Source organism: Macrosteles quadrilineatus, unplaced genomic scaffold (genome assembly GCF_028750875.1).
Source record: "Macrosteles quadrilineatus isolate MER2022 unplaced genomic scaffold, UCM_ALF_1.0 Scaffold_6__1_contigs__length_79288215, whole genome shotgun sequence".
NCBI lineage: Eukaryota > Metazoa > Arthropoda > Insecta > Hemiptera > Cicadellidae > Macrosteles > Macrosteles quadrilineatus.
This window is the reverse complement of record NW_026542599.1, coordinates 5,984,998-6,127,312: the sequence shown is the minus strand read 5'-3', so window position 1 is coordinate 6,127,312 and position 142,315 is coordinate 5,984,998. Positions and strand designations below refer to the sequence as shown.

Here is a 142,315-nt window from a genome sequence, read left to right as displayed (position 1 = left end):
ATGGCCAAAATCTGTTAATGATGGTGATCTAAAGACTTATTTCAATATGAGAAATGATGTAACTCATCAAGATGGATTACTCTATTTGAATGACAAACTTATAATACCAAGTAAACTGAGGAAATTTATGCTGTCACACCTGCATGAGACTCATCTGGGAACAACTAAAATATTGAAAACTGCCAATTTATTTTTTTACTGGCCAGGAATGTCATCAGACATAAGAAATACAGTATCTCAATGTTCTATATGTATGAAACACCAACGTTCAAAATTGAATGGACCTTTAAAAGTTCACAGTGTTCCTCAAATACCCTTCATCAAGATTGGAGCTGATATTGCTGAATATGCAGGTAAATACTATCTTGTAACTGTTGACTTTTATTCACGTTGGATTGATGTATTTAAGTTGAACAGTAAAAACAGTAATACAATAATTGGTAAATTCAAAGAGCTATTTAGTCGAAATGGGATCCCTATGTATTTGGTGGCTGATAATCAACCATTTAATAGCTATGAAATGAAACAGTTTTCTATAAATTGGAATTTTACAATAATCACATCAAGTCCTCACTATCCAAAAAGTAATGGACTAGCAGAAAAGGCTGTAGGAATTGTAAAGAAAATGTTACAGAAGAGTGCTGAAAGTAAACAGGATTTTGAACTCTTCTTATTAAATTATAGAAACTCACCTGTTGCAAACCTGGACTATTCACCTTCTCAGCTTTTAAACAGCAGACACATAAGATCAAAACTACCTATACCAAACAGTTATTTACAGCCTAAAACAGTTTCTTTTGAGGTACATGAAAGCATAAATGAAAGCAAAAGGTATCAAGAACAAATGTATAACAGATCAGCCTTGAAAAAAGAAGATGAATTCCAAGTTGGAGAAGAGGTTTTAGTACAGGATATTAAAACCAAATTTTGGAATCCTGGTGTGATTTTTAAAAAATTACCGGAACCTCGTTCTTATTTGGTAAAATTAGAAAGTAATGTTGTTTTAAGAAGAAACACACACCATATAAGAAAAATTAAATCTATGTTAAAAAAGAAGGACAGTCAAGACGGCTAAAAAAGGGAGATGTTTGTATATTACTTACTTAAAAGTCTTTGTTTAAAATAATTTGTTTAACATATGTTGTCAATAATAATTAAGCAATGATATTGATTGTAAACAGTTATAGAATAAAGAGAAACAACTTGAATGTTAAAAAATACTTTTTACTTTTTATCAAATTAAACACGGGGAAGATGTTGAGATGTGTTTTTCCAATTGAAATATAGATAGCTTAGTATGAAATAAACCAAATTGCCAAATTTGATTAAAATATATCCATAAACAAGCAAACTAGAACAGTTTATTTATTCTCCATAAGAATAACATGGGAATTTTAAATTTACAATTTTTTAAATTTTCTCCGTAGTCAATGAACATTCAAAAACACTTCAATATACTAAATTATTTGTTTTTTTACGCTCTTCAAAATGGTCCAGAGAGAAATTTTAAATTTTTAGGGTCAAAAATGAGAAAAACCCATTTTTACCCCATAAAACCCCCCATAAACCCCTGATCCCATGGTCCGATTATGCTGGTTCGCGAACTCGTTCGAATAAATGTAGGTTTACACGTTTGTACCAAATTTAATCAAAATCGGATCAATTTTTGCTCGAGTTATCGCGCTAACGGACACATATATAAATATATTATATATATATATATATATATATATATATATATATATGAATTTGAACGGATGGTGTTTTTGGCCTCTGGGGACCTCAAAACCAAAAAGTAAATCGGTCCCGGGTCTCGGTCTTACCATGAGACCTACGGTAATAGCTTATTCCCTATATGGGAAATTCGCTAAAATGCAAAGAAACGAAATAGCTGTAAAGAAATGCTTAAAATCTAACGTGATAATTAACAACTATCCATCAAAGTTTTAGGTCGTTGCACTGTGACAAGCCACCTTAAGAATTTTCCTTATCAAAGGTAATTTTCTACACTTCCAGTAAACATATCCGAACCCCTTACTTTATAATATCCAACTAATAACCAATAGTGGTCACAAACTTGTTTATTGTCGTTATTGGAATATTTCTTTTGTACAAAGTCAAATTGTTTTTTATCCTAAGAAAATTTTACGAGATCAAACTATACTATGCACTGAGTATTTAGAGAGGAATGCAATGTAATAAAATGTATGGCTGCATCATTTCGTAAATATAGCAATGATTATATTGCTGCACATATTTGTTTAAGTTTTACTAAGTTTAAGTTATTTGTTGCCTTCACTACACGAGAGATGAAGCTTAGTTTCTTTGTTCGCTTTTCATCTAAAGCACGATATAAGTGACATTAGACCTAAGCTCAACTTTATAGCTTAATATGACACGATTTACGATTACTCTTTATGAGCGGCTTCCTTTGACAAGATCGTGTATCCTTCCAAGCTGCTGCCTTTTTTATACTTTGTGAACCCCTTTACCATAGGCTGTACATAGCATTATCATGTAAAAGATAATGTGCTTGTGCAAATGAAAACACAGTTTACATCTTTTAGTTGTTATGGAGACCAATCCATATTGACTTTAAAGAAACCCACCTTAACATGGAGCGTGGCCTGAAGAGATATTTAAGCACACAATTCAGTTTTCATCCCAGATGGGTTTGTGTTTTTGGTCTGTAAAATAAATTGCAGATCAGTCGGTTCAATAGCTTTTCCATTCATCTAGAACAGCCAAAAATAAACAAAATACAATTTCTAATAGGTATGTAAAAGTTTTTTTTTATAATTGCATGATCGACAAGTGTATTAAATATTAGGAAAAATTATCTCAACTGGCATTTTGCATGAGTGAATATTTTTTGTCCGCAAATATGTGTACAAGTATCTAATGGAATTATTTTGAATATTTGTTTAATCACTTCTTATCTGTATTTTAAGATAACTCTATCTAAGCTGTAGCTAGCGAGTAAGTTAAATTCTTTATTATTTTAAGACTTCTGGGAATAAATACGAACATCAGCCAAAGGTGCGCTAATGGATTCTATTTTCAACAGGAAAATTGCCTGTCAACAACAGAGGATCGGCAAATCACGATTGGTCCGATTCAACAAGTGTTTGTAAAACAACACTGGAACAAAATATTTAATAAATAAAGATTAACTTAGTGTACCTGTTGCTCGAAATCGAGCAATTTTGTCAAGTATCGGAGTTAACTTATGTTAAAACTAATAATCGTTCATTTTCGATGAGTTTAAAAGACTCACCTAATATCTGATGAAACTAATGGAAATACTCACGCTGATAGTAACAGTTTGATGCATAATAAACACTTATTGTAAATATTTTTTATCATTTTTCAGAAGCTGGCCTTGTTTTCAGGGTTTTCTACAAATGTTACCCGACTGTTAATTTGATCTGACATTAGGCAAGTTTACTTTACTACTGTGACAACACGATGTGTATATTATTTGTGTATTTTTAACACTTCCTAGTAAGTTGCTTAGCAAAAGTGGCAAATATTATTCATCTGGGTAAGTGAGGAGTGTATCTGGATTCCTTACCGTTAGACCAAGCCTCTCTTCTCCTTCTCTTCTCAATCGCACAAGATCTCTTATTAAAAATTGTCAACTCCTCATGTTTTCAATATTTCTTCTTTGAACTCGAGACATTTTTTCAGTTTTTCCAACAAAACTGATTAACTGTTTACATTGCTCCATAACCTCCTGAATATTACGAACATCAATATTTACTCCCAAACAACTGCTGAGTTCTTCATTTTATAAACAGCTGCTTTTAGCGAATTTCCCTATATAGCCCAGTAACTTAAGTTAAAAATCAAGGCCAACAAAGACATGAAAGATGTAAAGCTGATTTTTTGCATGGTGATAGTGTATGATAGGAAGGGTGTTTTCTGAAAGTTCCCCGAATTTCCCCCCCTTGCTTCCCCATAAAACCCCCCCTCCCCCAAAACACCAGGTTGAAAGTGTAGTGTTTTACTAAATCACCTATATCTTTTGATGTAAACGAGCTATCAGCATAATTATTTTTTCTTTGAACTCCCCGTAAAATTTACTTTAATAAAATAACCTTACATGTAGCATTATCTCTATTGGGTGGGTTTATATCTGTGATATAACAAAAAATATTATTTTTTTACATAAAATTGTAGATTAGGTCAAACCCTGGTTTTTGCAGTAGGTCGTACGTCAATGTGTTTGAAACAAAACTTTTTACCTATTTTATGAGCTTTCCAAAAATGTATAACAATATATATTTTAATTTAAGTTGTTACCGAATGAAGCTATTTAAATCCATGCTTCACTTAGCACATCATTCCAAATTGTTCAGTAAATATTACTAAATGATTACTTTTTATTTATTTATTGTTTACACACCCTGTGTGAATGTTTAACAAGCAAAATAAGAACACTGAATTACAAAAATAGTAAGAAAATAAGTACTCACAAGGATTAAAAATTAAGTAATCGGTAGTTATAAGAAAAGGCAAATATATGCTCAACAGGTTTAATTAGCCTACAGTTAAAAAACCCTTAAGTAAGGCATAAACAATACAGTACATATCAACTTTCTTTTCCCTCATCATCGTCAGTTCCTTCGTCAATGAAGGGTGGGAGTGAATTTATACAATCAATGCTATATACAATCATTTATACAATCAATTTAGTTGTACAAAGTTAAAAAAAAAAAAAATGTAGTATTTTCTCACCACTTAAAATTCGTAGATCACTTAGCTTATTACCAATAACTTTTAAATGGAGGGAAAATCTACCAAAGTGGATGTGATATTCTGAAAGATAATTCAATTTACTACAAATAACTACCATGCATTTTTTGAAAATTCTTAATAAAGGCAGGCAAAAGCTGGCTACAAATAGAAACTTGAAAACAGAAACTTGAAAAAAGAAACTTTCACCACAAATATTTGATAAAATCACACTTTCATAATTATTTGCAAATCTACATGAATTAGGCTTTCCAATGACCCATTAATTAACAAAATCGGTCTAGTAGAAGTCTAGATTTAGTTGTACAAAGTTTAACGAAAATATCCCTTACTCAGTATTTTATCATTACTATAAATTCAGAGGTTGCTTAGCCTTTTAGCAAATAACTTTTAAATGGTGAGGAAATCCACCAGAGTGGAAGGTGATATTCTGAAAGAGAATAACATTTCCTACAAATTGGTACCATGAACTTTTTGGAAATACTCAAAATAAGTAGCCAAAAGTCGCACCCAAATAAAACGTGTGAAAAACACAGTTTTCAATGTATTTCTTATGGAAAACATTTTTTTTTCACCATAAATCATAACAAAAACAGACTTTCATAATTATTTGCAAATTTACATGAATTAAGCTTTCCAACGACACAATAATTATAAAATCGGTCCAATAGAACTCTAGATTTAGTTGTACAAATATTTTTAAAACTGAATTATACAGGGTTAGTAAAAAGTGTGGAGACCCCCTGTTATTTTTTTAACGGCCCATACTAGAAAAAATAAACTGGGCACACCTTTATGGCATGTTATGAAGTACTTTTTGGGCATAACCACCACTTGGTGTACATCCCCAAAATGGGGGATTTTGGGGGAAACTCAAACAACCCTTTAAAAACCACATTTTAAATGTTAAGCCCCATTGAGTGGCCCCTCATTTTGAAGGTCCTGGTCAAAGAAAACTACAACGCAAACTAGAGGTTTCTATCTCAATCCAGTAAAAAATGGAAGCTGATTGAAATCTATAGAAATCAGAAATAACTTGCAATTTAATATTAAATTGGCTGCCATATTTTACTGTGTTAAGATAGAGACCTCTAGTTTGCTAGTTTTCTTTTATTATGATCTTCAAAATGAGGGGTCACTCGATCGGGCTTATCATTTAAAGTTTTTGAGTTTCCCCCAAAAATCCCCCATTTTGGGTTTGGTAACCAAGTGGCTATTAGGCTTCAAAAGTACTTCATAACATGCCAAAAAGGTGTGTAGAGTTTAGTTTTCCTAGTGTGAGCCGTTACAAAATTTACAGGGGGTCTCCAGACTTGAAAAGCTGTAAGTTAAATTTAACTTCTGAGAATTTCAATTGGCTGCCATTTTTTACTGGATTGAGGTAGATACCTCTAATTTGCGTTGTTGGCTTTTTTTTACCAGGACCTTCAAAATGAGGGGTCACTCAATGGGGCTTAAAATTTGAAATTTTAGAGTTTCCCCTAAAATCCCCCATTTTGGGGATGATCATCAAGTGGCGGTTATTCCCAAAAAGTACTTCATAACATGCCATAAAGGTGTGCCGAGTTTAGTTTTTTTAGTATGGGCCGTTAAAGAAATGTACAGGGGGTCTCCACACTTTTTACTAACCCTGTATATAGAATAGATATTTACTGGACAAGTTGGAATGGTACGCTAAATGCGCTTTGTGGCTGTTTGAAGCATGGATTTAAATGGCTTCATTCGGTAACAATTTAAATTAAAATATATATTGTTATACATTTTTGGAAAGCTCATCAAACAGGTAAAAAGTGTTGTTACATTGACGTACTACCTACTGCAAAACCGACGTTTGGCCTAATCTACAACTTCACGTTTTAAATAAAATAATATTTATTTTGTATCACATATAAAATTCCACCCAATAGAGATAATGCTACGTGTAAGGTTATTTTATTAAAGTAAATTTAACGGGGAGTTCAAAGAAAAAAACAATTATGCTGATAGCTCGTTTACATCAAAAGATATAGGTGATTTAGTTAAACACTACACTTTCAACCTGGTGTTTCGGGGGAGGGGGGGGTTTTAAGGGGAAGAAAGGGGGGGAAATTCAGGGAACTTTCAGAAAACACCTTTCCTATTATATACTATCACCATGCAAAAAATAAGCTTTACATCTTTCATGTCTAGGTTCTTACCTAAAGTGACTGGGCTAATAGGGAAGTAGCTATTACCTTCTACCGGCGCCGTACGTGTCCGTTGTTTATTACGCATTTTTCGATTTTTTGTTTCGGCCAATTTATGTTTAACGTTTCGTGTACGTGTATGTGTCAATTTTTTTGAACTTTAAACCTTATGACGACCATTCCATGGATTAAATGTACGTTTGACCTGAAGATGTGTTTTTACAACACGAAACGGCTGTAGTCAATTAAACTACAAACCAGGATCACTTGACGGATACAGGTAATTTAAACCTGTTATTGTAATAATCAGTGACATATTGAATGATTTTGTGATTAAGGAATAAACAAGCAAAAGCAAAAATAAGTAAAGAGCTGTATTTGGAATTTCCAATTATTCTTTAAGTTAAATTTAACATTACAAATACAATAGACATGAAGCTTATAAACCCTGCCTAGCATACTAGAACACACAACCAGACCTCAAATCATCAAACCTTTTGTCAACTAAAATCAACGAATAACCAAAATAAACACCCTTTAACGAAATTCCCCAACGTATTTTCGCACCCTTAATAACACTCGGCTATTTTTATCCTTTTAAGACAGCTGGATAAGCATCTAAGCAGGACAAGAGGTAGGTGCGAACCAGAACACGGCAGGGTTCAACGGTTTGAGCCACGTGTCGTCATTGATCTGGCCGTGACGTCATCGTGTCGTCATTCTTCACAACAAACTCCTCCCTCCCGCCAATGGAGCACCTGAGATGAATGGGGGTGTAGTCGGCTGCAGCAGGAGTTCGATGAAACTCCATAATTTTATATATTTAGGTTAAATTTTGTTTGGTAAAAATATTCAAAATACCGTAGTTGATTTGATTTGTTACTTAAAATTGAGTTAGTTAATTGATCATTATTTGGTTGAAGTAGTACCATAGACTAACGTACATAAGTATACTTCTCATCCCATTGTTAATTTGGAAGCACGTTTTTCGTGTCTAGTTTGTGTACGGTGACACTGGGAGTATGTTTTATCTATGGTAGTTCCGAACGATTACTGTAAATTTTACAAATGGGTGAAACCAACATAAAGGACCAAAGAACGTCCAAAGTTCAAGAAGTAAATATTATATATACTCATGCAAAATAATAAGTTTTTACAAGGCTATGGTTTATATACATAATTGGAAACGTTTTATGTAACATTTGTGTTATTGACATCTCCAAATAATTAATTAATGAACTAACAAATAAAACAAAATATACTTGCCATAACAAGTTATTATTTTCAACCCCACTAGTCACAGATCTCAAAACATCCATCTTTAACCATCCTATTCCGTGATACACTTACGTTATGTTTGCCACTCATATAATTTCGTCAGTTACAAAGATAAGACCTTGATAACAAGTTACTTTGCAGTTCTTACTAACGAGGTGTTTGTACTAGTCAGACACCGCCCTGAGTTGAACGAACCTTACACGTGTCTGTGACGTCATAACTAGGTCACCCTTTCACGGCCAAGACAGTCGCGAGGGTTGACAACTTCCCGCCCTTAAAACACACCCCAATTCCGGCATAAAGTGAATTCCTGCCAAACCACCCGGGGATGATAAAATGTCTGGAAATTCCAACATCAGTTACGGTTTTACATTTAAGTAAATTTTCTTAGTAGTTACGTTGCTTATCGAATTTAGGATGTTTATTGGTATTTTTGTTTATGTTTTAAGGGGATTGGCGTGGTCTTTTTTAAAAGTGCACTTTAAATTTGCCCGTTTTTTCTATTTTCAATTAGTAGGGCACGTTATTTTGGAATGCAGAATGTGTATCAATAGTCAAAGGTTTAAACGCTGGGTGTTAATTTACTTCTCGTTATTTTTAAAGTTTGTCGGTCTCTCTTAACCTTTTACCTTGCATCTACCTTCAAAATAGGCGTTGGACATGAAGAATAGATAAGAGCTTTTACCTTCTTTATAAACAAAAAAATCTTAAAATATCCATTGTGCAAAAGCACATATCAAAACTGTGTATCAACGTAAAATGTTTGAAAATAATTCTCTTATACGTATCAATGGTGAAGAACAGAAAAGATCGCTGACTTCCCCTTGACTTAATTAAGGACCCTGTCTGCTCTTCGTTGCCGGCTAATAAAGCTCAAGAAGAGTACTTCCTTAGTAGAGGTTTAGAGTAAAAGTCTCCTTCTTCAACAATATGTTGAGCTAATCATTGTTTCATACTTGTTGATGATAAATTTACGCTGACATTCTAAAACTTTAAAAGTATGAAATTCGGCACACCGATTCTTTGGGAATTAAATAGGAAAACTAAGTACTTTTTATTCTGTTCGGGCTTTCGGGCTCCGCCCCAGTGGCTCTGGAGTTTCCCATGTCAACCTTATGTTTTTTCATATTTAAAAGGAATTAATGGATCTTAACAGCTGTTTCAATTAATCAAGTTGGTTCTGTTCTATGCATCGATCTCTAATTATTACTACAGCTGTAATAATAATAGAGATCGATGGTTCTATGATGTTCAATAGCATTAAAGTTACAAGGATTACCAACAGGGTGCAGCCCTATTATTTTTTAAATTTATGACAACAGCTAACTTGCAACCAAAAGGTGAGTGAGCGTAGCGAACGAACTTCAACCTGAAGGCAAGTGAGCGCAGCGAACGAGCTCCAACCTAAAGGTGAGTGAGCGTAGCGAACGAACTTCAACAAGGACGTGATTTAGCCATGCGAATACTTATAAAGTTAAACGGGGCAAAGCCCGTAGGTACAGCTAGTATATAAAGTACATATATTATACATTATAATATATATTATACATACATTATATAGTACATATATTATTATTTTTAGTACATATATTATATATAATACGCTGAGCCGATTTTTGTGAACAGAACTCCTCCCTCATTTTTGAACCAATTTTGATGATTACACAGGTAACTAAAACAATAATCGATCTGTGTGGTTTAGCCTACTAAGAACATTTTGTGACTAGAATTTCCCATAAGTTTAAATAGTACAGAGTGATTTATAATTAAGATAATCTATTTAAATTGAAACAATATTTTTGGGTCATGGATTTCAGATTGCAGTAATTACGGAATTGAAGCTTAGAATCAGAAGCTTAACCCATTAGTAAAAGTGTGCATTGTTTATAGAGAGATTATCTATACATTTATTTTGCTGTTAATTAAAAAAATTCAATGATTTTTGTATTGCTTCATATTATAAGCACCCCATATTGTCTGTTACACTCTATTATTGTTTGACAATAGCAATTTTTCAACTACGACTAGCCAATGGTTATTCCCCTTATCCACAACACAGATATAAATAAGGATGTCAACAATTCCCGAAAAAATGTGAATATTCAAGTAATAAAATGCACATTGAGTTCAAATGAATACGTAGAAACTTATACATTAACAACTCTCCGTTCAGAAAAGTACTTTATGAAAAGTACTTTGATACGTTGTAAATACTTTATGAAGGAAGTCATACTTATAATGATACAGCAATCTGCGTCGTAGTTGGAGATTACAGGTCAAACGTCTTCTCCGCTCTTCGTTCTTTTCACAAACGCAGGGTTGTTCTTTAAGCTTCAAATTGCTTCCTTTACAGGATTGTATAAAATTAAAATACAATTTTGAAGAGTACCATTTCTTTGCTGTAATGAAGAGTATTAGTCCTTTTGTTTTTTATGTTTTCATTTAGTGATCCGCATTTTGATTTCTATGTCAACTTTAATTAAGTTACGTTGACATTAGGGAAAAGCTATTTAAAATATCTTTAATATATTTTCTAAAATTACTCCAATATTTCTCAATCCCTTGTTTAAATTAAATGTTTGGTTGGAGATTTATGTTATTTGGGAGATAATTGCAGACATCAGCCTTGGTAACAAACAAAGTTTTCATGACGTTTCGAAGTCTGGAATCTGATCCCGCCAATAGGCGAGGAATACGTAAAGCATAACGAGATTAGCACACAAAGTTGGAAAATCACAATTTCCTAATTTTGAGCTACACAAAAACAAATCTCTTAAAAAGGCTTTATCTTAACACAAGGGCTTTGTTTTTGTTTTGGCAACTATAAAGTTCCCTGTGTAGTTTTTAATCTTGTTATGTGGTGGATACTTTCCCACCTGAGTAAGGAAATAAGGTTCAGATCCCAAAACGTAGTGATAACTTTGTTGTTTTTTTAGCGAATTTCCCATATAGGGAATAAGCTATTACAGTAGGTCTCATGGTAAGACCTGTTTAGGTACTCATGAAACCTATTGTTATTGAAATTGATTTAATTGAAAATCAAATCAGGGAAATGGAAACTCACTTTTGCTGTGGTGGGGGTATTTTGCCTATTCCATGAAATGCAGAGACGGTATCGCAGCCTTTGATTGCAAGTAAAACGAAAAGGTTGCTACAGATCTCTGGAGGGAGTTGAGAACACAAAACACTGAAACATTTTTATTATTTTAGTTATTAACGGCCACATTTTGAAACCACTTTATCAAACTAGACCATCGAAAACCTGTGCCGAGATAATGTATTCAATTACTTGTTTGCCAGATGTTATTAAAACCGGTTAAGGCATTTGAGTGTTATAACCAATGATTCATGGCGACCCAGCATCCTTTTACAGCCACCATCTTGATGACATCATTACGTATGACCGAGGTCCTTAAAAATTGGGGTATGGGTGGTTTTAGGTTCAGGAACTTGTATACTATAACCATAGATAAAACATACTCCCTTAGTAGATTTTCTCATCCTTATGGAACAGCTAAAGACAATTTTATTGTTAGTTCTGTACGGTTTATGTAGAGGTCGTGTTTTGTTTACAATTTGTTTCCTGTTATTACAGCCATTTAAAACCTCGTTTAACCAAATAATACGATCTAATCATAAACAATAACTAGTCCCCTAGTTATATAACCAAACAGTAAAGCACAAATCAAGAAATTAACCCCAAAATAATAGAAACAAAGTTTGTCGACACTAGCGCCTATGTGTCACGTACATAAACTAGACACGAAAAACGTGCTTCAAAATTTACAATGGGATGAGAAGTCTACTTGTGTTGGTTAGTCTATACTATAACCACCTCAAGTTGCAGCCTCGCCACCAGAACTGAAATATTCTGCCACTATATGGAACTATACAACCCCACTAAATAGTTTTTCTCAAAAACTTTCCATTATAATATCATTCTGTAAGTAATTTAGGCTTAAAATGTTTATTTACGTTATTCGATCAGCTGAAACATGTGAATTAAATTAATCAAAACAAACAAATATTTTTTTTACTTCATCCAAGACGACCAAAATTTAGTCTGTGTTTCTTCGATAAATAACCACTTTAAAGAAGTAAAAAAAGAACGACTCAAGAGTAAGTACCGCATGGATTTTTAGCTTTTATATTCATTTATTTACGACATAGCCTTCATTTTGACATACCTACCAACCATTCTATGTGTATTTAAGAATTCCATTTTCAAACATCAACACTTATCTGTTCTTCATTACAGTTTTCAATGAATGGTTGGGTACACTTCCATATCTGTTGGCACAAACAACCGAATGAGTACCTAATATTGATTATTTGATTGTTGAATGGTTATGTTTTGTCGTATTTGTTACCGGAAGGAAAGGGTTTATATAAATTTTAATTCGGTTCATTACCAGGGGCCGTAGAATGCCATGTTGTATCCATTAAAGTTTTTTAACTCATTAAGCCCTTTAGGTTCGTCACCTCATAAACCAATGTTAAAAAGAACTCTAATCACGTTGATGAGAAAAATAAGCAGGGTCCAGGATTGGTTGTTACATATAGATTATGTAGTGGTAGCAAAATAACAGAAAATATCCTCAGTAAAAGATTAAAATAATTATTTATTTAATGACAATATTAACCTTTTCCTGAAAAAAAGTTTACTTGTATCGACAAGTTTTCCAGAATTTCATCCTCTATATTTTATTTTAAACTGACTCAACGGCACGAGTAAAAACTTCCAATTAATTATCAACCTGCTTATCATTGTTTCAACTACGAATTAATGAAATACAAAATATTTTACACTTCCAATTAAAAATAAAAACTAATATTTTTTACTATAAAATTATCCTGTGCCAGACAGGACGAAGTGCCACATGACGTTACCGACACGTGGATCGGAGGACATCGACCTGTGACGTCATGATGACGTAGCCGTGACGTCAGTTTTGGCCCCTCGGCTCAAAATCTTCCCTTGTTACACATACCCTTGTGAGGCAAACTTATTTTATTTGTAATTTAAAAAATATAAGCTTTCGTCCTGTTTGTTAACCCCATGCCTGAATTTGATAGTTATAATATTATTAAATATTTATAGTAGGTAATTAGAGTTTTCCTGCTCTGATAAAGCTAATTTTCCGTGAGATTTAAATAAGTATATTTTTATTAGGGGTTTCTACGTGATTGGAATTCTTATAATATTTTAGGAGGGAACGGTTCAAGTCATCTTGTTATTGTTAGATATCATCTATATTACATGCATACATATAAAGTATGTAGTTTGTTTGTCTTATGCGTTACATAGTGTGCCATCCGATTAAAATGGAACTTTAGGAAGTTGCTTTACACACCCCCGGTAAGGTTTCTGTCCCAGTCCTATTTTTGAACTCCCTTGGGGCTCCACCCAAGTGGCCCTGGAATTCCCCATGTTCCCCATTCTATAAAAAAATCAAATAATACTGACAACTGTTTCAAATAAACCAACTTCTGTGATGTTCGTTAGCATTAAAAATACAAGGTTTACCAACAGATAGTGCAGCACTATTATTATTTTTTCGGTCTTCCCGTAGCAAAGCACGGATGCAGCGGTACAGCAGCTAGTTATGTAATAAATAGTTCCATACCTATCTGAGTAAAAAATTGCGTTTTGGGTACCGATTGGCAGATTTTAGATATGAAGTTAAGTACTATAATAACTCAGCTGGATAGCTGATTATTCATGCTCAAAAAAACTTAACTATTGCTTAAGATGGGTCACTGTTTTATCACTTAGCTGTAGGCCATTGGTGTTTGTTAGGACTTGGACCCCCAGCTAGGTCAGTAACCCCACACTATCAAATAATAAATAAGCCGCATCATGTGAAAATAGCTCTGCAGTGTACAGAAAATGCATAAGCTTTTCTCATAGCTTCCTGCCCGTCCTCTTCAGAGACCTCCCTTCTTGAGACGGCACTCATTAATTAATTCAAGGAAAGTCAGCGGCTTTTGCCCTTAAAAGAGCCTTTTCAACGTCGTGTTGCAAACGATGTTATTGACTTTGTAGTTTCTTTCTATTAGTACAATTCAATCAATAAACAAATTGAACTATGTTCATTTTAATTCTAAAACTGATAGCAACTTTAAAAAGAGAATAGAATGGAAAGTTCTATCCTCGTAAATTGTTCTAGTAAACACAAATGTTAAAGGTATAATTTCCACATCAATACTAGGTGGTTTCTATTTCATTCGTCTTTAACTGTTCTCGGGTTTTTAGTAAGATAATCATTATCTTTTTCCATCAGTGTATATTTGAAAAAGGTTTTAAATTCTACCCCGCAACTAATCTCAAATTAATCAAACATGCAAAGTTTTATAAACCTTTGGGATACAATTAATTTAGTTTACCTACTATAGTCAATTGTGGATGTGTTATTGTTTTATAGTATATTTAGAGAACCATATTTTTCTTCTCTCCATCCTCATCCTGTAAATTTAAATTAAATACAGTAGTCTCAAACAAGAATCATGATATGCTACATTTAAATCAAACTTTCATTATTACCAACCCATTTGATTCGTTAGCTTTAAATAGCTATTTAACCTTTAAAGCGCTCTGTAACAATGAACAGTTAGTTTAGTGAAGGGCAAACAGAGTCAGTTATTGAAACAACACTTCAAACTCCAATGGATGTTAGGAACAAGAACTCGAAACGGAATTAGGGCAACACAACTCCACATTCACGTTCTCGTTGTTTTTGTTGATGAAAATAGATTGATCTGTTTTTATGAATAGCAATGGTTTTATTGTCCATTGTAAAAGCTGTGCTTCCGGTTTTATTTTGTAAGTTTATTTTCATTACAATCCGTTCAGGGCAGTTTTAGAACAGATTTTCAAATCTACTTCAACATTCGGGTTAATCTGAATGATTATAATTGGTGAATTAATATTATTCTAGTGTTATCAAAATTTCGTAAATTTAAGTGTAAATATTGACTTTTCCAGCATTACTAACAAATCCGCCAAATCTTTGAGACATACAAATATAAATACATGAACAAGCTCATTAAAATAATTTCATCGTGTTATTGAATTTCGTACTTTCCAAAGTTTAAAAGTATTTCGCTTCCTAAAACTAACACTTTCACTCTCATTTTTAGGCTTCATTCATTAACTATGCTCCATTTTATTTCTGTTGACATTGTAGAGGCTATTGTAAGTCGATGGTGGTTTACATGGGTAAGCTATCACCAACATTAATTTTAAACTGTTATGTATACATTTATTATCACCATTTTATACCATTTATTATACCATTTTCGGCCCTAGGTACGAAATATACCTACTATTACAGTATCCAGTTCAATACTTGAACTGGATACTGTAAATACTTTTCCACATTGCAAGACACTTGTTCTCGTTTCCATCACTTGTATTTAGATCAAACAAAACAATTGTGTCAAGACCAAGATGATCTCGTGGTTGTGTTTGTAGCCTTATTGTTACAATACAATCTGTCTTGGTGTTATTATATCCATTGAAGCCCAATGTATTAGTTTATGTATCGTTGAGTAAATATCACAAGGTTTACATAAATAATACATTGTTACCATAATGGAATTAGTCAGAAGAGATCGATAATGCATTCTGTTACTTCAGCAAAACGGCTGGTCAATACATTGTTGGGCTATAATAATACCATGTTATGCTTAGGAGGGGAGTTAGGTTATTTATTTCCATGGAAACCGAACTGAACTTTTCCTCTTTGCTTACATTTAATTAACAACGACATACAGGGAAGAGATTGACACGGATATAATATTTAGTAAAACAATAATATTGATTCTGTAAATATGAAAAAAAAATAGTCTACGATAATTTATAATGATGCGGTGTAGTATACAAAATAAAGAAGTTATTTGAGACCCGTAGTCCGTTGCAAAGCACAGGGAAACATTTCTAATACAATATAAGGGTGCGTAATGCTACCAAAGTTAAACCATATTGTTGACTAAAAAAGTTCAGCTTCTGAGCCAACGATGACAGTTTGTAATGAGTTAAAACTAACAAAAATGCTTTACTATTTCAAACTAATGCTATCTTAGAAACAATTATTTGAATTCACGCACGATTTAGAACTCCAATACTGATACTTTGTTTTAATACTCATACACTTTTCTGTAGCCAGTATTACTTAGAATCTAATTAGTAATACGCCATATATGGTATTCCACCACTGAGCCAAATGTACCAAACTTAATTAATCAGAACTGCTCTCTCATCTCGTGTTAATGAGCTTTGACGCTATAAATTCAATACTATACCTATATCTTCTAATATATAAAATTCTCGTGTCACAGTGTTTGTCTGCAAACTCCTCCGGAACGACTTCACCGATCGTTATGAAATTTGGTGTGTAAATTCTGTAGGTATGCGAATAGAAAGTAAACTATTTCCCGTTTCGAAATTCTTAAAAGGGCTCCGCCCCAGTGGCTCTGGAGTTTCCCATGTTAACCTTATGAGAAATGGAATTAATGAATCTTAACAGCTGTTTCAAGTTGGTTCTGTTCTATGATGTTCAATAGCATTAAAGTTACAAGGATTACCAACAGGGTGCAGCACTATTATTTATTTTACATTTATGACAACAGCTAATTTGCAACCAAAAGGTGAGTGAGCGTAGCGAACGAACTTCAACCTGGAGGCGAGTTAGCGTAGCGAACGAGCTAACCTGAAGGAAAGTGAGCGCAGCGAACGAGCTCCAACCTAAAGGTGAGTGAGCGTAGCGAACGAGCTCCAACCCAAAGGTGAGTGAGCGTAGCGAACGAGCTCCAACCCAAAGGTGAGTGAGCGTAGCGAACGAACTTCAACCAGGACGTGATTGAGCGATGCGAACGAGATCATCTTGAAAATTAAACGTACAGGGTGCAGCACTATTATTTCTTTTACATTTATGACAACACCTAATTTGCAACCAAAAGGTGAGTGAGCGTAGCGAACGAACTTCAACCTGGAGGCGAGTTAGCGTAGCGAACGAGCTAACCTGAAGGCAAGTGAGCGCAGCGAACGAGCTCCAACCTAAAGGTGAGTGAGCGTAGCGAACGAGCTCCAACCCAAAGGTGAGTGAGCGTAGCGAACGAACTTCAACCAGGACGTGATTGAGCGATGCGAACGAGATCATCTTGAAAATTAAACGTAACGGTACTTTCTTTCCATGTACTTGCTTTCTGTCTTAGGGGAAACCTATAACTTAGGCGATACGAAGTTCGCCGGGTCAGCTAGTGTTTATATACAATTATGACTGTTTTATCAATGTGTAATTTTAATGGGAAAAAATATATTGAAACATGTTGTAGAAATTTATGTTATCATTGTTTGATATGAAAGGTAGGCTGAATAAAAGAAATGTAATGGTAAATGTTTTGTGTGTGTCATCCACGCAAGCTTTATGTTTTAATCGTAACACAGCTATAGCATTTTGAAAGTCATCTTTGTAAAAAAACTGTCATTAAATTCAACTTTTATTCAAACAAATCTATTAATTTAAAACCCCTTAATTTATATTGTAGACCCCTATTAATTTTTAATTTTTTTTAACATATTGCTAACTATAGACACATTTAGTTGAGAATTATAAAAAAATATAGTGATCATTATAGAAGTATTATTATTAAAGACACTTTTAAGTTAAAATAACAGCAAATTAGCCTTTTATAAAATCCCAGAGAAAGTATAACTGGATTGTTCTAGTAATCTTATAACCTTATATTGTGCACTACAAACAATTAATTTGTAATAAAAAATGGCACAAATACAGCTGGTGTCCAAACAGATAATAAGTAGTTTATTATTTTTATACATTACGTTTCAAAATCAACAGATCAATTAATAACACGTGAGTAATATAAAATTAATAGTATTAAATGCACAAAAAAGTACGAGTATGCAATCTGAAAACTTACCTACGTGAAAGTTAAATCTATTTAACAATATATTTATAGTTTTTTTACGCCAAGAAAAAGTTTGGGGCTAATTACAAGACTACCCTTTCAAGGGGAGTGACAGGGGATTAAATGAAATAAAAAGCAATTTATTCTCAGAGGCGAAGCACATCTCCTCGTTTCAGGATGGATTACTTGCTTTGTTAATCCTTTATATATTGTGTGACGACCACCTCGGCGGAAAAAAACTTTTGGGACATGCGCAGCTCGAGTTAAGCTTAAAAATATATATTTGGTTTTTTTTAAGGGCTTTTTATGGGTTTTTTGCGGTTTAGTGGCCTATTTCAAGCTTAAATTTCCCCGCTTACATGGGAATCGGACTTGTGCATGGAATGTATAGCAGTTATTATAATCAAGTTATTTTAAAGGGTGAGCCGGTTCAGTGCAACAGCAAACCTGCAGACTAAACAAATTTTGATTTTAATATTAGATTAGATGACAGGCTGTATCAACAAAACGAAATTTCTAAAATAAATCACACTAGACGAAAATACGGTGCTAAAAACATCATTTAAAATAAACGTTACACTGATTATATTAAGTTATACTATTTTTAAACGATATAAAGTTTTTATGTTAACATGCACAAAACTTAATTGTAAAAATAGCCCGTTTATTCAATAGATTCTTACCGACCCATCAATGGTTTCTAACTAATCGTTCACTGGTTTCATTGATGGACATCAAATTATATTTTACAAGTGATTCATTGGCTTCCAACTGATCATTCAGTGGGTTATCCGGGCCATACAATGGTTTCCAACCGATCATCAATTTCACAGATATTCATTGGTGACATAACTTAACTACCTGAAACAATAGTTTGTATACTATTGTTTTTGGATGGATGCTTCGTAGTATATGCATGAATGAATGAATGAAACTCTCTTTACGTAACATTACAGAATATTCACAATATACTAAGTAAATTACATGTTTCAAATTAAATTGTGAATTCTGTTTGTAAATTTAAAAAAAAAACACTCTTTCACACTACTTTGGAGCAATTAAGTCTGCATCCCGAGGTCAAAACCTGTGTAGGGTAAATACCACTGAATTGCACAAAATACATTCAAGCTATTATATTTAAGTCCAACGCATGTATTAAGGTAGGATTCATAAGAGTACATCAAAAATTATACTGCATTCTTTCATGTGTTTAGTTTTTGTGGAAAAACGTTTTTACTATTTTCTTTTATATTTAGGTTGAGTTTAGAGTTTATTTTTGTTGGTTATTTTTACCAAACTTGAATTGAATGTGTGGTTAGGACAAAAATATTTTTCAAATTCTGTTGAGGAATTCGTTATAATTGATTTCTGGTCTCAAAATCACTATTTGAATGTGTTGCTAGTTAGCGTCTCAGACTTCAGTGAAAGAGAGGTCGGTTCGATTCCCGGCATGACAAAAAATACGTGTTTAGACCACTTTCCCCTTAAAACGATTTCATTGGTCATTGGCCATGGGTTTAGGAAGTAGAAATAAATAAAAAAAATCATTCCCGGAGAATGCAATGTAGAATATTACAGATAGAAGTAGCCAATGAAGGATATTTAATAAAGAGAATGCACAGTTTTTACGAACAATTGTCTATAACAATACTGTTTTTTTTTCAATTTCATTAATAATTTAATAAATTTAGTCTATGCTGTCAATGAAATTGACATGTTTTATGTCCACAATGTTCACAAGCCGATTTCTCTAAGTATGACTACTTTACTACCACTTATGATGAAAACCTTGAACTAATATCTTAAATCTGATGATCATAAGAACTATGTTCATAAATACACGAACAAATTGATGAATAAATCGATGTGATAAAAACACCGCATTACTGTTAATCTTGAAAACAAATGACGACAAAAGGAAATATGGTCTTCTCTAAAGCTTTGAACAGAGCACAGTATGCTATGTTTATTAAATGTATGTTCACTAGACACTTTTACTTCCTGTCGAGGTAAAAGTAAACAACTTTCAAAGGTTGTCAACGCAGTCAAGGCGACCCTGGAGACATGTTGTCTAAAGAAACCGAAGTTGAGGGAGAGATGGTAGTATTTTTAGATCCGTCGATCCACAAAACATATTTTAAACGATGACAAAAGTATTTTTTACGGTGGATAAGATCACTATGACCAATATTTAAGTCGGTAACGGATTCACAATTTTATTAAATTTATTAATTGATAATACAAAAATAAGTCACAAATTATCAAATTGATTTAACGAAGGAGTTGAGTTATCGATGTAAACGCATACAATTTAGAGTGACAATCTTTTAAGAAACAACTTTTTTTAATTTTGCAAAATATTTAATTCAGCTTTACTACAGTATTAACAACTGAAATTTCCTGTTAAGAATATTATTAGTAATGTTAAAAAAAATCTGTGTTTTGAAAATCAATGGTAACTTTAAATTTTACATAATTAGTTGTATTGTATTTTTAAAAACTAAACAAAACGTCAAACTCTTCTACATTTTATTTTCTTCAGCTTTTTGTAGCACCTAGTTCTATGGCGTATTCATCAACAATCTTGAATTCCTTAGCAATGGAGAACCCTCCTTAGGAAAGCCTGTATGTAGGATTGTTGCTGTATTGGAGATTCATACAAATAATATTCGCACCATTTAAAGTGCACTTAAGATTATATACTAAAATTTATAAAATAACAACAAACCTTAAGAAGACTTAGGTTCACAATTTCGCTAAGATAATACTCACCCTGTGAGTGTGTGTAGGAGCTTATGGCATCTAAAACAATAATAATAAGTAGTAACTTGGGTCCTACGATGGAGATAGTAATGTATAACTCCCTATGAGGGAATTCGCTAAAATAAAGGGAATCTGATAAAGTTATTTGTGATAATATGATATGCGACAGGACCATAGCCAACCTCTGGAAAACAAAATGTGACAGGTCTCTGAGGGGAGAAGGTAGTCTTTGGAATATGTATCTCTCCAAAATTTACAAATCTTGTAATACGAATTGTTGATCTTCTCGTGGTAAATCCTTAACATTGAGCATGTGTGTGTAGTTGATGTAAAAAATATTTTTCTAGGATTCGTGATAATGACTGGTTTTGGTACAATGCGCACAGAACAGATTTTATAGTTAATAAAATAATAATAAAAATAATAATAATAATAATTATGTAAGTATAAAAATAAAAACGTCGGAGGACGTACCAGTAGCCTAGATATATATTTAAAAAAATCATCCTTTCTAACCATTCCAGCACTTTCTAAAATAAAAAATATTGCAGAATTTTGAACATTAAGAGCCAATTGTTTATAAATAAAATATCAATATACTTATAGATCTCATCAACATTAAGTAATTTCAGGCTTTTGTAGTTTATATTATATTATAGTTAATATTATTTTTTTGTGACCATGGAGCACTTAAAACGCTTTGAAATTATAGCCGCTATGCCATGTGAGTAACTGTATTTTGAAAACAATTTTGTACAGTTTGGATTGAGAAAAGCTTATACTGTGAATAAGAGCACTGTTAACTAATAAGATGGAGTAAATACAAACAATTCCCCGCCGCAGAAAACCTGCAGACTAAGTGAAATTCAATTTTTACCGATTGAATTTTCAAATACTTAACTATGTCAGATGTATTCCCTATTTAAATGAGGTTTATTGAGTGGATAAAGGTTCCTTATACTAAACACATTTGCTGGGTTGTCAATAATTCCAGCAACATCTTTCCACTCTTTTCGCAGATTGGCTACATAATTATCATAAAACCCTATCCCAACAAATTACATTAATTTGGATCTTATTTTAATTGCGGCTCTTTGGAAATAAAACTCAAAAAACATTTAAAGAATTAAATGAATGCGGCTTATCCTCAATATAAAATATTGGGAACGAATTAAATTTGCAAACGAACCACATTAAGGCCAACCCTGGATTATTCTGTTTCTAACTGTAAATAACAATCTTATCTAGTTTCTGGGGCACGCCTTAAGTTAAAACACCCCATAGAGTATTTATAAAACACACCAATTGAAGTATTTATAATAAGGGAAAATTCTAAAAATATTTTTTATCATCCAAAATATTGATTACAGTATAAATAGTTTGGTTTATGGTAGAGGACTGCATTTTCGTTAACACAATTTGACCATATTTTATACAAAATTCATCCATTAAATTTTGCAAAATATTAAATAAAGAAGATCATTATCATAAATATTTTTTTTGTTATTAAAGTTTGGGATCCATAAACATATATAATCTTGACAATTTGTACTTTGAACTTCTATAATATTTAAATCAAAAATAAAATTGTATTGTATTGTGTATTGTATTGACGTAAACAAAGAAATTGTAACCATAAGTCATTGCGAACATCAAAGAAATGCTTAACTATGAAATCAACTCCAACATGTAGTATTAAAGAACAATTTCTATAATAGTTTCTACTTTTCAATGCATAAATGGGAATAACGTAGCATTATCTAATTGTCATTCATATTTTTATAGCGACAGTGCGAAGTGTTTCTAGGAATCACCTTGTGAAATTTTAACAACAGTAACAGATGTGAAGGTCAAATTAGTAATGTCATAAAAGGACTTTCAGCAAAGATTGTTTGACATTTGAATATTTCACAACCTTTTCTTATATAGCCTATATGAAACCAGAAAATTGGGTTTCATAGTGGTTTTCTGCCGGAACATGCACCACCCTTACTTTTTCAAATTACTGACAAATCCATTTGTAATTTTTGCAGGTTAGAGGGTGGTAGAGTAAAATATTAATACTAATCTACTGGTAGATATCCTACTTTTGTTTACTTATTTGAAAACGGGGTGATGGTGGTAAAATTTCCAGTTTGAAGTAACTCACACACCACTGATAAAAAATCTCCACTGTACACCTTGGCACTACAATAAATTAATTTAGTACAGTGTTCATTGAAGTGTAAACAAAGTTTATGCCAATTGCTAATCCAAGCAATGTGGAGGTTTTCTTGCCATGGAGATCAATCAATATTTACTTCCTAACCTCTAAATTTGGGACGTCCACTAGGAATAATCCAAGGGGTTTTTAATTACATTCAAAAGCCTTTATGTTATCCAGATTCATTATCTTCCTTTTTGTATCATTTCAGTCCTGTCAGTTCTGTGGTTTTTGCGTTTATAGACTACCTATACAGTATATTTGTTTTGCATGACCCCAAAAGTCAACAAAGAACTGTTTTTTAACATTCTTGTTTATTTTTGGGGCCTTTTGTATTTATTATGTTGCCATTTGAGATTAAAAGAAGTAATACTGTCAATAGTTTTTGTAATAGGTTGAAAAAATTGTTACAAGTGATAATTCGTAACAGTTTTTACGAATAAAAGTGATACTTTGTTACTTAAGAATATTTAAAATAAAATCTTATGTTTTCAACTTGTTAAGTTGTATTATGTTTTTAAGTAGTTTGTTTTTATTACTTACATCTCAGGCAATCAGATATTTAGGTTTTGTTTAAAAAATATACCTATATTATTTGATTTAACTCTACGGGTAGGAGCAGGAGTGACAATTTCACTAACGGACTGATTAGACAGAAATAAATTCATTATTCATTCATATCCCAAATTCAATGTAGTAAACAACATGTAACGTTGTTCTAAATGTAAAATTGACTAGTGCATCTTAATATTTTCCATAGTGTATTAATGGATCCGCCTCGCTCCAGTGAAAGACTTGAAAGGCGGGAAAGGCTACTTTGATGGTCACGTAACGTCCTCTTGTCATTATCAGACTTACCTGTATGATCGATATTTGTGGCGACATTCATAGAGAGAGCCTTTGACTGTGCATCATGATTGTAACTCACCGTCGTAAATATCTATAACATCTATACTTGGCTTCTTCACCTCTACAAAGTCACTAATGAAAAAGGAAAAGTATTGAGTAAACCCACAGTAAAATGTACCTGCGTTAATTTGTCTTATAGTTTTAAAACCAGATTACGTAATCCCCGATGCTAGGGCACATTCTTTAAAAAATCGGATTTAGAAAACTGGTATTTGAATAACAATAAAATTCATAACAGCATAGTTAATATCACGAATTCTAGAAAAGACCTGGTATGGATCATAAACATAAACAAATGACGTTTTTGGTACGAGAATAAACAAAACCATATGTTAATTAATGTTATTAGTATATGGGTTTTGTTTACTTTCGGACCAAAAGCGTAATTTGTTTATGTTTATGACCCATACCAGTATTTTTCTAGTATTTGTGGTTAATATTATCCGTGTTGTATCTATATACTTATTTAATACGCAAGCAGGTTTTTTGTGGCAATTACTCCTCCGCAACTACTGAACCGATTGACACGTTTTTGGTGTCATTGGAAAGAGCGTAACGTGAAGTTATGCAGGAAACTTTCTTTTTAGGAAAATAAATAGAGAACGAGGCCCTGGAGCCCTTTAAAGTTTCGTATTTCTCCATAAGATTAACATGGAAAACAAAAATTGTTATGAAACTCCAGATGTTTTCAGAAATCAAAAGTGTGAAGAAGAGCATATTTTATCAGTGAATAAGTTTGCTAATTTAACAGTTTGCTAAAAATATTTGCTGACTTGGTTGAAATTTGTTTTAAAATAACACCTGTAATACTTATCAATTGCTCGAATTCGAGCAACAGGGAAACTAGTAATATAGAAAATCGTTGCTTTCAAGTAATCCTATAAAATTATGAATTAGGATGAACGATGAAAATTCAAAAATAAAGTAATGAATAAATTACGAGTAAAAGATTGTGAAGTTTTACAATCATATTTCTTTTAAAACAATTGTTACAAAGAGTTTACGAAACATTATTGTTAATATCACTTTAAAAAGTTATAATGGGTCGAGAAACACAACACAAAGCAACGTTACATTAGTTTATTCAACAATAATATTGATACAAATCCCTTAATAAATAACACCAAATATTATACATCGGAATATGTTTCACACTAACATTTCTGTGCCAAAAATAGAAAGTCCCAAGTCACACATGTACAAAACTGTAAATACAACACGTGACAAATATACAAAACGTTACTATACAATGTACAAGAACATATACAAATAACATTGGATTGTATATCAGTCGTTAATTATCAAGTATACATAGTATGACATTACAAATTAAACGGTAATAGGTGAAGTATCAACTATACTTGTAGGAGTTTATACATATTTGTAGTGAATAATACTTTAAAATGACCGTAAAAATGGCGAAACAGATATTATGATTCAAAGATGACTAGGGTGAGATTACTAGTGTTTAATGGCAAAGCCAAACATATAATTCCATTATGCGTTGGTGTTTGTAAGCATTTTATTGTCAAAGGATTCATCCTCATGTTTTTCTAGTTCTGTTCAAAGGTTGCTTTATGGTTAGTTAATTTTAGGTAAACTTGGTAAATGTTCGCTATATTTTGAACAACAATATAATATGGACGTTATGTACTGTATTAGAAAGTTTAACACGTTTTAACTACAACTGTGGACAGTATATTATGTAGCTATTTAATTATAAAAACAAAATAATAAATAAAATATGTTATTGGTAGTTTTATAAGCCTCATAAAGGTTTTAAAGTATATTTTACGCTCTTAAATGATTTGTTAATATTTATGACAATTTAAAATTGTAAATAAAACTGCTTATGCCTAAATGGACAACCAAGTTTTTCGATAAAGACTTGCTACTTTAAGGATTTTTGTTTACAATTGATTGTGTCAATCTTCTGATCTTGGGTGATTGTGATTCCGCGATTCTGAATCTGTTGGTTTTGTTTTACTGGAAAGGCACTTAAACAAACTCGATGTTTTCATCAGATAAGAGTGTATACACTACAAGCAAGAGAGTATATAGTTTGGTCGTATAAGTATTTTTTATTTATTTTCTAATAAACCAAGATCTCCAAGTACTTGGTGGATATCCATTGTTATAAACTTGTAAAGTTATGTTTGTAAATATTGTGTTTATGTACAGGAAGTCTATACTAACAGAGCTCATAGATATTTAAAGTACAGACGAGAATATTCTTTGTTTAATGCCTCTTTCTCAATGGAAACAACATTTTAAAACAAAATTATAACCATGTCTGAAAAAATAAAGTTAATTGGTGTTTATTGAGTATGTTTTAATCGAAAACATTTTTATTAAGAGTGTCATAACCTTTTAAGCTCCATCTAGAGTTAATAAGTAAGTACTAAAAAATTTAAAAACCCAATGATACATATTTTTATACTCGAAATACTACATTGACACACATTAAAAATAATGAACACAACGAAAGATTAAAATTTGAAATGCTTTGGAATTTTATTTGTACACCGTATAAAGGTCGTATACAAATTATGGAAACTGTACACCAATAAATTTATACTGTGTAACACCTTTGTATATAATCTAAATTGTAAGTGTATAATGTAAGTGGATAGATATTTTTTTAAATAGTTAGAAGACTGAGGTCTTATTTAGTTCAATTAACACGGTTTATTAAGTTTATATCTTTTGGTTAAAACAATCGGTATATACTGTTAATGCAATTTTAATATCGGTTTGTCTGTATGTCTTAGTAGCCTTACAACTACATTTATCAACATTCAATGATCATCCCTAGAAAATAATTTTGTTACTCAATATTAATCTTCGGCCAGTTACACTCTTGACCAAATATTAATTTAACCATTACTCCATAATGATTTCAAAAAAAATTTTGCTTTAAAATGAATCTTCGCAGAAAATCAATCAAAGTAATTGTTTGTTGCTTTTTATTTTATTTATTTTTGTTCTCAACCACATGCAAACAATTTAACTGTAACTGTGTCAATTTTATATTAATTTATTTATTTCAGTGGTTTTCATTTTGTTTGAAAACATTTATTGTAACAATTAAGAATGTTCAAAGATTAGCTAAATTCTATTTAACATTTCCTCTTTAAAGACAAACATTTAGTAAACATAGCGCGTCTAGGAATGAATAAACAATTTGACTCTAGTCATAGACAAAAAGAATTGCTCTAATAAACAAATTGAAACTACGTTTAGCGATGTTCAGAAAAATCATACCCATAGTATGACTTTTGGCTTATAACTAAAACATTCGGAATCACTTGATTCTATAAAACAATTTGAGACAGCAATTATACTTCAATTTAAGAAACACTGTGCATGGTTTCCAAAGCGAACATGAAAGAAAAGAAGTTAAACTGACATTGTAACTTAGTTGTTTGGAAAATCATTCATTGTTCTCAGAATACACATTCATTTTGGTATATGACACACACACACACGAGGTAGGGTTGGAATTTGATACACCTTTGATCAAAGGATCTGCCTTATGAAGGATACACAATTTTGTATTATGCCCATAACAGTGTGTGGGGACTCTTTAATCTTCTGCTACATGGATAATTCAAGATTTCAGATAATTAATGAACAGTTATAAACTTCCGACCGTATTCACCCTCAATTAATTCAATTAATCGTTGTAAACCATAAAACCATTAAAACACACAACGATTTTGAATATTAATGTTTTAGAGAATATCTTAGTTCTAGCGCTTAACCTGCATAAGCGTAGATTTTTGTGGTCAGAATGGAATCTAATAACGTTGTTCACAATATAACCTTTAAATCTTAATTCAATTCATATATATTGAGTTTAGTTTCTTGAATTTCTAATAAAAAGAATACTTAAAATGAGTTTGTCTTAGGTAACGAGACTAAATTACTATGGGTACATTATTATACGTTTCTTAACAATATGTTTCTCTTTGTAAGGACTCAAACTTAATGCTCAACCCTCAGCAAGAGAGCATCAAATTTTAGGATGCCTACAGTTTATACATTCCTAAAGAGGCATTCTTTATAATTCACGCTAAGGAACCTTATCTAAAAGTCCTTCCCAGGATTCTGAAAACAAGAAAAGTCCTTCCAGTATAAATCCTTGAGCATCCAAACCTATTCATAAAACCCGATTTCAGATGCAGTTCTAAGTTTTTCACAGAACCAGAAGATTCTCACACGATCTTGCCTTCCTCTTGATGCCTAACAGATGTTTGATGATTCTTCTTCCGCTTCCGTAGCGTTTTTGCCTCTTCTTCCTCTTTTGGACATCTCTTTCCCTCTTCGGATTTAGTTTGACTTGTGCCAAGATCCCGACCAGGAGTTCGTCCACATTGTGATCCAATCCGCTGGAAGTCTCGATGAATTTGCATCCGCAGCTGTTCGCAAGCTTTCGTCCAACTGGGAACAGGGAGGATTTTGTTAAGATAAAAGATGACGAATTATTGAAATTCATAACAATACCTAGCTAATTTAAGCTGGTTATTTGTCCTAAGTCCCTGATAAAGGTTGAGTGATATATTTTAAAATATATAAACAAATAAACTAAGTATTTTTTAAAAATTTCTTGAAAATTTAACCCATGATAAAAGCATAGTTTCAGTTTTGTATGATAATCCTATGTACATTGCGTAGTAGTTTAACGCATAATACAACATTTAGCTCTATTTGGGCTACTGATTTATAGGAACAAAGATTGTTAAGATTGTTTCCAACCACACATCAGTACGCTCCTCGTGACAAGACAAAAATATAAACAGAATAGTTTTATCGACAGGTTTTAGAATAAAATGGTATATCTGCCTGGTTACAATAATTAGTCGTAACAGTTGTTTACCCAAGAGAGGAGTTGATAGCCAAGAAGAAAGACCTTTCAATTGGGTTAGCTTGAGGTCACCAATTTGTTAGAAGACCGCCTGCTGCCGAGGCAATAATCACAATCTTCAACAGACTGGCGCCGATGCTGACAAATAGCTTTAGTGTTTGAAGGACAATTTAATATGAGTCAAACTAATAATTTCTTATGGAAAAAATCAGAGAAAAATAAAAAAAAACCTACAGAATAAGCAAATTTCCATTTGCCTGATAAGAATTACACCATAATATCTCCTTAACAATTGGATTACTTAGAAACTTCATGTTAAGTTCTTTACCTGCCGTCGGTATCTCCCGCTTCCTCTCCAGGTCCGCCTTGTTCCCCACCAGGATGACGCCGCGGGTGGTCATGTAGTCGTTCTTCCAGAGAAACAGCAGGATGTCCTCGGCCACCTTGAAGCTCTTGCGTTCCACCACGGAGTACACAACCACAAACACGTCCGGGTTGTAGGTCAGACAGAACGTCTCCACCTGGAAAACACCAATTGTGTCTTGAATGAATAGGACAAGGTGTAAAAGTTTGGAATGGTAAAAGAAATAGCCCGTGATGTAAGAAAAAAAAAAAAAAATACACCAATCAGCTATTCTTTTTAGATAGTTCTTAACAATGGATAAACCAAACAATTATTTAAGACATCATGCTCTTGGAATGAGATAATCTGTGTAGAATCGGGAAAAAAATATCCAGCTGTTAAAGGCTCAATCTGGTGTCATAATGAATAATTCACAATCCAATCAGGTGCCTAATATCATTGACTATTGGATGTATTAATAGTCAAAGCTAATATCCAAACTGATAGAAATTAACTGTGTACCCAAGTAGATATGAAGCTCGCCTTTAAATCGGAGAGTTTGATTGTTTAATCCTGAGTGAGAATGATTTAGGACCCAGCTGGCAATTGTCATTGGGTAAATAATCAACGGTACTTTCTGACAAAATGTCGATGTCGATGATATAGTAGAAAAACTAGAATTCAGACTATTACCTTAAAAATGAATAAAAGGGTTTCTGCCTTAAAATGCACGAAAAATTCAATACCGTGGCTGGATAAGTTTTATGCTTTTGTATACTCGAAAGTCTACAAACAATTTGTTCAAAACATAAGTTCTACATGAAACAGCTAAAAAATGCACGTGTACAAATTTTCATAATGTAGAGAACCTACGTTTTTTTAACACAATTTTAAAATGGGTTTCAAATATCTTTGAATTTAATTGGAAAGTGGTTTAGAATGTATCCACTAAATTTAGATAACGGCTTGGCTTAGAAACTTTGTAGAGGTGTTCAATGAAAGGGGTTAAAAAAGTCCTCAAATATTTGGGATTTCCTTGACTTCGAGCAACAGGTAACCTAGTTTAGATAAATTCTAATTTAAGTTTAGTCGTATGGTTTGGACGTAAAATCAAAATCTTGGATGATCGTTTCAATCCAACCTGTTAATAGGTTAGAACAATATCCCTAAATTATATTTTGGATGCCGTAATATTTAGTCTCAAACTCCCAGAATTAACAACTATTATCATTTTACAGCTTAATACAGTTCAACTCAGTATGTGGGACAATGTAAAATTTGTACAGAAAAATCATTTGGTACAATGTAAAACAGTAACATTCAGATCCAATTAGGAAAGTGTGCACTTTTCACACAGGCTGAATATCAGAGTTTCAATATTCCAGGAATATGTGAGGTTTTACATTGTTCGACTTTGACCATCATTACTTATAATGAAATACGGTTTACATTTAGTTAGGTTTACTATTTCTTGCAAGTTAATAAGTTGGTCCTACGTAGGATTGAATCTGGACAAAATTCGATTTGTCTTACAATGTAAGGTGATCTTACATATTTATGTCATTAAAAGATTGAGTGAATTTTATTGATATTTTAAATCTCAACAAGCTTTAATTTAATTTATGTAATTATCAATTGAAGGGATGTTCATAAGAAATCTTACCTTATGTACACTATGAAAACAGAGAGTAGTATATGCAAACAAATTTTAAAACAAAACATGACATACTGTATTTATATCCAAATCAATCAAAAACGTAATTTCCAGTTAAAATTGAGTACAAGCAATTTAAACGAATACTTACTAATTGTAATCTAATTTTAAAGATAAATACCCTTCAATTTTGGTCTTATTCACCACAATAGCCTGACGGTAAATTATTCATTCGCGCAAACGCGGCTCCTTTGCATGAATGAAGTCGATCGAGACTCTGTCTTTGACCACAATACGTTAATAATGCTTTATTTATAGACGATCCTCTTAGGGGAATACTGCTTTTGCTGCTCTTCAACGGAATTTCAGCTCTTTCGGTGAATTTCGCTTTCAGAGCGAACAGAACGTTTGAAAGCACTTAAAATAGCCAGTAACTACCCCATAAATGAAGCGTGCTGTACTGTAGTTTGTAATATAATTTTATATTTTCATTACGTAAAACATGAATTTGTTGGTGAATTCATTAGAAATCCTTTTTCACTCAGTGATAACACGTCGATACTCTACAAGAAGTATGAAGTGGCTAGTTTAATGCAGTTTTTATTGTAAAGGGAAGTTGAATATTTTCATTTCATGAGTTTGACTAAATCTACAAGCAAAACATTATCCTAACTTATTGGAGGATTCTAAGGCTTATAATACATGAATATTAGAACAGGAACATCATGGATCATAAATGTAATTAATTAAGTCACTGGCCCTAAATTGAGCATGTTTGCATCATTAAGAAGTGTAAAAAAACATCTAAACCGTATGTCAATGTTTTTAGTATAATATATGGACCAGTGACGTGATTTGTATGTATTATAGATTCATACAGTTTATGTCGTAATATCCACGCTATGTTGAATGCATGGAGATATTAAATGGAAATGTAATTAATTTTGGGGCGAAATATGCTAGGCTACACCAATAATTTATTTTTGTAAAAAAATACAACCGACTTCAAACGCTCTAAAAAGAATGAAATAATTTCAATAAAGTTAACTTTTGTATTAGGCAAGCTCACGTATTTAAAGTCGGCGCGGCTCTATGATGATTTTTGATACAAAATTTAAAGAGGGTGTCCATATTGCAGGTGACTATCTATAACTAAAGGTGTTAATCTGCATGTCTTTTTCATAGTTATGCGTTAAGTGTTATTTTATTACCGTAATCAGAGATCGGCATTATAGTGGTATTAACGAGTATCTTTAAAAATATTATAACCCATTTAAATGTTTCTAAGTTGGAAAAGTAACGTTTTAATACTAAACTAGCTTCTTTTCCCTATCATAATATCAAACTAAATTATTTTCCTATTCATATAGAACATTTGTGTGTGTTATTTTCATAATGCATTTATTCTGAAGTAAACATAAAATACAAGAAAATATTTCCTTTAATATATAAACAAACAGTTCAGTATGTTTTTTATATATTTATGTTATCCAGCTACAATTTATAGATTTTCAAAATACACACACAATATTTAATTTCAATCATATTTGCAGTTTGAGCCGCGCCGACTTGAAAATACGTGAGCTTGCGTAATACAAAAGTTTACTTTATTGAAATTATTTCATTCTTTTTAGAGCGTTTGAAGTCGGTTGTATTTTTTTACAAAAATAAATTATTTCATGATTTTTAGTGACTGTATAATTTTTTATGTATTAATTACTTGAGGTTTTTTGATAAGCAAAACTGTTTGAAACAATCAAAAGTTCCACAGAACAATCATTATTTTAAAACTGCTTGAGTCACCTGTTCAGGTTACATAATCAATGGGTATGAAAATAAACATTTTTAGATATTCCTTAAGAAAGAAAGAGTTGTCCATTACATTAGGCCTAATGAAAAACTAATTGTCTTTTCTAGATACATTGAAATGTCAGACATCATCGTTTCCTGCAATCGGTGCACTTCTACATTATAAAAAGTAATACAGTAACGTCTCAAGCCTTTTGGAACAATATGAAAGTTATTCCTCAGCTACCAGCACTAAAAATCTCTCAAAAGTAGAAAATTTGTCGTTAACACGTATTGTACCTTTGGAAAATATTATATGAAAGATTGGTTCAGCTAAAAGTGGTGTAAGTCATGTAGGGGGTTTTGTTTGCTCAAGATATAGCCTAGTCGAAATTACAAATCATCTTCCTCTAGGAATTTCCGAAGCAGGCATGATAGTATTGATATGTTATAGTAACTGGGTAGAGAATATTAATAAACATTCCACATCTGCAAATGAAATATGTATATGAAAGATTGGTTCAGCTAAAAGTGGTGCAAGCCATGTAGGTGGTTTTGTTTGATCAAGATATAGGCTAGTCGAAATTGCAAATCATCTTCCTCTAGGACTTTCCGAAGCAGGCATAATAGTATTGATATGATATAGTAACTGGGTAGAGAATATCAATAAACATTCCACATCTGCAAATGCATGTTTAGTAATTAAAATATTTAACACTTTTAAGAAAATTGACGATTATGCACTGTCACACTTCTTAGGTCGTGTAATATAATAATTGCATTTAATTTATATTTAGACCTGTTTTACGAATGCTTTGGTTTTCACAATACACCTTTATTTGTCAATATCATACAGCTATTCACTGAAACATATATGTTTTTGTAAGTCAGAATATTCAATACTAAAAACAGAATTACTGTATACACAAATCAGGTCAAACGTTAAAATACATTTTTTATAGTAACCAAAACAAAATGCATTTTTCTCAATGTAATTCATTTAGGCTCCATGGCAAGAAATAGTTTATTGATCAATATGAAGCAACTGTTTCATGAAGAATTGTCTGTAGCTTCATTTAAATGGTTTCAACTAACAGCTGTAGGAATGTTATTATTATTTATTGCCTTCTCTGCACAAATGTAAACAATCTGCACAAATGTAAACAAAATAAATGTTGAATATTTAAGGTTTTCAGAATTTTTCACCGAAACAAATATTATACTTAAAGATAATATATAAGGTACCAAATAGAAACTCTCCTGGTTATTTTGGTGGTGGAACCACACTGATCGGTAAAAGAATCACAGAGAAATTGGTGAACATACATAGAAAAAAAAAAACATCGCCACAAACAAATTGAGAACCTCCTCCTTTTGTTGGTAGCGGGGAAGTCGGTTAAAAAGAAAATATATGTTTCGCCTAGTAATCAGAATGTCACCATATGAATCTTGAGAAAAGTCAGTAAATTTTGATAGCTCATATTTGACCCAGCTGTTTTTGATCGTTTTGGACTAAAATGGTAAGAAAGACTAACGGGCAAAGAAAAAGCTCATAAAGCATTCCTATCTCAGTTCAAAATGTGTTATATCATTCAATAAACACTGATTCTCCACTCGTATTCACTTTAAAACTCTTACCACAGTCTGGTGTTGTAATAATGGAATGAAAAAGAAAATCAAACATATTCCTAGCTGTCCTCACTTGATGTCTCAATGTACTTTTCAAGTATTTGTAAATTTAGTATGACGGCAGCACTTGAAAGCTATACAAGATATAAAAATCTTCAAAAATAACATAAAATAAGAAACATTTCTTAGCCTTGTATATTATTATTGCTATCAATATTGGTGGTAAAGTTTCTACACATAATGTCAACATTGCGAGGCTTGAGTCCCTACTAAGTAGACGTTTTGTGATCTCCTGAGTCGCATGAATTAACTAAACCCATTGTAACCCTGTTTGATAATGGAGGAGTGCTCGAGGCAACGCGCTAGAACAGAATAGTTTACCAGCTATTAGGAACTCCTCATAACAATGTTTTCATTCTTATAGTTACTACGAAAATTTGTGTTTTCAATATTGTACCTATATAACATTTTAAAAAAATAAAAAATTTTTAATGATATTTAAATTAAAATTTCAGAAGGGGACTATTGTTGCCCATCTTTGACCAAACGTAGATCATAATGGTTACGTATTTAACGTCATATAAGAGACTAAAGTAAATCTACTCTCAAAACTTTATGTTTGATATACATACATCTGTTGTAGTATACATGTTTTACACAGACAATCTTCTATGTAAAAAGCTAACAAGAAGCTGTACTTTTGAGAAAACCACAAGCTGCACACCTGTCAACCACATATTTGAATGAAAGGTCTTGGCGTTAAACTTTCCCTAAATATATCGATATTTCGATTAACCCTCTCCTAAGGGTGGGAACCTCGATTTGATTGTTGTATTTAATCACATTGAAATTATTGAAGATTCATCAGCTGTTGATTTCATTTGGTTTTAGCATTTTTAGTTTGTTTGTTTACTTTTTCTTGAAGAATCATCAAGTTAACCTAATGATTCTACCATAGATTTCTATATTGCATTAAGAGAAGTGACAGTCAGTTTTTCTTATAATGTGGTATAGTGTTCAAACCTTTGAATAATGTTTTAATTGTTTATTAGTTCAGTATTATATATTTTAAAACACAGCATTTGATGTTGCAGACGTTGTGTATACAATTAAGTGACACAAGAACCATAGAGTTTGGACGGAGCCTATGTGTTCCAACTGGGGAAAAAGGCATCTGTGGAGCATTTTTCCTTGTAACATGGACATTGATAAAATTGATTTTCATCAAGAACAAGCGCTTTTTCATCAAGATTGATTAAAATCAGCAGTTTGCATTGGCCAAGGCGGTAAAGAATCGCCATCTCTGCGTTCTCTTCCCGTGGCTGCACGGGCAGAACATTTAGTAAAAATAAAAATTGGTTCAAAGCTTCAATTAAATAGACTGTATCTGGAGAAAAAGTGCTCTCAGTAAGGAGTGGTACCGAGATTACAATTGAGAGTTGATTTTTAGGTAAACCTTTAATTGCTACTATGCGACTTATCTACGTGATTTTTTAGTTACTCACCGACATTTCCGATGACGGGTGATCGATGATTTCTAGCTCAGCTTCTTGTCCGTCCAGTAGAACACTGACTGTCTTCTGGCCAAACTCTTCATCTGAAAAATCAACACATTTCGAGTTGAAAAATGATCAATAGCACTGGATATAATCTCTCATGTCAAATCCGTCCATCTGAATGGAAGATGGATAGAAATCATACCTCACAGGTTTATTGTAAACAGGTGCCTGCGGCGCATATTAAGAGTGTTCTGGCCAAACACTATCTCAAATGAGCGGTTATGGGAACACTGACCGTCTTCTGGCCAAACTCTTCATCTGCAAAATCAACACATTTCGAGTTGAAAAATTATCAATAGCCCTGGATATAATCTCTTCTCAAATCTGTCCTTCTGAATGAAAGATGGGTAGAAATAATACCTCGCAGGTTTATTGTAAACAGGTGCCTGCGGCACATATTCAAACTGTTCTGGCCAAACACTATCTCAAATGAGCGGTTATGGGAATGCACAGTGCAACAAAAGATAGACTTAGAGAGTCGAAGGAGGAAGTGGAGGTGGCTAGGGCACACCCTTTGAAATCCCGAGCCTGCCATTGAGAAGAAGGCGTTAGAGTGGAACCCGTAAGGGACACGAAAGAGAGGAAGACCTTGCGGCATCTGGGAAAGACCGGTGGAGAAGGAGGCTGTGATTATAGGAAGAACTTGGGGTCAACTGAGGGATCTGGCACAAGATAGGGTTGGATGGCGAGATCTTCTGGACGCCCTAGATGCTCCTAGCAAGGAGCTACAGGAGAAAAGTCAAGTAAGTCACTGGATAACCAACCACAGTGGAAATTACAAAACGTTACACAGTATGTTTTCAAAATGTTATACAAGTAATATGGAATATTAATGCACTGTGTTTGAAGGTATTTCGATTTTTGATTCTAGACCCAGTAATCAATAGTTATGCTACCGGGACAGTTTTATTAAATGCCTTCTAGTACATACAATGAAAAAGATTTGTTACTAAAAGTATCACAAACAATATCTTCGCCCGGTGACAAAATAGAAAGGGTCGAGAATTTCGCCATTCCCATTTTATGGTATATAAAAGCTGTTGATTAAGTCTTGGATAGTGCGGAATAAACTGTACTACTTTATAAAGTATTTTTCCGTAATCAACTATAGTAATTCATATTTACCTAACGCTTCTCTAAGAGAGAAAATGAAATATCGATGTTAGATTAAATTTGTTTTGCGAAATTTACCTGAAATTAAGTTTAAATTCAAAACAAGAGGTTTTAATTTAGTTTTTATCTCACAAACATACTATTAATCTAATTACCTGATTAAATAAAATCCAATTTCACTATACAAAAAAAATTGTCATTACATGTACAATATTGCGAAGTTATAAGAGTAAGTTTTACTATGCTATGTTATATGAACATTAAAAACCTGTTTGATATAAAGCGTTAAGCATTACAAAAGTCCTAGAACCCTAGTTTTCGATTTGTCAAGAAAAGAATAAGGAATTCTTGGAACAGTGATGTGAAGAACAAGAGACTTGGAGGTAATAGAGGAGAAAAGGGATATGGGGAGATAAAAGGGGGACAATGGGGGGCAAAGGGGACTTACTCCTGTATTCATTTCTATGTCTTCTCATCGTGTACTTTACAACCTGCCTTTTAATCTGAGACACTCGATCCGTCGTATTGTTCTCTCAAAAAGAGGAGTTTATGCAGTTTTCTTTATACGACACGAAATACTTCCAATGCTACCACAGTATAATGTGATTCTAGCGCAGCGTTGAAAAATATTGGAGGTAAAACTTGGATATCCAAATCAATATTTTTTACGATAAATGTGGAAGCAAAACCATCGCTATTTTGCTGTTGTGTCAATATTTGACATATCTAATTTTGGTATTTTTACAGCTTTATTTTACACAAAATACACATAGAGTATTAACAAGATAATTTTAAACGTGATGAATTCATTATGTATAACAATAGCCGACGGCAATTCTCCTGAATGACCATATTATTGCTGGTAAATTAGCTTGTATGCAACAAAACATTATACACGTATAATGAGCCAATTATGATATCTATACTGTTTCAGTCACTACACATTGATATTCCAATGGGTTTGCATTGTTTTCACAAAGTATTGGACATTGGTTATCAAACATCGATACTTTGATGTCGAACTGAACAATACTTGACGTTGATCTCGTGTTTAGTTAAATGCGATGCATAACCTATTAATATACATTCAAATAGTCTATTATAGGAAATATGGTAATTAAGGACACACGCGAAAGGAATGATACACTTTAACTAAACATAGCTTATTGAAACATGAGTATTTTTTTTATATAATGTGTCGGAGCTTCTAAAGAATAATACTAAATCAATAGAATAGTTCAATAGACTAAACGGCTATCAATTTAAAAGTTTTGCAAATATGTCCATTAATAGAAATATAAACAAACAAGATTTTTATTCTAACTGTTGTTTAAGCTGGGTCATGTTACCTATTTAAATTTTATAATTCCTCATCCAATATGAACTAATTGCTGATTCGTTTTTGTGTGTACTTCATTAATGATGGTTCGTGGTGAAAGTTAACATTAGTAATTTGAACAGTTAATGTTTGTATATTAGTTTTTTATGCACTATTAAGTAAGGTTAATTCAGCTTAATATTGTTACTTAATTTAACTGCGTGATATGGATGTTACTTATATTTCGCTAACTGTTTTAATCAACGAAAAAAAGTAAATGTGTTTTTTTTACTACGAAATGATTTAAAACACTACCAGAGTAAATAACTTTTAAAACAGGGTTAAATCTACATCTACAACAATTAAATCAACTAGAGTTTGTTCACTTACCCAATGAGGTATCGTAGGCACATATGTATTCAGAAGTGGTGAACTGGTATGTAAGGGCTGTTTTACCAACCGCGGTCCCGCCCAGCATCGCCACCTTAAACGTGGAAGTGACTGGTTCATCCTCCGTTAGTGAGGTGCTGTTCTGGGACGCGTTACTGGAACATAAATTAATAAATTGTTTATATTTATATTATAAATCATATAATTCTAATCATAGTGTGTGTAAATAAAACTCATCACTTTTGGGCAATATACACTTACAACTAGCTGTACCCGCGGGCTTTGCCCCGTTTAACTTCACAAGTGAGCTCGTTCGCATGGCTCAATCACGTCCTGGTTGAAGTTCGTTCGCTACGCTCACTCACCTTTTGGTTGCAAATTGGCTGTTCTGTACGTAGAAGAAGACAGGATATACATATCCACATATGTATATCCTGCATATCCACATCCATTGTTATGTAAAGTACTAAATATAACTTATAAGTTAGATATTAAATATGTATTCACTAAATTATAATTTCCCTTGAAGTTTATGATTAATAAAATATTCACAGAAGCACTCACGCATCCCCTTGTCTAACTTATCGGGTTGTAAAAGGTCATAAGGTGAAGTTCCCGAACTGTTTCAACATGTTACTGAGGGAAAGTTAAGAGAGGTTGTAACTTCTTGCACACATTATGTTTTTTCCCAATATTAATAAAAAAAAATTACATTTTACATTTTATTTTTCTTACATTGAATTAATTTTTGTTTGTTTTAAGGAGTTCTCCTGTATTATAATCTGTATAGTCTACTTTTATACTTCAAAAAGATTGATTATTTTAATTCTATGCATGTAAATCAAGTTAATTTTAAATTAAATGCCATGCCCCGTATTGTGACATCCTATAAAGTGGGTATGATAAGAATCTTGTTTTTACTAATAATACACACATTAATGACACTGTTCATTGACCAAAACTCAAGGTTCACTTTAGGGAATTCGTGTCTTGAAAAAAATGTTCTTATTATTTTGTTAAATGGTAACAGTTTCGTTTTACAGTTTCAAACCACCAACTTTCAATCTGAAGGCGAACACTTTCCTCTGAAACCTAGCCTATTTATGAACCGTTAGCTGCAGTCTACATCAAGGCCTAACCGTATCTCCGATATGCTATTTTCCTAGCCAAAGTCTCACTTGGTATGCTAAACCTGCTAATTTATATTCAATCGCTTAATCCCCTAGCCTAAACAGTTGTGGTTTAAAGTGATTATAGACAACTTTATAACTTGATGCTTGGTTAAGGTGTGGTCAGTGCACTGTGTCTGTGTGGCAGCTGACGTTGCTAGGCAACCATCCCCCTCCTATAACCCCCCACCCACCACCCCACTCCATAACATCATCGTGGTAATCGTGTCTGTATTGTTTGGCTCTGATATTCTGATCTCTGCTCTGGAATTTTTCTCTTTACCATCTTAGAGAGGCGTGATGGAATGAAATGCAAGAGGTGAACATTTTTTGGATGTAAACATTTATCGATTTTCGATCAAGCCTGTAACGGTTAGTTTATGTTGTTTAGCAAGAAAAAATTCCAAAATTGTTTTGGGAAAGTTTTTAAAAGCATTTAGTGATCTACCTACGCGTCTTGGTCAAGGTTACTTGTTGGTTCCATGGGTTGAATACATTTGTAACGCAAAAAAAACTGTTCATGGAGAATCGTAGAGAATGGAACATTCCTCACATTAGTTCAGCAATCATCAAATGTGTTCTATAGTTGTCCAATGGAAAATACAAATAATGATCCGATTTCGTACGACTAAGTCACCTTGTGTGTTTAACTCATCGAGGCCAATAAGTTAGCTCAAGGTATGCTACTTCAACTTCTTGAGATATCCAATCCACTATTGTAGCTTACAATTCTGTGGTGATCACCACGGATTAAATTTTTGTACCGTTTGAGAAATCGTTGCATGAGTATTTTGCTGGAATACAAATTAATAATTTAAATCCACACGATTAAAAAAAAAAAAATATTTGGGGACATAATAATTCTGCAAAGAAATATAATTGTTGTGGTTGCAAATTACTTAATCTCATGATATATTACGAAAAGATAATATAGTAAGAAGACTATCATAATTTCAGGGATAAAATAATACCTCAATGACTCTAAGACTTCATTGCGATCACTATAACCACTCGGATATCCAGACAATTTACCCATTGAAGAGACCTCTATTACGATGAATATAAAATCCTATTAAATATGCTACGTAGACAGAGTGGACTCTGTTAAACTAAAAAAAAAAAAAAAAAAAAAAATACCGTGATGTTTTTCTATTATATTGTAATTTTTATTACAAATTTTGTCGATAAAATATTTGATTAGATTTCAAGTAAACAAAAAACCCTTATAAAAAAGTTCATGTAATTTTAAGGTCTTTAAACTGATTTCCTTAAGTCTGTCGTGTTAATTAGAGGAAAACCGTTAACTGATCACTATAGCCAGAGATTCGTGTATTGTTTGGTCATTTAAAAATTGAAACCATTTAGCAGTTGGTAATTTGTCATTGGGTTTTATCAGATTTCAAGCGGTGACAGGAGTAACGAATGGAACGCCACTCTATCATTTTTCACTTCTTGTTTCTATGGAGCATAGTGAGCCTTTACAGCAAGTTTCCTTTTATCGCTGAAAAAGGTGTATTGACGACAATTAATGAATAATTATGGTGCAGACATTATAATTGTGTTTTTAGTCAGTTGTTGCTTAAATGATTGACGTATAAATCTCTGTTACTATATAAGAATGTTAGACTATATTTGAAACGATTACATATACCTTGCCAAAATGTTTAGTGATGGTAAAAGTGAAGATAAGTGAAGATAAAAAGGGCGCTTGTCTAAAAGTTCATGTGAAGTGACTCTTAATGACATAATGGTAGAAATAAAGCTGATAAAAGTAAACAATGTAGTCTGGATCAAAGATCGAAATACAACTCGTTACTTAGGGTTGAATAACAAATCACAACGTAAAGCTCAACCCTTTATATACTCACTCATAAAACATTAAAACATGAACTCTAGGACGTTGAATTATCCTGTATATTCATTTAAATATCCAGTAACTCGTGCAGGATACAATGCAGGAGAAGTAATGAAACAGTAATTAAACTTGTCACCCCCAGATGGTCTTGTAATGTCAGTTTTCCCCCCTATTCTCTTTGCCACCTCTCCTCCTCTCCTTCTCTCTACAAAAAACAACATAGCTGGATACCGACCTTTGGTTTACAACCGTATTTTATTTGCAAGACTAAACTTACTTTTCGTAAATTAAATTAGTTTTAGTCGTTAACTTGTATTTTATTTTGATTCTTATTGTTCTCTATTTAAAGAACCAACTGAACTGGTTACAGCATTCTTTTTATTTTAAGGTTATATGACCGTATAGCAGTTAGTGTGTTAAATTATAAAACTTTTATTTGCTTCGTTTACTGTTTTTGCCATTTCTACAAACTTCAATATGTTCTTCAGGTTTATTCTCTTATTTCATTTTCGCTTTCTATCCTCGGCTGATATAATATATGAAAAGCTTTGTTAAAGAAGACAGTATCGTGTGTAAATCCACGTTTTTTATAGAATTGATATATTGAGCTAGTAAATTACTTACGTATCTTCATTTTCTCCCGCCGACCAAATTTGCAATAGTTAGTTTAATTAGTTCTTTAAAAGGATAGTGGAGACAATAATATATTTTATAACAGTATTTTGTAACAGTATATTTTGTCGTCTCGAACTTAAAAACTATCTCGAGCCGGCAAAACCTCATTTTCGGCCCTAGGTACGAACGCTATTTTTCACCACACTATACCCTATTACCACTATTCACCATTATAATAATGCACACTGATAGTCAACACAACTACAACTTTAAGGTTATGTAAAGAAATAATTTGAGGAATCAGCAAAAATAAAAATAAATAGTTGCTAGGCAACGGCGACAATAACACAATTCTATTGCAATGCTATGGATTTTGATTGTGTATTTAAAATGCATTCATGTTTTAAGTAAGTAAGCGGACAGCTGATTTTGCGGCCCCGGCCTGTAAAAACCTGCTCGGTCCCCAAATTTCGATGACAGCTGGCATGGCCAGCAAAACGTAACTTTCAGCCACCAATTAACGTATGTAATTCAGCCAAAAACATCATAGTGTGGTGAAAAATGTTATATCTCGGTAACGAACAGGTAATAATAATATTAGAATAAACATTTGTCTTGTAAGTTAGTTTTTAAGCCAGTTTGAATGCTTAAACGGTTTGTATAGTGTTAAAAAGTACTTATATCTTTTAACTCTGGGTAAAAAATCGTATATTTGGTGTACGATTCTTCAACCCCAGGCCAAGTTAGCATCGGAATGGTTCACGAATTCATTCTTACAAACAGATATTAGTTTGCACTTTTGGCCAAAATCTCTTTTAAATCGGGATTACTGAATGTAAAAGTACATTGGTCTGTACCTAAACATTACCTTGCAGAAGACGATAACACCTTTTTCCCTAAAGGGCTTCAGTGAAAATAAAGTTTTACAAACCCTATAATCATCTATTGCTTTTTGTATTACGTTTGACTTTCTAGAGTTGTAGTAATAATATAATATTATTGAAGTAAAATAGTGAAGTATTGACCATCAAGGTGTTTTTTATGAGCTTTTTACTGTTCTTGGTTATTGTAAAAAAAGGATCTTCAAGCACTTTTATTTTAGAAAATTAATATTGTTAAAAACAATGACATTTTTCTCTAAAGATAAACAAATAAGCAAATCAGTATAAGGCTATTAATTTCCCACCCCATAGCAAGTTCAGAATATGAACCCATTAAAAGTTTCAGGTTCCGATACTCTTTTCGTAAGTGGTTAAACAAACCATAAGCAGTCCAAAGTTGCAGAGAAAAGTTTACGGCGCTCAATCTTCCTACTTTAAAAGAACACTCAGTCTTTTCTTGGCAGATTCTTTATTATTTTATTCGCTAAAAATAGCATGTAAACGTTTGAACGCATAACTTTGTAAACTTTCCTCCGATTCCATGAATAATTTATAACATTATTGTTAAACGTAATGTCTTCAAGATAAATATTTGTCAAGGAAAACGAAGATAGCTGAATGGTTATACAATAAAAGGTTTAAATTACCTGTATCCGTCAAGTGGTCCTGGTTTGTAGTTGGACTACAGCTGTTTCATGTTAATATTAACACATCTTCAGGTCAAATTGTTGCATTGATTTATTCCAAAGAATGGTCGTCATAATGTTTAAAGTTCACAAAAAAATAACACATACTAGTCGAGGCGCTGAGGGGGTTTGAGCATGCATAAAAGTGTAACGAAATTTGACTTTTGATTGTTGCTATGGGTACCTAGTAGATAAAAAAAATCGATGTTGTCGCATTTCTAGGTGGTTAATAACATGGGGGGGAGGGGGTGAAGTTGGGGGGCCGCCCGGGGGGCCGCCGCGCACAAAATAGCTTATATCTCGAGAACCAAAAGTCATATGAATACGTTAGACATGTCAAACTGTGCAGAAAAATGCATTCTACAAATAGATTATGTAGTATTTTCACGGAAATTGACAAGAAGTTACTAAAAATTATATTTTTTAAATTTGCGATAAGTATAATTAGGAGTATAATGGTTTTTGTTGTTGTTTAGAACCACTAATTTTTTAATTGACAACTTTTGAGAGTAGTACACTATAGGTAAATAGTACTTCTGTATAATGAAACTATTGCGGTACATAACTAACAGCTATACAATCCTCAGATCCAATAAACATAACACAAACAAAGGCGCAAAACGCGTCGCGGTCATTGTTCCTGCTGCCGTAACTATTAATGGCGAGTACAGTTCAAGCTGAGACTTATATTATACTTTTAGAAAGATAGAGATTCTGAGGATTCATTTTCATATATATATATAAAATAGTATTGAGGGACTATTATGTAGCGAGAAATATAGTTTGTAAAAGAAGAGAGTTTAAAAAAATTTTGGTAGTTGAACGTTTCCATCACCTGGACCTGACCAGGCTGCACAATTGGTGCAACAGCTGTTTCGGCGATCGCGTAAAGGTAGTGTAAACGATACGAGTAGAAAATGTTAAATACAAGCCTTGGCGAGTGCCTTAAAAACTTCTACGAGTGTCGTTAACACTATTTACGCGAGTTGTGTGCATTAATTAACCTGCGACAGTATTTTAATTACCAAAAACCACTACTCAAAACTTAAAAAGAGAGGTAATTTTTTCTTTACCCCTCATTGTCTCTGACAGTAATGCAACGAATCATCGCACCAATCGTTAACAATTAAATTGACCTGAACAGCTGAAGTTATAGTTGAAGTTCGAAGCATTATAATTTTACTTCTTATCTCTCAATCCTGTCCCTATCTGGGTACCAGTGGTGGTTATATTTTGGCCCTTTTGTAGTGGTACCATATATTTCACCAGAGAACAGTTACATGCCCATATAAGTAGATATCTATTATATATTATGTTTCAGTGATAAATGTAGAATATAATAATATAAAAATATATATTTTTCAGCAATGCGTTTAGGCGTAGTAGCAAGAGGTTTGCAAATTTTTGGATTATTCAAATTAGAAATGTCTAAATCAACCCGCAAAAATCATAAAAATAATGTTTTCATCCATATTATCCAAATGTTAAGGTTGTGTAAAATATGATTCCTTACGTAGAAATATCAATGTTTTTTTTAAAAACGCATAAAAATAAAATTATAAAAAAACTACCAAACTATTTTAATTACCGAATTGTATTTAATTGTTGTATGAGAAATAAATTTATTGCATCAACAGTAAATAGATATTATACTGCTGTAACAATTTAGTATTTTCACAAAAATGTTCAATAGAATAATTTAATTTTTACCATATGTTTTTATCAATATGTTATATGTTGTATCAATATGTCAATCCATCTCTCTTTATCAAACCTTGTATAATATATGGCCAAACAGACCAATAGGTAATTGATTCAATACATTATAATATATAACATTTTCAAATAACCTTATTTCATGTAAATATATAATAACCTATAACTTTTTGTAACAAAGTTGCTTCAAATTCAATATAGTTTTACTTAAATAACTTGTCAAAATTCAAATTTAGCTTTATGGCAAATGAAAATTGTTATAGGTAATATATGTGTGAACAGTGGCCTACAATTTTCGGTGATAAAGTCAGCATTGACATATGTGAATGCAACAATGCATCAAACCTTCCTCACTTCTAAGAGTGCTGAGCTAGTATGAAGATATAAATTGTAAACTGCATATTTTAATATAAAAATGTATAAAAAAGTGCATATATTTGGAATAAATTAGTGAAATTTGATTAAAGAAGATCCGCCCTTGTTACAAACATTAATAACTACACAACATCAAGAAATTTAAATGTGAAGAAGACATCAATTTTGGTGAGATCACTCCAGTAGACATTTTCTTTCCTTGGATCGAAACCATTACAAAATTTTTAACCCTAACTTTTGAACTTTTGTACCAGAATTTAAAAGTCAAGAAACTAATAGAAGCTTATTCAGAACATAAATTAATTCAACCTTTCAGAAAACAATTCGAACATAATTTATATTTCAAAACAAAATTTAATTAGGCTATATATAATCACAAGATTAAATTCAAACACCGCTCGATCACCCCACCATAGATAAAGATCCATGCAATATAACCCCTCAACCTAAATTAGAACTATTGTAATAGGCCTAGCCTAAAGCTTAAATTAGTAAATTCATTTGCCACCCTTTGTAAACTTTTATTGTGAACCCTTAGCTTCTTTCTTTTTACCATCAATTTTGTATTGTAATGAAATAAATTTAAGTTTAGATACTGTAAATGGAGTTTCCATTGTATTCCTAGCTTGTATTTGTAGCCTTGTTACACTGCATAATTTAAGAGTAAAAGCTCTTTCTAAAAATGTATAGTTAAATGTAGTTGAAATCGAAATTTCCTGAGTAATTTACGTCAGAATGTGAAACGTTAAAATTTTTTACGAAAACAAAATTTTTATGACCTTTTCAAAACTACATAAAATTGTTATAACCAACCTCAGATTTGGATATATATAAATTGTAGGGAATTTATTGCAGTTTCAGATGGTGATGGAAACGATCCACCACCAAAATATATTTTGAACTCTCTTCTTTTACAAACTATATTTCCCGCTACATAATAGTCGCTCAATACTATTTTATATCCTATAAATGAATCCTCAGAATATCTATCTTTCTAAAAGTATAATAGAGGTCTCAGCTTGAACTGTACTTGCCATTAATAGTTACGGCAGCAGGAACAATGACCGTGACGCGTTTTGCGCCTTTGTTTGTGTTATGTTTATTGGATCTGAGGATTGTATAGCTGTTAAGTTATGTACCGCAATAGTTTCATTATACAGAAGTACTATTTACCTATAGTGTACTACTCTCAAAAGTTGTCAATTAAAAAATTAGTGGTTCTAAACAACAACAAAAACCATTATACTCCTAATTATACTTATGGTAAATTTAAAAAATATAATTTTTAGTAACTTCTTGTCAATTTCCGTGAAAATACTACATAATCTATTTGTAGAATGCATTTTTCTGCACAGTTTGACATGTCTAACGTATTCATATGACTTTTGGTTCTCGAGATATAAGCTATTTTGTGCGCGGCGGCCCCCCGGGCGGCCCCCAACTTCACCCCCTCCCCCCCATGTTATTAACCACCTAGAAATGCGACAACATCGATTTTCTTTATCTACTAGGTACCCATAGCAACAATCAAAAGTCAAATTTCGTTACACTTTTATGCATGCTCAAACCCCCTTAGCGCCTGGACTATACACGTACACGAAACATTTATTTATTACGCGCTTTTTCGTTTTATGTTTTGGCCATAGGTCGATAATACCTTATTCCCTATATGGGAAATTCGCTAAAAAGAGGAAAGTGCTTAAATCTTTAGAGGTGCATTGTTTACACTCGAAGTTGTAGATTTTTTATTTTAAAATACCATGTATACCGACGATGAAATGTGCTCCAAATAATTTCTTAGTGTTTTCAAAAGAATTATTAGTCTTAAAACAGATGTCTATAGCAAAATCGCTACGTCTCATTGTCCAGAGCACCATTTTAAGTAGATGTTATAGTTGTATTGACATCACGAGCAAAAGTGTTCATTCATTGGTGCATTAATTATCATGTGACAGTGATAGAAAATTAGAGGCTCATTGCCCCACTCTGTACCTTTCAGTACAGATTATTGGCAAGCCAGTGGCTACATATGTTATGATAAAATACAATCAGCTGGTATCGGGCAATAATGTCATCCATGGACACTTACACTGAACCATGTGTATTGGTTCAAAAATATATAACTTAAAATTTATGTTAGGACAAATAGGCTAATTTTATTAGTTAGGATAGTACAATTACCAATCATAAATGGACCATGAATTGAATCGAGTATAGCGATTTGCAGTCTGCGAAATAGTTGTCCTTAATATGGGAAAAACATTTTGAAAAAAAAACTACTTTGGTCTTGTTTATGTAATCGTTTCAAAAAAGATTAATCAAAAAATCACATGGAATTTCAAACTGAGTTTGTAAAATACAGACCCTCAAAATGAATATTCATTTCTCAGACGCTCGTAGTTTCCTAGTAAGAGCTGCGGAAAGTTTTTCATTTGAAACTTCACCAAGGCTTGTTGACTTACCTATTAAAACTTCACTCATTTACCGTTTGAAATCACTTTAAGGATCCTAATATAATTTCCTGGATGTTTCTCGATATTGTCAGTTGGGAGGTAAAATAATCATCAGTGCTCACCGTTTTTGTAATTAGGTTTAATTACAAATAATTGTGTAGTATTAAACATACGATTGTTAAATATTAATCTCATTGCCACCAGGCATATTCACGCTGAACATCTTCTAAATCATATGTATTTTGAAATACATATCTTTACATAGATAGCCTACATAAATACATATTTTCCAAATCATATGTAGTTTGAAATCTTTGCCAAGGGATCCTGCCGATCCTGTAGTTCATATTTGTACCAACGACCCTAGCTTTGCGACCAAGGGTATTAGCAACTTATTACCACTCCCATCTACTTCGCTTTCCAAACCCCTGGCCCTTGGAACTTATCTGACATTTATTAAATTCCATGTTGATGGCCCCTGGATTACTTTATATGACTATAATAATGGTACTATACCTCGTCAAGTAATCCAAATGTTGTTTGAGGTTAACAACCTACATGTTTCGCCGTAAATACGGCATCGTCAGGGTTACAAAAACGAAGACATCGATGTCACACGCACACAATAAATACACGAATACGAACATTTAACTACGGAAAATAAACATTTAATTGACATTGATAGGCCTATCACACGCACACGACACGGACGGTCCCGGCGCAGGTAGTAGACTGCAGTGTCAGACTCCTTCCTCGTTGTTGTCCATGTTATCAGTAGGACAAAGGTCAGGTGGCCGGTTATTTTGGTGAATTAGCACATTGAAAATAGAGTGTGACTGGAACTGCAGTTTTTCGTTGAGGATATGTCCACTGGCAGTGTTGTCGTGGTACAATTTGTAAATTTCAAACTCCTCTAACGTGTTTAGTTTACTACCTTTACTGCATTTATGTAGCACCTCAAGACCGTCAGCAATCTCACTCATGTTATGGTTTAGGTCGATTAAATGCTGGGCAAACGCTTAATTTTGTTTTATTAAACATGGTTTGGGCCTGTGTTCGTTGTAGCGAGTAGCGAACCCACGACCTGTTTGCCCAACATATTGGCTCGGACAATCTTGGCATTTAATTTTGTAAACACCTGTCATTTCCATTTTATCTCTTGATCGGTCAATTTGTGACAGGGTGTTACGAGTACGGTTTGTATTTTTGAATGTTAATTCGATTCCCTGCCTACGAAGCTCTTTGGATAGACAATTTTGTAGTGTGTGGGAATATTCAATACATACGTACTTCTTACGTTCGTCCTTATTATTGACCTCTCTTTGTCCTACTGATAACATGGACAATAACGAGGAAGGAGTCTGAGACTGCAGTCTACCACCTGCGCCGGGACCGTCCGTGTCGTGTGCGTGTGATAGGCCTATCAATGTCAATTAAATGTTTACTTTGTCTTTCCGTAATTAAATGTTCGTATTCGTGTATTTATTGTGTGCGTGTGACATCGATGTCTTCGTTTTTGTAACCCTGACGATGCCGTATTTACGGCGAAACATGTAGGTTGTTAACCTCAAACAACATTTGGATTACTTGACGAGGTATAGTACCATTATTATAGTTATCTGACATTGTCATGGCCTCCTGTTGTCAGTTACCTGGGTATCCTGTCACGGTTGGAAGGAGGGGAGCCGCTGTTGTCAGTTACCTGGGTATCCTGTCGTGGTTGGAAGGAGTGACACCGCTGTTGTCAGTTACCTGGGTATCCTGTCGTGGTTGGAAGGAGTGGCACCGCTGTTGTCAGTTACCTGGGTATCCTGTCGTGGTTGGAAGGAGTGGCACCGCTGTTGTCAGTTACCTGGGTATCCTGTCGTGGTTGGAAGGAGTGGCACCGCTGTTGTCAGTTACCTGGGTATCCTGTCGTGGTTGGAAGGAGGGGAGCCGCTGTTGTCAGTTACCTGGGTATCCTGTCGTGGTTGGAAGGAGGGGAGCCGCTGTTGTCAGTTACCTGGGTATCCTGTCGTGGTTGGAAGGAGTGGCACCGCTGTTGTCAGTTACCTGGGTATCCTGTCGTGGTTGGAAGGAGTGGCACCGCTGTTGTCAGTTACCTGGGTATCCTGTCGTGGTTGGAAGGAGGGGAGCCGCTGTTGTCAGTTACCTGGGTATCCTGTCGTGGTTGGAAGGAGGGGAGCCGCTGTTGTCAGTTACCTGGGTATCCTGTCGTGGTTGGAAGGAGGGGAGCCGCTGTTGTCAGTTACCTGGGTATCCTGTCGTGGTTGGAAGGAGTGACACCGCTGTTGTCAGTTACCTGGGTATCCTGTCGTGGTTGGAAGGAGTGGCACCGCTGTTGTCAGTTACCTGGGTATCCTGTCGTGGTTGGAAGGAGTGGCACCGCTGTTGTCAGTTACCTGGGTATCCTGTCGTGGTTGGAAGGAGGGGAGCCGCTGTTGTCAGTTACCTGGGTATCCTGTCGTGGTTGGAAGGAGGGGAGCCGCTGTTGTCAGTTACCTGGGTATCCTGTCGTGGTTGGAAGGAGGGGAGCCGCTGTTGTCAGTTACCTGGGTATCCTGTCGCGGTTGGAAGGAGTGACACCGCTGTTGTCAGTTACCTGGGTATCCTGTCGTGGTTGGAAGGAGTGGCACCGCTGTTGTCAGTTACCTGGGTATCCTGTCGTGGTTGGAAGGAGTGGCACCGCTGTTGTCAGTTACCTGGGTATCCTGTCGTGGTTGGAAGGAGTGGCACCGCTGTTGTCAGTTACCTGGGTATCCTGTCGTGGTTGGAAGGAGGGGAGCCGCTGTTGTCAGTTACCTGGGTATCCTGTCGTGGTTGGAAGGAGTGACACCGCTGTTGTCAGTTACCTGGGTATCCTGTCGTGGTTGGAAGGAGGGGAGCCGCTGTTGTCAGTTACCTGGGTATCCTGTCGTGGTTGGAAGGAGTGACACCGCTGTTGTCAGTTACCTGGGTATCCTGTCGTGGTTGGAAGGAGTGGCACCGCTGTTGTCAGTTACCTGGGTATCCTGTCGTGGTTGGAAGGAGTGACACCGCTGTTGTCAGTTACCTGGGTATCCTGTCGCGGTTGGAAGGAGTGGCGCCGCTGTTGCTGGAACAGGTACTGCTGACACTGCTGATACTTTTGCTGCGTCGAGACTTGAAGGAGTCTCCGAGGTTGCATATACCGCTGGGTGTTATGCTGAAACTCCTCAGTCTGTAGAACTCGCCGCTGTTCTCTTCGTTCCCTGACCGCTTTATCTGTCCCAGCATCGGCTGCAAGAAAAATAGCTATTACAGTACACGAATGTTGTAGATAATTTGTTAGTTTAAACGTTTGACTGTAGATATTTTAACCAATGAACCTTGGAAAACAGCAAATTAGTACTATACAAATAATCAAGGTGATATTATCCTAGTTCACTAACACCAGGTTTTTTCTCATTTACTAGAACTGCACCAATACTTCTCACTTCATTATAAATAACATACAACAGCGAGACAACGTTACGAATGAACACCTGAAATATCGTTTACACGTCCTTTTTTAACAATACATATTGATTTTATCTGGAACATGAAGAGGTTTGATGCCTAATGCAGTGCAGTGAACAGAACAGGATAAATATTGAGAAGATTGGAGGGGAGGAAGGATATCCACTAATCGAGTAATGGAAGCAACAGGTGGTCTAGGGGGCGAGCAGTCTGTTTGGTACAATACCCCCACAACCCCCCCCCCCACCCACTCCTCCTGTCGGACCATAGAGATATTCTATCAACTGGCCACATTTTGTGTACGTCGTTGAAACCTATCTATGTCAAACAATGGCTTGTTTTTGCAGCCGTTCCTCCCCTATCCTTTATACGTTTACTTTTGCCAGTTTGTTGCAGAGTTTAGTGCAACTGTTTACGCTTTCATTTGGCTTATTGGTTTTAAAAGGTTGGTTTTGTTGTTTATTTGGATAAACATTTTGTATTGATGATACAGATTTATTACATAGGAAATATACTCTCTACTGTTACAGAACCGACGCACTTCTGTTTGTTGTATAATTTAAATTCATACGACGATAAGAATAAGTTAAATAACGTTAAGGGAACTGAGGGAAAGTTGTCATGTAATGTTAAATCTGCTAACGTTATTCAGAAAAAGGTTGGCTCAGACGTTCTTGATCATTGGACTTTTAAATTAATCTTCCTGGATGAAGAGGTCAACAACAGCTCGTCCTACTCATTAATAAAGCTGCATTCTACACTCGACCTTCATCCATATTCATGGTAAAATACTCCTTATCACGTCCTAATCTCAATTTATAATATAGTAATGGTAAAGGTTGGTTACCGTAGGTGAGGTTAAGTAATAATTTAGGTAATTTAGATAAGCTCAGAAGGTTTGGATATGTAAGGCTGGGTATTTCATCATATTGGTATCATTGTTTTATGTTCATGCTTCAACTCCAGACTATTCTCACGATCTAGTTTAGCCTATACTACTCAACAGAAAGGTTTTTAGTTATTAAATAAACTTAGAGGTAAAACCAACACACAGTTGACGATCTATAACGTTTAACGCGGCTGTGAACACCCACTCTTACCCTTCTCAGAATTGAGTTAGCAGCCTACGTATTTGACGTTAACACTATACATATACTCTGTTACTATAATTTAGGAGGTTTCACATTTTAACGATTTTTTCGGTTCAATTTTGGATTAGATTTGGATCTAACTTCAACTTGGAATGTTTTCTAGGTAAATGTCAATTCAATGAAAATGGAACTGTTAACTAGATTTCATTTCATAAAGGGTTTAAGATTGCTTGACGATGATAAAGCTAGGCCTACGAAGCGTATACTATTACGCAAATGGTAATATTTGTCACAAATTAAATATAAACTAGCAACCTGCGTCACTTCGTGGCGTCTCATCATAGAAACGAAGGATTGTCTCATCATATCCCTATTATTTGCATAGCGAGTCATATTAGTTTCATTGCGTGCGCGATCTCTTCGAGGCATCGTGGAAAAATCACAAATTGAAACATGCTATGAAAACACGAAATCTTCCAGTCATTTTCTTGCTTCTTTACATTTTACACAACACAGCTAACTTACAATATTTTACTTGAATTCCCTAAAACATCAACATAGTATGAAGACACAAAATCCTATCACAACACAATGTACGTTTAACGTAAGTCATTTTCTTTTACATTTCATACAAATAACATTACAGCATTTCACTTGAATTCACTGAAACATCACCAACTACAGATAACCCCATTTTCGTATGGATGTAAACAAAATTGTATCATGGCCATCTGTTGTGATGTAAACAAACGTAAACTTGAAAAAGTTCAGATGATTGACAACAGAATTTAGCATAAACTATGATATTTTAAAAGCCTACAGGGTAAAGAGTTTTTACGGGATATCATCCATCCCGTAAAATAGGCACATGTAGAGGATAAGAGCTTTAAATTGATACCAAATATGCCTATACAAATAAATATTTATTTAGATTTCGATTTGCTGCACACAAAATCCAACAAATTCTTTTAATATAGATATTTTTTTTGCCAATAAACATATTTGTATTACAGTTAAAAACTTCCCATATCTTGTTAATTCATATGGAACATGGCCACGATGTATGATAGTGTAATAAACATTTACAAATTGTAGAATATAAGTTGTATTTACTATTTTTGATTTTAAAAACAGTTAGTCAGCGAGGAAAGGAAGTTAATAGTTGATTTAATATAAGTTTGAGGCAACCCATTTATAAAACCCAGAGTTAAAAACAATACCATGACAAGTTTGTCAACAGAGCTAAATTAATTGTATCATAAGTGTTATACAAATACTTAACGCTCTGCACTACGGTGGGCGCGGCGTTGGTAGGCAAAATGGCAGCAGTATCCATATTGCCAGTAGGTTTTTGCAGGCGTTTTCAAATATCATATTTTACTATTTAGTATAAAATTTCTTAAAAAAATGTTTTCTCTGAAGTAAAAAGTACATTATAGAAATTGCTTCAAAGGTAGATGCTAGATATTTTTATATATCCATAAAATATTTAATAATTGTAGCCCTTATAAATTGTCTTTTGGATCATTGCTACATAATCTTTTGTTGCAGTACCTATTTTTTTTTGCAGTACCTATAGTCTCATCGTGTATTATAACCACGCACCAGGACAACATCCCACGCTTTAATTAAGCTTTGATCAAAGGCTATGATAAAAAAAATTTAGAGCTGGGATAAGAACAAAGGTTTATTAAAATCTGTAAACGATACAGTAGCGTGGGTAGTGGTATAGTAATTTGTTAAGGTAAAACAGTTCATACACAACGTAACAGAAACTTTTTCATTTAAGAATAAATTCCTTCTTAGGGTATAATTCATTGGTCAAATTTTTTAGTATGTAGGAATTGTATTACTTGTACAATATTAAGGACGTTCGTGATAACTAGAGTGAGGGTATATGCAAGTTGTGTAAATAGCCAAGTGGTTGTAATGTTTGGCATCAAATCTGAAAGTTAATGGTTTGGTCCAAAGTTGGATCAGTCTGGATCCAGATACCATTTAAATTGCCACCATCAATTACTGCTTTCTAACAAAAAGACGACGTTGGATAAAAAATTTTGGAGCAGCTGTTTTACTTAGAAGTACAAATGCTAATTTAGTAAACAAATAAAATAACAAGGAAATTAATTAATAATACCGTCTGTGACTGAAATAAATAAAGTTATAAAATCACCACTGATCATATAGAAGTAACAGAGGTAGTCGAGTTGAGAAGATGTTAAGGTTGTCAGTTGGGTGCTTCGACATTGTCAATGGTATGTGACAAGGTGGAGTGGCTTAGGACTTATTTCTTCCTCCCTCTCCTCCTAATTCTCCCCCACCCCTCACCAAAACGCAATTTCTATAATACAATCCTTGTCTTGTAGTATCATTTATTCTTTCTATAATCAGCTGTTGTTAATAGTTAGTAAAACAATTTAGTTCAATGTTTTCGTTTTCATATTTACAGTTTCAATTTTTTCCAAGAGTTTGTTCAAATGCTTGCAATTAATTATTAACTGTAGTTCAAGAGGCACTATAATTGGTGATGAGGAAAGGTTTTTCAAAATTTCTCCTTAATATTTCGATCTAGAACCTTTTCTAAATTTGTATTTGGTACATTATTAATGCAGATAAATTCATAGTACTATTGAAAGCATGTACTGAGATCAAAATCACACTTGCAACGAAGATTATTGAACAACGTCAACTTCAACCTCCAATACAACCGAGTAATACGCTGGTAAGTAACATTCAACCATTTTTCAACTACATAATTTTAAGAGAACAAATTTTTAAGAGAGACTTTTTAAGTCTTTGACTTTTTAAGTCAAAGATGACTGCATTCGAGAACAGTTACTAAAATCAGACACTACTTAATTCAAAGACATTCTAACCAAAGAAACTGCTTTGGAAAATTGCATTCCTAAGTTAATTATGGAGACAGTTTCAGAATAAAACAACTTAGTGAAATCGAGCCACTGACATTGTGCGCTGCCGTATAATACCATTCCTTCTGATTAATCAACTTTTAAATTACGATAAACTGTGAGGGCAACTTGAAACACTATCATGGAAAGGTAGGCAAAATGAATATATAAAAATCACTAACATTTGCACTATTTTTACTCTGCAACTCCTAATTGTTAGGAAAGGTAAGGAGTTGTTTAAGATTGTCGTGGAAGAAGTTGGGTTTGAAGAAAGCATTGCAGGCACTATAAGGTTACTTGAGGGTAACTTAATGTGACTGAATTGAAGTGCAGGGGTTTTTTAGGGAGAGATGCATCCACATCTCCCTAAGAAAAAAACTCTGCAACTCAATTCAGTGGCATAAAGCTACTCGATACAATTAACCTTATAGTTTCATGATGGGTTAGCCTCTGGATCGAAAATTGCAATATAAAATGGTTTATGTTACCTTTTGTGTCGAACGATCCTTGTGTAGTAAGTGATAACTACAGCTGTTTCATGCCGCTGGGGCACATCTTCAGGTTGTAGAGCGTCAAGATAAAATAGCTGTCATCCGTGGATGATTTTGTCGAAATAAATATTACATAGAAAACCGGCGCCTGTCTCGCGTGTTTGTCAGTTTGTCACTTGGCCAAGTTTGTTAAATTCGTGTATTTAAATGTTTTCGTATTTATGTTTTCTGTGTAATATTTATTTCGACAAAATCATCCACGGATGACAGCTATTTTATCTTGACGCTCTACAGCAACCTGAAGATGTGCCCCAGCGGCATGAAACAGCTGTAGTTATCACTTAATACACAAGGATCGTTCGACGCAAAAGGTAACATAAACCATTTTATATTAACCTTATAGTGCCTAGTGCTTTCTTCAAATCCAACTTCTTCCAAGACACGCTTAAACAACTTTCCTAACATTTAAAGGTAAACATAATTTGAAACACACGTGACTTCCCGGCATATGTTTGAACACATAATTTCTCATCCTCACCAGGTTTAAAACGACGCAATCTGTGTAAGTCTAAGTAAACAAGAAGATACATGAAGTGGCCTGTAACAGGTTGCTGTGAAGGTGTTGCCACAATATTGATGCTGTTTGATGAAGGCTTCCCTTGTAATGGATTATTGACAACCACTTCACGTCCTAGTAGCCTGGTTTGCTTCACTAGGCAGACTTGATTTGTTTACTAACAATGATCCCAGCAAGTCTGCACACCCCATGTTGACTATCAATATGATTGTTTCATTAAAGTTTTTTAAATTTATTTTTATTTTGAGCCTTCGTGCTATTGGCATTTTAGACGTATGAAAGGGTAAGTTACAAACTATTTTCTTATTAACATTTTGATGGCATCATTCTTTTACAGCCAAACCCAAAAATGGCATCTGAGTTCAGATTGTATCCACTTTGGGTTTAAATCCACCATCATTCAGACTTGAAGGCGAGGCTTCCGACCACTCTGAACCACTTGAAGGTAACGTATGAAATGTGTTTTTTAATTTTTATTACTACTCACCTTTAATTGCTAAATTGTTAAGACTGTGAGGATGCAAATTGAAGCTATGTTTTTTTATGAGGTGTACTTTATCAGTGCTCAAAGTTTAAATTTATCTACTTATAGAATACATTTTTAGGTAATATTGGCTCTAAAGCACAGAACGAATCTTCCGTTCATCTAAGCGAACGTTTTCGAGCCAACTATAGGTCTTCATTTAGTGTTAATTTACCTACCTAGAAATCAGTGCATATTATTATTAGGTTGCAAGTTTAATTTGACTACCTTAAACTGATGATTTCATATTTTGGAAATAGTTCCATCTTCTTTGGTCCATTTGTTTGCATTTTAAACCTTTTAAGTTTATGCATATGGGACTGGGTGAGCTTTGCAAGCAATAGTTTTAACTAGTATATATTTTACTTAAATTACGATACTGTAAAAAGAAATTCACCCATATACACTTTAATCGAATCTTAATGAATTATTTTTCTAACTGTTGATATTGGGAAGAAAACGGTTCCCAAGATAGCCACCTAACAATAGCGCCAAATCATTAGAAGCTTCGGCCCTTAGGGAGTTCTGAGTAGAATTGCAACACAATTATACCCACCATTAGAACTAGGAAATATAACGGAATAAATAATCATTTAGAGGGTATATGGTACTATGTAATACTAGATATTACAATACTTTATTTTCTCTTCAATAGCTTTCTTTGTTTTCCTAGACAATGCTAAACATGTTTACCTTGTTTCATTCAATCAACTATTATATATTTTTAGTAATCGAATTGAGTATGCTCATTGTCTTTAACAATTGTTTAATCTAGAAAACACTCAATTGGTTAATGTTTCAAATAGTATGACCATTGTTATTTTAAATATTGCAGTCTAAATAATAAATAATAAAAATATAGTTCTCAATCGTAGTTAAGGACTACTTATCATTTAGTACATTGAATACAATTACATAAGTTAAGTTCAAACATTATCTAACATACAGATGGTAAAGCTTCCTCCGAAGTACCGCAATCTAACTTTAATCAGAACTTGGATCTTTTAAGCGGCTGTTACATACTCTATTTCCTCAATTCCTCTTGTAGCTGCTTAACATTTAATCTATAGTGTGTCCCCAAACTCTCAAACGACTTTTTAAAGTACCTATATTATTCCTGGACCAACAATGCAATCAAAGCAAACAGAAATATCATAACAAGAATTTCTACAACTCAAAAGTTACCCAGACACAAGACTAATATTTATTTTCTAACGGTTTTCTGTAGTAGATTGGTATTCAGTACATCATTTAATTACATCAAGTATTTAGGTAATCGATTGTGGATAGAATTGCTAAAAAGACGATATCAAATCTCCACAGCCTGCTTGATTACATTGGCGTGTCAAAGGCAAGGAGCGTTGAAGCGATATCAGCTGTTGAAGCGATCAGCTGTTGAACAATTAATTGTTGGCAGAACACCAACCACGTTACATTACTTTGTGGACAGAGTTTGCCTTTGTAAAACAACCTGACAGTTCCTAGATTTTCAGAATCTACGAGGAACAGTTTTAATTAATACATCTTAAATTAAATATATTCTTACTACGATATTACATACTGGTTATTATTAGACATTTTAGACGTGTTTAGGGGTTAAAACGTGGGACTTCTGTCCAGGAACTCCAAATTCAAATGACCGATGTCATAACTTTTTAAAACATGTTATATGTTTTGCAAATGTTATATCTCAGAGTAATATATAGCCTGCTTAACACACTTAAGCTATTACTATATAGACTTAAGCTATGGATGAGTAGCTGAGTGGTCATAACGTTTGCCCGGTAAACAGGAGACCAAGGGTTTAATCATGAGAAAAGTGAGTATCTTTTAAAGGCTTAAAATTGGGACCCACTTTACCTTCATCATCACACTTTCAATGGAATAGCCCTGCTACTGAAATTCATTTATTATTACTGTAGTCTCTTTAGTTTGCATTGGCTGTGTTGGCTATTAATTGACAGTGCTGCCTAAGGAACATGTAGGCCTTATTCAGTAACACGACTACAAGATAGCACGTGTGCATAACTAAAGTGACTTTCCTTTTTGAAAGAACGTTTTGTTTGTACACTGTAACTGTAGTATCAACGATTTCAAAAGGTATAAGGCAACAATAATAGTATAAAATGCAGTAATAAAAGCTATTGTACGATATATAACAGTTAGTAGTGAATTATAAGAGAGTTGCAATGCAATAAAATATTGTTAAATTGAACAGCTTTACTTTTAAAACTGCACTCAAATATAGCCCAGATAAGAATATATTTTGTCCGGTTTAAATTGCACAACTGAAATAGTCGAATGAAGATATGATAAATTGTAATAAACACAGGAATGGACCTTTAATACAACCAGATTGTTTGAGTGTATAAATTAGGCAACCCTCCATTCATGCCATTTCTTTGTGTTTCTCCTTGAGGATTAGAAAATATTTCAATAAAAGTCGTTGGGGTTCGATGTATTTATAGAAAATATTGCCTCGTGTAAATTCGCAAAGCACAAAAACGTGTGCTGAAACTGCCTATTCAGTGAAAAGGTTTTAAATTTCGAACGAATTGATTGATTCTATTTAGGCTGCGTAGTTGAGATAGAGGTGTTATTGTTATCACGTGCTTTTGATGTTTCTACTTTCACATTGGCGTCGAGAATTCCACAAACCAGATATAAATACAATTTTCATTGGAAGGGGATGAATGTATACGTCACGTGTAGTTAATTTTTCATTTTTCGTCGTGATATTGTTATTGTAGGCGTTGTTATTCTTATGATTTAATGTAGAATTTGAACGTCTAAACCTTAGAATCCACGTGACTAACAAATTTGAAAAAAAAACGAATTATTCTTCTTGAAAATGGCGTTGTGATACCATTCATGGCAACACTTATAAACTTCACCAACCATTCAACGCAACCATTCATTGGAACTACACTAATAAACTAGTTTTGGCATCGGTGCCGTACTCAAATATCCACGCAAAAAAATGATTGTAATAATTAAAGAACCATGAATCTGAGTATGAAAAAGCTATGAAAATGGTGCGTAACCAATAGATTGCCATTGCGTGCACATTTTCCAATTTAATTTGTCCTTTAAAATGTAATTTTCTAATGAATTTATTTTCAAAAATATTTATTTTGCATCATTAGTGTTACACATTTTTGGTTTCCCCTATCGTTAAACAATTAGTCGACGAACGTGGAGTTATTCTAGAATTATCTTTGCAATTGTGTACAAATTTAATTTCGTCACGTTTAGCTCAGTAATTGTTTCGACGGGTTCAATCCACACATATTTAAGGTGTTCGGACCACTTTGCTCAAAACCCGATTGACTTTCTTTCATTCAAGGTTCAGTGATATAGACAGTAACAGGGGATAACTGTTTTCCACTAATATCGTATTGTGCTGTTATACAAACTAGGCTACTACGTGGTTTTTAACATATTTCGGTTAATGGTCCTTCTCCGATAATTCACTACCACTACTTTTTTTATTGCAATCCCGTTTGTTCACTACCAGACTTTTCTCATAATCAGCATGTTTGGTTGGTTAGGTTAGTTTATAAAAGTTTCATTTTATAATTGATATATTTATAGACTAGGCTAACTGTTACAACGGAATTGCAACAACGACAAAATAGTGGTAGTGAATTAACGGAAAAGAAAATGGTTTATTTCAAGAGAAAATATCTTTGGTGTGTGTACTTTCCTAGGTTGGAATTTTACTCTAATCTCAGTATTGTCCAATATATGCAAATGACAATCTCATTTCCTAATTACTAATTGAGGAGTACTACGGTTATACTAACTACTAGTAAGGCTATGATCTGACTACTATGACTGATAAGACTTATATGATAAAACAATCAATTAGTAAAGTTATATTACACCTGAGCTCATAAGCCTCTCAGCAATCAAAGTTAGATTTGGCATTTAATATGCGCGAGAGTACATTGTTTGAATTGTCTGTTCAGGATGAGGTATTAGGTACAATAAAATTGTTAGTATATTTAAATTATTATAGTATAAACAATTGTATATAATAATACTTATTAAAAAGACAATTATTTTCCAAGTGACCAAGTGGTTATTGCCATAACCTTAAAATCCAAAGACTTAACCACAAAAATCAAGTAAAAAACAAAATATAGAAACATAAACATTTTAATCGTGATTTAAATCAATATTTCGGGCATTTTACATCAATGATTCAATGAACCTACTATCACTATATGAACTTAGAGCAATTAATTCACTATAGCGTATAAACTTAAGACTATGTAGCTTTATAGTTTGTACAAATACAAATTTTATATTTATCACTAAATAAAGTAAAACGTATGTTTGGGAAAACCCGGCCGAAATATGAACTAAAAAATTTGTAATCATTATTTGTAAATGAGATTTACTAGTAAGGAGATGCAAAGGTAACCCTAAATATGTATTCAGATCCTACACTGTTTTGAAGAATCAGTCATTTATAAAAACTTATTAGTGTACCGGTAACCATTTTAATCAGCTATTAAATCAATCTGCAGATAATCAAGACGGACTTTTCTATCAGTTTTATGAACTTTGCTGATTAAATTCGCATCAGTGGCTCAACAGGAAGTTGGTAAAGTTTTAATCTTAAGTTTCTAGACTTAATTCTAATCAATACCAAACAAAACCACTGAAGGTAGCTCATTGTGCCGATTACTTGGATTTTTCATTATTTATGTTGGTATTGTACTTGAAGTGGTTTGAATAATTGTTATCGTCTTTTTAACCAAAGATTGTTTATAGCCGCGTTAAAAGGGTATTTAAGTATGTTATTTTTACTTTGTAATTTTTATTTGATGTATATAAACTAACATCTGTAGATTGTTTAGTTACTGATGCAATTTGAGAAAATATTTTCAATAAATTGAGTGGGGTACGAAACTGAAGAAGAGGATAATATTTAATTTAAATATTATGGAATCGTACACTTCATTAATTTTTCATTAACAATCCTTCCTTTCTTTATACAAAAATCGTATTTGAAGTAGGACAGCGGCAGATCTGGTTAGATTACAGAAAACATGTCCCTGAGAGGAGGGTATTCACCGACAATTACTTTGAAATGTGTTATTTTGACGATTTAATTATGGCATTTTTATACTCTACGTTCACCTATTCAAATAAAACCTTAAATTACTTGGGTGAGAGGATTTTGTAGCATATTAAAGGATTTCCATTAATAAATCTATAGGTTAGACAAAGTAATGATAAAGGTTGGTTACCGTAGGTGAGGTTAAGTATTAGTTTAGGTAATTTAGGTAAGCTCGGAAGGTTTGGATTAGGTAAGGCTGGGTATTTTATCATACTTGTATCGTTGTTTTATGTTCATGCTTCAACTCCAGACTATTCTCACGGTCTAGTTTAGCCTATACTACTAAACAGAAAGTTTTTTAGACATTAAATAAATTTAGAGGTAAAACCAACACAAAGTTGACGATCTATAACGTTTAACGCGGCTGTGAACACCCACTCTTACCCTTCTCAGAGTTGAGTTAGCAGCCTTCGTATTTGGCGTTAACACTATACATTTACGCTGTTACTATAATTTAGGAGGTTTCACATTTTAACGATTTTTTCGGTGCGATTTCGGATTATATTGGGATCTAACTTCAACTTGGAATGTTTTCCAGGGAAATGCCAATTCAATGAAAATGGAACTGTTAACTAGATTTCATTTCATAGGGTTTGAGATTGCTTGACGACGATAAAGCTAGGCCTACGAAGCGTCTACTAATACATAAACAGTAATATTTGTTACAAATTAAATGTAAATGGAGCAACCTGCAACACTTCGTGGCGTCTCATCATAGTACCGGTACCGAAGGATTGTCTCATCATATCCCTATTATTTGCATAGCGAGTCATATTAGTTTCATCACGTGCGCGATCTCTTCGAGGCATCGTGGAAAAATCACAAATACTAATGAAACATTCTATGAAAACACAAAATCCAACAGTCATTTTCTTGCTTCTTTACATTTTACACAGCTAACATTACAATATTTTACTTGAATTCCCTAAAACATCAATAACACATAGTATGAAGACACAGAATCCCCCCACAACACAGCGTACGTCTAACATAAGTCATTTTCTTTTACATTTTATACAAATAACATTACAGCATTTCACTTGAATTCACTGAAACATTACTAACTACAGATAACCACATTTTTGTATGGATGTAAACAAAATTGTATCATGATCATATGTTTTGATGTAAACAAACGTAAACTTGAAAATGTTCAGATGATTGACAACAGAATTTAGCACAAACTATTATTTTTTTAAAGCCGATAGGATGGAGTTTTTACGGGATATCATTCAATACCGCAAAATAGGCACATGTAGAGACTAAGAGCTTTTAATTGATATCAAATATGCCTAAACAAATAAATATTTATTTAGATTTCGATTTGCTGCACACAAAATCCAACAAATTCTTTTTACAATATTGATATGTTTTTGCCAATAAACATATTTGTATTACATTAGTTAAAATACTTTCCACATCTTGTTAATTCATATGGAACATGGCCACGATATCCGATAGTGTAATAAACGTTTACAAAACTGTAGAATATAAGTTATATTTGATATTTCCGATAAAAAACAGTTAGTCAGCTAGGAAAGGAAGTTAATAGTTGATTTGATAGCTTGAGACAACCCATTTATAAAACCCAGAGTTAAAACCCTACCGTGACAACTCTGTCAGCAGAGCTAAATTAATTGTATCATAAGTGTTATACAAATACACGCTCTGCACTACGGCGCGGCGTTGGTAGGCAAACCGGTAGCAGTATCCATATTGCCAGTAGGTGTTTGCAGGCGTTTTCAAATATTATATTTTACTATTTAGTATAAAATTTCGTAAAAAAAAATGTTTTCTCTGAAGTGAAAAAGTACAGTACATTATAAAAATGACTTCTAAGGTAGATGTTAGTTTTAATTTAGGTGTTCACGTAATAGGGCTGCTGATAAATTAAATTATTGTAGTAAATAAGTACAACTGAGCACCCTGAATATTATAGATAGTTTTAACATATCCATAAAATATTTAATAATTGTAGCCCATATAAATTGTCTTTTGGATCATTGCTACGTAATGTTTTGTTACAGTCTATAGTATCATCGTGTATTATAACCACGCACCAGGACAACATCCCACGCTTTAATTAAGCTTTGATCAAAGGCTATGATAAAAAATTTAGAGCTGGGATAAGAACAAAGGTTTATTAAAATCTGTAAACGATACAGTAGCGTGGGTAGTGGTATAGTGAAACAGTTCAGAAATTATCTACCTCTTCCGAAACAGATACTTTTAAATTTAAGAATAAAAGCCTTTCTAGTGTATAATTCATTGGTCAAATTTTGTTAGTATGAAGGAATTTTATTACGTGTACAATATTAAGGACGTTCATGGTAACTAGAGTGAGGGTATATGCAAGTTGTGTAAATAGCCAAGTGGTTGTAATGTTTGCCATCAAATCTGAGGGTTTCTGGTTGGGTCCAAAGTCGGGTCAGTTCTGGATCCAGATCACCATCAATTACTGCTCTCTGACAAAAAGATTACGTTGGATAACAAATGTTGGGGCAGTTGTTTTACTTTGAAGTACAAATGCTAATTTAGTAAACGAATAAAATAACAAATTAATATCAGGAAATTTATAAAAAATACCGTATATGGCTCAAATAAATACAGTTATAAAAAAATCACCATTGATCATATAGAAGTAACAGAAGTAGTCGAGTTGAGAAGATGTTAAGGTTGTCAGTTGGGTGCTTCGACATTGTCAATGGTATGTGACAAGGTGGAGTGGCTTAGGACTTATTTCTTCCTCCCCCTAATTCTCCCCCACCCCTCACCAAAATGCAATTTCTATAATACTGTCTGGTAGTATCCTTTATTCTTTCTATAATCAGCTGTTGTTATTAGTTAGTAAAACAATTTTGTTCATTTTTTTGTTTTGATATTTACAGTTTTACAATTTTTTCCCAAGAGTTTTTTCAAATGCTTGCAATTTTTAACTCTAGTTCAAAGACGCTGTGATTGGCGACGAAGAGAAGCTTTTAAAAATGTCTACTCAATATTTGGATCTAGAACCTTTTCTATATTTTTATTTGACACATTATTGATGCAGATCAACTCACAGTACTATTGAAAGCATGCTTCAAAATCACACTTGCAGCTACACTTGCAACGAAATTTATTGAACAACGTCAACTTCAACCTCCAATACAACCGAGTAATACGCTGGTAAGTAATATTCAACCATTTTTCAACTACATAATTTTAAGAGAACAGCTTTTTAAGAGAGACTTTTTAAGTCAAAGATGACTGGATTCGAGAACAGTTACTAAAATCAGACACTACTTAATTCAAAGACATTCTAACCAAAGATACTGCTTTGGAAAATTGCATTCCTAAGTTAATTATGGAGAAAGTTTCAGAATAAAACAACTTAGTGAAATCGAGCCACTGGCATTGTGCTGCCGTATAATACCATTCCTCCTGATTAATCCAATTTTAAATTACGATAAACTGTGAGGGCAACTTGAAACACTATTATGGAAAGGTGGGCAAAATGAATATATAAAAATCACTAACATTTGTACTATTTTTACTCTGCAACTCCTAATTGTTAGGAATGGTAAGGAGTTGTTTAGGAACGTCTTGGAAGAAGTTGGATTTGAAGAAAGCACTGCAGGCACTATGGTTAATTGAGAGTAATTTAATGTGACTGAATTGAGGTGCAGAGTTTTTTTTAGGGAGAGATGCATTTTCCACATCACCCTAAGAAAAAAAAACTATGCAACTCAATTCAGTGTCATAAAGTTACTCTATAAAATTAACCTTATAGTGCCTGCAGTACTTACTTCAAATCCAACTTCTTCCAAGACGTTCTTAAACAACTCCTTACCTTTCCTAACACTTAAAGGTAGCCTAATCTTAGTTCGAAACACAAGTGACTTCCCGGCATATGTTTGAACACATAATTTCTCATCCTCGCCAAGTTTAAAACGACGTAATCTCTGTAAGTCGATCTAAGTAAACAAGAAGATACATGAAGTGGCCTGTAACAGGTTGCTGTGAAGGTGTTGCCACAATATTGATGCTGTTTGATGAAGGCTTCCCTTGTAATGGATTATTGACAACCACTTCACGTCCTAGTAGCCTGGTTTGCTTCACTAGGCAGACTTGATTTGTTTACCAACAATGATCCCAGTAAGTCTGCACACCCCATGTTGACTATCAATATGATTGTTCCATTAAAGTTTTTTTATTTTTTTTTATTTGAGAATACATGCTATTGGCTTTTTAGACGTATGAAAGGGTAAGTTACAAACTATTTTCTTATCAACATTTTGATGGCATCATTATTTTACAGCCAAACCCACAAATGGCATCCGAGTTCAGATTATATCCACTTTGGGTTTAAATCCACCATCATTCAGACTTGAAGGCGAGGCCTCCGACCACTCAGGTACCCATACAAGAAAGTAGTTGAATGGTAATAAGGAATACACATTATTTACTTGAAGGTAACGTATGAAATGTGTTTTTTTTATTACTACTCACATTTTATTGCTAAATTGTTAAGACTGTGAGGATGAAAATTGAAACTATGTTTGTTTTATGAGTTGTACTTTATGAGTACATAAAGTTTAAATTTATCTACTTACAGCATAAAGTTGAGTTACTATTGGCTTTACTAATATCTAAAGCACAGAACGAATCTTCCGTTCATCTGAGTGAACGTTTTCAAGGCAACTTGTCAACATGTGGTCTTCCTGTGGTGTTAATTTACCTACCTAGAAATCAGTGCATATTAATGTTAGAATTAGGCTACAACAATTTAATTTTATTACCTTAGCTGATGATTTAATGTTTTGGAAATAGTCCTATCATCTTTGGTCCATTTGTATGCATTTAAACCTTTTAAGTTTATGCATATGGGACTGGGTGAGCTTTGCAAGCAATAGTTTTAACTAGTATATATTTTACTTAAATTACGATACTGTAAAAAACAATTCATCCATATACAGTTTAATCGTATCCTAATGAATTATTTTTCTAACTTATGATCTTGAGAAGAAAACGGTTCCCAAGGTAGCCACCTAACAATAGCGCCAAATCATTAGAAGCTTCGGCCCTTAGGGAGTTCTCGGGTAGAATTGCTAGATACAATTATACCCGTCATTAGAACTAGGAAATATAACAGTATAAATTATTACTAAATAACCCGTTGCTCAAAATCGAGCAAAACTGAAACTCGTTCTTTGTTTTCCTAGACAATGTTTACCTTGTAATCGAATCGAGTACGCTCATTGCCTCTAACATTTATTAACTTTAGAACATAGGTACTCAAGTTGACAAGTTTCAAATAGTAGGACCATTGTTATTTTAAATATTACAGTCTAAATAATAAATAATAAAAATATACTTCCCAATCGTAGTTAAGGACTACTTAATATTTAGTACATTGAATACAATTACATAAGTTAAAACATTATCCAACATACAGATGGTAAAGCTTCCTCCGAACTATCGCAATCTAACTTTAATCAGAACTTGATCTTTTAAGCGGCTATTACATACTCTATTTCCTCAATCCCTCTTGTAGTTGCTTAGCATTTAATATATAGTGTGTCCCCAAACTCTCAAACGACTTTTTAAAGTATATTTCTTGGATCAACAATGCAATCAAAGCAAACAGAAATATCATAACAAGATATCTAAAACTCAAAAGTTACCCAGACACAAGACTAATATTTATTTTGTAATGGTTCTCTCTAGATTGGTATTCAGTACAAAGTAATGCAAAAATCTTGAGAAAATATATGAATTATTTTTCATCATCTTTAGTTACAAAACGGCTATTAAAAATTTTAAAACTTAAACAACATAAAAAACTACAATGGTAAACAAATCAATAGTAATAATTTTTAACATAAAAAATAACACTTCTACGATTCCAACTAAACCAAATTTAAGAAAATCTGTTAAAAAAGGAAGACACCCCAGTTTAAGTGACCTTATGTCAAACAGTATCTGCGTTATTTGGATAAAATAACTTCCGAGTAGTAATTTCTATTAGTAAAACTGGCAGCAATATTTAATTGTTATAATTGGCACTTCTAATTAATTAACAAGTAAATTTTGACTTGTTGCTGTAATCAACTAAAATGTATTATTTAATTGGCCTTCATTTAATTACATCAAGTATTTAGGTAATCGATTGTGGGTAGAGTTGCTAAAAAGGTGATATCAAATCACCACAGCCTGCTTGATTACATTGGCGTGTCAAAGGCAAGGAGCGTTGAAGCGATATCAGCTGTTGAACAATTAATTGTTGGCAGAACACCAACCACGTTACATTACTTTGTAGACAGAGCTTGCCTTTGTAAAACAAACTGACGGTTCCTAGGTTTTCAGAATACTAGGAACAGTTTTAATTAATACATCTTAAAATAAATATATTCTTACTACGATATTACATACTGGTTATTATTAGATATTTTAGACGTGTTTAGGGGTTAAAACGTGGGACTTCTGTCCAGGAACTCCGTATTCAAATGATTGATGTCATCATCATCCTATATATTAAAACGTGACAGGGTTTTTTTATTTCACGATTCTGAATCAACCACTTGACGGATTTGTATGATTTTTGTGTTGAAAGAAAGATAATTTTGAGAACTAGTGAATGTCGAAGCCATAATTTTAGTTTAGGTTTTCAGTTTTTTAGAAATTTAGTTTTAATTTTCAAAAAGTCTAGCAGCCGACGGACGAGTTTAAGTCGTTTTAGTGGTGGATTAACTAACAGCTGGTTTCTCACTGTCATTGAAATGTTTATGTTACAAGTTGTTTGTATACAAAAATATTGATCTTCAGAGTTTGCCTATACACTATTTCACTTTAAAATAAAGTTTATTTCCTACCTATTCCAGGTTTAAATTGCATAACTGAAATAGTCGAATGAAGATATGATAAATTGTAATAAACATAGGAACTACCCTTAATGAAACCAGATTGTTTGAGTGTATAAATTAGGCAACCCTCCATTCATGCCATTTCTTTGTGTTTCTCATTGAGGATTAGAAAATATTTCAATTAATGTCGTGGGGTTCGATATATTTATAGAAAACTAGTGTACATGTTGCTCGAAATCGAGCAATTGCAAAGAAGTACAGGAGTTACATATAAACAAATGACTTGTTAAAAAACTAATAACAGTCATAATTTCCGATGATTTTAAAAGAGTCAACTAAAAGATTATTAACTAATGGAAATACTCACAATTTACATAACAGTCCTATTCCAGTTTAAAGGGTTATTTTTTTACTATCAAACTGCCCATGGACCGGAAATGGTAAGCTTACAATTTAAGTCAACATAAAAAGTCTGTCAGCTTTTATAATGTACTGTACCTAAGTTATTTAGCCAATTTGTAGACAATAAGGTGTAGGCTACTTTAAACTCTACAGAACTCTCATGCTTCCATGGGGAGCAATTAATTATTAATCTTTAATTCCTGACAACAGCTGGAGTTTCAAAACAATATTTGTTTCCCATGTTAATCTTATGGAGAAATACGAAACTTTAAAGGGTCCCAGGGCCTCACTCTCTAATTATTTACCTAAAAAGAAAATTTCCTGCACAACTTCACGTTACGCTCTTTCCAATGACACCAAAAATATGTCAATCGGTTCAGTAGTTTCGGAGGAGTAATTGTCACAAAAATCCTGCTTGCGTATTAAATAAGTACTAGTGAACCTGTGCGGCTCAATGCCCCGCAAAAACATATGAATTTAGAAAACAAATTCATCGTGTTATATATTGACTCGTCGAAAATTAAATACAGTATTAATAAAATCTTAGAAGGGAAGCAATCCAGCCATTTTCTAGCTGTATGTGTATTATATTTAGTAAATTAATAAGTGTTTAAGTTCAAGTATGTTACAGGGTAGTTATTTTTTTTAAGATTTTTAAAAACACGTTTTCAAAACATTTTATCATATCAAAACAATAGGCAGTGAACGTAGCATATTTTTAGGGTCATAAAATGCTGCTTGAAGAAAACACTTTTATACTGTTAGTTTATAAAGAAAATTAGATAAAAGGTACTTGGCTTGGTGCTTTCATAACTAACTGCAAACTCAAAATACACCCACAAGTAAAAAAGAATCAAGTTATTGGTAAAAAAAACTATGTGTAAAAACAATATTTACATGAAGTAGGTGATTAGTTTGTTTTCTCGACCAGCTGTTTCATTTCTAATAAATTAATAATGTCAAAGATTTGTGATTTTAAATACATCAATTATTATAGTAAAGTTTTCTAAATATGGTAACTTATTCTCAACTAAATTTTACTATTCCCAGCATGAAAATAAAGTAGTGAGATCCATTATGAGTAAAGTTTAAGGCACACAATCCTTGATTGAAATGTAGTATACATTAACAGTCATAATACACATAAATTATTATGTAGTAGACTTTGACTATTTTCAAGTAACAAACATATGTTTCTGTAAATAAAAATGATCTCCCTTGTTATCCTTATGGAGGAATACGAAACTTTAAAGGGCCCCAGGGCCTCACTCTCTAATTATTTCCTCAAAAAGAAGGTTTCCTGCACAACTTCACGTCACGCTCTTTCCAATGACACCAAAAACATGTCAATCGGTTCAGTAGTTTCGGAGGAGTAATTGTCACAAAAATCGTGCTTGCGTATTAAATAAGTATAGATATTGCCACGTGTAAATTTGCAAAGCACAAAAAAAACGTGTGCTAAAACTGCCTATTCAGTGGAAAGGTTTAAAATTTCGAACGAATTAATTGATTATTTTTAGGCTGTGTAGTATCGATAGTGGTTTTATTGTTAACACGTGCTTTCGATCTTTCTACTTTCATATTGGCGTCGAGAATTCCACAAACAAGATATAAATAAAATTTTCATTGGAAGGGATATATATATACTTCACGTGTAGTTAATTTTTCATTTTTCGTCGTGATACTGATACTGTAGGCGTTGTTATTCTTATGATTTAATGTAGAATTTGAACGTCTAAACCTTAGAATCCAAGTGACTAACAAATTTGAAAAATGAATTATTCATCTTGAAAATGGCGTTGTGATAACTGTCATGGCAACACTTCGAATTACACTAATAAACTAGTTTTGTCATCGGTGCCGTACTCAAATATCCACGAAAAAAAATGCTTGTAATAATGAAAGAACCCTGAAATTTAAATTTTACATTAATTTTTTTGCTAGTCGTATATAAGTACTCTGTAAACTCTGAGTATGAAAAAGCTATGAAAATGGTGCGTAATCAATAGATTGCGTGCACATTTTCCAATTTTACTTGTCCTTTAAAATTTAATTTTCTAATGAATTTATTTTCAAAAATATTTATTTTGCATCATATTTAGTGTTACACATTTTTAGCTTCCCCTATCATTAAACAATTAGACGACGAGCGTGGAGTTATTCTAGAGTTATCGTTGCGATTGTGTACAAATTTAATTTCGTCACGTTTAGCTCAGTAATTAATTGTATCGACGGGCTCAATCCACACATAATAACGGTGTTCGGACCACTTTCCTCAAAAACCGTTTGAGTTTCTTTCATTCAAGGTTCGGTGATATAGACAGTAATAGGGGATTACTATTTTCCAAGATCGGTTTGTATTCTTATATAAACTAGGCTTTCCGTCAATTCGCTACCACTACCTTTTTATTGCAATTCCGTTGATTCACTACCAGATTTTTCTCATATTCAGCATGTTTGTTTGGTTAGGTTAGTTTATAACAGTTTAATTTTACAATTGATATATTCATAGACTAGGCTAACTGTTAAAAATATCGGAATTGCAACAACAAAATAGTGGTAGTGAATTAACGGAAAAGAAAACGGTTTATTTCAACAGAAAAAATCTTTGATGTGTTTCCTAGAAAAAACTTTCCGAGGTTGGAATTTTACTCTAATCTCAGTATTGTCCAATATATGCAAATGACAATCTCATTTCCTAATTACTAATTAAGGAGTACTACGGTTATACTAACTACTACTAGTAAGGCTATGATCTGACTACTATGACTGATATGACTTCTATGATATAACAATCGATTAGTAAAGTTATATTACACCTGAGCTCATAAGCCTGAGCAATCAAAATTAGCTTTGACATTTAATATGCGCGAGAGTACATTGTTTGAATTGCCTGTTCAGGACGAGGTATTAGGTACAATTGTTAGTATATTTAAGTATTAAAGTATAAACAATTGTAAAATAATAATAGCTACTAAAAAGACAATTATTGTAAAAGTGCCCAAGTGGTTACTGCCATAACCTTAAAATCCAAAGACTTAACCATAACAATCAGGTAAAAAATAAAATGTAGAAACATAAACATTTTAATTGTGATTTAAATACATATTTCGGGCATTTTACATCAATGATTCAATCAACCTACTATCACAATATGAACTTAAAGCAATTAATTCAGTATAGCGTATATAAACTTAAGACTATGTAGCTGTATAGTTTGTACAAATATAAATTTAATATTTATCACTAAATAAAGTAAAACGTATGTTTGGAAAACCCGGCCGAAATATGAATTAAAAAATTTGTAATCAGTATTTATAAATGAGATTTACTAGTAAGGAGATGCAAAGGTAACCCTAAATATGTATTCAGATCCTACACTGTTTTGAAGAATCAGTCATTTATGAAAACGCAATAGTGTAACCATTTTAATCAGCTATTCAATCAATCCGCATATAATCAAGACGGACTTTTCTATCAGTTTTATGAACTTTGCTGATTAAATTCGCATCAGTGGCTCGACAGGAAGTTGGTAAAGTTTTAATCTTAAGTTTCTAGACTTAATTCTAATCAATACCAAACAAAACCACTGAAGGTAGCTCATTGTGCCGATTACTTGGATTTTTCATTATTTATGTTGGTATTGTACTTGAAGTGGTTTGAATAATTGTTATCGTCTTTTTAACCAAAGATTGTTTATAGCCGCGTTAAAAGGGTATTTAAGTATGTTATTTTTACTTTGTAATTTTTATTTGATGTATATAAACTAACATCTGTAGATTGTTTAGTTACTGATGCAATTTGAGAAAATATTTTCAATAAATTGAGTGGGGTACGAAACTGAAGAAGAGGATAATATTTAATTTAAATATTATGGAATCGTACACTTCATTAATTTTTCATTAACAATCCTTCCTTTCTTTATACAAAAATCGTATTTGAAGTAGGACAGCGGCAGATCTGGTTAGATTACAGAAAACATGTCCTGGACAGGAGGGTATTCACCGTCAATTACTTAGAATTATGTCATTTTAAAGATTTAATTATGACATAACCCGGTGGCCTGGACCTATTTTTTATACTCTACGTTCACCTATTCAAATAAAACCTTAAATTACTTGGGTGAGAGGATATTGTTGTATAGTAAAGGATCTCCATTAAAAAATCTATAGTTAAGACAAAGTATTTTAAATTTATAGGTCCTTTGTAATATTGTTACTTGTAGCATTCAATTTATTGCAAGCCAAATTCAGAACTTCTTATTCGTATATAGTTTTGTAAATCATAATTGTTTGACGAAAATGTTTTATTCTTTAATCGTCGTTCACGAACAAATATATTGATTTAAATATTTAAAATTATAGACTTCATTTCAACAAAGTTTAAACGTTGAATGAAGTATTGCAAATAAAGGAGAATTATCATTATGGTTAATATTAAATAAGGTAAAATCTGGGCTGTTCAAGATATACATGTCTGTTCACCTTAATCTATAAGTTGAACATAAGCTTTTTTATAATCATATTATTAACGCATGGCCTATAAACCTAGGAGGTTTAATGTATATAATTGGAGCGAATATAACTTTAACTAACAAAATTAAACTCAAGCGTTTCCCAACTCCACACGTGGCCATTGTCCAATTTCCAATGCGTCATTACTTAGATATTCGCGTGGACACACAATACATCATTAGGACTTTGGTGATTATCAGCCAGAAATTCTTTTCTTTTGAAAAATATTTTGTATAAATTGTAAGAGAAGAAGGGCAGTAGAGACAACTAACAGCATGTGGTGGTGATAATTCAAGACATTGGTATATAACTTGTTGATTTCAAAAAAATAATTAAATAATATCGACATAATATCTATTTTGATCTTGATATGAGATCATATATTTTCACAATAGCTCAATCGCTAACCTTTTACTTGGTCAACATTCTAAAAGAAAATAAATAAATGAAAACTTTTTTACTTAGACAGGAAAAGTTATGGCTACGTGGCCCTTTCTTACATACACTTATACACACCTGTACTAATTACACCTGTACTAAGCGTGAATAAAAAAAGTAATTACTAAATTGGATTTCAGCTGGCCATAGTACTAAAATACTTTTAAAAATTCATACAAATAGAGCAGTGTACTGGTTAGTATTTTTGATAAAAAACGTGTACAACATTTTACTTTTTGTTTTTAGTTTCGTTATGTCCACCTTCACATCTCAGAGTGTTAAGTTCTATCCCGAGATAGTTTCTTACTTCAGGCAAGTCCTAGAGGGTAGTTGAAATGCATAAAAACATTTTGTTTGGCAAGATTTGAACCCAGAACCCTGGGAACTAATGTTCCACTCTCTACCACTAGACTAACTATTAACTATATCCTCTTTTTTGCCTACTAATTTGTAAATGCATTTATATAGCTAGTCAGGTGCTATAAAAGACATAGTTCACGTAGCAATTAAATTGACAAAGTTATGAGACTGTTGTTGTAGCGAAACCAGTTGAAAAGTTTCCGTTTCCTGTCCAAAGTGCAATCGGTTTGAGTGATAACAAACAGTGATGTCTGCACAGGAAGCAATTCCGGACATTAATGTCACAATTGAACCCGCAATGAAAAGGTCTGTACACTATCAAGGGTTATTTAGTCACAGATTCGTGTGATAGTGCTATTTTTGCATTTAGTGTTTAACACAACATAACACCAATGTAGTTCAAAGATTTATTGCGGACATTTTCCATCACGATGGTAAAAAAAATACACAAAGTTTCAATCTGGTCTGGTCCTCAAGGGAAAAAATTAGTTAACACATGGTGGTTTGGGATAACACCGATGTAGAGAAAAAGGCAAAGACGATTAAATTACTGATTAAATAGTGGATTATGGCAAACGAAGCATATTTCATATCTTTGTACAGTTAGTTACTTTATGCTCACATTTTGAAAAGAAAAACAATAAAATCTCAGAAAACAAAGTTTGGAATAATAACACACCCAACCATTGTTGTTAATCTTGGAACACAAAAGCAAAAAGCGTTTATTCACTCTTTTTAAAAGCTAACTTCACAAGAGCGGTTGAAAATACAATTAACAAGGGATTTTGTTTTGCTTCATGTGGCCTATTTATACAAAGGACTTTAACAATGAAGAGGCGTTTTTTCATGAAACATATTATGAAACGGCTTTAAACATGCTTATATATGATTTATATTCCACTTAATTCCTTCCAGGAAACATATTATTTGGATTTAAAACGTAAAAGATTTAAAACTATTCGTATTCACTGTTCCTGGGTTCAAGGTTTGTAGAAAATATTTTTTAGAACATTGTTTTTCTTGTTAACATAAAATTTTAGAGAAACATTTAACAGTCTAATCGGTTAGTGGTGATTAAAAAAGTTTGACACAGTTTTCCTTGTCAATATCCAACGGATTTTTATATTCCAGAATCTCTTGGAAACGAGGCTAGGAAGTAATTACATTTCAATTTAACTTATAACTCTATAATTTACAGTAATTTTTAATTTTATCCTTATTAAAGCGATAATTTTAAAATTATCTTAGAAACAACCTGAACCAAAAAATGTAGTGATGTGTGCATTTGAAAAACATAATTTAGTTATTATTAGTTTCAATTGACTGAGGTAAAAATTTTTATTCTTTCCCTTTGGTGGCATTATGCTTTTTTAATACTTTTTCTTTGAAATGTCAACCATACAAAGGTAGGTATTTGAAGCCAAGTATGAATGGAGATGAGTGTAGGACGAGGGGCGCGATCATGTAGTCTTGTTAGTGACTAAGGCCGACATGTTCCTTAGACACAGCTGTTAGTTAATAGCCCAAGAGATCTACAGCACATACAATATAAAACTGTAATAGGTTTCCGTAGTCTGTGCCTACAGTTTATAGTGGAATCCGAACCACATTTTTATCGGGATAGCACTGCGCATAGTCGTAGTACTCACTAGTGCGGACGTTAATCCACACCAGGGAGTATCGCATCCGCAGTGCATGTCTATAACAATCCACATTTCGTGACCTCCTAGTAGCTGGATTACAGCATGTCTACGAGTCTCCAATAATTTATTTAAAATGAACTATCTAACATTAAATTTTGTATTAAAGTCTCTCAATATTAAATTCTATAAAACATGGGAATCTGTAAATATCAACGATTAGTTTTGTAATAAAGTTTGTTGAAATAAAGGTTTAATATGGCAAAACAGATAGTATTAATACCACACGGGTAAAAGTGACTTTCAACCCTTGCTCATTTTCCGACCTCGGCTTTGCCTCGATCGTAAAACTTGACCTCGGGTTAAATAGAGTCACTTTAGACCTTAGTGATGAAATATACTATTATTTTAGAAGTGGGGGGAATTTATAAACAGAATACATTAGTCTCCGTCCGTATTATTATATAAGACTTGGAATGCATAGTTAGTATTGGTGAATAAATTGAGAAATTAGTATTTGGTAAAAAATTCATTTAGTAAAAAAAATATATTTAACTTCCGATTAAAAGGTTTCTACTATAAAAATGTGTAATTAAATTAATGGTATGGTGTTTTAAACGAACATTAGGTTACTGATGCACCTATACGGTGAGCACATTATTTGTTCACAGCCCAATTAACAAAGGCATGGGATCTAAAATATAACCGTCGGGAAAGTTGGAAGGGTTTTTATTTATTTATACTGTCGAACTTCCTACTGGAAGACAATCCGCCTCAACTACTTACTTTGATAAACGATTGTACATTAAGATACTTAAAAAAAAATTAAACTGACGAGAGTAACAAGTAAATCGGGGAGTTAGAAGTAAATGCAACTAACAATAAATCAGTAGACATTTTTGTAATAGAATCAGAAAGGACTGCTTCTTAATCAACGTCTAGATTTCAATTTGAATCAGTTAACACTAATAGTTGTTTAACACAAATTGTGTTGCAATATAAAAATTCCGTAAGATATTCAAAGGCGTCAATTCATTTCATGAACGCTTTTAACACTTTCTAAAACGTTTTAAATGTTTGGTCTAAAATAGAACTAATATCTCAAATTAGCTACTAAAACAAAAATAAATATACAAATTACACGTAATGTTGTGCACTACTACGTTGTATAAGAAATGAAAGAAAACACTGCAGTACTGCAAAACAGATCTTTACTAAACATCCACGTGTCTTTTGTTATATCTAATCCAATGGAATCCACAAAGAAGAGATTCTTGTCTATTGTTGTGTGATTTAAAAGTATACATATACTTCTATCTTGAACAAAACCTATTTACAAAGGGGTTCCTAGAAACACTGTGCACATTGCTCTGTGGAATAGTGCACTGTTTTAGAATATTAGGGCTTAACCCACTTTTAATGTTTGTGGAATTTAATTCCGTATACTCTGAAAAGATAAAACCTAGGCTTTAGACTAAAAGTATGATATCAGGTTGGTTGAAATGCTTTAAATTGGAAAATATGTGACCTGACTTGCAGGTAGAGTTAGCAAAATTCTTTTAAATTACAAGAAAATACTGTCTCAAGTTAAAAAAAAATTAAATAACTAGATACTGAATACTTCGTATTGCATAAATTACTTTTATTTTTGGGGCAACAAAATGGTGAATTTTAACGGTAAAAATTGAATCAGAAAATATATTTTTAGCAATAGAAACATTACGATGCACGATTACTGTATCAAAACAGAAAATTTATTATTTTATTGTGCTTTATTTAATGCGTTATTGACAAACCATACAATTATTAACAGTACAATTATTATTATAATCGTTGAAAACACGGTTGCAACACGAATAAACATATCGCCAACTACGAAAGGAACGATTGTAGCCTGTAGTTGTGAACTAGCATCAGCTGACTAATAGTTTTCTTTATGTTTACGTTTTTGGATATTTTGGTTGTCATGGTGACTAATATTTGGTAGAGTTGAATTAATATTTTAAAGGGGAGAATGAAGGTTCGTTTTTGTTGTTGTGATTTTCGATGTGTAAAATATACGAAGGTTGTAGAAAGCTCTGAAGAGTTTTATTTTCCAATTTTTGTTCCCACAAGCATGTCGGCCATTCCGAGAAGTCTCCTTCACCATCATGCAACTTTATCAAATCCAAAAATCTTGTACCGTTCCAGTCGTGCCAAAACAGCTTGTGGGAAAATAAATAGGAAAATAAAACTCTTCAGAGCTTTCTACAACTTACTTATGTTTGACACATCGAAATTCACAACAACAACAAAAACAAACCTTCATCCTCCCCTTTAAAGCATTAATTCAACTCAACTAATTACTAGTCACCATGACAACCAAAATATCAAATAAACGGTATCAGCATTCTGACACATACTTTCTCCCATAAGTTTGTCAACAACCTTTATCATGTGTAAGCGGTGAGAGTAAATATACGGAAATGGGATTTATACAATTTTGTTCACAATTTAAAGGACTACATACTAAATTTTTATCAAAATCTTTTTATCTTTTTATGAAAATCGGATTTTTCCGTTATTTTATGGGGTTTTATGGGAAAATAACATAATTTACAATAACTTTTGAACCATAATTTTTACAGAAATGGAATTTGTACCATTTTGTTCAGAATATAAGGGACTATAACATACCAAATTTTTATCAAAATCGTTCGGGCCGTTTTTGGGAAAATCCTATTTTTCCGTTATTTCATGGGGTTTTATGGGAAAATTCCCATTAAAAATAAAAAAAATTTTAAAATGAAAAAACTATCAAAATTTTAAGGATCATAACATACTATGTTAAAATAAAACCGGATTTTTTCTAAAATCCTATTTTTCGTTATTTTATGGGGTTTTTATGGGAAAATAACATAATTTACCATAACTTTTGAACCGTAATTTTTACAGAAATGGGATTTGTACCATTTTGTTCAGAATTTAAAGGGCTACAACATACTACATTTTTATCAAAATCGTTCGGGCCATTTTTGAGAAAATCCGATTTTTCCGGTTTTTTATGGGTTTTTATGAGAAAATCCCCATTAAAAATCAAAATTTCAAAAAAATGAAAAAAACGCCTGGAGATACCATGGATTAGAACCTACATACCAAATTTCATCGAAATCGGACCACAGGTGTAGTCCCTAGCTCTGTACACATCCAGACATACAGACACACAGACACACGCACACACACACACACACAGACATCACTTTGAAAACCACTTTTTTGGGTCCAGGGGGACCCAAAACGGATATATCCACTCAAAACTCAAACTCGAAAATTTTGACGAAAACAATACTTTCTCCATATACTATGGTATAGGGGGAGAAAGTAAAAACGTAAAAATAAAGCAAAATATTAGTCAGCTGATGCCAGTTCACAACTTCTTATTGTTGTTGTGATTTTCGATGTGTAAACATAAGTAAGTTGTAAAAATCTCTGAAGAGTTTTATTTTTCAATTTATTTTCCCACAGTAGCTGCTGTAACTATTATAGTGACTTGAATAGAACTATATATTGATACCTACGTACACGAATACTAGAAAAATACTGGTATGGATCAAAAACATAAACAAATGACGTTGTTGGCCCGAATCCTATACTAATAGCATTGAACATTTTATGTTTTGGCAGTTCCATTTAAGCAATGTTAAATAATGTTTATTTTCGGGCCAAAAACGTCATTTGTTTATGTTTATGAACCATACCGGTATTTTTCTAGTATTCGTGCTTACAAACATCAACTAACGTACATAATCTTTCCCCATGCTGTACAAGTTTTACAAAAACCTGCCTAAATTTAATGTTTAGATTTTAAATAACTATTTATAGTGAAAACCAAACGTTTAATCATCAATAGACCCTATCTAATCAAGAGTTCGAGTAATGAATATGTAGATGTGTTGTGTCTAAGCGCGCGTTCCTCAGTGCAAGCAGAAGCTCCGGTTTATTAGGCTTTGAATAGTGCTAATTATAGAATTGAAATTGCGTTTACAGTTTGGTTTTTTGCTGTATTGGTAAAAGCGTAACTGTGTTACATAGCTACTAGTTTGGATAGAGATGAAATGGTGAACTCTGGTTTCCACAACTCTTTAAGTTTTTGTAAACACTTCAAAATGAGGTATTACGTGAAGAACGTTTACATTTAAAACATTTGAGTTGCCCACAAAATCCCCCATTTCATGGGGACACTCAACATTTTCAAAATCATAAAATGAATTTTCGTGCTAAGATTACATGACTACCAAAAGTACCTCTGTATATTTACTTATTGAAATATTAAATGGGGAGCGTCTTGAATTTTTATTCACCCTAAAGTAAAGAGAGTTATTTATTGATAATCTTACTAATATTATAAATGTGAAAGTTTGTGTGTTTGTTTGTTTGTTTGTTTATTTGTTTGAAGTTCAATCACGCATAAACCACTGGACGGATTGGGCTGAAATTTGGCATGACGATAGCTTACATTCCCGATTAACATATAGGCATATTCTTATCTCAAAAATCCTTTCGGGCTCCGCCCCAGTGGCTCTGTAGTTCCCCATGTTAACCTTATGAGTATTCATATTTAAAGGGAATTAAAGAATTTAGTCAGCTGTTTCAACTAAAAAAGTTGGTTCTATGATATGGAAAAGCATTAAAAAGTTATAATATTTACCAACAGGGTGCAGCACTATATTTTTTTGCATTTATGAAAACAGCTAATTTGAACTAAGCAGCAACAAAAAACTGTGATTCGCAATGAGAACTGTCAAAGTAGGATTGTTTACAGTTATGTTTATGTTTTTAATTTCATGAATAATTTGTGATATTTTGCAAACTGTTGATAATTTATTTTTCTATATTGTAGTCAGCTGTTTCAACTAAAAAAGTTGGTTCTATGATATGGAAAAGCATCAAAAAGTTATAATATTTACCAACAGGGTGCAGCACTATATTTTTTTGCATTTATGAAAACAGCTAATTTGAACTAAGCAGCAACAAAAAACTGTGATTCACAATGAGAACTGTCAAAGTAGGATTGTTTACAGTTATGTTTATGTTTTTAATTTCATGAATAATTTGTGATATTTTGCAAACTGTTGATAATTTATTTTTCTATATTGTTTAGGTGAAGTGGTAAAACATTATGGCTATGGTAGATGTGTTATACTATAGAAGACTGTAAATTTAAAAAAGCAAATTTTATCAAACTGTGTCCTCCCTTATTGCAAACGCAAAGCTTGAGTATAACTGCAATAAGCATTTTATACTTATATTCCAACCCCGTACGAAGGACGGGTACTCTGCTAGTATACATATATAGCTAAGATAATTAATGCAATTTTTAATAATAGTTATTTAAAAGAGTCACTAAAATTACTATAATTCGTTTACTAAAAACTACTAAAATATATACTTAAAATTATTAAAAAATGTCATTAAAGTTAATTTTGAAATTTAATAAATATTAAGAACAACGTTATTTTAAGGGATAAACAGGATTTTCATAAATAAAACCAGTGTTTCACAATACGGTTGAAACCCGGTAAATATTCGTGTCCAATCCGTTTGAAGGGAGATAATCCTTCCCCGCTGTCAATCCCACAGGACTCCACTGCATGACGCCTTATCTCATGATTGGATTTGGTAAAGCTGCTTGGAATAAAGTCCTTTGTGTGATTACTGTGCGCAGGCTGAGAGTTAGACTGGGAACACACTACATGGTTTTATCAGGACGAATTTAACGTGTGTAAATCGCTTGAAACTAGAGAACATTTAAATATATGGGACCATTCATATTAATAGGACAATCTGGGAGTGAGCTGGGCTAGGTCCCAGAGGTAACTGGTTCAAATCCCTCCAAACACAACTGATGATGCCGCACTCCTGTAGACCTAGGCTGAAAAATTAAACTGCAGGCTTAAGCTTATTGTCCTAGCTAGGGTGTTGATTTGATCACCCTGTATATTTCCTGAATTTTAACGGCTTGTGTTTGTGCTTCCGGGAAAATAAAAACAAAAAGTAAGTCCCGAATCCAGGCCTTGTCACAAAACCTACGGTAATAGCTTATTATATTGGAAATTCGCTAAAACATTTCAACCTTGGTAATTGTTCAACGGAGTTTTCAAAACTGCAAAGTGTAAATAGTTAAATCAAACTGTGTCAAGTTCGGTTTGTAAAACTAAGAGAATTTAATAAAGCTGGAACCTTAATTGTCAAAATGTAATCAATTCCTTTGTAGTTGGTCGCTGTTTCAGTTAATGGGACCGTTATTCTCGAAGATTAGCTTTAATCATTATCTTTGTTGTTAATAACGTAATACTGCTCAGGATTGTACATTGAAGATAGCCTTTAGCTCCTAAATACTTCAACATACATGTCAGGTATGTATTGCCAGGAATTCACTGCTGTTGTACATTCTATAGCGTGTTAACAAAGCAACCGTTAGACTAACGGCATTATTTCTAAATACTGTAGTATACGACAAATTGGAGGGCTCTTTAAATTCCGTTTCTCTTAACATGTTTTGAATACTCTATGTCCCAACAAAATGTGTATGTGAATATACAACACAATATAGATTACTTAAACGTACATGTAAAACAAACAATCTTAACGAAAATAGAAACAGTTTATCAATTTTTTTTATTGCCAATATTTTGATGTAAAATTTGATAAGTTCGGGTGTATTTCTGGGTATTTAATATTATTAAATCAATATTCTTTTTTATATTTTCTTACCCTTATCAATACAAGTAATGTAACCTTTGAATTTATTTTAGATAAGCCCCCAAAATTATTTTCGCCTAATACTGAATACCAGTACTACAGAACATTTAAATGTTCCATATTTTTATACACACAAAAATTCTTTTTAACTTTTTCCGAATTTCGCAGGGTTCTAGGATACCTTAAAAATTTTGTTCTAGTTTTGCCTACGTTTTTTCTTCCAAGCTTTATGTATAATGTCACTAGCATTGTATCTAAAATTGTATATTTAAAACGGAAGTTCATAATCATATTTAATGAATATGTTTATACAATTGACTTTAAATTCAAAACCAACAACTTTATCAAAAAAATATCATAACTTTAATTATGGGTCTATGAGAAAATCCACACGTATTCAAGAATTTAACGAAGAACCTCGAATTTCTCATGGATTTATAAGGTAAATAGTGCTTGCACAGGTTATCTCCATGGATTGGATCGGCAATGCATCATAATAGAGACTGACAATCAAATCACTACCATGAGAATACTAGAAGATAATTGATTTACCTCCCTATTCAATAGGCAAAATACACACTAAACTCTGGGTAACTGTATCTAGCATAGTCAGAATTGAACACTCGTATGAAAGCTATAACGTATGAATATGTGATAGCATCTTGTATAACAATAATGGTATTGTAAGAAGGAATCTTATGAAAATGTTAATCCATTGTCTGTGAATTTTCCTATGGAGCTATGACTAGGAAAACTTGGCCCATTATTGGTCAATTTCTTTTCGATTGGTATTTAATTATCAATTCTGGGGGCCGGGGGTTAACGTAATAAATGAACGAAGTCTAAATTTGAGAAAGAATGTATTTATAAAATCGAATGTAAGCGATGCATTTAAGGGTATTTAATGTAAAACCCCGGCAGGGAGCAAATCAATCTGTTTTGATCCCCAATTAATGTGCAAATTGGACAGTTTGCAATCGCTCTTTCATACTGTTAGAAATCCACTTTCGAATGCTCTATTTATATTGCTATCCATGTTAAAATAGATTTAAATAAAACAAAACTATTTCTCAATATTAAGAATTATTAATCCGTGCGCATTACGAATTGTTGTAATATTGTAACCATAGAATAATCGTACTTATTTACCATAATTTTACAGTTGAACACAATGATTGTAACTCGCAGCCAAGCCCAATTAAGTATGTTGACTACTCATATTTATATAGCATATTATTTAAATAATTTTAACATTAAAAAGATCACGTAACAGTTACACAGGATTAGATAACAATATCATGGTATGCACTGGGGGACTTGGCTGTCCTCTTCTAAACACTTGTACAAACAAATTTCACCGGCGTTAAACACACATAAAACAAATATGATTAAGACCATTAAAAAAACGACGGCTTATTAAAATAATTATTTATGTTAAAGTGACAAAAGAATAATAATAAACTAATTTCAGATCAAACATAACAATAACTTTAATGTTCTTTAACTTAGTTTTGTTTATCATATTGTCAATAATAAAAGTAAAAAGTTGTATATTAAGCTATTCATTGAAAGAAATATTACAGGGTGTTTTTGAACTCAACCCAAATACTACAAGTACTGTAAGACACTGTATAGCGACAAACAAGCTTATGTGTTGGCATCCCTGTTTTCTATACTTAATTGTCGATCAGCTGGTATGCAGTGTTGCATAGTTATTTATGATTATTGGCGATTTTATGAATTTATTGAAAATAATATTCACCATGATGTTTTCACAAGCTCAAATATAGTATATTGTAGGTATACGTATTTTTAGTTTCAGCTTATCTTAAATTTGTACATGTAAAGAATGATTGGTTTATTGGGTACTGAAATAAAACATGAAGAAATTAAACTACCTCTTTAAAAAGATAATCTAAGAATTTTATGGTATAATGTGAGATAGCTCCACTCTATTTTCTGGACCGAAGCATGCTGTAACTCATTGAAATGGATATGGAACAACTAAAAATGCTGTAAACGATTAATAATTTAACTCAATTTAAAGCCATGTAAATACAATAAATAGAGAATCAAAACCGACACGGTATAAGTATAAACAGTCTTAAACATTGTTTTTCTTAATTTAGTGAACTTATTTACTTGACTTGGTGAAAAGGTAAATATAAGTTGAAGTCAAGGGAATGAGAAATGGGGCTCGAATGACAAAACAAATTGCGTTCAACTTTGTCCTGACACAATGCACTTTTTCTTTGGCTATTATTGTACCCAGGTAAACAACTTTTAGGCATTTGTCCATTGAATTTTGTAATAAACCATTTCTTACCACTGTTTAAAACACATTTTCGTACCTTTGTAGGAACTTTGTAGACGAATTTGTAGGAAACTCCTTATATACACAAGCCATGTGGCACATAAATGGAACATGAAAATTACTGTGCTATTATTTCCTTACTAGTTCGTGGTAATTAAAGACTAAAGTGAAAATTTAATAATAATTAGATGCTGTATAAGCTATAATTTCCAAGGTTACACAAATTTTAATAAAACAAGTTGAATACCATTTTTACGTTAGTGTGATGTGCATTTATTGTAATACAATGTAATGTTTATAGCTTTATCATAATTTAAAATAGAGAAAAAAATAATATAACGAAAAACTTTTCTCATAATTCTTTTAAACATCGCATTGAAATTTCGATTGATGTTTTCATGGTAGAAATGCAATTGATTATTTTTAGTTTGCTGTCAACTTATAGTAACATTTAATTTGAAATAAATAAATCACACAGGCCAATAATTTACTAGGGTTAAATAGTTTAATATCTACTTTTAAAAATAATACTACACTTCAACATAAGAATTTGGAAATTTCCTATTTACAATAATAGAAAATGTTTTTAAATATGATATTGAAATCCAGTAAAAATTAGCTGATGCCCCCCCCTCATGCTCAAAACTAATATTTTGGTAAATATGATTTTCATTGACATCATGTTTAATCGTAATCGAACGATGTAGAATAATTAGTTGTATTGAATACAGAGAAATTCAAATTACATTTTTATAATGTTATTAATTGTTTATCCTTTAAATTATTATATTTACTAAGGCAGAGTTGAACAAATTAAATGTTACTTTCCTTAGTGAAAATATTAATACTTACATAGCCATTTAAAAGGTCAACACCAGGAAAGAAGTTACCTGAAATAAAAACCAATGTTAAAACAAGTTTAAAATAACCTTAAAACGATAAGGTCACATAAGTAGCAAGTTTAACTGTACAGTAGAATTGTTAATCAGTTAAATGAAACACTTTTTTCTAATACGAGTGTTGCATGAAGGAGTATTGCTCAAAAATGTATTACCATTCATGCATAAATGTAAATCAAACTAAAAAACGTCACTACACAAAACAGCTGAGATCATTGTTGCGAAACATGCATTTCGATTTCTATCCGTATATAGGTTTACAACATATCTAAATATAGTTTATAATTACTTTACAAACTTAACTGCGACGTAGTGGTAATGTTGCTAGTTACGTTTTGAAATTGCATTTAAAAATAACTTTACGGCCTAGCTTAGTAGTTACCTCTAATTGCATCGCCATTTCCTCATTATTACCCAGTGTTGGAGCCAAGAGAAATGTATTTATAAAGGCATACGATGTAATATTTACTCATATGTTGCTGAGTTAAAAATGGTTGATTTCAATAGTTCTTAAAACGAAATATGATGTAAAATATGGTGTTTTACAATGTTATTTTAGGAGAAATACATTTCCTCACATATAACCTTTACTACTATAAAGTAACACGTAACAAAACTTAAAAGTTTTTGTATTTAGAAAAATAGTTGATCTAAAATTGATTTTAAAATTCTTACCTACTGTAACAAAATGTTATACATGAATACCAAATTGCATATAATTTGATGCACAGACGTTTCCGAACTTAAACAATAATTCAATGTAAAATTTTAAAGAATTAAAAAAATGTTATCTAAAATAAAAACATTGGTAAAAAAATCAACATATTTTATAAACAGTTTACCTAAACATTACTCTGTTATGATATTTACGAATTATATGTGTCTTTAATTAGTATGTTTAATTTATTTTAATATAATTTCAATTGCCTGAACTTATCTTAATGACTTATAGAGTTTGTTATCCACCAAAGACCAACTTTAAGATTCGGTCCCAACGTAAGTTTTGACAGATCCCAAGAATCGGAAAACTTAAATCGACAGGCTAGTGACTTAAAGCATAGATGAAGTAATATAATTATATTACTTCATCTATGCTTAAAGTATGAAGAAAATGTCAAGATAAATACATCTTGGTTTTATACTGATATTTACTTCTTCAATAATGTTATGCTATTCTATGAAGTAAATTAATGTAATTGGTATGCTCGTTACATATTTAGATAATTAATCACTTATTCTTAGTTTGTTTCGAGGTCACGTGGAGGGTTTTACACAAGTAGCCTAAGTATACAACTCTAAGGACGTAAATTTTTAATATTTCTTATATTTTCTTTAAGGAAATAATTTTGCTAAAACAAAACAAGTCAATTTTTGTAATTTATTTTCATTTAACTATTTCCTAATAGAAAACAAGTTTGCTATGAAAAATCCCTTTTTAAACGATGCAGAATACAAAACTTAAGTTGAGAAGTTCATTGTGTTAAATCTTCTATGCAAATATTATATACTACTCGTATGAAATGGGATATTTGGAAATGAAAGAGCTCGACATAAGAGAATATTCAATATTTTTTAAACAATGTTCTAAGGCTTCAAAGACTGCACTCTGTCATTCTATTTGCATGTTCTATTTTAAGATCTCTGAACTATTCAGGAGAAAAGTTTTACCTGTATTGATTCCACCTTTGTGCCTTATGTTCTTCCATGTTTAAAAGGTTTAAGAATATTTAAATTGTTGTACTTTCTAAATGTAAATACTGTAAAGGCGTATCCGCATATTGACACAATCTGTGTATTAAAATTATTAGGCTTTTCTTTTCCAAATCGGTTTAGCTCTTCTACCCGAGCGATTTTCATAATTTTGGTCTTAAATTGACGGTATGGTTATCTGAAGTGTATTTCTAGCTATGCACATAAGCAATATCTTCCCTATACATTTCTTATGGGAGTCAAATTTGGTTTTTCTTTTACGAGTTCGTATAGCTCTTCTACACCATTGATTTCATAATTTTGGTCTTAAAAGAAAGCTATGCAAGCACAAATTTTCCATCAAGTATTATCATAGATAAAACAACATGACCAAAAAACATGGGTTTGATTTTTTAAAATCTTTACTTTAATTAAATATGCGTTTCAGCATTTCTAATTACATTTATCCTGTATGTTTTGGTATAAGGATCTTTTAGTGGAATACCAGCTTTAATTTGAGCTATTTATTATTAAAATCGGACGTACCTGAGGCACGCTGCTGAATCACAAATCAATAATAATTATAGTATTTTTTTTTTACTTATCTGCAATCGATAATACAAAACTCTATTTTTATTTTAACTATTTTATATGTCTTTATCTTACAATACTCCTAGAAATAAACGCTTTCATTTCAGATAATGAAGGTTTGAATCAATGAAGTTCAAAATGCTGTATTACTTATTCATAAAAAATAAATTTGATTATTTCTCGGAGATGTAATTTAATTTGAGATATATTTACTCAATTAGAAGTACGTCATCCTATATGTTATGATCTAAGAACCTTCGGTGAAATACCAGCTTTCATTTAAATAATTGATTATTAAGATCGGACATACCTAAAGCACGTTGCTGATCCACGAACAACCCAGATTGTTAAAAAAATGGAGCTATTTATCATCGATTAATAGTTAAATGTTTTTGCTTGAAACCTTAACAGTAAACGTCGATTTCGACGGGTCACACCTAGTATTTTTATAACAACTTTTATAGATTAGGTTAACACAATGTTGTAATTTTAATTTCTGTAGACACGCGGGTTCTCAGAAAATTGAAAGACATTATTATGCGAATACTCCAGAGTAAGTAACACTTAGAGATAAGGCTGATTTCCCTGGGTACTGAGAAGGTTGTTGGCTTAAACATTTTTACGGATTTTACTGAACGGTTAACTTGTTTAGCGTTCAATTATTGTATTACTATTTACTCTAAAATAGACCAGACATTACACGTTTGATAACGATTGTGGGTAAATAGAAAATGAGTTTGAATTTTATTCATAATGGTATTACAATACAACTATAAACGGTGATTTACAGGTCTTGACGAAATTAAACAATTGAAATAAATGAATAAAGAATTGGGCACCTAATGACAAAATGGCAGCTAAAATGTTTAAGACGCAGGTTATTAAAAGTCATTTTTAGCTGCCATTTTACACCCCCAAAGAATGTAGATTATATTCAGTTCGTTCGTGTTTCATACTATGATAGTCAATGAGAATGGGAAACATGATTTTTTTACTCGACATGATTTTAGCAAGTTTCAAAAGTTGGCGTAAAACGAAATCGGCATTTGACAGCATCCCAATTAGTCTGTGTTCCAATTGAACTGAGTTCATTTTTTATACACACTGGAGACTGCTACATGGGAATGTAGTGTGTAGACCTACTATATGGTACTGTATCTGTTCCCATATATTAAGTACGAACGATACATTAATACAAAATCCTAAATAAAAGAGACGGATGTGAAAAGTGTATTATGACATATAAGCAATATTTTGTTAAGAAGCAAAACATTGAATATTTTATGTTCTGATTATTTACGGTTCCAAGAAGCTTTCATACTCAACGTGAAAACTCAGTCACAATATAATAATAATAAGAAAGTCATTGTTCACTTTCTTGTTACATTTTCTTCCATTGTATCTATGTGTTACTTCGAGGGAGATGGAGATAAGTAGCTTTTAATTAACAAACTTGCTTTAAGATTTAACTTGCAATAACTTTACACATTTACTAACAGTTATTGCTCTTGTTATAGTTGTTTTTGAAATTCCGAATCATCTTGTATTTAAGGGCACAATCGTACCAAACTTGATTATTTTCGAGCCAAATAATGTTAATAATATATTACTTAACAATTTAAAACAACATTTGAGGAGAAATAAGTATTGAGAATAAATTTGTAAGTGAAGAGTTTTTTTGTCATCATAAGTAAATTAATTAAGCACAATAATTGTCATCTGAGGTGTTATTTCACAGAATCTCATAGTACCCCAATATAGTTTCACAATGTTTTGGTTTCATAGCACCGAATCATTATTTTGTGTGGATTTTAAAATCTAATAGCTCTGAAAGGGACTTTTTCATTCGAAATAAATTATTTTGAAGTTCCAAAGGACGAAAAATAGCCGAAGTTACTCACAGTACCGGATTAACAAATAATCCTCGCAGCTCTGACGGAAAAACAAATCCTATATCACTCAAAACAATATCGTAGAATTATTTCGGTAGTGTAGGACGTATTAAAAATACATTCGGTGCTGCGAGACATTTTTACAAATACAATCGCATAGTCTCGAATCAATATTATTTCCAGAACTGCTCTGGATATAATTATAGAGGTTATTATAGATGTATAACTCGCCTTTGGCTCGCTGGGGGCTCCGCCCCCAGGCCCCCTTTTTTGGTAGGGGGTAAACAGAAATGGGCCATGGCGCAAGACCTGCAATTGAGCCAAATTTCAGATCTTTAGCTTTTTTAGAAGTGGGTAAAATTAATTTAGACCGATGGACCTGTAGGAATAACATTGGGGGGGGATTCTATATTTCGTGGGGGAGGGAGTTATATTTGTAAAATGTCACTTTTCAGAAAGGGCGCAAGATCTACAATCATTCAAAATTTCAGATATCCAGTTAATCTAGAAATGTGTAAACGTTATTTAGACTTATGCACCTGTAAGAATAACATTGGGGGGATTTAATATTTGGGGGGGGGGGGGTGTAAATACGATAGGGAGATAAAACCTTAAGTAAACCAGAGTAAATCTATAGCATAAACGGACCATGGGAACGGGGACTTATGGTGGTTTTTATGGGGTAAATGTTTTCTCCATAAGAATAACATGGGGCTCGTAAAAACTTTCAAATGTTGACATTAAACCTAAGTTTTGGGGGTTAAGGAGTAAAGTTACGAAAAAACACGTATCGTGTAAAATTTAAACTAAAGTAAGGAGAATACAAAGCAATAATAATATTTGCAAAAAGGAATGATTTAAGTATGAAAAAATAGCGAAAACCTGTAAAAAGTTGAAAGAAATTTACCAAATTTTGAAAGTAGGGAGTTTTTTGAACCCGAAAGAGTGCGATTTTCGGAAAACACATTCGAGGGTTTTGTAGAAAATTTAATTCCTGTTCCTGGATATACTTTAAAATCTTTTCTAGCTCTTACTGTTTTCGAGCTAAATCCGTTTGAAAAAAAACGTGTTTTATCGTTTTCAGAGGTCCGCCATTTTGGATTTTTGGGGGGGTTAAAATTTGAAAAAAGGACTTTTGAAAATTTCACCATTAGCTTATGATCCCTTACTACAATACTACCAAATTACAAGTCTCTAGCACATTTCTAAACGATTCATATGACCATACCAAAGTCATTATATTTCAATCTTATTCTCCATAAGAATAACACGGGGCTCGTAAAAGTGGCAAAAAACCTTCAAATTTTGAGATTAAAATTAAGTTTTGGGGGTCAAGGAGTAAAGTTACGAAAAAACATGTAAAGAGTAAAATTTAAAGTAAAACAAGGAGAATACAAAGCAATAATAGTTTTTGAAAAAAAAATATTTCAGTATGAAAACATGGCGAAAACCGGTAAAAATGTAATAAAAATTTACCAAATTTTGAAAGTAGGGCGTTTTTTGAAGCTGAAGGAGTGCGATTTTCGGAAAACGCCTAGGAGGGTTTTGTAGAAAATGTAATTCCTGTTCCTGGATATACTTTCAAATCTTTTCTAGCTCTTACCGTTTTCGAGCTACATCCGGTTGAAAAAAAGTGTTTTTTTTCGTTTTCAGAGGTCCACCATTTTGGATTTTTTAGGGGGTTAAAATTTGAAAATGGGACTTTTGCAAACTCCACCGGTAATATAAGATCTCATACTACAATACTACGCAAATTTGAAGTCTCTAGCACGTTTCTAAGCGGTTCATATGAGAGTACCAAATTCGGTATTTTTCAATGTTATTTCCCATAAGAATAACATGGGGGGGGAAATTCGAAATTTCGGGGGGGTTAAAATTTGAAAATGCGACTTTTCGGATTTTTCCCGGGGGTTTGGGCACTAGACCTACGACCACCGAAAATTTCAAGTCTCTAGCTCATCTAGAAGTGGTCTAGAATTTGTATCCCTCAGTTACACATCCGGCTGTATAGTATTTAGAGTATATTTAATTAAAACGAAAGATATAATTATAGAGGTAACAAATGATTGCATCTCTGGAGGCCTGTTCAGAGCTTAACTGGAGATAGATTACACCTTAAATCCTCACGGGTGAGTGCATCTCTTGTACGTCTTTCATCAATTACTCAATTCTTACAATCACGAAATCCCTTCCAAAACGGTAATGGTTGTCAATTATTGCAAAACAGTTATTGAAAGATTGAGAGAAAAATATGAGTATGATGGCAAATAAATTAGCTGAATGTTATTGTTAAGAACCTTTGTCGGTGTTTTAGATTTTAAAACACGATCGTTGACACACGTAGTTTTTTCCGGTGTTGAAACATTAGACAAACAATGTATTTGTGCATATTTTTTTGCGGGGTAGGTGTGAGATCAAAATAATGTTCAATCGGTTCCTAGAAAGATGCACGTAAGGTACTGCTACTCTTAAAGTTATCGGATAGTGATATTACATATGTTTTAATAAAAACAAATGCGCTTGGAGGAAAACTCTGTGGTGTCACCGACAAGGGTTTTGAAATGGTGAAAATACGGGGAAATGAGATACAGTACTAATATGCTTGTTCATAAAAACGTTGTCTTTAAACTAAACGTAAACACAATTAAATCATAGTAAATTGAATTTACTAGTAGTAATGGGCGCTATTTAGTACATGGAATTTCGTGAAAAACTGTAAAATGTTTGTTCAAATAGCCGGTATGCAGGGCAAGAATATAAATAAAGTGTCGTATTCATTAAACATGAAGCCCATTGAATAACAAGATTGCGTATGAAATATGTTTGATTATTAGCTTAACAATAAACTACCGATTGACGATAATACTATTAATTTATTTAGCTATAAGTGGTTATATAACTTGTTTAGCAATGACATGGTCGCTGGTTCGATCCTAAGAAAAGCTTTGTGATAGTTATAAACTGAAACCAGGTGTTCTTAATTAATGAACCTTTAGTAAATGGCCCTGGCTAAAGAAACACCTGGTCTTAGTAAGTAACCCAGATAATCTCACAAAATCTTACACAGTTTGCGTTCACATTCGGTTTGAAATACGGACAGTTAGTTTTTCCATCTAAGAGAATTGTGTAATTGATTATTTTTTACGTTTTAGAGAAATATATATTGTCGAATTTGCCAGTTACTGAAATCAGCTGTCCTTAGTCATTGGGCTTTGTAATAAACAATTTTGCCAAAGAAACAAACAGTTTTTGTGTCACTGTTATTAACAACTAGTTTGGTTATTTCAACAAATCGCTAAAAAGCCTAACATGTTTTAGTTATTATCATGTTTTGGTAACGTTAGTGGCGGGGGGAGTGATACGCTAAAGAGATAATTCTAACAAGAATATTGATTATGTGATATGTTTGCGCTCGTATCAGCAAACATCCTTATCATCCCAGGTTAACCATCAACCGTCTGCAGCCAGCATGTAATAACTATAATGTCAAGGTTGTAATGTGTTTCTAAAGTTTCTTGCCACTGAAATCAGGGAGAACTCTATATTTCATAGCTATTCTATGTTTAAACCCCCATATAATGATGTGCTACTTAATTTTATTTTTAAAATGTAACAGCTTCCCCCTAAAATACTCCGTTTTTGTAAAACTGTTATTTTGTTAAAAAGTGAAGTATTATTATTGTTGAACAAGTGGTAAAAGGTGTGTAGCTCTTACCATTGATATTGAGGTCCCATCTATGGACCAGCTGTTGCAATTTTTTATAAGAAAAAAGAACACAGTTGTCCGTGTTTATTCCTCTAGTTATTTTTATTCTTTTCAAGTAGTTTCAACCAGTAAATTATTAATCTTAACAAACTCAAATTTTCTGATAATGTTACATAGTGTTAATTTAAGCAGGTTTTCATTTGATAACTAACTTTCAGATTTCTAATACCAACTAAATTGTATTATTTATTTAATTATAACAAAACAGTAAAATTTACCCACAGTCTAATGTTGGCAATTTAATCTTTACAGAAACTTTTTTCGCTTGTGAAACATACAAGTTTGAAAGTAACAACGAGAATACAAGTGATGCTACAAGGACACAAGGGACATAACGACCCATCCTTCAACCACTTACAACAGTGTACTGAGCTAACAGGTTGTTTACCTCATTACATAGAGTACAGCATACAAATACCAGCCAAACTACTTACTCTATGGAATTGTATTTTATTATGTGTAAACATGTACAGTAGTACACTTGTTTATGTTAGCAAGTAAAATGCGTTTAAATAGCTTCCTTAACTTACGAAAAAATATAATGGTGATTGATTAAAGCTGGTAAAAAACCTTTAGCTGATTGATTTAGATAATGTATGAGGATTAGGACCATAATAGAAATATGTTGCAAGATTACACCGATTACACTGATTCTTTTGACTTGTATAAAATACTTGTAATTTATTAAGACGAGTCGGACGAAGTGGGAACTTATTAGCTACGTTATTATAATCTAAAATAATGTTTTGTTTGAGAACTCTCTCTTTTATTTGTTTATTATATTTATTTCATGCTGCAATTTGCAATTTACTTAATGGATTTTGAGATGAAGAATATAATTTAACTCAATATAGGTAAAATAATAATAATTTAAATAGGTATCATTTTCGTATTGGGTAAACTATGTTATTTTGACGAATTAAGAACTAAGCTATGGTTGTTAGTTTTTAAAAACACATTTCACTTAAGGTAATTCTCCAATACTATGGGGATTTTCCTTGGATTATCTTATAGACGGACAAATAACAATTCTTAACCTAAAAATAAAGTTTGGATCTAAAATCCCGAGTTACGTCGATTCAGCACTGCTAAAAACCAACGCATTTAGGATAGAAGTTCTGCGTTCCATGAAGAGGTGGCCCTTGTTTTATGTTAGTTTGTGAGATTATAAAACTGATCTAATGTTAAAGTCCGGGGTTTAGTCCCCAAAGGCCGACATACCGCCAATGGCTCTAAGAGTTGATTCTATAAACAAATATGATTCCACCCTCTAGGCCTGACCTGAAGTAACCTGGGGTAGAGCCTGATGTCTTAGGATGTAAGTTGGACATTCACTTTGCCTTTATCTATACATTTAACTCAAAGATATTCTATGAATAAATGTATTCAATTAATTAGAAACCTTCTTATCAGTACATTACAAAATAAATTAAAGTAAACCTAACAAATGAAGTAATTAAACTTGAAACCAAAAAGGAAACGATATTTCCAATTGAGTGGTTAAGTTAACGAAGTTAACATTTTCAGCCGAGATGTATGCAGTTGAAGTAAAATTGTGAAAGCTCTCTTTAATGTCAAAGAGAGCGTAGCATGTCTCGCGGTAAAACGTTCTTGAATACTTTCTAAATACTCTTGCTTCAATTCCCTTGTGTTCCACTATAATATCCAACGTTTGAGTTCCAGCTAGAAAACAAGCTTCTGGTTTCTGTTGAAAAAATACATGATGTCTCAATGCAATTTTGTACATCTTTTTAAAACTTTATTAATTGAAAACTAATGCATTAGTATGTTTTGATTTTCTTTTTTAAATTTTAGCTCAAAAACGATAATTCTTATTTTAGCGAATTTCCCATATAGGGAATATAGGGCTATTACCGTAGTACTCATGGTAAGACCTGGACCCGAGACCGATCTAATTTTTCATTTTGAGGTCTCTAGAGGCCAAAAACACCATCCGTTCAAATTCATATATATATATATATATACCGTATCTATATAATTAATACGCTACATGAAACTTTGTCGGTTGAACTCCTCCGCCATTTCTTAACCGATTTTATCCATTGACGTCTCATTGGAAAGAGCGTGTCGCGTAGATTTGCAAACTGACCTTACATTTTTGAAAAAGTCCCTTGGGCTCCGCCCCAGTGGCTTTAAAAGTTCCCATGTTATCCTTATGGAGAATGTAATTGTTTACATTTGGATCAGCTGTATAATTTAATTGCTGTTATTTATTCTTCAATCAATGAAACGCATTGGGTACATTTACTGATTTTGTTGAAATTAAATATTTACTATTTTGATTTACGTTCGTACATATTACAATGTAAAAAATCGAGAATGGGCAATTGACATTGTAATGTATTACTTGAGCAATCATTGAAAGAACCGATTTGTTTACCACGAAAACTACTGTACTATTTTGTAGGAAACATGGACTTAACATTATGATAATTGGCAAAGGAAACCCCTCTAAGGCTGATTTAAACTGGTAAGGCAAGGACATTAAATACAAGTTTTCATGAAGGTCAAGTGATTTAAAAAAAAATATGATTACATCCAAGAAACCTTAGTAAAACTTTAATTGAAGGATTCGCATTATTCACATTTAAGGGAAACAACAAACCACCTGAACAACATTAGGCCTTTCAATTTTGCATTTTTCCAGGTAAATATGTTTACGTTATAACAATAACTAGCCAAATTAATTCCAATTGAAGAAAATACAATTATGTCAGAGAGGTTATGCAGAGAATCAGGTAGTTCGTAAGTAATGTAAACATAATGTTATCGCTATAAAAAAAGACTGAAATTTGTAAACGTACTGGCGACAATGGGTGGTACCATGCAGACTACATTATCATTGCCTAAGATCAACATTGACAAGCTAATGCGGCTATAAGTGGGAAACATTTCTAGATTACACTAAAAAACCAGATCAGCTTTTGAAAAATAATAAAATATTTACAAGAAATGTTGATTATGTAGATTTGTCAAGCACATAATCTATTCGCTGAGTCGTTTAAATTCATTGGAAATTATGATTTTTATTCGTTTTTATTTAAGTTATTTGTTTTTCAATAACTGCTTTACTTATTTGCAATTGCTCGATTTCGAGCAACATGTACACTAGTAAATATATGTGTCCGTTAGCGCGATAACTCGAGCAAAAATGATCCGATTTTGATGAAATTTGGTACAAACGTGTAAACCTACGTTTATTCGAACGAGTTCGCGATCCAGCTTAATCGGACCATGGGAACGGGGGATTATGGTGGGTTTTATGGGGTAAAAATGGGTTTTTCCTATTTTTGAACCTAAAAACAAAAAAAATGCGATTTTTTTCTAAAACATTTTGTAGAGCTTAAAAAAAGAAATAATTTAGTATATTGAAGCGCTGTTGTATGCCTAACGGTCACGGAGAAAATTCAAAAATAGTGTAATTAAAAATTCCCATGTTATTCTTATGGATAAAATTAAAATTGGTGTAGTTTACTTGTTTATGGGTATATATTGATAAAATTTGGCAAATTTATTTATTTCATCCTATACTATTGATGTATGGTCAAAAACACTTTTTACCTTCCCCGTAGCAGCAAACCTAAGCACTTGTTAAACCTAATGTTATTTAAATAGGGAATAATATGTCTTATTTATGGAAATATTTTAGTAAAAATGTAATCAGACAAGTTGAAATTCGCTAAGTCTGCAGGTTTGCTGCGGCGGGGGTATTTTATATTTTTGGTTTATTTCTAATTTTAAATAAAAATGAAAAAAAAAACAAATCCACATATATTTCGATGGTATTATATTGTTTATTTTTGTTTTCCGATACTTACATTTTTGCAACAGTTTTTCCAAGTAAATAGATTATGGCTATTTCTATTTGTAAAGTAGTTTTTAAATACATTTTACTATATCAATATAGTTTATGTCCATTTAATTCTTACCTAGCATCGCAAATCTAGAAATGCCTGGCCTAACATTTCTTTCGTCGTCAATAGACATGTTATAGGTTTCTGGAACATAGTGTGTAAAATTCAAAAAGTTATGACTCTGAATCCAGCAGCTTTTATTAATAGGGCCCAATCTTAACCACCCATTGATAGATGGATTTCGCAATTTGAAAATTGATGGTACAGTATAGTATATTATTTATCTTGCCACATACCGAAATTGTTATATCATGAATCTAATGTTATATAACTGTGAACTTTGATCCTTGACACAAGTTATTTACCTCAGTTTTTCTGAAGAAATATTAAGTTATTTCATTTCAAATAATGTGAAAATATTAATAAAAAAGAAAACTTAAATCCTATTGTCAATAGTTATGTTGCTTTGCCAGCTTGCATTTGAGTATGCTGATACTAACTATAAAAAATAGATGTTTATTTGTATAGTACTGGGGGACCGAGCCTTGCTTGGTTGTGGTTTATTGGGTTCATTTTAAATTCTATTTTATATAAAATAAATATAACATTTTGGAGTATTCTTTTCACCGCTAAACTAATGTTTGCTAACAACATATTGCCTCAGTACTTAGGGGATTCAGTTTTTGTGGGAGAGGGCTAAGTAAAATAATCATTATTTGAAACTATTTCCCCTGTATCGAGTAATCATCACTAATCATTGCTCAGTAGTTACAACTGATGTTTTCCCTTTGTACTGTATTTTGTAATATGCTAGTACTGTAATGGCTTGTTATGAACACATGTTACTACAAGTCTTTTGTTTACTTTTTCCTTGTTATTTTGTTCTACCAACATAGTTACTTCCATAAGGCCAATGTTAAAACTTTTTATTTTTCATTTTAATTGTGCAGCGAAATACGAATTTTCCTGAGGTAGTAGCTGTCACCGATCACGTTTTAAGGCTATAAGTCCATAATTCCACAATTTAGTCAAAATCCTTTCACTCCTTACAGACAGACAAACAGACATAGCTCGTATTAGGGGATAGGATTTTACAAATTTGTACTTTATACTTTTAAACGTTCGATTAACAATAGATCAACATGACAACGCATTCATCATACTCCGAAAGAATAGAAACTTTAAATTGTCTTTAGCTACTCCAAAAGGGTGATAAATGTATAAAGAGTGTGTTTATTTGTGATTTCAGTTCTTCCTTCGAGATTTAGAGAACTTTGGGTTTAGGGGCCATGAGAGATTTTGCTTCAAAGTAAACACCGTCACAAGTTTTTATCGGCAAAAGTCCATGTTTGCTCCATATACGGGGTAAACACTTTCCTACTTCAGAGGGTAAGTGATATATTTCTGTACGATCTTTCAAGGGTATTGGAGGCTACATTTAGTAATCTATTGTGTATATTCTGTCAGTTATGCTTTCGTGTTTATGTTTTCATGTTGCATGTTCATGTTTTCATGTTTTATGAGCATTCTTGTTTCATGTTCATAAGTTTTTTTGAAAGCCTTAAATTGCATGATTTACTTAACTTCTTTCACCTTGCCTTGTATTTAATCAAATAAGAAACAAACAATATAGTTATTCTACTTACGATCTCCATCTATAAATAAATATAACCTTAAAAAATATTATAAAATCATCACTTATTGGGCCTAAGCTATAATATCAATATACAATATAGTTTCTTACGAAAACCACGAAAAGACATATAATATTAATTTCCATAAAACATATCCTACATCCATCGAAAGTAATTATCACTTAAACAAATTTCATCCTTACATTATTTATAAAAAAATCCCTCCACAAATATCACTCATTGAAATGTAAATAAAAACATCACCTCCTTTAGTACCCATTGACAAATGTAACCACTTATATGCATAGAAAATATCACCTCTTACAGTATCCTTCCAAAACATAATCGTTTTGAAATATCCATATAAAACAATGCCTATTTAAACATCCAATGAACGATATTACCATATTCCAATCATTCACTCTGAATTAAAAAGGATAATGAGCAGTCATTATTAAGTAAACAAACAATGAACATACGTAGCAACCTTGAACTGAGACGTTGAAATAGAGCGAAACATTGCGTTGTTTAACAAACAACAGTGATGCTGTAAACAGCTGTAGGTTTGATTTGGAATGATCTCTGTGAATGAATCACGCTGCATTCAACTGCATTGTAAATATTATCATGCGGAGTTTGCTAAACGTAAACAATTAGTGGTGAATTTCCAACCACCCAGGAAACTTACTGTTCAAAATCTTATTGATCTATTAATGAGGCATCGTAGGAGTTTAGTTGCTGAAGTGGAATTATTAAAAGAGAAAGATATGTCATTTAAAGTCGTCAGAATAATATTTTTTCGAGTACATTTAATAAACCATCGCCATCTAAAGCTGCAGCACAAAAATAACTTTTATAAAATCTCTTGACACTTTTCAATTACCTCGACCCTCCTAGATTGTCATCCAGGTAACGAATTATCACGCTTTTAAGCTATCATAAGTTATATTACACAACTGGATCTTTCTTGCTATAATTTACTAGTAAATAACAAAATAAACATAAATTAAACTGAAAAACAATTTCGGTCGGTTAAGCTATAATATCATTTTTTTCATATTTAAATAACTAATCAATGTAGATTCGTAATTTAATATTCTGCGTCTATTGTTATTCGTTTCAAGGGAAAACTAAAGCTTTTATTCTGAACAGTTCAGTTTCCATTTTTTTTAAACGTTTTATAATGTTAATAAGGTTATTGGTAAAAAATTCCTACCCTGAAAGTGCATACATTTACTGATCAATAACAGTTCGTGAGACTTAAGTATTGTACAACTGAATATACTAAACGACATAACATATGATTAATCACGAGGTAGCTGTAACTATAAGTAGAATATGAAAAAGTACTAAACAGTTTTTTTTTCAGTTAATGTATTTTGAATACTTAATGATTAGGCCTACCTAATTCTAATTACATGTTTATTCACTACAACAACTAATACCTAACCGATTCTACCATCACATGATCTAATGATACAGCCTAAGTATGATGACATTGGGATGTTTGTGATGATGTGAGAATGATGACATAAGCTATCCTGTTGAGGATAAACCGAGTCACTCTCCAAATTGCAAGTTGAATCCACACATGCCATTGCCCACAGGATCAATAACACTAATTGAATCTATATTATGGAGACACAACGGTTTGATATTGTATTCGGTTTTACTAAGTAGTATCCTCGTGTCACAGCTGTATTTATTTAGCACGTTAGACAGCTGTTTCCTAACTAAGGGTAGCGTTTGGGCAAGGCGTATGAAAGGTGTGTGCATAGTGACGTCAGTGCGAGTAAAACGTGTTTTGTTTTACCAAATCATATGTTTTCTTGTAATTTTCCAAAGACTTTCGAATGACAATCATTACGAATTAGCATTGAATATATAACACCACGAATACTAGACAAATGCGCTTTTCTAGTATTCGTGTATAACACTATTTAGTTATATATAATACGAAATAATTGCGACGATATTAAGTATACATTTTGTTTTAAAATAATAAACCGTTTTCGTGTCGTGGTATGCTTATCTATCATCGCAATTATTTCGTGTTTGGGGTTTGGGCTCAATGTTCTTGTTATTTGATGCAGGTTACAAAAATGACGTTATTTAATACACATTATGGTGAAATACAAACATTTGACCAACTATGCATTGAGCCCAGTGGGTGACTCATTGTCAAACCCCAGAGCAGCCAAGCGAGGGCTAATTTAGGGGCTGGGACACCACCCGACCGTCCTAATCCTTCAGCCGCCACGAATCTTTTATTGGCTGAAAAGGACTAAGTCCTAAAACAGCCTCAGTCCAGTAGGGTTTCAGCTCTCTGGATTGGGACGTCACGAAGAACGAACGAATCTTTGCGGAAGGTATAACTACTCACTCACCCCTACCCCAGCAATGCAAATAACCGGTATCCGTAAGTTTTAGTTGGGCTAGCGACCTGTCCGCGCGCACAGAAGTTTTGGCCGAACTGTATGTTTAGTGTATGTCATTAAAGTGTTATAAAATCTCTACAACTTAAGCTATATGCCATTTTGTGCTGTTTTTGTTAAATATATGTAAATACAATCTTGCTGATTTATTTGTAACTATTTATTTTCCACTAAGGCTACTTAAATGAGAGATTTTCAATTATATAAAACATAAGTAGGAGCTGAAAAAAGGTATTATACTTAAAACTATTTGTATATTGTCACCTAAAAATAGGTTGCCTGTTAAGGCAGCCACAGTTACAATATTTACTGTTTTACTGTTTTTCGATTAAAAGGTACTCAGTATCAAAATGCTATATACTAATACTACCACCATTGAATATGCTGTATAACACTATGACTAATGACTATATTCAATATTGAATACAACACTATATTGGATATAAAACGCTAAATAGTGTTATATATTCAATGCTAATTAATTCGTAATGATTGTCATTTGAAAGTCTTTGGAAAATTAGCCTACAAGAAAACATATGATTTGGTAAAATAAAACAAGTTTTACTCGCACTGACGTCACTATGCACACACCTTGGCGTTTGGGTGTCGCAGAAAGAGATCAAACATTGACAATATTTCTAAAAATCCAAAAATTGAAAAAAATGGTAATCTTTCACTGTTAAAACGGTCGAGTTGGCCCCGAAATTTCAACCTACATTAAACATTGCAAGAAGTAGAAAACTAAAATATATTCAGTACATTACCGAGTTAACAGGAATAATAACAGTAATAGTTCGTAACCAGATTCTAAAGTTACTGTTTTAGTTTAAGGTCCAAGTCGAAGTAAAGGCAAAATTAGATGTACCTAAAACACCTCAAAAATGGAAATTAGATGGTTTGTTGAACCAAATACTTTTTCAATACTGTAAAAATACCATCGGCTATAGAAACTGCATTATTTTCTGTGGTGATAGCTGTTCTGGAACTTCTTATCAGTGGTTATGGTTTTTCTTTTTGTTGAAATTTCCTCCAAAAGACAAATGTGCTGAACTGCTGCAATACCCTGGGCACAAAGCACAGGGTAATATCACAAAATAATAAATATCACAAATTGATCGTCGTGAAATATCGAAAAATTCAAAGCAGGGAGCAAGGAAGGAAGGAAATCGGATTGCGTTTATTTACTTTTAAAGTAGGCAGTGAATTTAATTGCAAACTTGGTAAACATTTAACCGTTTCCGTCGGCTTTAATCAACGATCGCCGCTGTTAAATACAATTTTACGTCTATCAACTTTAGTGGGAGTTGATTTCAGTTATAAATATTAATTTACTATAAATAGTTACTATGAATATTAGCTGCAAATCCTAAACATGCTACGTTTTAGGATTATCTGTTTAGGTTGAAACAATTAAATTTTAGAACTGATTGCATATGAATGCTCGTAAACCCAATTTTTGAACGTAAGACTAAAAAGTACGTAAAATGAAACATACGTCAAATAACACTTGTAATAATACAATTATACTTATACTGTTGACTCTTTATACGGTAAATATATATATAAATATATGTATATGTTTATAAGAAGGTTAATTTTTGTGAGAAATGAGGTATATTTTTGTCATTATTCTAAATTAAACACATTTTCTGTAGGAAGACATCTCTTAAGATTTAATAAACAGTTTTGAACAAGAAGAGGGAAGTGGTTGGAGAATGCCTTAATGTTTCTCGAATTCTGGAACGTGACTGGGAAATATTATGTCTGGATTTCACTACAATTACATTTCCCACATTTTAGAACAGCTTTGTGACACGATGATTTGTTGAATTACTACGTCAAAATATTCAGGAAATGTTGATTCGCTGTAAAACGTATCTCGTCAATTGTGTGTCAAATTGTTGAAATGTTTAGTTTAATTATTTTCTCAAATTCTTGATACATAGCTATGAAATATGTCGTGTATCTGAAAAAGTTTCCAATAGTGTTTTTTATGTTTTCATTACGGTACTGATAATAATATAATATTATAAGGCTTTATTTTTAAAATATCTGAGATTTGAGTATCTATTATATTATTAAAGTGGTACAATCAAATTTTATGTAAACGATTAAGGTCATTTACCAAATAAAAATATAGGCATATGGCACATCAAAATGAAGCTTAGAGTGTGTAGATTTGCCGAAAAGTATTGATATGGACGAATTTCCTAAGGGCTCTGCCCCACAGGCTAATTTCCAAAGGGCTACCCCTGGCATATTTCCAAAGTTAAAATGATATAATTCAATTTAGTTCATGAAACAGCTGGTCAGTGCAATGAATTGGTGTTTGTTTATTTAGGGCCTACTAGAAAAATGAAGATTGAGGAGGATTATGTTTGGTTTTAAAGAAAGGTTGTATAAGTTTTGTTTAAGTATTGCTCAAAGTTTCATTTGTAATTTATATAGTATATAGTAAGCTACATGGAAAGAGGCTTGACTAAAATTGAAGAATTATGGTAAAACATGTCATTCATGAAGCAGCAATATGAAGAAATTGATGCTAAGGTATGTGTCCGTATGGAGGTATGTTCTTTTGGATCTATTAACATCAAAAGTAGGGGTTTGAAAGTAGGATTACACTTTTTAAATCAGTTTATATTTTCCAACTAAATCGTAGAGTTGCTGTATTTTAAAACACACATCAGCACCACTTGAATAGCTCTCTAGGTCACATTTTCTTCCCGTTGCAAAGCACGGGTATAGCAGCTTGTTTTCAATTAAATTAGCTCTGGTCTTGTTACCTACCAAGTACCAACTTAAACATCATAAATTGGCATCACACTGGCACTTGTTCCGGAATCGACTCCACTTTGGATTGAACCAGCAGACATTAGGTTTGAAGGGGAGAACTATAACCTAGACTGGGACGGTGGCGTCGTCCTGTAATCCAGCTACTAGGAGGTCATGAATTGTGTATATTTATAGGAATGCACTGTAGATGCGATACTCCCTGGTGTGGATTAACGTTCGCTCAAGTGAGTACTACGACTATCCGCAGTACTATCCTGATAATTAGACCAATTCGTTAATACCAAGGAAAAAATGTGGTTCGGATTCCACTATAAACTGTAGGTCCCTTAGTTGCCATTAGCTGTATGGGCTAATAATTGACAGCTGTGTCTAGGAAATGTCGGCCTTAGTCACTAACAAGAGTAAAAGATCGCGCCACTCATCCTACACTCATCTCCATTCATACTTGGCTAAAAATACCTACTTTCTATGGTCGCCATTTCTGGAAAAGTATTGAAGTTTTGGCTCTGGTCTTTTTAGCTACCCAGACTATTTCTTATACATTAAAGTGTTTCCTGTCATAACCAAACTATAAAAGTCTACACAATGTTTATAACGCAAGTCGCATTCAATAAGGGTAAATTAGAGGGTTAGTAAAATCTTACTGCCGTTTTAACTATAGTATTATTCATATTTAATAGTAAAATACAAGTTTATACATAAAACTCTTAACATTATTTTATAATTGTTTTTCTCAATAAATTATTGTTATATTTTAACTTGAACTTTGAATAATAAAATTAGCCGATCGTCAAATCAAATTGTGTCAAGGTTTGGTTTTAATAACTAATTAAATTTGATAAAACTAGAATCTTGATTGGCAAAAGTTAATTAATTCCTCTCTAGTGGGTCATTGTTATAGCTAATGGAACTCTTTACTCGGATAAAAGTTTCTCTCATTATTAAATGTATTATAGAAAATAAAGTGGGAATATTTAGTAACTCTGGAGACTTTAACTGTTAAATACAGTAACTAACATAACATACAATATGTTTCACAAAAATGTGGCCAGATTATTTAGTGTGAAACATGACTAAGAGGTATGAACATGATTTTTTTACAAATAAATCTTGTATGACAAATTCATTAAAAGAATTTTATACGGGATCCAAATACCGGGTGGTAAAAGGGTTTCTGTTTCAAGTTCAACTCTCAGAAAGATTGCTTGAGAACATGATATGTTAAATTAAAAATCATTTTAAGGGTTTTAAGGAAGAATAATTTTGGTAATTGAGTTTTGAATTTAATTTTATATTTGTGTTTGAATTTTCATACGGATATAATTGATGCCTTGTATTAAATCATAGTATATGCGTAAATTAGAAAAATTGAGACTTGAAAGATGAATTTGTAAAAATATTCGTATACCTAGTTTTTTTATTTGTACATTTTAGATATAATTTGTTAACATGACCCTATAAATAGCTTGATAGAAATAACAAGAGTAAATAGAGTATCTTCCTATTTAAAAAAATGTATTTTATCAGATATAACAAACATTGCTTTTTTCACACATACAGATTTGAATTCAATTATAATTACAAATTGAGATGGTGACGCCACCTAGGTGTGTATCCCAAATATGAATGAAGGATGAGTGTAGAATGATGTTATCTAAGTAGCTTTGTTCCTGTTGGTCTTACCCAACTGTTTCTTTAGCACAGGTAATCTATATATAAAGCCAAAATCACCCATGAACTTTTGAGAAAACTACAAGTCATACCCCCATAAACCATATACTTAAAATGTTCGTCATGACGAGAAACCTTGCGCTCAATTATCCATTATTTCATAAATTAATGCCCTTTAAGGTCGTAATTCCTTTCTAAAGGGAACTTTTCATATACCTAATGTTAAAAATACCTCAGCTGTACTTATTTGTTTGTTATTCTTTCAATTTATTACCTTATTACAATCAGGTGTGATTATTTGTTTCTTTTACTGTATTTTGTTTATTTCAGGTTAACTTAACCAGCCAATAGTTTTATTAATACTTATGAAGTCAAACGGGGTGAAGCCCGTGGGTAACAGCTAGTTTATTTAAAGTCAAATGCTTAGGTAAAGCTGTGTCCAGTTTCGAATAGTTGGTTCACAAACTAAAATATTGCAAATGAACACTTAATCTATAAACCCTTATCATTTTCCAGCTGACGAACTGTTTATATTATTAAATATCGGGATGAGTGGACCGTACGATCCGATTTACACGTCACTGGCTAAAACAGCTGATTAGCAATATCCGATTGGTCGGGTCAATGGTTTGGTTGAATTGATGTGTCTAAAATATATTTAAAATGTAAGTTAAATAACATTGTTACGGGAAACACCGATTAAACGAATTTGTTTTACTAGCTGTCATTTTCTTTTATACATAAACTGTTTATTCTGACGTATTAGTTATACACTGTACACCGTTATACAAATAAGCTTCTGTCAGCCTTTCCATGAAGTAATAAGCCTTTGAATAAAATTAACTGTAGTAATTCCACAAGGATAATCAACACACCCAGGATTACTATTGTGCCTTTGGCCTTTTCAGGTGGTTGCTTAGGGGTTAATTGATTAGTCACCATGGCAACAAAATGAACAAAGCTGCAATGCTTGTTTGCTATGTTTACATCATAATTGAAGATTTACACAAACAAACAGTTCACTAAAGCTAACGAAGTTCTATAAGACAAGTACGTTTGTTTAACTTATCGAGAGGCCATTTATTGTAGAAACTGCAAAAGTTCTATAATCTATTGCGATTATATAACAGGTTGAAAATAATATTCAAAGGACCATACTGTGGTCATACCTCATTTCAAAGCAATGACAATGCTTTAAACATAGTATTAGTATTGCGTAAACTATCAATATTCTGTTCAGGCTTTATTGTAGTATTCTGCAATCAAACCAAAAGTCAGTAAACAAACCAATGTATGGTTTGAACCATAATGCAGGTCTCTGTGTGTAAACGCTTTCCTGGACACATTTCGATTTACATTAAATACCCTTGTAATAAAATGACATAGAATGGATGGACGTACAATCCTAATGAAACTCAAGCCTACATTTAAACTCAACAATAACGTTTACGACAGATACTAGGTTGTATAAATAATTAAAAACAGATTAACGTTAAATCTGATACACCCGGCTCGACAGGTGGTTAGAATCTGATAAGGAGAACATTGTCATTATCATATCACTTATTTCAGTCTGACACGCCACACGATATGATATCAGCTGATATTGATGGAAGCGGTTGTGCCAACCACACAAAGAGAATATGATGACGTTGATTATTGAAAGGCCGCATGTTTTATGATGTTGAATGGGAAACTTATCGATTAAAAATATCAAGCTCGAAACGCATAATTTCTCATCGGTAAAAGAGATATATAGATCTGGGAGATAGAGATTATGTAAAGGAGTAGTGTGATCAAATGATTAAGTGAAAATGTATTGGTGTGAGGGATCACTAAATAAGTAAAACCAGTTGATTTTAACACACATCCAAAGATGTATTCGAAAAGGCTAGAGAGTACGTAACTAAACACGACGTGGAAAAGTTTTACAGTTTTAGGTTGGCAAACAAAAAACAAAATTTCATAGGACAAAAGATTTAAAAGTTTTTGGTGAAGCCGCCACTAAATATGTAAGAACAGACGATTTATGAAAAAGGTGTTTGTTTATGTAAAGGCGTGTTTAATACACACCAAATCATTGTGAACAGGTCTTGGTAAATATATAACTAAATGCAATTTATTTTATAATGTGTTGTACATCAATATTCTAAAATAACTCCGGCAATATTTTTTTTAACAAACACAACATTTTAATTTGTAGTCAACTGCATACATTATTAAATGGAAGACAATGTCAAACAATAGATTAAAACTAGTGGTGTTAGTTTTGTTATAAACATCCTATTTACATACTAAACGCTAATGAACCGAATCAAACGATATACTGTAATAAAAACTTCGTGGTTTAGAATAAAATTACAGCAAGATGAAATACTATTGTAATATAGGGAAATCTCCAATAAACGACAATTAATTCTGATTGCATAAGATATATGTAATTTGTTTTCAAACTCAACTTAAGGTTATGGGCTCCGAACCACATGGTGTAGACAATATCTCACAGATTATTTCCATTGGTAAAGGCATGATTTAAACTCATTCCCCCAGTATTCAAGTCATTCAAACGCAACAACTAATACAATCAAAAGAATATATCACTTAAGAATGATTAGACGGTCAGTAAAAGCTGATATTAATAGCACTAAACAATTCCAAGTAAACATAAACAATGTTTGTAAACACCATGACTGGTCGTACTGCAAAGCTAAAACATACTGTTTGGCTATGATGGCAGTGTAAACAAATTACTAACAATGTTGAGACCAGCAAACGGTTCAATTGAAATATCAATCATATTGGTAAACAAGTTGATGCCATAAATCACGAAAACATTAGTGACGGCACTAAGCATTGGTAGGTATCAAGCATATTACCATTGACTTTATATCTCTACGTAACACACTGTAGCTGTGATAACGCTCAAATGTAATAAACATAAGTACTGAATGATATTATAATAGATTTTTTTATGTTTGCAAGCTCTATGTTTAGCTATGATACTGTATATAAACAGCTACACATGATTGTCAATAGACTGAACGATCATAAACGTTTCGCATATTTTTGTAAAAATTCATCTGGAAATGAACAAAAATAAATGTAATTTTCATAAACAAAATCTTAAAAAACTAACTTCAGGAAGCCACAAGCATGGGAAAATGATTGAATATTCCAACTGCGTAAGGATTCCACTCCACTGTACACCCAGTTTAGCCAAAAGCATTGTTAACATACCAGCTTCTCTAAACAATGGTACACATCGTGTACGGTATGGATCCCACTTATCATCTATACATACATACCTTTAGTTTCCTACATACATATGTCACGCACCTAAGATCAATAGCCGACTTATTATAGTGCTTGTCTAATAATTGGCAGGACTTATTAACCGATTAGTATTTCTCACTCTTTTAAAGACTCTCCGGAAATAGGGATGGAGATTTAACACTGTTAGTATAATATAGTGCATTTAATACGGACAAAATCCATTTCTATACGCTGTTTGATAATACCTGTCTCTTAACCCTAAGTTCCTGGGGACTTGCCAATGGCTAAAGGCCAGGGCCATCCCCGTAGAGGGTCAAGAAACAGGTTCCAGTATGACTTCAATCTGAAAACTATTAAATAAATGCAAGTATTTCATCAAAACATTTAATACAACGTTTGACAAGCAGATCGGCCTAATAAGAATTTCAAATTAGGCGAGGGAATTCATGGAAATGACAAAGCAGTGACGAATCAATTAGAATGTCAGCTAGTGATTAAAATTCACCCACACACACGCCTATCTCTTACATACTGACACTTAGTTAAAATTATTTATTGGACAAAATAAACTAAATGACCAATGAAAATACAACAATCTCTTTATAGATAAAACTTTGAAATTTAAATTAAAATTGTATTTCCATTCCATTTAGCTGTGTATATTTATCGTTCTAAATACCATGTATCCAAAAATTTTGAATTTAAACTGTTTTAGCGAATTTACCATATAGGGAAGCTATTACCGTAATACTCATTTATTTATTTATTTATTCATACCAATGGTCAAACCAATACAAAAATATGACATAGGGAATGACTTTTTTCCGAATAGCAACCCCTATTATGTGACCCCTCATTTTAAAGGGTTTATCAAAAGAAACGCAATGACGCAAACCCGAGGTGAATATCTAACCCCTAGCCAAAATGACGGGTACCTATTCCAAAATTTGATTTGGCCCTATTAAAACAATTTCACAAATATGGAAACAAATCTGTATTTTTAAACAGAAATTAATAAAAACTGGTGTACCTGTTGCTTGAATTCGGGCAATTGCAAAATATAACAGGCGTTATTTTAAAAATTCATAATCTCAGAACACTTTAAAAAAGTCGACTTAAAGATTTTGGAAATACTCACGATGTACATACAATTTTGTATGTAAAAAATGCGGAACCTTTGTTAAAAATCAATGCCACAAACAGAATATTTCTATATATTTCAGTTTAAAATACAGATTTGTTTCGTTACTTAATTTACACACTGTATATAAATGTCCGTTAACACGATAACCCAAGCGAAAATGATCCAATTTTGATGAAATTTGGTAAAAACGTGTAAAATTGAATTTTTTCGAGGGAGTTCGCGAACCAGCAAGATCGGACAATGGAAACGGAGGTTTATGGGGGATTTTATGGTGTAAAAATAGGTTTTTCCCTTTTTGATCCTAAAAACACAAAATGTCGCAATTTCTTCCCAAACCATTTTGTAGAACTTACAAAAACAAATAGCGACAACAAGCGACAAATAGCGATAACAAGGTAGTATTTTGAAGCGTTATTATGCGCCTAATGGTTACGGAGAAAATCCCAAAAAATTTTAAATTTTAAATTCCTATGTTATTTTTACATACGAGGCCATAACAAAGTTCTTACTCTTATTAAAAAGGGACACGTGGAAATCGAGAACGCTTTACCCTAACGAACCAAAGACACGCCACGCAGGGTGTTGGAAAAGCGGTCGGGACGGACTGCAAACCGAACTCAGCGAGATAAAGAGAAGAGCTATAGTCCTCGCCACCCTAAGTTGAGGCAGCCAAAGGCCTCACTAGATATACGCCGTGCGGCCTTGGGCTGCCTCAACTTAGGGTGGCGAGGACTATAGTGAAGAAGAGCATCGTGTTTCCGAGATGGAGGAGGGGTGCTCAAAGGATTTGATCATTTCTGAATATCCGTCATACAAACTGTATAGGACCCCAGACTAGAAGGTCTTAGGGGATTCTGATAGGATGGGGGAATCTGTCTAATTGTTGGGAGGAAAAGCCGAGCGCGAAGACTAAAAACCTCCCCAAAAAACGCTTATACCAAAACATAAGCCGGGTGTGGATGGTAAAGATCCACGATACCCACTTCACCCTAAACGGAATTCAAGTATGAAATTGTGTATTATTAACGTCCAGCTTGGACGATTGTCGTAAGAACCCCACAACATTTAAAAGTGGTTGTTAGACCACTTAAAATCAAACCACAGTAGTAGACAATTACAAAAAAATACTTTCTCACGATCTTACCTTATGCCGAGCCGGTACAGCAGGCATGGAAGCTGTTCTACACCTATAAGAATTATTGGTCCTCGGCCTCGGACTGACTGGTCTGGAAGTCGCCGGGCTAGGAGTAGGACTGCAAGCCGCGGGGCTCGGACTCAAGTGTCCCCAGGGTCGATTCTGTTCCGCCTGCAGGAACCTGTGTAAGTCCGGGGTCTGGCGAGTCACTGCTATAGACGACGACCTTCTCCGAGTATGGGTCGGCGAGGGAGACAGATCCGGAGGATCAGGCCGACTCATGTACTCCACAGGTTTCCTATGAAAAGATCTCCTAGTGATAACCCATCTCCGTTCCTGTTGCCGCTTCGCTCCTCGAGGAATCAATTTGTCCTCGAGGAGGGATGAAATTGTTTCATCTCCCTCGTCCAGCTTGGTGAAGAAGTCCTGGAAGGTGTCTGGGAAGTCGGGGATCCCGTCAACAGGTGGTGGCGCCATCATGGCGAAAACACATGGACACTGTTGGAACGCCCGCACTGTACTGAGCGCTGTGCCGTGTTCCCGTGTTACCTCCAAACCACCCACACGCGCGCGCACCAACACACACACTCACAGCACAAAGTAGTGACATGACAACAGCTACAGCCAATTTGTTTTCACTCACTGATCAATTTTGCCCAAAGGGAATCTGGAATACGTTTCTAATTTTAGTTTACTCCATTACTTTATAGCTTCCAAAAAATATTTGTTACCTTAGGTTATGCAAGTTTACATTTTTATTCCATTTAAAAATATTTTAAATATTTTTGCAACCTTCAATATTTAAATGCACAGCGATGTTTTATCAAACTAAAATGCATCGCCATTAAAAATGTTCAACAACATTAAGAGTTCTGTTTATCTAATTTGTATTAGCTTTAAATACATCATAATACATGAGACTATACACCACAATATTTTAGATCATTACACAACAACTGCATGTCATACAAAGCTAGGTAACAGCTCTTCTCTACAGAGGGGCCTGTCCCACCCAGCAGATACAGCAGTGGAGGCGATACTTGTATAGTGAGGATGAGTGGAGGACAGTTCACTTGCCTCACACGTTCATCTCGCTCAAAGTGAGGAGGGAAGTTCCGGACCGTAAGTCCCCACTGTTGCCGCCTGGGCTAATGCATTATTAAATTTTCCTACGTAAATAAAAATTTGTTTATAGTATTTAAGCTTTATCCACTAACCCAAAGCTAACATTTTGTCGGTTACAGACGATCAAAGCAGCCTTTAGAAATGAATTGTTTATCAAGTATTAGTAGGTCTAGTGAAAGAAATTTAATTGTCAATACGATTTCAGTTGTCAATATTTTGAATATTTGAGACAGCGACGCATTTAGGGTACATTTACTGAATATGAATGCAAAGCGACTGTAGAATGGTGTGAGATGATGGAATATATGACGAAATTATAAACAATGTGTGTGATTGATCTATGGACCTTAGTGATCGAAAACGTTACCAACTGAATCAGTAAACATATTCATCACCATTCATTTGCCAACACCGTTAATCTTGTAGAAACATCCTACGGAATGAAAATATATAGATTATAATCTTTTAATCCGAAAGTCTATGTGTTTCGTGTCCCTTAATTTATAATGAATAAATCTTAATAAATGAAATAATAATTAATAATAAATGTAATTAATGTAATAATAAATGTGAATCTAAATAAATATATAAAATTTCTTTGAAGTAATATGTAATATCTTTTGGTAGAGTCGTAGTAGTAAAACGTTTTATGATAGTAATTCTCTTATAGTTAATTTTTATGGGTCGTCAATTTTACTTTATTTATATTTCATTCCAAGAGTTATGATACCAATTATCAATCGTTGAGATGGAGACGCCACCTAGGTGCGTATTTTTTACCCAAATATGAGTGAAAGATGGGTGTAGAATGGTGTAAGATGATCTGTGTAGCTTTGTTACTGAATAAGATCAGCTGTTTCATTAGCCAGAATCATTTTAAATCAGGAACAACTGTCCAGATTGAAACAGGCACTTTCACTTTCTATCAGCTATATTACGCTGGCTTAAAAAGCGTACTGATTCATAATATTCATTCAGAGCTGGCATTTTGATCAAGAATATTTGAGAGTGTATACAAAACGTATAGACGGGGAAAATACTGCAGTTCAGTAAAAGCAAGACTTATTCCAAGTAGAACTCATCTGAAATTTAAATTCAAGTTGGCACTCTGAAAACGCTTCACGGCGATTCGCTGACACTGCTTAAATCTCGAATAATCTGCAAAATTACAGTTTTTCAGGTATTCATATTTTCTTTGACACTTTGCACGGAATTTGTATTTATTTTTCACGCCTCTAGATCTAACACATCAAGAGGGTTCTACCCGGCAGCCTGAATTTCAATTTAAGATGGCGGATTGTATTTTAATATAGTACATGATTGTGTGGAAAATCAATTCTAATGTCCATGGAAATATTGTTCAAATGTATTTGAATTTGGAACATAGGTATTATTTCATATGTTAAATAATATTAATTGTGATTGTTCCAATGTTATAAATAGTTGTTAGTTTTTAGTCCCCTCTCTGATAAAATTAAAACCTTTAATTGCAAGTCTTAAAGTTTCCTACTAATAACAGATTGAACATGCATCTAGTGTACAAGCTCCCAACATTCTAATAATAATTTGTTTCCAATGATTGTGTGTTTTTTGTGCTCTAAACAATTTGCTGAGCTTGCAATGGATTGGAAAAAATAATTTTTACCTATAGTTTAGAAGTTAAAAACTCATGTGAAAAAGACTAATTTACAGATTTTAAAAATTACTTTCAATTATAAAATAAATGCCTGCCGCAAACCACATTAGAACTAGTATCGTACATTTTTTGTACGTCGAAAAACTAAAGAAAAAATACTGTAAACTTTGTTTGTAATTATTTATTTATTAGTCCTTGCCGACAAGTTTTGTAAGCTTGCGAGGTCATTGCATGTAATATCTTGATTCAATATGTTTTAATTTGAATTTTTTGTAAATACTTAAAGAAATTATTACTAATTTATAAGCGGTACTATCCTGATGATTAGACTGATTCGTTAATTACAAGGAAAAAATTTGATTCGGATTCCACTATAAACAACTGTAGGTCCCTTAGTTACCATTGGCTGTATGGTAACAGTATGGTATTGGCTATTAATTAACAGCTGTGTCTAAGGAATATTTCGGCCTTAGTAACTAACAAGACTACAAGATCGTGCCACTCATCCTTCACTCAAATTTGGGTTAAAACACGCACATATAGTGGCGTCCGAATTTTTGTGAATATTTTACAGTTAATTTCAACTCGATAAACAATTTAATAATGCCACGTGGTTCTTTTTTTGTAGGACAAACAGTCGGCGGGTGGAACCCTCTTAAACTATTTTGCGACCAACGCAAAGCAAATTGATTAAAATTTATTGATTTTCGAATCGTAAAATAACGTATAATTCACTCACGTGGTAACAGAATCCTAATAAACCGATCCAAAATTTTGATAATGAATTTAAATCTGTTTCCAAGATTTAGACCACAGTACTCGGATATAGGTAAATCCATTTCCTACGATTAGTACATCTTCCTTTCCACTCCAATGGTTAAAACTACTACTACTCATTCAAAGTGGTAAACACAGTATATTATTCTGTTATAAGCAGCCATGCATTATCTCTAATGGGCGATAATTCAGTTAGCATCCAAGAACTTAGCTTGATAATAAACATACTTGGTTATAATAAGACAAATCGCTTTACTTCGTAGAAGTATGTCATAAAAAAAATTTTGCTTACTTAGCAGAGCTCTTTAACATAAGCAGTTTAATGTCAAAGAATAATAAAATGGTTAAGGCACATGCTTTGAGCTTATGCACAAAACACAAAACTATGCTTTAATACAGCGTACAGCCTAAAGAACGTTGATTTAAGTGTTCACACCAACAATATTATGTAAATGTGTTAGTAATGAATGTAATATCTTCACTAAAAGTCATTATAACTACAGAAATAGTAATTGTTACATTTTCTACAAGTGTTCTGACGTATTTTAGAACATGTAAATTCATCTTACAAAGTTTAATTTCAATCTTCTTTTAATTATAAAATTATCTAATAAAAATCCATGTTTTAGTAAGCTATCGCTCTGCCTGTAGGGGTTTAACTTTTGATAATAACTTGTTGCTATAATGTCCTTTAAATGCAATGCATTATGTGAACAAATATTACTCATGGAAATACATAACAAATAAAATTACTATCACAACTGAACCTAACATGACTTAACCTGCATAAAGGAATTAAGGTTATAATGGTGGAGTTTGACCCTATTTAATTGTCTAATTGTTGTTTTTCCTTAAAAAACTAATTGCCTACTTTACATTATGTATATTTTACGTTCATTGTTATGAAATACTAGCACTGTGATTTAACTAAGGTTATTTACATAATTTAAGATTTCTTTAATTGTGTTTGGGTGATAAATTAAGTGTAATATTTAGTTTTTTTTTCTTTTTTGTCTTTTTATACTTTAAGTTAAGTTGTAACAGTTTCCTTAGTTCTTTTCGGCCAAATAGGCTTACCTAACGGCGAATCACGAGATTTCAATGCAAGTGTAAGAACAAAGAGACGCATTGAAGTTACTTGATCCCGTATTGGAATAGGGAGGGTGAACACGGGCATTGTCATCTAGGTATTAATCGCGCTACCCATCGTACTGTCTGCATCATTGTCCTTACTCAAAATTAATGTACACACACACATTCGCATTTAATAGTCCAAATAAACCTCAAACTCAAGTGTTCAGGATCAAAATTATTATTTTATATCTTCCCATTCTCATTAGGACCTACTCCCCCTTAATTAGAGTAGTGGTGGTAGCGATATCTCCTGAAGACCCTTAGACTTTAACTCGTGACCGGTACAATAGATTTTACTCAAATAATTTAAGTCGGTGTACAGATATATTTACAACTAGGTATGCGGTCTTCCATCCACCAACTGAGCGGAGCAAACAAATATGAAAACAATTAATAATCTTTCTAAAATACAGTATTTTATTATGAGACATAATAGATTACAGCATAGCAGCTAAAGAAAACCTTTTATGACTAATGCAGTACTTCATCGTACGAGTCTCTAATTGTTAATTTTTAACCCATTGTTTATGCTTGTAACCGGTGTTAAGGTTTAAACTGTCTGTAATCGATAGCTTTTATACAAATAATCACAGTTGATGTACAACTGCATTGCAATAAGCGAGCTTAACAAAAAGGACTTGTCTGAATCCAAGATAGAGCAGACAGCCGCTATTTCAGACTCGCAAATCAGCTGTTTCCTTCTATTGTTGAGTCACGACTCTTCCAACTCTACGATTGCGGTGAATTAGTTACCTGAATTTTGTCATAAAAACTAATACTCACACTGGAAAGTTGACTATATGTTTTGTAATAGTAGTTTAGTAAAAAAAAAAAAAAAAAAAATGTTGTCACACTAAGTACCAATCACCCTTTATATGTGTCCGTGAACACGATATCTTGAGTAATTTTTCTTCGATTTTGGTGTAATTTGGTTTGAAGGCGTAAGGCGGGATAAACTTGAATGAGTTCATGAACCAGCATGATCGGATGATGGGAATGGGGTTTTATGGGGGGGGGATGGGTTTTCTCATTTTGACCATCAAAACACCAAATTTCCCAATTTCTCTCTAAACCATTTTAAGGAGCTTAAAAGACAAATAATTTAGTAGCCTATATTGAAGTTTGTTTGTGCTGTTATTGTTTACGGAGAAAATTCAAACAAATATAAATTAACAATTCCCATGTTATTCTTATTGAGAATATTGTAAAATGTTGCAGTTTGTTTGTTAATTGATATATTTTATCAAACTTGGCAAATTTACTTATTTAATACTAAGCTATTAATATTTTACTAAAAAACACTCATCATTAGCCTCCCTGTAGCAGCGAACATAGGTACTTATTTAACCTAACACAACCTAAATTAACCTTATATTATTTAAATAGATTTAATAGTATTAATTCAGGCAAATAGAAATTCGCTGAGTCTGTAGGTTAACTGTGGCGGGGTATTTTTCTTTATATCAATTGTTTAGTTTCGTCTGGACCTGTAAAATGATATACCTGCTTGTCAATTATACTTTCCTATTTGAACATTTTGAGCTACCCTCTACCACCACTCTAAGAGCAAGATTTTCAAAATCAACCATCAGTAGCTCTTTATATCTAAGAAGGTTAATTGGCACTAACTGATTTTATATCATTCAAATAGTTAAAAAGTTAAGGGGTTGGGAGTTACTTTTCAGCCACCATGTATATACAATAATATAGCTATATTTGAAAGTAAATCATTTCGTCGCAATGACAAATTCAAGTCTTCAAAGTGCGTGAAATTGACACGCTATACATTATAAATACTGTATCAAATAAATTTACGTTAAGCATTTTTTTTTACTAACAGTCATAGTTTACATTAATGTTGAACAAAAGGAAAACTTACGCTGTTGTAAGATAAAGCACGACAGTTGGTATTTCCAAGGGTCCAAATCAGCTGTTTCTAACCATTGTTGTGGCACGTTTATGCCTCTTCAACTCCGAATTATGAACCATTAGTTGATGATTAATCGTTAATTTTGTCTATCTTTATATTCTACCATTGATATAACAAATGTCTCTATGTTACTTAAAAACTTGTAAAGTTGGTTAGAGTGATATACAGGGTGGAACGAAGTTAGTGTTAAACAATTTTATGTGTTAAACTATAAACAATTTTATGTGTTAAACTATAAGTATTTGTGACAAAATGGCACCAATTTAAGTTCAGGTCCACGATGTAGGAAGTGGCTTCGGAAGTAAAGTAAAGTTTGAGCGTAGTGTGAGAACCGTCTGTGGCAGTTAGATTAATGTATCTTTAATCCTAAAACGCTATGAGAAGGGAAGGAAACAGGCCCCACGACGTAGGAAGTGATGAAGGAAATAGTAAAGACTGGCAGTGCAGAGTGGGGGGACCGTTTGGGCTGTTAGATAAATGTATCTAATACTTAAATGCCATGAGAAAGGAAGGAAACAGGTCTATGACGTAAGAAATGGTGAAGGAAGTATTAAGGCTTGCAGTGCAGAGTGTGGTAATTACCACACTGTATTATATATTCAAATTATATATTCAAATTAACTGTCTTTGGCAATTACATTAATATGTATCTGCAATCCTAAAATGCTATGGGAAGAGAGGGAAACAGGTCCACGACGTAGGGGGTGGTGAAGGAAGTAGTAAAGGTGAGCAGTGTTGAGTGTGGGAATGGATTAATGTATCTGCAATGCTAAAACGCTATGGGAAGAGACTGTATAGATTGTAGGTTTAAATGATTACGAAGCACGAATCGAAACATATTTCGATACATGCAATCGTTTACAATAGAAATTTACAACTGAGTTGAGAACAGCTGATTTTTACTCCATAGAGGCTAATTGATTTTTACTCCCTAAAGAGTAAAAATGCTACTTTAGACCCGCAACGCATGCATTAAACACGACTGTTTTTACTGCAGTATGACAAAAACAATATACTGTGAACCCTTGATGACTCCGCTCAATTTTTTGTATGCATCTATGCAAACGCCACCTAGTAACCTTACCCGAGTTTCCCGGGGCACGGCCTACGTTTACCTATTACCGGAAATCCTGACGTACCGGGTGTTGCCCTTGGCAGTGCAGAGCCCAACCTCTGCACCCCTGGCCCTGCTGCACTCCCTGGCAAAGGTCCTAAGGGGCTGGTCGCTGACCACGCACAAAAGAGTCCCCTCGACAGTGCGAAGCACAAAATTTGCCCTTCTGTACGGGGGGCATCCCAAGGCTCAGGATTGAGTGATGTACTCCTATTTTATTATTTTTAACTAAATAAATGATTAATAAAACACCAAGTCAATGTAAAAACTTTTTAATACATCTTGAGTTAAACATGGTCTACAATTTTAGGTGTTACACGTTGGAGTACAATTTTAAGAAGAAGGACGATGATCTCTACGCAGAGAGACATCCCCGCTACTCAAGACTACCAACTATAAAAACAAAATAGTTGAAATAATATGAACTCATAACATTGAGTGCTCGTCGAAAAAGAAGAAGTTAAAACCCTTGAGAGGGGTTGAAGAAAGAACAATAGAATAATAGGAAAGACGTAAGATTTCGAGGACCAAGCCAAACTAAATACACTTGATCTCCGTGAAAGTTGGGTCCGGTACATAAAGAGCCACCCATTCTCTATCCACTTGCCTCTTACATCAAGCCCGGGGAGGCTGCGATCATATCCTAACCCGTAAACTACACGGAAAATAATAACAGTTATAATCATAGTTATAATAATGATGATAAAACATTTTATAATCATTGCTTTGAATCTTTTTGTGCATTATCGTATTATGTACTGCGTTTAGAAAAACAACCGCAATTTCGTCTGCTCCTGCTGTCTTCACTTTGGTTTGTTGATTGTTGGTTTTATTCTTTCTAGGGTTGTGTTGTGTTGTTGCTGTTCGCTGTTCGCTGTTATGTGTTGTTTCTGTTTGTGTTGTGGTCGGTGTGTTCTATGTTTTAAATGTGTAGTGTTATGTCGATAATGTTCTAGCCACGATTACTAGTTCTAGCTTTATACACTCACAACATGGACAAATCTGTATTAATTCAAAAACAGATAAAAGACAACGCTGAAGATTTGCATAGCTATGTCAGAGACTTAAAACTTTGGGAAGAAGAAATGAAGAGGAAAGACAGACAGCTTTCAAATCAACCCACAGATGAGGTAAGTTAATTTACAGGACCTAACTAGGCCTAATGTTAAGGATGTATCCCTAGGTTAGGGATACATAGTCATTATGAAATAGGTGTAATGTAGTGTGACAATACCTATGCCGAATATTTATTCAACAACATTTATCTTGTGAGAAAAAGTATACATTTAACATAGGCCTATTCCGAATTTGTTGCACTGTCAGTGGTAGCCTAGCTCACTGCAAGACTAGGTTAGGCCTAATGAGTTCTAGCAACTAGAGATGGGAATTATCGTTGTTTTCCGGCAACGGTTATAACAATAACGCAGCTGCCCAATAACGTGTTGCGGCAACCTGTTATTTCAATAACGATTGCCAACTCGTTGCCGCTGTAAACCGTTGTCCGCCGGTCGGTGTTGCGGCACTCAGTTATCGTTGTCAGTTGATCAGTTCAGTTTTCAGTTGTAGTCGCGAGTCGGGCGTTGCTGCGTTGTCCAGACAGGATGTGTTACTCTAATTCTAGTTCGTTTCAGAAGTTATCGTTGCTCTGGTAGCGTTGCGGCAACGGCACTAAAGGCAATGCATTTTTTCGTTTTCGTTGTCGCGCGGCTTTCCTGCAACATTGTGTAGATAGATACGTTATTATAATAACAGGGAGTTCTCGGCAACGTGTTGCCGCGATAACGTTGCCGTGGCCGCAACACTTTTATTCATCCTGTTATGTTAAATAACGCCCATCTCTACTAGCAACCTACTAAAGATCTTCTCTAGGCATGACATCTGGGTACACTTCCATATCTGTTGGCACAAACAACAGAATGAGTACTTAATATTGATTATTCGATAGTTTAATTTGATATATTGTTGGTTAGTTACTGTAGGTTAGGAACCTAGGCTATATCGATATTTTCATTCAGTTGTTTGCACCAACAGATATGGAAGCATACCCCAATTATAAAATGAAACAATCATAACCTAACCAAACTTGCTGATAACTTACCGGTAATGAAAAAATCGAATGAAGGTTCACTAATCGAATCGATATTTTCAATCGGTATTAGCATAGGTAGCCTAGCCCAGTTAAGAAACTCTACCCTTAATTTACTCAAAGAGCGCGATTTGTAAAATCTACCCTAACTTATAAGTTAATATAGGGCTTAAGTTAAACTTACATGAGAAAATCATTATCCCTTCAACTGGCAGTGTGACTAAGTTCAGGCTAACACAAAATAGACAATGTAATAACTTAACCTTTTGCTAATAATTTTATTTCAATTGTCCATTTTATGTTTTATTTTCATAAAGCATAGGTAGGCCTATTCAAAAAGTTGTAAATCACCTATTATTTTGCTCGTAACTTAACTTATTTTACGATTTTGAGGAATCTAATGCTTAAACATACTGAATTAACCCTTTTATTTTAACCCGGTCATAAATACCAAGTATGCTCTCTTCACGTTTTTAGTTCAGTGCAACCACTGCGGGATTAAATATAACATAAATCATATACAAGTAAGTAACATATTCTTGGCATTAAGGTGCTTTCAGAATGTTAATTTAGGCTTAATTTTAATTTTAGGCACTACCACCTGTACGCCGAGCTAAACTCACTAAAAGTTCCTCTGAAAAAAAAGAGGACAAGAAAGAAGTTGTCAAGAAGAAGTTGAAGTCCTATGATTACAGTTCATGGGAGAAGTTTGATGTAGTAAGTGAATTCAAAGTTGTTTAAAAAACTTTGCTTTTTCATACCATTTTTATATTACCGTAATACATTTATGTTGTGAAAGATATAAACAATCTTGCAGTTAGCCAAATTATTGGAGTTAATTAATTTAATATAATCTTTGCTGTTTGCCTGAATGCTATCAAATCGCAAATGTGCCGTTTTTCACTTTGAATGTTAGCCTAACTTACTAGTAGGCCTAAGCCTAAAGTTTGTATCCGATTTGATACATTTTCATCTTCTGACTATATATAGGCCTAGTCGATTGCAAGGCCTGTCCTACTAAGGCCTAAGTTATATGAATCATCAGGGATGACCCATACAACAAGTACTGTTCTTTGTCCATGTTTAAAATGTGCTCTCAATATCCTGTTTTGTGTTTTTAGTAAGGTACTGTATTAGCAAACTCATATTTTTAGAGGTTGATTAGGCCTATTGTAATTTTGGTTTATTTTAAAGTTTAAACCTCGTGTATGGTTTGGGAAATCTCAAATTTTAGGCTAAAAAGCCTTCTTCTAACGAATAAGCCTACTTGACTACCTAATCTTTATTCTTTATTCCTTGCCAACAGCTGAAGCCAATAAGCTATACCGGTATAAAGCCTACAAATTACAAAGAATAGCATGATAGGTAGGCCTACAAGGCCCGGGCAGTATTTAAATGGCTATTTAGGCTATCAATCGTTTGTTCGTCTTTGTCACCATTTAAGTTATCGTACATGTTTATCTTTCCTTTATTTTTTTTTCAAGGTCTCTCATTTGAACTTTTAATAAGTTTAGTTGGATTCAGGTTTTTTTTAGTCTAGTCTAAGTTAATATATCTCCTTCAATTTGTTGTTACTAAATCTAGGACAAAGCCTGTGAAGAAATAGATGATGAGGACAAAATAATTAAAGAGGATTCTTGTCAAGAGACAGCGGAACAGCAAGAAAAGTACTTGAAAGAAAAAGCGTTATATGAAAAAGAGTTGGTAAGCTGCATACATTTGATGAATCCATGTTTTAACTTAGCGTACATATTGTTGTTAGTGTAGGCTACTTATAGTAAAATATTATTTAAATACAAGATTCACTAAGGTTAAGTTAAAAGTTAAAATATTTAATTTTTTGGTCTCACGGGAGCTTTAAAACTTCATCGATTAGGCCTAGGGACACGGTTTTTATAGTAAGATATTTTTTATTAATTATGTTTGCTACTTAAAGATAACCTATTAGATATAGATAACCTAGGTAAGCTTAGACTCCTTCTTCTTTGGAACACACTCTTGTACAAACCATTACAGTCAAAACCGGCCAAGTTTTCAACCATGTGAGATGTGTGCAAAATCATTGAACTTTAACTATAGTCGGTTCAAAAAATGTAGGCATTTTGAGGGGAAGTTCCCTACTACTTCTTTATGTATATGTTGCACCTGATTGATGTTGAGGCATACCTCAGCTGTTGAGCTAAATGTTTTAAAAGTTTGGATCAAGTGGAAGGGATAGATTTCTTCCCCTAAAACCGCCTAAATTTTGTGAATGGACTATTAGTCTTAACAAAAATACCACATTTAACATCAAAATCCGTACGTATTAAACAGGGTTAGACATTATTGTGTGGTTATTTTAGTTATGCAGCTATTGACAATGCGGCGCACATGTGTTTAAGTTTATGGCTGGATTGATGTTTCAAGATGTCTAGAATGCTTCGGCTTACCTCAACACACAAGGTTCACCCATTTCTCCCTCATCTGATTTATTGGTGTTAAGAAGTCTTAACATTTTCCTTGGTTTATTTCACTAGTTAATATTGAGTTTAAGACTATAAACAAGGGTGTGCTTTGCTCCAGGGGAATAAACATGTCAAAAACAGCAAGTGGGATGATGCCATCGGTTGCTACACAAGAGCCATTGAAGCTTACTCTAAAGATCCAGTCTTTTTCGCCAACCGAGCTCTGTGCTACTTGAAAAAGAAAAAGTAAGTATTATGGTGTTGACGGCTTGGTTTTTACAACCAGTTTTCAATATTTCTTCATATTATCACTAGTATTATGCCTTTGGTATCAGCAATCTAAAACTTACTCCCATTAGCTTATCAACAACCCTTATCATGGGCAATAACTATGATATTTTATGGAAAAATTCACAAAAGTTGCAATAACTTTTGAACAGTCATTTCACTCATTTCTACAGTAATGGTTGTACCATTTTGTTTAGAGTTAAAAGGACTATAACATACTAAATTTTAATCAAAATTGTTCTAACAGTTTTTCTTGTAAGATTTTTTTCATTTTATTTGTTTTTATGGAGATTGTCTGCAATAATTCCTTAAGTAACATTTACAAATTTCATCTATGCTATTGTAAAATTGAGGTGGCGTCTATCCTTCAGTGCGGCTGTTACGACTAAAATACTATGCCGATACAGCCAAAATTAAGCACAAAGATGGTCCACGTATCTAGGAACGTCTTAAGCCTATTTACTTCTCTGAGTTCCTCTCGGGCTATGCCCCTTGGACGTCTAAAGTTTTGAGTGAGGTTTTCAAAAGTAAATATTGATTGGTCTCCATGGAAGCATGAGAAAACTCGAACAATGTTTACCTTTGTGTTGAAATTTCAATGTAAACAAGCAGAACTGCCAAAATGGTTATTTCACAATTTCATACAGCTGATCGCGGCAAATTAAATATTATTTTTAAAAACACAACTATGTGGTAGTTTTGTTCATTCTAAAACATTTTAATTATTTATTCTAACTATGTCGTAGATTATGGAAATAAAAAAAAAGAATCTATAACCGTTAACCGCTATGTTATCAACCCAGAGAGTGATATTTTCAACTATCAAGATATGTTATTATGTTAAAGAACACCCATTCTTCTAAACAGAACCAATTTTCTCCACGTTTGCGGTGCACGGGTATAGCAGCTAGTTAAGTAAATAAAGTTTCCCATTGTATTGTTTTTACTCTTCTGTTCTGCATTAGATTCGAGATGGTTGAATCTGACTGCACAGCCTCGCTGAGGCTGGATCCGACCTACGTGAAGGCGATGCTGCGACGTGCTGCTGCAAGAGAAGCTCTCGGCCGAATAGAGGATGCGTGTTACGACCTGCGTAATGCGCTCAAGCTAGAACCTAACAACACCCAAGCACTACGGGACTTAGAGAGAGTAAAGAATTTGGTGGGTAAACAGTCAAAGTGATTTATTAAATTATCAATAGTAAATAAATACTCCCTTATACAGCACATTTGGGAGCTGTATCAGATTATTAAGTGCGGTTTGAAAATAGCCTTTGTCGCATGGATAGCAAAAGTATTGTTAATATAGAAAGTTTAGCATTTACGACCACAGCGGACTACCGGTAAAAACAGGCAAACAAGCCTGTACTGAACAGCATTTGTACGGTATCCTTATTGAGTGAAAAAAAATGCTTCAATGGATGGTGGAGAAATGAATATACATTTATTAGAAGTTTTTTATTGTATTGCTCTCAGGAACCTAAAAAGCTTCTTCATTGTAATGTAAGAAATAGAAAACCAATCAATCTTTTAACTAATTATTACAAAACAACTGACCCTACTGTATTTTTAATAAAATGCTTTGACTACAGGACAAGTAGAAAAATACTTTTATTATTTTCTAGCCAACTGTTGGAAGTCCTAAAAATTTTTAGATTTCAAAATATGACTGAAAATGGCTTAAGAAAGTTTAACAACCACCATAGGCCTACCTATGAAGTGTTCATACTTTAATGCAAAAGCAAATGTTGTCCATGGTTGTGTCGCACGCAGTAAAAACGAATAAGAATAAGTACAATAAACATTGAGCTGAGTGGTATTAGTAATTGTCTAATAACCAGTAGGTTGTTTGATCAATCCTAAGGTTTAGCTTTTTGATGTTCAAAACTGGACTTGGCTGTCCTTGATTTCTAGGCTTTTAAATGGTCCAGGTTACTAAAAGTGTTGATCTTAGTCAATAACAAATCTACAGACCGTATCACTCCATTCCACTCCCACCCCGAGTTTAGGTTCAGTTTGAAATATATATAAAGTATGCTGCCTTATCAAAGTGATTAGTTTAGGAGAGAATTAGCAGACTACATTGATGTGATTGTAATTTTAAATTTTACCATAGGTCTCATGGCATTGTACGTTCATTTCAGAGTAACAAATCAAAACAGCCCATCAATAGGCTAACCCTGAGTGAAGTAGAGTCCATCCCAGAAAATTCTGCAGCTACTGAAGGGAAACCGAAAAACATTTCATCACTAGTTATAGACAATGAAAAAGCTAAAGAAGTTAGTACTGAAGGGAATGATGAGTTCGAGTGGCCTTCTTGTAGCACTACTATTGAACCGATTGTGAAACCACCTCATCTACGATCCAAGGTAAACTTATTTGATAAAACTATTAATATGTTTACATTGTAAAATACGTCTTTTTGTCAAAATAACTGGTGAGCATTTGTCTGCTGCTCAACCTGTATCATGTAATAATTGTAACACAATTTAGTTATAACAGGTTACGTACCTTGACGTCCACAATTCCTCACTGTTCCTCCTGTTATAATTGATTACCAATTCCGGAAGGCTTCAACATGAATACAATTTAGTTCCTTCACAAAAGAGTTGTTCAATACTGGGTTGGTTCTCCCCTGGAACTGTTCGTTCAGGCGACAACCTATATTGAACTTGTGCTTCATCCAGGTTCAATCATTGCCTGAAGTTCAATTATGTATCCACTACCAAATTTTTTTATGATTTTGGTTTTAAACTATCCTCTTCTTAACTACCAAATGTTTTCAATTTTAAGATGTTGAAGGCCTATTTTAAAATTATGTTTACCGGTACCGGTACCCATCCAAATAGGCCTCAAAGTTCTGTGTGTGGAACTGTAAGGGTGTACCAAATACTTGATAACAAATTAATAAAATTGTTTTTTTTTTATTTCTATAGAAAGTCTTAAACTTTATTTTCTGCAGAAAATTCTCCGTCCTGCCAACTGTATGCAAAACGTCATGCATTACATACTGTAAATGAAAGCTACGACGTCAATATTCGGTGTATCGATCTTGAGTAAGAACGCATTCAATGTAATAACAGTAGGTGTATTTAAACGGATACAAGGGTTTGAAAACTTGTTTATTTTCTAATATTCATTAAAACCATCACATACGCAGTTCATTTACACACAAGTTGGACCGTGTAAGCCCACAGAAAATGTTTGGATTTTTCTAAGAATAAAATGTAAAACACCAACCAGCCAAAAATGAAATTCTGAAAGGAAAGGTTTCTTACATTTTTGACAAATATTTGTCAATGATATCAACAACCCTTTCCCTCTAGTCCATCATACTTATGCAATATAGATTTTTAAAACTTTTTAATAATACATTGTTCCACAGAAATGTCTGAAGCGTATTGAGATATACGACGTTGGGCCGAACACTCCTGAGCATATTTGTGCTGCCAAACTCCGAAAGTCTAACAATCTTCCGACAATAAGTCCTTCACCAACTCATCCTCCGGCATCGAGCAGACTATCCGAGCCAGGTTTTATGTCTGCAGCTACTGTCAAGCCTAGGAGTATCCTAACTATTACTACCCCAGTGGACGTTCCTCCTCCCCCCACCACTTCAGTACAGTTCAACACCGCGTGGAACAGTGTCAAGGGGAACCCACAACTACGCTATAGGTATCTCAAGGTCAGTATTGTATTGGGTAGTAAATTAGACTTTTCATTGTTATATTGACTTTGTAGTTGGTTTTAGAATGGGAATAACTTAATTGATCCACTGTTAGAAATTGCAGCAACTGCCAACCTGAATGCCAAACTGAAAGGACAATTTACTGTAAAATATAGCATCCTTTATGTCACATAAGTTTTCAAAGTACAGGAGACTCCTGATTATTCACAAGTGGGATAATCATGCTACAAATTAGGCCCTAACCACGGTCCAAAAAATCTTCGCAAGTTGAATTTTTGTTATATCATGAGGAGGCCCAGAGTCATCTTATAGGCCGACTATATAGAGTGGCTGTTTACTTCACCGACGAGGCGACTACTGATCGATTAGATTGTAAATTTTATGTTGTTTCTGTTTTAATTCCTGTTTTATTTTTTGTTTATACAGTTTGAAAAATTGTGACAGTAGCAGTCTCTGTGTCGAGTTTATTCTATTATGTTCTATTTTAATGAGTAGTTTGTTACAGATGGTTCATGGATGATATTCACCCTAATAATACCCAAAAGTCAATGATTTTACACTAATTGCTTGGTGTTAAGCAAAGGGACGGTTTACACAGTAGCATTGTCAGCTGCATGTTTCATAAAGTAGCCCTGTACATTTAGGACTGCACTAGTAGTTAGAGAATATTGTAAAAAAAAAACTAAACCCTAAAAAGTGATTAGGTATTTCAAGTTATATTGTGATTATACAATTCTTTTCTTTATTTTGATAGCAAATACCTGGCGAAAGTCTATCGGACATATTCAAGGATGCTTTAGAAAGTGGAATGTTCTCATCTATCCTAGACACATTGTCGTCAGAGTTCATATCAAAGGAAGATGTTGTACTGAGTTACCTTAAAGGCCTTACAAGGGTTAGACGATTTTCTACGCTGACACTCTTTATGAGTACAAGTGATAAGTCAAGTGAGTATTTAACTCTGTATTTGGCTTGTGAATTTATTGGTCTTTGAGATTGAATGAAAGAAGAACAAGTAATAACAAGTTTTAAGTCATTTCTTACTCAGGTCAACCAATTGGAGAAATATTTTAGTTACTCTTTTTTCATTTATTTTGAGTAGTGCAAGAAGACTTCCCATATTGTTATGAAATTCGAAGCCTGTTTAAATGCGTTTCATGTTGGTAAGTTAGGTAACGTTTATAGTGGCTGAAGTTGGCGGAACTTTTTCATTTAATTTTAGGGTAGACTTGAAATTGTGCTTTACAGCTCGTGACATCTAAGCTGGCACTTGGCCGATCGCTACTAGTACCTATTTCAAAAACATTATGTCCCGTCATGCGGGTTGCATCAACTGTCCTCGCGACCCATATGAAGGCGCTGAAGTACATAATACAAGGGGAGTCAACCCCGTGAGGCAGCGGAAATGTTTGCAGTCCGGTCTTTTCCCTACCTCCACCCTCCTCCCGCCTACACTGCCCGCGCTAGGCCAAGTGCCAGCTTAGGTGTCACGAGCTGTACTGTATCTTTCATATACTAGAGGGCAAGCTATTGCTTTATAATGAGATTCTAGTACACGATAAATTAGTTTTTACCAGTGTTGAAATACACTTTGGAGTGCAATTTGAGGTTCCTATCACAAACAAAAGTTGTGAAACACTTATACATAAGAGTTCATGCAACAATATAAGTTTGAATTAGTGGGGTGAATTTATAGGCCCTACTGTTTGGCCAACTTTTAGGTTAGCTTATTGACAAAGAAAACTGTCAGCACTTGCTTTTACACCAAAAATTGAAGCAAAATGTTCTTCATTTTAACTACCATTTACATTTTTTCTGCTACAAATTAAAAATATTTACTCTAGCAGCCTAACTACCATTTACATTTTTTCTGCTACAAATTAAAAATATTTACTCTAGCAGCCTAAATCCTGACCAAACTAATGAGGTCAAAGTCCACTATAAAGTCTATCGTAGTTGAATGAGAACAGAGAACACCATAGAAAACTATCTCTTGACTTGGCATTAATCCAATTAAATTTGAAGTGATGATAGTAATGAAATAGTTTTTCCTTTAAATGTAACCTCAGTGAATTCAATTCTTAACTGTGCTACTATTAATTAAAAATGTTGCTTTGTTTCAGATTTAGTTAAACTCTTTGACCATTGCCTTAGAAAAACAGAATGTTCGTCAGAAGACATTAATGAACTTCGGAAACTTTATGAGATGAGTTAGGTTGTTACTTATTATTTAATAAATATTTTCCTCAGTTTTAGAGTGTATTAGTCCATTAGTCCATTCCATATCTTATCTATTCTTATATTACTAACTAGCTGTACCCGCGGGCTTCGCCCCGTTTAACTTCATAAGTATTCGCATGGCTCATTCACGTCCTGGTTGAAGTTCGTTCGCTACTCTCACTCACCTTTAGGTTGGAGCTCGTTCGCTGCGCTCACTTGCCTTCAGGTTAGCTCGTTCGCTACGCTCACTCACCTTTTGGTTGGAAATTAGCTGTTGTCATAAATTTAAAAAAAAATAATAGTGCTGCACCCTGTTGGTAATCCTTGTAACTTTTATGCTATTGAACATCATAGAACAGAACCAACTTGTTTAATTGAAACAGCTGTTAAGATTCATTAATTACTTTTAAATATGAAAAATCATAAGATTAACACGGGGAACTACAGAGCCTCTGGGGCGGAGCCCGAAAGGGTTTTTGAGATAAGAATATGCTTTAATGTTAATCGGGAATGTGAGTTATCATCATGCCAAATTTCAGCCCAATCCGTCCAGTAGTTTATGCGTGATTGAGCAACACACACACAAACATACACACAAACATACACACAAACATACACACAAACTCACAAACTTTCAGATTTATAATATTAGTAAGATACTATAAATATGAAAGTTTGTGTGTTTGTTTGTTTGAAGTTCAATCACGCATTAACTACTGGTTGGATTGGGTTGAAATTTAGTATGATGATAGCTCAAATTCCTGATTACAATATAGACATGTTCTTCTCTCAAAAATCCTGTTGGCGACTCCCCCAGTTTGTTGGCTCTAGAGTTTCCCATGTTAACCTTATGAGTGTTCTTTGCCATTAAAAAGTTAAGGTTTACCAACAGGGTGCAGCACTAACAATTCTTTTTGCATTTACGACAAAAGCTAATTTGAAACAAGCAGCAACAAAAAGCTGTGAGAACTAAACTTTTAAAACGTGTCCTCTCCCATTGCTAACCCGAAGAACAAGTATAACTGCAATAAGCATTTTATACTTATACGCCAACCCTGTACGAAGGACAACTCTGCTGGTTTCTTATAAATGCTAGTTTTACAAACAAACTTATTATTTAAAAATAATTGCAGTATAAACTTAAAAAGTTACATTGTTGTCTAAATTTTACTTTTTATGTTATTAGGTTAAATTAGTTCTGATAACATAAGAGACTTGGCTTTTAAATATATGTTAAATAAGAACAGAGCCACAGATGTAATGTGGCATAGGTAGTCTGGTAGTGCTAAATGTTGTTTTGGAAGCCTGAATGTAGAATTTAGCAATAAAAAGCCTTTTAACCATGATTCCTTTTTTATGATTAAAAAAAAGGAATGAAATTTGATTTAGAAGTTCCTCTGAAACAGCTTTGGCTATTTTAGTAAAACTTTGGTTTGATTTTGTTTTAAAACTAATGTTTGTAGTACATTATATTTTCCTATTGAGTATTGAGCTTAATGCTCCAAATATGTCAGTTATTATGTAAAAAATAAAAAATATTATTCCAGAATACTAAAATATTGAGTCGAGACATTTATTTGCTAAATTCTTCCAAAATAAAATTGCCAAGACTTTATTTTATCTAAAAGTTTAACTGAAATAGCTTTGGTTTTTTAGAGTGGACTCACTCAGAAAAAATATCGATACACTTTTAGATCTGCCAGTGAAAACGGTCTGAATGGACGAGGGTTTACATTCAATTATAAAGACCAAAGAGACAAATTTGATTATTGAAGATATTATAATTTTACAAATTAAACATTCAAAATCTGCTAAGCCCATGCTATGATTATCCGATGAATTTGCTGTCATTGACACTAACGACAGTGTTAACTCATGATTAATTATTCACTCTTTCTTTTAGCTCTCTGTCTGCTACCCCCTTTACTCCCTTTTACCTCAGTGTCAGTTACAGTTCTCACAGTGGACTTATTTACATCATGTTACTTTCTTTATTCAGCTACGTAAATTGTATTTTCGGTGCTTTCCCATTTGTTTTAAAAAGAGAAAATAATTCTATGAGATTAAAGTATTGTTTACCCGGTATTCCATGCGTACTTGTTATGGTTTGGGTCAACTACTACGCGTGTGTCAGTCCGTTTCTTTGTGCTGGCTACGTCAACTTTCCTGGATTCGAACCACAACTTTACAATTGCTTTTTTTCTTCTGGTTGCTCAATTTTCATATTTGCACATAAGGTGTACAATTTGAAAAATACTAAACATTTGTTCTCGAAAGTCACTGAAAATGTTTTAGAATCTGAAAGTTTTTTAAGAACTTGCGTTGCAGTTCTAGGCTTGGATTTTATTTTGACCGGAGCACAAGTTGGAATATTTGGACTTGATAATGGGGTTTTCCTACCGTTAATTATTAACTGGTTATGTGTATTCAACGTTTCAAAGGCAGTCTATTTTAGTTTTTCTTCTCAACCTATTTTCATTATTTATTCATTGAAAGAATCTATTCGTACATTAAATAAGAAGATAAGTGGAAATAAATTACCAGCGGTCAACTTAAAACTTATACAAAATAAACACGAAATATTTCAAGGACTATTCAGGAAAACTGTTTCTGTTTATAGTGTGGATATATTTTTCCTTGTATTAATTGTTGCAGCTGACTCTTATATTAGAGTGAATGATTTTATAATACTCATTTTTAGAATATTTGATACAAAAACTACTCTAAACTCATTTTGTGTAAACGTCGCGTTCTTCTTTATCTACGCTGTGACCAATCTATCAAACCTGCTGTGGTTTTCAGAAGCAGTCAAACATTTGAATATCCAGGTAATATGTGTACAGTATAACCTCTCATATCCGACCTAGAGTCCAACCGTCACTTGTCCTCCTTCAATTGTTGGCAATAATGTTGAGCGCATTCTGTTAACCAAAAAGCTGATCATGGATGTTGCCGTAACTGTGGTAGAGGTGATCACTGCTGTCGCTGAGACTGCAGGATGTGCACAGGTATTGCCAAGACTGAAAGATATGCTCCTCTCGATATCCAAACTGGTGGCCATTCCGACCATGGCCCGATCCTGTCATGGTTGGATATGAGGGGTTCTACTGTATTACAAATATTTTTCTCGGAAGATTTCCTATATCCGATACGTCTGTTGAAATTCTAATACTGTGGTAAAGTTGTCAGTATAAAAGAAAACCCTTAACTCTTTTTCTTTTGCAAAAAACTTAACAGTTATTTGGGGCAGAGTGTTCTGAGCAATATCTTATTCCACTTCAGGAAAAATAAGAGCGAAGCCATTACTTTGTGCGGCCATACATTCCATACATTTTGAGAGCGGCAATGACCGTTTGTGCTTGTAATATACACAAGATTTTTCACGCCACCAAAATCAACTTATCATTACACACAGATTAACTTTTTAGTTGCATATTATTACTTTGTGGTTGTATTTTTAGTTGTGCATCAGGTCATTTTAGGTCTTATTATTCTGAAACTTAGCTTTTATCAGCACATCGGTTTAACCGGACTGGATCAGCAGGAAATGGGCGGTACTGAAACGACAGTTCTTGTAGGAAAGATTAGAGACCAGTGATCACATGTCTAAATATGTAATAATCATTATCGTCTTATACAGTATGCATTTAAATGGTCCGTTTTACCGAGTTTTGGGGGACGACCGTTTAACCGGAAAAACCGTTATCCAGACTGGCCTCGGTCCCGAGGAGTACGGATATTTTTTTTTCCAATTAAAGTTCAGGGTTTTAGACCATGAGCTGTGGCGCAACTAAAAAGTAGGATTTACCTTCGTTAAGCAACTCAAATACCATCGTCAGACACAAATCTCGACGGTAGTAGCATCGGTGAAGTGAAAACACACAACACATGAATATTTACAGTACGTTGAAAATGTCAACCAATACCGTTTGTGTGACAGGCCTGTTCGTTTTTATAATTTTTGATCGTTTTGTAAATAATCGTGTGTGTTACGTGTTCTAACTTCAACGACACTGGTTAAGCCGTTCATTGTGATGCCAAAACGGCTGTAACCAACAGTTACAACGTTTGAGCTGCTTGACAAAGGTAAAGATACTTTTTAGTGTTTGTCCAAGATTTATTTTTCAACTTGGTTATTAAAAAAACCCCTTTTTACCCTCCCTGTTGCAGCAAACCTAGGTACTCGTTAAACTGATGCTATTTAAATAGGGAATAAATGTGTTATTTTTAAGGAGACATTTTAGTGTAAATCCAATCAGGCAAATGGGAATTCGCTTAGTCAGCAGGTTTGCTGCAGCGGGGGTATTTATATCATTAGGTCAATATTTAAATAATCAAATCCATACTTGTTATTGTTTACACTCAACTTAAAAGTAAATAACATGTTAAATTTTATAAATACATAAAGCATAAAATGTGCCTCCATCACAAGATAATTTCTATTGATTACAAATCAGCCTATAATTTGTTTCATAATGGTCACATTAATAAAACTTTGTTGGAGTACTTAAATAGTATCAACTGTTGTATTTATATTTTAATGTGTGCTATTATTGGTAAATAGAAGTACCACTAAAATTTCAACTATAATTTTCATAACAACTCTTGATTGCTCAGTTTTGTCCCACATTTGCTCGCCATGCTCCTGTCAATATTCTGTTACATAAATTTTGTTTGTGGTGCATTTCCATTCCTTTTAAAGAAACAAAACGGCAGATTATACGTAGAAAACAAAATTATCATCGGAATTTTCTTCATCCTCGTTTTACTATGGAACTTTTATCACTCGTGCGTTAGTCCTCTTCTATGTTTAGGGTTTGGGAGAGTACCTGGTTATGAACCGCAAATGTACAACTGTTTTTTTGCTCATTATTGTTTGATTTTCATGTTGCTATATAAATTGTGTCGTTTGAAATACACAAGTCTGCTATTTCGGATGGTTACTGAACACTTAATGGAATCAAAACAATTTTTAGTGACCAGTATAGTTATTTTCATCTCCAATTACCTTTTGACCACCCTACAAATCGGTATTATGATATGGTCATTTGGCCGTTTTAACCCTGTTGTAGTTATGGAGTTTTGGTTTGCATTTAACCTATCAAAGTCTGTTTATTTTGGAATATCTTCACAGTGTATATTTATTGTATCCTCTTTGAAGGAATCCATAACTAATTTAAACTTTAACATAATGACCAAACATTTAGAGCCCCCTACAGTGAAAGTGTTACGGAATAAGTTTAATTTATATTGTGAACTGTTCGGACGAACAATTTCTGTCTATGGTGTTGACATATTTCTCATAGTCAGCATCGTGGCTGCTGATTCATACATCAGATTAAACGATTTTGTGATGCTCTCTGGTGCTTTTATTGACTCTAAAATTTTACTGAAACGCTTTTTGTGTAATTCCTCATTTTTCTTCATTTACGCTATTACCAACCTTTCAAACTTGCTGTGGCTTTCTGAAGCAATCAAACATTTGAACAAACAGGTAATTGTTATCAACCAATAAGTGGTATCAATAACAAGTGGTAGATGGTTTAGTTATGCCTGTTTTTCACAGTTTTCCTCAGCCTATAAACACAAAACTCTAGACACAGCCTAAACAAGATTTGGTAGAAACACATGTATGGTAAGAATAAGTGCTAACTTCCATTACCCATTCTGCAAACGTTTGCAAGCCATTCACTGTTTATTTGAAAAGTGTCTCTCCTGCCAAACTCTGCCATCCGCCAGACATCTAAGTCTACAGTTCGGGGAGACAACGTACTGTGTTTGTTGTGTTCGCCTCCTCTGTCTAGGGACAACACTGTAGATAAAGGGGTCAAAACCTGTTTCGGTTAGATCTGGTGTGAAAATTATGAGGAGTTCTCTGACTGAAATAAACTGTGGATGGCTCGAGTGCAAGTCAACGTTATGTGTTGATTCTTTGAGTCACCCCGAATCAGACATTTGGCATATCCTCACAGGAGTGTCCAACAACTTTTGTTTTAGAACAAATTTTTATTCAATATAAGTTTTATTTGAAAAAAAATAGGCATAATTAAATCAGTGATAAATGTATTTTAAAGAGCAAAACAGAGGCAAGGTATATTTTAAAGGAATTAACTCGATGTCAAGATTTTAGCGTCATGCATAGAGTATAAGTCTTTGACCAAATTTTCTTTCAGAGTATTCTGTAGGATAACAGATGCAGTGTGTTCTTGTTTTTGTTCAAATCAAGCCCTTTGATAACAATGATGTTTTCAAGGTCGAAATTGATCTTGCCATGGTCACTTTCATGATAGCAAAAGCAAATGAGAATCATTCTTCAAGCAGGGAGTAAATAAGTCAATCAGCTGAGTAGAGCATAGGCCACTAAGTAAATACCTTGAGGAACACCTTGATGTAGAGAAATTCAAATCTTACTCCTAAAATCATATTTTTCTTATTCCCTAATATATTAATCTGTTGTCAGTCAATCAAATGGAATGAGTTCAGGTTTTGTTTGGGCATGATTGCACATCATGATGCAAAACATGATTGTGATATTGGTGAAGGTTTTGATCAATTGTTGAGGTAAATTTGATCCTTTTTTAACTCTGCAATACCCAGAAAATAGTTTTGTGTGTTTCCAAAGGGGGTTAAACAGCAGACGAGCACCATTTAGTGGATGTCCAACATTCGGAATGTCCTTTTTTAAGGCTTTAATTCATTCATTCAATCAAAACTTCTTTATTCTGTCACATGTAAATTGTTTACAAAGAATAGAGTCAGAAGCTTTTTCAGAGCTTTTTCCCAACTATACCTTGGAGTGTATGTTTTTGCTTCTCCCTAGCATGGGTAAAAGAGGATTTTTTAAAAAGATAATTCTTAAATGTTTTACTCATAAGTTTTTTTCTATTTGTTTTGTAAGTTTTCCCACTATACATATTTATCTAATTCTAAATGGCAGGAAGTAACTAAGACTTCTTCAATCTGACTAGAAAGTTGGGTGTGTTAGCTATAGTGGTTAGCATCTTTCGGTGCGGGAGGGGCGGGTTCAATCCTCGGCACATCCACAAACATTTAATGGGTTTCGACCGCTTTCCCTTAAAAGCGTTTGACTTCATTACAAAAATGCCACTGGCGTAGATATGAGCAAAAAAAAAATCTGCGGTCTTTTTTTCCTTGTCCACTTACACAGGAGTCTTTCTTTTGTGTTTTAGACCTACAGTATTAGGTACTCTAATGGAATAATCAACTAATCTCATAATCTCAGAGCAGCATTTTAATGCATTTCTTCAATATTTCTTTTGCTTAGTAACTACTCTTCTTATTTTATTCTGTTGATATGCTGATTGGTCTATTATGCCACTCCATCCATAAACGTTTTACCTATTACACTTCTCACAAACAGTAACTGTCACCAAAAAATGTCAGTCTTACTCCAATTACATACTTAAATATACAAGTGATTTACTTTTCCCTCTTGTATTGATTGATAATGATTCAATAACCATCTTTGCACTTATAGATCCTATTGTCCATATTATACTTGATGGGTGATTTTATATTTTTAGACATACATTACAAGGCTAAGAAATGCAGTTGTCTGTACATACCTAATATTAATGCACAAAACTTTCCCATACACAAACATGCTACGAAGTTTGTTTTTTTGGTTCAACCTTTCCTTAGGAGGATTTCCTTACAAATTGAAACAAGAAACTGGAAGCTCAAAAATAAACTATTCAGTGTTCGGGCTGATGTGTTTTCCACTGATGCTGTATGGCATGTATACTGTAAAGACTTCTTTATGTTCGTTCTACAATTGGCCTGGCCTAGAACCCCAAAGATACAGTTGTTTAATTGTACAGATGAGTACTTCTCTAATTTATATCCATAGATTTTTTAAATTAAAACAAACAAAGTATTTACTGGATAGCACATTTAAAAATCTCCCCGAAAAGCATAGCTTTTTTGTAAGTTTTACTAATTTGGCTGTGTTTAACCTTTTTTTGAGTTGTTGCTCTGTTACAGTAGTGTATACACTATTTGGGCGTCCATTTGCGCTTATATCTGTAACAATTCAAATGTTAGGTTACTATCCAGGAAAATCAAAACCATTTTGTATAACATCTCAACTAAACTATTTTATGAGTTCAGTGGGTGAATCAGTGGGTAAAATAAATGATTCCTTAGAAACTTGTCCACTTCAAGAAGAAAGGATGAAACGGTTGAAAAATCTGAATGAAGAATACAACAAAGTTTTTTGGGACAGTATTAACCTGTACGCTTTAGATTTGTGTTTGACTGTCGCACTTTTAGGAGTTGACTTTTACGTTAGAGTTAATGACTTCTATGTGTTGACGCTACAGTTTTTTTCTCCCTTATCTAGTTTTCCTAACTTAAACGCCTATATTGCTTCCATGATATTCTTCACTTCATATATACTTATAAACAACGGACACATGTTTTGGCTTAGTGAAATAATTGCAAACTTGAACAAAATGGTAAGTTCATTTTTTCTTACACAAAGCTGCTGTTACAAAAATAGTTGCAATAAAAAACGTCATTTTCAATGTTAGCTTAAGACTCTTTCTATGAGTATCTACTATTTTTTAATGCTTTTTTACTGACTCAACAGACAAAAAACACTCCCTCAAGTACTTAAATAAGGGTAATATCGTATAACTAACAGACTAATTTTTACACGACTAAACCATTTTTAAGGAAAAGTCAAATATTCTAAACTAATTGTTCTAAAAAAAAATTCCTTTTTGCGTGCACCCTGTCAGCAGTTGACTGTCGAGTTACACAGACTCTTGAGTTACCGGAAGTCGAGATAGTGAGCTTTTACTGTACTATAATTGTTTAAATAAAAACCTGGTGACTACCTGGTTTTTACAATTATAGTACAATCTGATGGTGACTACCAGATAGAAATGGGACAAGAGAGAAAAGATGAGACAAAACATTATTTTTCAACGGCAAACTTAAAACCTCGATTCTTTACCCTTCAAGGTGGCTTGACGAGTGTAGCTGGTCATAGTATTTTGTAGCGAAGTAACCTTACTAACCCACTAACCTCATCAACCATACTAACCCACTGGCACTCAAGAAGTTCTTTAAATCTGACCTACTGCCGCTAGAGTTTTAGGTGCACTCATACAGTAGTTATAGTAGCACTCATCCCGGTTCGTAAATTACAAGGCAAAAATGTGGTTTGGATTCCACTATCAACTGTAGGTCCATTAGTTTCCATTGGCTGTATGGGCTATTAAACAGTCCTGTCTAAAGTACTAACAAGACTACAAGATCACGTCTATCATCCTACTCAATTAATATTTTGCTTGATACCTACCTTCGAATGGTCACCAATTTCAAGTATTATTAAAAAAATATTCAAATCCCATATGTATGCAAAAGAAGCTTACCAACGTGTGACTTAGTTGGTGGGAGGTTATAAACTGTTTCCGGTTTTTTTTTTGTTTTGCTTTTTTTACACTAGTTTAGAGGAAGAGGATAGAGATTTTTGTGACTTGCTTTTATTTTGGTTAAATATAGACATTGAGTTGAATTCAAAATGTCATAAAAATACCTACATAAAATGATATTGCAAACAAAAATACATCAAAAAAGTAATTCTTAGAAAAAATCCTGAGTCAAGAAGTTAAAGTTAGTTACCCTCTATGGTTTTGCAGCTCACTTATATAGCATGCAAATAATAATTTAACTTTAATTATAGCTCCTACCTAAAACTTTTGCAAATACCCACAATTTATAAATTATGATTTTGCTTACATAATTGCACATAAATATTCTCCGAGTGTCGAACAGTTGATCAATAAAATGATCAAATACTAATTCTATATAAAAGTGCCATTAAGAAAGCATGTAATTTAGTGAAACTCTAACTTTCAGGACAGGAGCAGTTTATCCTTAATTTGTCTCGTTACTCATTATTTATTTCTGCTAACAATGTGAAAATGATTGCTAGTCTTTCAAGCTAGCGTACTCAAAACTGTTACTAAAGTTAAAGTAGTATGTGGTTTAAGTTGTTTTTCTGGTTTAATTGTTTGTTTGGAGGGTTTCCTTTTAACGTGAAGAAAGAAAATAACACTTTAAAACTTAAGTATTCATCCTTAGGATTCATATTTTTTGTAGGAACAGTTTGGAGTGCATATGCCAATTTTAAATATTTGTGTATTTACTTCTCTTTTCCCGGCACTGAACCCGAATTTTATAACTGTGTCCTCGGGCAAATCATTATATCAGTGGTATTTTTTCTTAGATTCTGAAAAAGTCAAAAGGACTAAAATATTATTTTCTCATACCATGAAAAATCTCAGTGAAAATGACAAATTCTTTGTGACTTTTGGAAAGTTTATTTTGCTCAACATGGTTTTAAGTGTCTTCCAAATTATTTTGATGTATTTAATATTTAGTGATGGTGCACCTTCATCAAAACTGCATTTCTTCCTGACACAAATATTAGGATACTACCCAGGAAAGGCTAAACCATTTTGTGTCGTGTCTCAATTGATCTTTACTTGCAATTCGTCATTGAGGATCTTATATAATGTAAACAATTCTCTTTCAACATCTCAAATCATATCCAGAGAGTTAAGACAGTACAAAATACAATTGGTAGAAGTCACAACAGTTTTTAAAAAGTGTGTCAGTTTATATTCAACAGATTTGTTTTTAATTCTTGTTTATATGGGGGCTGATTTTTATGTAAGAGTTAATGACTTTTACATGCTTACTGTATGGGTGTTTGATTATTTTTCTGTAAACATATATATTGGTATAGTTGTTTACTACATTATGTATATAATTCTCAGTAACACATACTTGCTTTGGCTTTGTGGAATAACAGCCGACTTAAAGGAAACGGTAAGTTTTTAATACATTATTTTTTAATGTACTCGGATTTTATAGTTAAGTGATTTTTATGTGTAAGTAAAATGTTGAATTCAGTAGTAACTATCACTCACCGTAAATTTTGTTACCACCTTGAAACCCGTTTCAAATATCAACATGTTATTTTCTTGGCCACCAAAAAAAAAAAACATTACACACATTAACAATTCAAAACATGTTAATTTACAAGAAAAGGTTTTGTAAATACTCTTGATTAAAGATTTATTTTACAGGTAAAGAAAACAAGGACCATTCTATTACATGCAGACTTAAGTAAATTGCAAGACAGCGCAAAAGATGAGGTGCGATAATTTATTTTT

The 142,315-nt window shown here is 33.1% G+C and overlaps 2 protein-coding genes across 2 annotated transcripts; one reads left to right on the top strand and one right to left on the bottom strand.

The window, feature by feature from the left end:
* Window positions 1-28,096: 28,096 nt before the first annotated feature.
* Window positions 28,097-113,254, bottom strand: LOC128996484 (GTP-binding protein REM 1-like). The gene is made up of 6 exons (XM_054421847.1): window positions 112,674-113,254; window positions 51,470-51,675; window positions 38,668-38,822; window positions 35,793-35,884; window positions 29,202-29,394; window positions 28,097-28,449 (listed from the first exon to the last, which is right to left on the bottom strand). Exons 1-6 carry the CDS (start codon window positions 113,142-113,144, stop codon window positions 28,205-28,207), a joined length of 1,362 nt encoding a protein of 453 aa, XP_054277822.1. The 5' UTR covers window positions 113,145-113,254; the 3' UTR covers window positions 28,097-28,204.
* LOC128996483 (RNA polymerase II-associated protein 3-like) lies at window positions 95,068-131,137 on the top strand. Its single transcript, XM_054421846.1, has 11 exons — window positions 95,068-95,083; window positions 99,829-99,968; window positions 121,356-121,510; window positions 123,058-123,183; window positions 124,051-124,170; window positions 125,029-125,156; window positions 126,164-126,359; window positions 127,342-127,566; window positions 128,583-128,882; window positions 129,640-129,832; window positions 131,009-131,137. The coding sequence occupies exons 3-11, from the start codon at window positions 121,373-121,375 to the stop codon at window positions 131,098-131,100; spliced, it is 1,518 nt and encodes a 505-aa protein (XP_054277821.1). The 5' UTR covers window positions 95,068-95,083; window positions 99,829-99,968; window positions 121,356-121,372; the 3' UTR covers window positions 131,101-131,137.
* The last annotated feature ends 11,178 nt before the right edge of the window (window positions 131,138-142,315 follow it).

Bases quoted from the DNA above. Each gene is read 5' to 3' on its own strand.
- LOC128996484 (XM_054421847.1), bottom strand. From the start codon at position 113,144: ATGATGGCGCCACCACCTGTTGACGGGATCCCCGACTTCCCAGACACC. The intron at 51,676-112,673 runs GTAAGATCGTGA...TTTTTCTTGCAG, and splicing joins CTGTACCGGCTCGGCATAAG to CCGATGCTGGGACAGATAAA. The intron at 28,450-29,201 runs GTAAAGAACTTA...CCCTGTTCCCAG, and splicing joins GCGGGAGATACCGACGGCAG to TTGGACGAAAGCTTGCGAAC.
- LOC128996483 (XM_054421846.1), top strand. From the start codon at position 121,373: ATGGACAAATCTGTATTAATTCAAAAACAGATAAAAGACAACGCTGAA. The intron at 123,184-124,050 runs GTAAGTGAATTC...TACTAAATCTAG, and splicing joins CATGGGAGAAGTTTGATGTA to GACAAAGCCTGTGAAGAAAT. The intron at 128,883-129,639 runs GTCAGTATTGTA...TTATTTTGATAG, and splicing joins TACGCTATAGGTATCTCAAG to CAAATACCTGGCGAAAGTCT.